The sequence below is a fragment of the Dermacentor silvarum genome, chromosome 2, assembly GCF_013339745.2.
Source record: "Dermacentor silvarum isolate Dsil-2018 chromosome 2, BIME_Dsil_1.4, whole genome shotgun sequence".
NCBI lineage: Eukaryota > Metazoa > Arthropoda > Arachnida > Ixodida > Ixodidae > Dermacentor > Dermacentor silvarum.
Window position 1 is genome coordinate 230,882,851 of NC_051155.1, and position 109,802 is coordinate 230,992,652.

The 109,802-nt window shown below is 45.5% G+C and overlaps 6 protein-coding genes across 7 annotated transcripts in view; 2 read left to right on the forward strand and 4 right to left on the reverse strand.

Moving 5' to 3' along the window:
• The first annotated feature begins 6,991 nt into the window (after positions 1 to 6,991).
• Positions 6,992 to 15,791, forward strand: LOC119440743 (monocarboxylate transporter 14). The gene is made up of 5 exons (XM_037705625.1): positions 6,992 to 7,187; positions 8,684 to 8,827; positions 11,114 to 11,518; positions 14,608 to 14,915; positions 15,780 to 15,791. The coding sequence occupies exons 1-5, from the start codon at positions 6,992 to 6,994 to the stop codon at positions 15,789 to 15,791; spliced, it is 1,065 nt and encodes a 354-aa protein (XP_037561553.1).
• A 5,402-nt stretch (positions 15,792 to 21,193) lies between these two features.
• On the reverse strand, positions 21,194 to 51,496 carry LOC119442851 (phosphatidylinositol phosphatase PTPRQ). 2 transcript variants are annotated; one of them, XM_037707896.2, is made up of 9 exons: positions 51,160 to 51,493; positions 42,441 to 42,828; positions 41,692 to 42,003; positions 34,316 to 34,612; positions 30,817 to 31,170; positions 27,528 to 27,809; positions 23,603 to 23,708; positions 22,549 to 22,604; positions 21,194 to 22,468 (listed from the first exon to the last, which is right to left on the reverse strand). In XM_037707896.2, the coding sequence occupies exons 1-9, from the start codon at positions 51,250 to 51,252 to the stop codon at positions 22,422 to 22,424; spliced, it is 1,935 nt and encodes a 644-aa protein (XP_037563824.1). In that variant the 5' UTR covers positions 51,253 to 51,493; the 3' UTR covers positions 21,194 to 22,421. The 2 variants fall into 2 exon arrangements, with proteins under 2 accessions (XP_037563824.1, XP_037563825.1); XM_037707897.2 differs by lacking the exon at positions 34,316 to 34,612 and having other exon boundaries at positions 51,160 to 51,496.
• A 1,340-nt stretch (positions 51,497 to 52,836) lies between these two features.
• LOC119442852 (prostaglandin reductase 2) lies at positions 52,837 to 60,332 on the reverse strand. Its single transcript, XM_037707898.2, has 2 exons — positions 59,480 to 60,332; positions 52,837 to 53,507 (listed from the first exon to the last, which is right to left on the reverse strand). The coding sequence occupies exons 1-2, from the start codon at positions 60,224 to 60,226 to the stop codon at positions 53,127 to 53,129; spliced, it is 1,128 nt and encodes a 375-aa protein (XP_037563826.1). The 5' UTR covers positions 60,227 to 60,332; the 3' UTR covers positions 52,837 to 53,126.
• Positions 60,333 to 60,515: 183 nt separating this feature from the next.
• Positions 60,516 to 73,700, forward strand: LOC119442853 (uncharacterized). The gene is made up of 10 exons (XM_037707899.2): positions 60,516 to 60,763; positions 60,958 to 61,099; positions 61,202 to 61,315; positions 61,770 to 61,824; positions 62,972 to 63,092; positions 63,270 to 63,358; positions 65,140 to 65,331; positions 69,257 to 69,349; positions 71,762 to 71,834; positions 72,966 to 73,700. The coding sequence occupies exons 1-10, from the start codon at positions 60,698 to 60,700 to the stop codon at positions 73,650 to 73,652; spliced, it is 1,632 nt and encodes a 543-aa protein (XP_037563827.1). The 5' UTR covers positions 60,516 to 60,697; the 3' UTR covers positions 73,653 to 73,700.
• Positions 73,701 to 81,260: 7,560 nt separating this feature from the next.
• On the reverse strand, positions 81,261 to 103,445 carry LOC119442854 (uncharacterized). Its single transcript, XM_037707900.2, has 5 exons — positions 103,323 to 103,445; positions 99,512 to 99,542; positions 87,973 to 88,153; positions 84,180 to 85,007; positions 81,261 to 83,985 (listed from the first exon to the last, which is right to left on the reverse strand). Coding segments are annotated over exons 2-4 (513 nt in total). The 5' UTR covers positions 99,514 to 99,542; positions 103,323 to 103,445; the 3' UTR covers positions 81,261 to 83,985; positions 84,180 to 84,677.
• A 2,356-nt stretch (positions 103,446 to 105,801) lies between these two features.
• Positions 105,802 to 109,802, reverse strand: part of LOC125943687 (uncharacterized) — a 4,060-nt gene continuing 59 nt past the window's right edge. Inside the window, exons 1-2 of the mRNA XM_049663149.1 lie at positions 109,519 to 109,802; positions 105,802 to 106,197 (exon numbers count right to left, since the gene is read on the reverse strand). The exon at positions 109,519 to 109,802 is cut by the window's right edge and continues 59 nt beyond it. Coding sequence (XP_049519106.1) covers positions 106,120 to 106,197; positions 109,519 to 109,779 — 339 coding nt within the window. The 5' untranslated portion in view covers positions 109,780 to 109,802 and the 3' untranslated portion in view covers positions 105,802 to 106,119. The remainder of the gene's footprint in view (positions 106,198 to 109,518) is intronic.

Here is a 109,802-nt window from a genome sequence, read left to right on the forward strand (position 1 = left end):
CAGTGGCAGTGGAAAGGATGTTAAACGTATAGAGTCGGAGAGTACACGGATAGGCGCAGTGGATGGGAAACCGCATGCGGAACTAAAACGTCGATATAACAAAGTTGAAGGGGGAGCCTCACTTCGGTGTACTCATTACTTCGTTAGAGCTATTGTCCACCCTGCCGACGTCATGGGTCACCAGGAAAGGTGGGGGTTTGCTGTTAGTAACCACTGGGTAAACCGATGTAAAAGACCGCCACTCAGCGCCGAAGGACCGCGAAAGGTTTTCTGCCGTGTCTTTGTTGCCTGGATGATTTTTCTCTGGTAATGTAATGCTGTCAACGCTAATCCATGCATCTTCGCCGTCCATGTGTGTGCTCAATCATAGTGGCGTAACAGGTGCCCACAGCCCAGGAGCCCTGCATGCAAGAATCTAATTTCGTATACGACGCTCGTCAGCGTGCGCAAGCGGATGCTTATCAACAACAAAAACGCCTTTATTTACGCCGGCGTGAGATAATTAACGGGCGTCGCACTAAATTCGAGACTATAAAGGAGCACTCCACCAGCACGTTCAAGAAGCGCTGACAAACCGAACCATCGCCAAGAACATGAGCAGTGGACGTAATTTGTAACGATCCATGTCGTTCGCCGTTCCGATAATTTGTCGCGTTAAGTGTTCAATCCGGGCTACAGCAACGGCGCGGCCTAATCAGAGCCAATGACGAAGAACGAAAACAATGGAAAACTAAATGTATCATTATAAAATATGGTGTAGCAGACTAGATCGCCACTGTGGTTAGACGCCCGCGGTATGTAGCGCATGCATATATTTCGTATACCGCAAAGCCACAGACTCCTTCGACAGAGTGATAGAGTGCATAGGGACCTTTTTCACCCTTGAAAAAGGTCGGTCCACCGACCGAAACTGTTGGGTAAATAAACCTAAGATAACCGCGAAGTTGTGCTTCTCATTTTTCTAAATACACTTGGCCCATTGAAAAATCCAGTTACTGTATTCGTGTATATATATATATATATATATATATATATATATATATATATATATATATATATATATATATATATATATATGTTGTGCTTCTGACTTTCTTATATATATATATATATATATATATATGTTTCTGCTCAGCAGTAATTCTTGTGGCCTTCTTCCAGAAAACCACATAAAGCCTTTACAATCTAAATTATATAGTCGACTGCCGTTAATTATACAGTCGACTGTCGGCGCAGTTCGAATGTACTGAAATGTCATTGCGAGAAACCATAAATTGCTATGGAAGAAAAACTCGCACGGCGAAAGCATGATGTTTCGGTTAATTCGAACCCGACAGGCACCCCCTCATGCGTAAAGCGCTTACTAAAATATTTAAAAGACAAGAAATTCAGCAGATGGCGCCACTGCTTCCCTAGGCATGAAGCTGTTTCTTTTTTATTTTTCAGTGGCTGACACTCCTTCCACCCGTGTAGCTCTCCCTTCCTGCTTGTTTCGGGTTGTGTCCATATTCGTTAGTCTGCTTCATCCACTCAGTATGGCGTCGCGTGGCAATTAAACAGTGCTGTCTATCGAGGTCAAGGAATTATTCAGGATTTGCTTCTTGATTTTGAAAAAAAAAATATTTGAATTCGCTCATTTTACCGCCATTTCTATACCGACCTGTCGGATAATTTGACCAAATCTTGCCGTCCCGCAAGGGTCAAATTAACGGGAGCCGACTGTAATTGAGACTGATGCTTCCACGCGTGACGAGGGAGCAGGAGTGGGCCAACTCTCTCCGCACCTTTGTTGGTCTTCGTCTCTCCGCCTTCCTGATTTTACAAGTATATTTCAGGCCGGATTAATGACAGTCGTTTTAGCGCTGCGCAAGTTGACATCAAGCGTGTCGACATCTGTTATTTTAACAAAATATCTATCACTGAGATCAGCGCTTATTGGAACACCAGGCTCGATTATATTGTGGACATTTCATTCAGTCATTGGTTCCTCCTCATTTGCAGATAGTCAACCTGATTTGGGTTCAGGGTCGACACGCGGTGTGCTGAATAACAACTAATTTTATTATTACGACAGGCAAACATACCATATATTTCATCATCATCATATCATCATCATCATCATCATCATCATCATATCATCATCATCATCATCATCATCAGCAGCAGCAGCAGCAGCAGCAGCAGCATCAGCAGCAGGCACGCAGCAGCAGGCAGCAGCAGCATCAGCACAGCAGCAGCAGCAGCAGCAGCATCAGGCAGCATCAGCTCAGCACAGCAGCAGCATCATCATCAGGCAAGCGCAGCAGCAGCAGCAGCAGCAGCAGCAGCAGCAGCAGCAGCAGCAGCAGCTTATTCCAATTTCCACCTGCAAATTTCCTAATTTCATCACCCCACCTAGTTTTCTGTTGTCCTCGACTGCGATTCCCTTCTCTTGACACCAATTCTGTGACTGTAATGGTCCACCGTTTATCTACCCTACACATTACATGGCCTGCCCAGCTCCATTTCTTTCTCTAATGTCAGCTAGAATATCAGCTATATCCCCATTTGCTCTCTGATCCCCACTGCTCTCCCCCTGTCTCTTAACGTTACGCCTAACATGTTTCGTTCCCTCGCTCTTTGTGCGGTCCTTAACTTGTTCTCGAGCTTTTTTGTTAACCTCCAAGTTTCCGCCCCATATGTTAGCACCGGTAGAATGCAGTGATCGCACACTTCTCTTTTCAACGACAGTGGTAAGCTCCCAGTCAGAATTTGGCAATGCCTGCCGTATGCACTCCAACCCATTTTTATTCTTCTGTGAATTTCCTTCTCATGATTGGGGTCCCCTGTGAGTAATTGACCTAGATAAATGCACTCCTGTACAGAATCTAGAGGCTGACTGGCGATCCTGAATCCTTGTTCTCTTGCCAGGCTGTTGAACATTATCTTTGTCTTCTGCATATTAATATTCAACCCCACTCTTTCAGTTTCTCGGTTAAGGTCCTCAATAAATTGTAATTCGTCCCCAGTGTTGCTGAACAGGACAATGTCATCTGCAAACCGAAGGTTAATTGCTGAGATATTCGCCGTTGATCCTCACTCCTAAGCCTTCCCGTCTAACGGCTTGAATTCTTCTAAGCATGCAGGGAATAGCATTGGAGAGATTGTCTCTCCTTGTCTGACCCCTTTCTTGATAGGTAACTTTCTACTTTTCTTGTGGAGAATCAAGGTAGCTGTGGAGTCTTTACATTTGCCAAGATATTCACGTATACCTGCTGTACTCCTTGATTACGCAATGCCTCTATGACTGCTGGTATCTCTACTGAATCACATTCCTTTTCATAATCTATGAAAGCCATATATAGAGGTTGAGTGTACTCCGCAGATTTCTCGATTACCTGCTTAATGACATGGATGTGATCCATCGTAGCATATCCCTTTCTGAAGCCAGCCTGTTCTCTAGGTTGAATAAAGTCAAGTGTTGCCCTAATTCTATTGGAAATTATCTTGGTGAATACTTTATAAAATACTGAAATCAAGCTAATGGGTCTATAATTCTTAACGTCTCCCTGCTTATGGATTAGTATAATGTTGGCATTCTTCCAGCTCTCTGGTACACTTGAAGTCATCATGAGGCATTGCGTATAAAGGGCGGCAAGCTTTTCGAGCATAATGACTCCTCCATCTTTGATTGAATCGACTGTTTTATTTATACATATATAAATTTATACTATCTTTAAATGAAATGGCAGGCTCGCTTGACAGAGCGTCCCGGAAAGGCCCGGTAGTTTCCGTTTTGCCGGTTACGGCGAACGTCTCCTATACAAGGTAGAGGAATATCTCCCTAAATCAAGCTTCTACAAAGCAAGCAGTATTATCGAATTATGACTTCCAGCATCAGCCGTTCCCCTGGAATTCTCAATGCTATTCATCACGTCAGTTTGAAGTTGCATTTGCATGATTGCGATGCCGGCATTCCGCCATTAAATTTTCAACTGCACAGGGTTGGTCAGACGCAGTCGCCTCACCTGTCTGCCATGCTTTAATGGATCTGAGGCAACCAATTATTTCGTTTTCTTCAGTCGTCGATTCTCGATACAAAGAAAATGACTTGGAGCTCCGTTTCGCCAACTTGGACTCTCCTTGACTTAGCCAATTTCATTTCATTTCATTTATTTTACCCTCAGGGCCAATTGGCATTACAGAGGGGAGTGGGTTGTTATACAGAAAAATAGTTGAACAAAAAAAAAAACAGTCAGTACAGTTAATTCATACAAATGAAACTCGTAATTATACAATGCACACAGAAATAAGTGAACAAAAAAAAGTAATCAGTACAGTTCGTACAAATAAAGGTCGCAGTTAAACAATGTTAGCTAATGCATCATGGAACATGTGATTATCGTTAATACTAACAATGTCAACGGGAAGTTCGTTCCATTCTTTTGACGTACGAGGCAAAAATGAGTTCAAGAAGGTCTTTGTGTTGCATGATGGAATACATACTTTGTGATGATGATCGATGCGGCGAGATATGTACTGTGGGCGAAGGAGTAGTTGGTCATGTAGGAAAGAATAGTGATACAACTTGTGAAACAGTGTTAAACGAGAAACTTTTCTGCGAGATGCTAAAGAAGGAAGTGCTAGGGAAGTTTTCATGGCGGAGATGCTCGCAGTTCTGTCATAATTAGATAATATAAAACGAACGGAGTTATTCTGGACGAGTTCAATGGAGGTTACAAGATTGTCGTAGCTTGGGTCCCACACGGCTGTAGCATATTCCAGTTTAGGGCGTATTATTGTCTTAAAAAGCTGCAACTTTAAGCCACATGGAGCAGTAGAAAAGTTACGACGTAAATAGCCAAGCATGCGGTTAGCATTGTTAATAATGTACTCAATATGTAGCGACCAAGTTAGATTAGTCGTGATGTGAACTCCTAGGTACTTGTCATAGTTAACAGGATCCAAAGGAATGTTATTAAGATAATAAAGAGGAGAGCTAGTGGAAGTTCTAGATACACGCATGACTTTGCACTTTTTATATTTAGGTACATTAACCATTTTGCGCACCAGTTAGATATAGCTCGAAGGTCAGATTGCAATACCTTAGTGTCGTCATCGTTACTAATTTCCCGAAAAATGACACAGTCATCAGCAAAGAGATGAATGTTAGATGACATAACTGATGAGAGGTTATTAATATAAATGAGAAATAACAGGGGCCCTAAGACAGAACCTTGCGGAACGCCGGAATGAACTTCGCAAAAAGAAGTATGGCCGTTTGCAGCAATAAATTGTGATCTCTTAGTGAGGAAACACGCAATCCATTTTAAGACGTTACTGTCAAGATTTAGTTGGTGCAGTTTGTAAAGTAACAGTCTATGGCAAACCTTATCAAACGCTTTTGAAAAGTCGAGGAAAATGCAGTCGGCAAGCGATGATTCATCAAGAATCTGGTGTAAATGATGCGTAAAGGATATTAACTGTGTTTCACATGAATAAGTTTTCCGGAAGCCATGCTGTGCTGACGTGAAAAATGAATAGATTCTAAAAAATTGACTAGGTTAGTAAATATTATGTGCTCGAGCAGTTTGCAACAAATACTAGTTAAAGAAATAGGGCGGTAATTAGTTGAACAGTTTTTATTACCAGATTTATGCAGTGGAACGACCTTCCCAATTTTCCATTGTCTAGGAAGTGTAGACATACCCAGTGACTGTTGGAAAATTTTTGTTAGTATAATGGAACTGTAAGCACTAGTATTTTTCAAAAATTTTGTGTTAATACCATCATAGCCAGGAGGAGAATCAGTCTTAAGTGCTTCAATCAGTCGTACGACGCCAAGTGGTTCAACAATCATTGGTGACATAGGTAAATAATTGTGTGAGCTCACAGTAGGTAATTCATTATGGCTATCCACAGAAAAAATGTTCAATGAAAGATTCGTTAAGAACAGTGGCGCAATGGTTTTCACTAATCTGGTTACTGGATGAGTCAATCAAGGAAATATGGTTGTCAGATGGTGGGTTAATGACTCGCCAAATTTTTTTTGCGTTAGTTTGTAACATAGACGGCAAAACGTTAGTACGAAAGTTTTCTCTAGCGGATTTGAGCGCACCTATGTAGATGGTCGATGCAGATTTGTAAGCAGCCCAGCGGGGGTGGTTAGTAGGCAAACATCTGGCGGCACGATAGAAACGTTTCTTTCGGTTAGATAGACGTTTGATATAAGTATTGTGCCATGGCGCATGTGCGTTTGACGTGATAAAGCGATTAGGGATATATTTATTTGTTAGACGTTCGACTTCATTTACAAACATATCCCAGTTCGACTGCCCTGAACGGGTATCAAAATTGCTTAAAAAGATGTCTAAAAATGTGCTAGTTCACTGTTAATCATGTCAAAGTTGGCTTTCTTGTAGTCCCATATCGTTTTCATTTTTTTTTTTTTGCCTTGGGAAAGGGTGCATTCAATGAAAACCTTTCTTTCTCTCGCGGCCTTGGCTCTGGGCTTCAGCCATAGGACTGTTTTTCCTGCAATGTGCAATTTCATTTGCAACACAAAAAGATTGCTGTGCTAATTTGACATTAGTCTTTCTTTTTAAAGTTGTCATTCTAAAGTCGGAGTTTTATTTCATTCATCTTCAAGCTTTCGTGGTTTCTCGCCTGTCTTAGTGCACGTGAAATTGCGATCAAGACTCGTGTCTTCCCTCTCTCTTCCTTTCACTCCCCCATCCCCCTCCCCACGTGTAGGGTAGCAAACTGGACAAAGTCTGGTTATAACCTCCCTGCATTTCCTTCCTCTCTATTCGGCTCTTTCTTTTCTTTACCTTCCTTTTCGCGTGTTTTCTTATTGTTCTACCACCCGCTTTCCGTCTAATCCTCCGTCTTGGGTATGTGCCATGGTCTGGGAATCATCATCATCAGCAGCAATGCACGTTCCCCGCTGAAGAAGAGAAGGAGGCGGAACATCCCACGCGAGCGCGTTGGCCGCTAAGCTGACGGCCGGATCATGCCAGCGCCGCACCTTGTGGACAGCTGCTACGCCTGGTTCATAGCAGCCATGTGTTCCTGGGTCCAGGTATGGGCCGCCATCATCTTCCGCAGCTCGGGCATCCTCCTTGTCGGTCTGGTGTCCAGCTTCCGCATCTCCCGCGAGCAGGCCGCTTGGCCCTTCGAAATCTGCACCACCATCAACTGTATGCAGGGTAAGAGCTTGTCCAGCGGGCTCGTACTACGCGAAACATTTAAAACACAACGCCCCGCGACTCGGAGTTGGTGTTTACCGAACTCGCGAGCACACCACGTACGGGACCTGATATGCGGGGTGCCGGCAGTGCAAGGAGCTTGCACGCATCAGATTGGTGATTGAATTATTAATGCGATAGCGTTAAGGGCCCCGTGAAGAGCCAGTCCTGTTCTATCTTCGTTCTAGGCACACACGCTTTAAATAACGTCACTTGACACACTGCTGCCGCTGGTTCGCGGTAATGCTGCACCGGATTCGTACGAACCTGCATAGTTAACGGGAAAGAATCGGTGGAATGTTGCGTTGCCTCCACCTCAGCTGTCAATTATATGGTGAGTGAATAAATCTTTCTTAATCCTACTTATTTTTCTTTACCACTGCACCTGGTAATTCTTCATTATGTATGTATGTATATATATATATATATATATATATATATATATATATATATATATATATATATATACCTAATTGTCGGTAAATGATACGTGGCCGTTGCGTAGAGGGGGCATTCACCTCGTCAAGCTGCTAAATTTAGTACTTCTTACTGAATGCTCCTTCCTTTCATGTAAAAAAAAATAAAGAAGGTTGCAATTGTGGAATTTTACGTCCCAATTTTATGGGGCTATGAAAGACGTGGTGAAGAGGAATATTATGAATTAACTTTGCGACCACATGCGTTTCCTCAACGCGAACTTATAAAATATTACTAAGTACAGATAGTTTTGCATTGCGCCCCGACGAAATGTGGTCGGGAATCGAACCCGCATCCTCGCGATCAGCAGAACTTCAAAGCCATAGAACCGCTGCGTCATGTGGCCTGCTTAATAATGCGTGCAGCCCGTTACCAGCACAAAATCGAACGGGACACAACGTAGACACTGATGCCACAAACGCTGTGTTTTGTGGCGCCAGCTTGTGGTGATGGGGCGAACTCTTTGTATCCCGTTCGCTTTTGAGTTTATAACATGTTTCACGGAACCGCCATGACAGCATTAGGTAGGCCCGCTTAAGCCCATCGGCTTGCCGGTATGCTGAAATAAAACCGCGCAATGTGTAAGACGAGTAAATAAGCAGAAATGTAAACTTTGTTTAGACATAAGAGCAGAGCAATCATATATATATATATATAACGGCGTCATTTAGAAAACAAAATCAGCAAACCGAATTGTCGCCTTATTTGTACGAAGTGCTCTTAATTACTCTGACACCCAATGTTTGTCAGTTGTCTCGGCCTGTTGCCGCTGGAGGAAAGGTAAGAGACTAGGGGAGAGCATGACGTGAGAAATGTCTGGGTCAGAAAAGGCTTCACTCTCGGGGGTATGCGGTCAATGAGCTTTACACAGCGGCTTACACTGCGGCTTGGAAGACAACTTTAAGCATAAATCGTGTCTTCTTCCAAGTGAGAAAAAGATTATGAAAGCAACGAAACGTTACTTTTTCTGCACCCTGCAGGCTTCACGGTCGGTGTTATGGTCAGATACTGGGACACCCGAGCGCTCAACATAGGAGCTACTCTCGTGGCTTCAGTCTGCGCCATTGCTTGCTTCATTTCGAATACGCCTACAGCCTACATAGTATTTATTGGCATCGGCTTCGGTAAGTTCACCTTGTAGAACAAAAACGTATAGTCACGCGTTATTTCTAGCTCTCTAGGACGTTTGCCTGCAAACAAGAGCGCATCCAAAACCCTATAATGTTGTCACCCGCCTGCTTTCTCCCATAACTATAACTGGTTGGTTGGCACGCTTTCAGCCCTATAGTCTTTCAATCGGGCACATCCCTCGAAAGGTCTAGGTTCATAACGTGTTAAGAAGCCCATTTTCGAAGAAAAAAAATGAGGTTATGTAAAGTGCAATTGCCACTGACAACCGAGTCGTTCATTCGCCCGCACCCATGCAATCCGCCTTTCATGGTATCTGGATGAACTGCACGAAGCAAGAACGTTTTGGTAAAATGAAGCCTTTATGGAACGAGCCTCAAAACAATTAAACATAAGTTAACAGACAAGGAAAGCCATTAAACACACTTGTCAAAGCTTAAACACTCAACAAGTTACACGCTACACGCACGCTATAAGTTACAAGTTTAGAACAATGGAAAGAACGATAGTAAGAAAGTCCTGTTTTATTTACAACCAGTTTGTCGAAGCCCCGTGGCGTTGACTCGACGTCGCTGACTCCAAACGCGTTGTGCTCGCCGACGGACGTTCCGCTGGTGACGGCCTTGCTCAGTGAACTCGGGAAAGGAGGCAGCTGTGCGCCCTAGTTTTCTGCGTCCTTGCTCGTGCTTCTCTGTTTGATTCACATTTAGAACGCAGCTCTTTGGCGCCCGTTGCTGTGGCAAGCACAGCGAAAGAGCGAACGTGGTGCGCAACGGGAGATGAAAAATGCGGCGAGAGCATGCAAAGAGATGGTGAGGAGGAGGGGGGTGCAGCGGAACCATGCGGCGGAAAGTGGGGGAGGGTATGGTGAAAGCGTGAGAAGAAAATAGTAGTGCCGCGTACGAGGGGCTTTGCGGCGACGATGGCTACGAGATGGCGCCAGAGTAGCGTGCGTCGTCTGTATGGGAACAAAGCGCTGCATGAGCGGAGGTTGTCTGCGGCGGCTGCTGTGAATCGCGCCCACGCGTCACCCACGCGCTTCCTCTCGCGATCTCCCGATTAGCGAGGCAGTCGCGCCACACTTTGTACCATTTGCATCGTGCCGCATGCGACAGATTGTCCGCGCCAGCCAATATATCGCGACATGAAAACGCGTATGCAACTGCGCTCAAATTTCGCATTAGGAAGTATCGTAATCGCCGGCTAATTTCTTTGGAGCAAAATAAGCAACACCCATCGCATGTGTGCAGTGGCGAAACCTTCAAGGCATGTCGAAGAATAATTGTGGCGTGTGTGTGTGTGTGTGTGTGTGTGTGTGTTTTTTTTTGTCGTCTCGGCGTTTGTTGCCCTCCATCATGTTTACATAGACAAGCAACGACGTTGATCACGGCCTAACCATGTTTGGAGTCAGTTTGTCCGCAGTGCAGCATGTGGGTTAAATACATTTAAGGTTAACATTGCCGTTTGCCGCTATTTTACCATGCTGATTTATCTAGGATGCACGACGGTACGAGTGCATCGTGTTGCGTGTCAAAGCTCCTGATACTTGCAAGGACTTATTTTGTTGGTTTTATGCGGCCCGTTAAATCGTCGCACCAGCTGTCACTCGGATCATGTGTTTCTGGATCTATTATATGCGTGCCTTCGCACTTTTTGAACTGTTGCTAAATGCTTCGTGCAGAACTGGCATTCCTTTTATCTTTTTTTTTTAAGTACGAGGTTTTCGCCTCGCCTCGTTTGTAACGAGCTTAAAGCACGTTGTGTTCTATCCGAATGATTACAGGCAAGTGCTTCTTTAACAGCTTTATTCTTTTCGCCGAGGACATCTCCGATAGTGTGGTTGCTTGAGGAAATGTGTTAGAATCGAGGTAGCTGAGGGGCAAGGATTACTGTTGGTTGCTGTATTTGGTATTGCTGTTCGAGCTTAGCTGAAAAATTCGCGTCATGTCTGTGAAATATTTGTTTCTTGACTCGTGACACCGTCTCATCCGCATTTAATTGCTTCTCAGTCGTTTAATCAACGTCGGCTGGAAGCTGGCGGCAGCAGTCAGCTTGAGCCATAAATCTTAGAGCATTCGTATAGTTCATGCTGCTGATCTAAAAATAATAATAATAATAAAAACCGAGTCGCGGATATCGGTCAACAGTATAGTGATTTTGAAATGTTTCCAATCTGATCTTCGCGTTACGGTTAGAGGATATCTGTCATTGCAGTGTAGGACAAGACGAAAACTTTACTTTGGATGGACGCATGCATTGTGACTTATACCGGCCCCGCTCAGGCGCCGGCACGGGCCTCATGGTGCCCACAAACGTGGTGGTGCTGCATCGCTACTTCGACAAGTACCGGACCTCGGCGAGCGGCCTGAGCTTCGCCGGCGCGGCGCTGAGCAGCATACTGCTGCCGCCACTCATCGGGAAGCTGTTGGACTTGTACGGCTTGCAGGGCACAATGCTCATCATAGGCGCGCTCGTGTTGAACACGATGGTTGGCGCCATCGCACTCCGCTCGTCGCCCACCTTCCCGCGACCGCCGTGCCACACCCTGTTAAACACAACGTTCACTACCACCAGACGCAGCAGCACCACATACAGCAGCGCCAGCAACGCCAGCAGTGGCCAAGGCACGGAGAACAAGAACTTCATCACCGAGCTCTTCACCTCTGACGTGCCGTTGTGGGAGAGCGGCATCGTCGTCTCCGCGCTGCCGCCGCGCTCGCATCAACCCCACCGGCGAAGACGCGGGGTGAGCAGCTTCAAACGACAGAGCGTTGAACAAGTTGGTTGAGAATCGTGTTACTGAACGAAACGTGTGTGTATATATAGACACAAGAGGAACGAAAAGGACGGCGTTCCTGCTGTCCTATTCGTTCCTTCATTGTTCTATAGAGGTGTGCGAATATTCGAAACTTCCGAATAGTGCATCGAATTGTGCCTTATTCGATTCGATCTTCGAATCGAATAGCCACTATTTTTCTAATAGTTTTCGAATATTGAAAGACATCAACTGTGCTCAATCAAACATAACATTAGAGCAAAAGTACGGTAATTTAGTACGATAGGCAAGGAGACAAAATCTCTCCAATGCTATTCACTGCATGCTAAGAAGTATTCAAGCTCTTAGACTGCGAAGGCTTAGGAGTGAGGATCAACGGCGAATATCTCGGCAAGCTTCGGTTTGCAGATGACATTGTCCTATTCAGCAACAATAGAGACGAGTTACAGCAAATGATTCAGGACCTTAATCGAGAAAGTATAAGAATTGGGTTGAAGATGGATATGCAGAAGACAAAGATAGTGTTCAATAGCCTGGCAAGGGAACAGGAATTCAGGATCGCCAGTCAGCCTCTAGAGTCTGCAAAGGAGTACGTTTATCTAGGTCAGTTACTCACAGGGGACCCTGATCACGAGAAATAAATTTACAGAAGAATAAAAATGGGTTGGAGTGCATACGGTAGGCATTGCCAAATCCTGACTGGGAGCTTAGCACTGTCGTTGAAAAGAAAAGTGTACAATCATTGCATTCTATTGGTGCTAACACATGGGGCAGAAACTTGGAGGTTAACAAAGAAGCTCAAGAACAAGGACCGCACAAAGAGCGATGGAACGAAAAATCTTAGGACTAACGTTAAGAGACAAGAAGAGAGCGGTGTGGATCACAGAACAAACGGCGATAGCCGATTATCTAGTTGACATTAAGCGGAAGAAATGGAGCTGGGCAGGCCATGTAATGCGTAGGATGGATAACCGGTGGACCATTAGGGTTACAGAATGGATAGCAAGAGAAGGGAAGCGCAGTCGAGGTCGGCAGAAAACCAGATGGGATGATGAAGTTAGGAAATTTGCAGGCGCAAGTTGGAATACGCTAGCGCAAGACAGGGGTAATTGGAGATCACAGAGAGAGGCCTTCGTCCTGCAGTGGACATAAAATATAGGCTGCTGCTGCTGCTGATGATGATGATGATGACGACGATAATTTCAACCCGGGGGCATGGTATAGACGTAAAGCATCCGAACTTGCATAGTTGAGCATGCATAGTTGAGCAGCTAGGCTATATAGAGCGCTCAGGGAGCCAGACATAACCGCAGTGGCGCACCGACGGGGGGGGGGGGGGGGGGGGGGGGGATTCGGGGGTTGTAACCCCCCCCCCCCCTGAGGCCGACTTACCCCCCCCCCCCTTTTGTTTAACCCATTTTCTTTCCTTACGCATTTGAGTGCTGCAACTAAGATGTAAGACGCGCAATCGTCTGCACACTCGCAGAAAGTGCATTTTTTGACAATTTCCCGTGAAGAAATCGAAATTAGTGCTGTTTAGATGGTATTGGCAAACTGTCAACCCCCCCCTGGCAGAGATCCTGGGTGCGCTACTGCATAATAACCGGCTATATTAGGAGCGACCATTCGCACTCCCCGAAGAGTGCAGTGTATGAAAAAAAAAAAAAAGCCGGCAGATTCCACGCCCTGTGGGAATCGTTGTTATGCGAAACAGTGTCCGGGAAGCCTACCAAGTTAATGAAACAATTAGAGCGCCAAGACGTAGGCGGCTGTTTCATGACCTACATGAAACACATGTAATGCCATTTTTGTCATGAGTCCTCAGGAGTTCCTTTAGCTACGCCTAAGAGACCGTAAGGCGAAAGCCTTAGTCATGCTCGTGACTTCAACCGTCAACCTTTAGCCTTTTCCTTCACTTAGTACCACATCCGAACCCATTCCATTGGCAAGAAATCATAAGCGTGAGATCGAGGCATATATAGACAGCAGTATGGGTTATAGACCAAAAGCGTGTATCTAATGCTCTGGTCGAAATAAGAGCAAGGAATGGAGTTTGACAGGTCATGTAAGGCGAAGAACAGTTAGACGGTGGTCTATATGGTCCTAAGCTTCCTTTTTCGAGTTTCTTCGTTATACTCCAAGTTCCAGTCGCATGACGTATAGATTTATACGGCGTGCCTCATAATCATATCGAGGTTTTGGCACCTAAAACTACAGAATTTTTTGCCATTCTCAAGGATAGTATTGGCAGAATATGTGATGGTTCATACTACTTACTCATACTATGAATAGCGTCCGCTCACTGGTAATCAGTCCACCAGTTGGCGCAATTATTGAGGCGAAAGCCTTATATGACTCATTGTACAATCGACCTTCAATGTCCTTGGGCGAAAACTTGTCAAGGACACGAAAGGCATAAACAACTACCATCATCTATGGCTCATACCCCCGTAAGCAAGCAAGATGGATGATAAAGCGAGTTAAGATGGATGTTAAGCAATTTAAGTGAATGGCTAAGCGAATTAAGAGGATGGAGAAGCGAATTAAGAGGATGACTAAGCGATGTAGACTAAGCGAATTAATAGTATGAGTAAGCGAATTAATAGGATGAGTAAGCGAATTAAGAGGAATGACTAAGCGAATTAAGGGGGATGTGTACGTCATGTGTCCGTCTTTAATCCATCGGCACTTGGGCTTTCGCCTTCAACTTGTCTTAGGGATGACATAAGAGACCCTGTGATTTTTTTTTCTTTGCATGGCACCCTCATTGCGGCTGCAGTATAGTTACATCTGCTGTACATAAGTTCCGCATGCCGATCGGCCGTCTAGGTCTCAGTGGCCAATACGACACAGTACTGCATGGTTTCTTTGTGACTAGTGCCTGTGGTGCCTTTGTTCACTGAACAACCTACTCCATGACAATTTGCGTCCTCAAAGAGTTATACCAGTGGGCGAAATTACGGCATCAGTTTTGGAACTGCGCACTATCTTTGCCATCAGAACGAGTGCCCGACACAAATGCTATAGTGATACCGGACGGCATCACGCAGATGTTCAGCTTCCTCCTGAACCCGATGTTCGTGCCACTGATGGTGACTGGCGCGGTGTATGGCTACGTGTTCAGTACGTACCTGATTACCATCGTGGACCACGCGGCGGGTGCGGCGAATGCCAGCCCCGAGCAAGGCGCCATACTAGTCTCGACCATGGCCATGGGCGACTTCTTTAGCCGCATCGGCGTCGGCTACATCACCGACCGACATTACATCACTCGCGAGTGGATGCTCATCATCAACTTCACCTTACAGGTATATCAGACGACGACAAATGCTTTAGAGAGAGAGAGAGAGAAAGAAAGAAAGGGAAAGAAAGACAAGGAGGTTAGCCAGTGTAAATACCGGCTGGCTACCCTGTGGTGGGGAAAGGGGTAAAGGGAATAAAAAGTGATAGAAGAAACAAATAAAAAAAAGTGAAGTATGAAAAATTCGCGCAATAACGCGACCCTACGCGCTACAACGTTCAAAGCCGGTCGCGCTATTCACAAGCCCTTAAGAACTTCAGCAGAGCCCTTAAGGCCTTGAGTGCCGAAGCCCGTCTAGACCAGTGTCCTAAAGCTTTTTCCTCCGTGAGGGGGCGATTGCCCAGTTTTTCAAGCGCAGTCGCGAGCACATGCTACATTGTAGCGGGAACAGTCACAGGGGAGGTGTTTGATTGTCTCCTCGCAGCCACAGTTGTTGCAAGCAAGGCTGTCAGCCATTCCAATGCGGAAGGAATATGCGTTCGTGAATGCCACGCCGAGCCACAGGCGGCATGGAAATGTTGCTTCCGCTCGTGGTAAACCTGGTGGAAAACGGAGTTGCAGACGTGGATCCAATCTGTGGAGGCGTGCATTGCTGAAATCACAAATGCTTTAGCTGAGCAATCGCAAATACGGGGAGGAGGAAGAGGTAATTGGAGTAGAAATATCGTGACTATCTCGCTCAGCAATGTACACTTCACCGCTGTGCTTCAACAGTGTCCGGGAGGAAAGGTCGTGGTGAAAAAAGGAGAAAGGAAAAAGGGTGAGAAGAGTAGAGTGCAGCGTATACGGCCAGCTCGATGGCGGGTTGAATTAAACCATGTACAGTACAAGTGAATGTTCGACCAGTGCTTTCTTTTTTTTTTTCTCGCAGACTTGCGCTTGACTTGGATTTACAAGTAAGTGGCTGTTCTGCTAATACTTGCTAAACCAGCCTCGCATAACTGTTACCACGAACTATGGCGTCACGGGGAGGCAGTGCAATAACTTCTACGGGTGTCATGGCTACTCGTATTACAGCGAAGCTGTTAGCCTCTCGGTTGTCGGCTTTTTTCGTGTCCTGTCCGCCAACAAAAACGATCATAATCAGCAATGAACCAGTCCCCCTAAGCAAGCAATAATGCGTTGGCTCATCCCCCTCGTAATGCAGAGGCTAGAGGCACTCAGCATAGTGAAGAAACAGTGCATACATTCATTGGAATCACACATACAACGGACAGCGTAAATTTCAATAAATAACAAGCTCAAAACAAGCATACAAACCATCAATAAAGCCCTGCATCAGCAGTTGTAGTGGTGGCTTTGCAACAGCTTCGCTGGACATCCACTTTCGCAGGGCCGGGATGGGGAGTAATCTCTCTCTCTCTCTCTCTCTCTCTATATATATATATATATATATATATATATATATATATATATATATATATATATAAACAACGTTTGTTCTATCGCGCTGCAGGGTGTGTGCTTTTTGCTGCTAGCCAATCTCGCTACCGTGGCGAACATGTTGGTGGTGGCGGTGCTGTTCGGCCTGAACAACGGTGGCACGATCGCATCGTTTCCCGTGCTCCTGGCCGACCACCTGGGCGACGAGCACCTGCCACTCACGTACGGCGTGCACCGGCTCATCATGGGTCTCAGCACGCTCACCAGGCCCATGCTCATCGGTGAGAGTGTAATGCGCAAACAGATGGGGCATCACAATCGCTGCGCGTGGTTTAATCCCTCCAACAGGCGACTCGCGTGGAGTAAGTGAGCAGCCAATAAAAACCATGGGAAGGAAAAATACTAATTGGGAGCATGACGCCAGGAAGCTAGTTCCCGGCAATCCTACCCCCTTCAGACGCCGCCCCTCCCTCCCTTCGGGACTAATCTGCGCGCAGGCTCTTGGGAAGCAAGCCCTCCAAGGTTGTTTAGTTCGTGGTAGCTCTTAGTGATGCCCTCAATCGTCACGATCGGCCCCTGGCCACCTACTCCACATAGATATGCTCCTACATCGACCGCCGTTCAGGTGCAAGCCGAATGCGCTAGACCCTTACAGTGCGGTCTGCAGCAGTAATTTTTATCCCTCCTTTTTTTTTAAGCGAAGCTTTTCTTTGCGAACCTCGCCGGGTTTCGTGGTCGTGGGTTCTACAGCCTGGCTATTCTCATGCCGAATAGACCAACCAATCACAGCGGAGTACGCGCGCCGCTGGGTTCCTTGCACCACCACCAGATGGCGCTCGCCTTCGCGCTACTACAAGCAGGCTAGGTGACTATTTGTCACCACCCCGTTTCAAAGGGGATGTCAATAAATCCTCAGCAACCGCGGCAGCGGCGGTGCCAGTCGTGCGGGGTAAATAACAGAAAGAACCAGAAAGCTCGCCTTCGCGCACCCGTGGCAGCGGCGGCGGCGGCACTGTCGTTAGCCTCTCTAGAATGCCCGAATAAAGTCTTCCGTGTCGTTTTGTGCGTACATTCAATAATACAATCTCGTGTTTCGACTATCTAGGTACATCGCACAAAGCTTCGCTGTATATAGATTCCAACTCGATGGATCTGCTTCCTTTATTGATTTATACCCCCGTCTTCCTGCGCGCTTGGCGTCTGTAAATTACCGCTTGCCTATCACATGGCAAGGGTTTATTTCCCATGAGCCTTTCCATTTTTTATGACTATATAGGCTTCAAAATTGTCCCTTGGTGTCTTTTTATTATCCCCAAAATCATGATTCCAAGGCAAACATCGCGCTAAGCGACAGCGCATAACTACGCAAGCTTTCTGCAACCAAGGAAGGATTGGCCCATCAGGCTGGAAAGCGCTGTGCTTGAGCTAAAACCAGATAAAAATTTACCACCGAGAGACTTAAGAAAAGGAAAGATTACTGTCTCTGCACCATGTCCTGAAGTAAAGCATTTCTCTTCCGCCCTTGACTTCTTCACTGGTAATTCAGTGCAGAGAGCATGCTGAACTCATTGTACGATGGTGCCTAACATAAGAGGTAACGGCCAAATTTACTTTCAAGAAGCCTCGGTCGTCACACGTATAGGTCGAATACAAGCGTTCACAAAACTCGGTACATGTCCGGGGACATGTACATGTACCGTCGGTACATGTCCCCATACATGTCCTCGTGGATATCTGCCGTCGGTACATGTCCATTAAACCTCATACTATATAAGGTGCCCCAGCTAACGCTATAGCCAAGCTGCTCAACGAAAAAAAAATTCAGAGCCCTTCCACTACCATGAAGGTAACGAAGGTGTGTAACTATGGTTGGTCTGTTATAGTGAATATTGCTATAGTGAATTTATCATCATCATCAGCCTATATTTATGTCCACTACAGGACGAAGGCCTCTCCCTGTGATCTCCAATTACCCCTGTCTTGCGCGAATTATAGTGAGTTTATATTTTATCATTATTGACTATATTGAGCCTCATCGGCGTGTTCGTCAAAGAGCAAGGACACCGGAGTCTTGTTTTCGCCCGGCGCCATGGCCAAATAGTGCGTTTGCTGTGCCAAGTCCGCCCCATCGTCATAGACCAGCGTATGAGCCACAGCGTTCATAGCCGCGGCACACTGCACGGCATCGTCAGGGTCATGGAAGATGTGGTTAAATGAGCGTCCGTCCCATAGCGAATCCAAGGGGCAACTGCTGATAACAGCGCTAGCGCGATCTCTACGTCACGAGACAAAGGGGCACTACGATTGGCAGGACGTGCCGCGGCCGAGTATCGCGACACTTGTGAAAGAGGCATCGGCGGTGGCGAGGGGCATAACAATGGGCCATCCATCATTCGTTTTGACACAGCCGGCGGGAAACCACCACGCATATGGCGTCAAACCTTCATGCACATGGAGCCGAAAAATCTTGATCTATTTCCGTTGCCGGATGCGATCTCCTGGAACCTAGCCTATAACAGCTTCGCTGTAAACAGATTAAAGATCACGGCGCGAGAGACAATTTTAAGACCTACGGTGTTCGATTGTCCGACCTCTGAAGACTGAACGCCGTAGGTCTTATAATCGTATCTTGCACCATGCTTTCTTAATCTTTTTTTTTTTTCGTTCAACAGCTTGGTTAACGTTAGCTGGTGCACGCGGTATAGGTTCGAACAAACAAGTATCTGTGGAGCAACCACTGACTGAAAACTAATACTGCGTTCCTCTTCACATTGCCCACAGATGAGAACTCATTATTGCACTCACTATACGGCGTGCCTCACAATCAGGTCGTGGTTTTGGCACGCAAAAACCCCAGAATTTAAATTTTACCTTAACATCCAAAACAGACCACACCTATGCTTCGAGGCGTGAACGAAGCACTGAAAAATTTGTTTGTCCATAGTACGAAGCAGTTAAGGCATAGCTGCCGCAATATTATGCGCAGTAAGCCTTGTACTGGTTCGTCTGGTGTCGGTTGAAGTAAAATTATCAGATGCACGCGAGCAATCTGTTTTCGAGAAGAAAACTTTCTTCAGTGTCGGCTCTAGTGCATGTCGTCTTATTCGCTTGTCGAGGTGCCGCTTCCTCCCAGTGAAATAGTGCATGGAAAGACGCGGCTTCTTTCAGTTTCCTATCCTGTATTTTGCTTCTCACTTTTCAGCTCGTTGCTGGCTTATAAGTCAGCTGCAGAGCGTGTCGTAAGCCATTCATAGTTATCCAGATGCATTATCCTTTTTTTTATTGTAGCATCGGCAGAAGCTCAATATTATGCGCAGTAAATATTACGCAATTTCATGCAGTATCGCTCGAGTACCAATGCGCGCGGAGCTACCTCCTGTAGAGAATAATAAAAGGAGCTTCATTTAATTATGGACGCAACCGGTGATGAAATGTAGGGACAGGACCATTTCTTATTGCTCTTGCCTATTCTGCATTTCACATTTTCGCGCTTGTTACAAGTACACAAACAGCAGAGCTTGACGTCATCCACTAATATCAGCCAGAGGCGTGCATGACCGCGCTCTGCAGGCGCAGTTTATTTACTTGCCTTAGCATCGGCGGAGTGCTAAAATTTATCTCTACCCTGACTGGATAACGGTTAAATTTCTAAATTTTGACAACGTTCACGAAAGTCGATGCCGGGAAGTAATGATCCTGTTAGGTCTGCGTGCACTATGGTGGGCCGGGTCGGATTATGTCATGACGAATCCGACTGCGAAGGGTGCATGGAAGTATTTTACAAAGAGCGTTACATGGCGCAAGTTCAATAATTGTGGGTTATGGACGGATGACTGGTCTTCCAGAGAATGATTAGTGCATCGTGGCCCAGATGAATGCCTTGCAAGCATACGTTGTACATGGTACACCAGGAAGCGAAAATCCGAGCCGCTACGCCACATTTATTCTAGCCTGCCACGTAGAACACTGTTGTAAATATTGTGAATGTTTTAAATAAAAACGTTTCTAAAGGGGAAAAAAAAAGTAGCTGAGAGGTGAAATTCTTCCGACTGCCACTCTGTGGGTGGCAGGAACCCCAATCCACTGAGAACCCTGCGCATTTTTTTTTTTTTCTTTATAAAATTCTGCGACGGTCATCGTCGGTCACGAAACCGACTAGGGGAGTGAAAAAAAGAATTCTGGGGTTTATGGGCCAGAGCCACGATTTCATTGGTATGAGGCACGCCGTATTAGGGGGCTACGGAATAATTTTGACCAACTGGGTTCTTTAACGCGCTTCAAATTTTGCACTCCGCCGCCATCGGAATGCGGCCGCCACGGCCGGGAGAGAACCCGTGACCTCGAGCTCAGCAGTACAAGGTGATAGCCACTGAGCACAGAAAAAAAAGGAAAAAAGTTAATAAATGTCTTTACATTTAGTACGAAACTTGTCGTCACGTGCCTTGGCTGACAATATATGTCGTCAAATATATTTTGGTGCGCCGTATTCCCGCTCATGACGTCGGCCGCCGTTATCTGCGCGGCAATTCACAAAACTTTTTTTTTTCATTTTTTTAAATTGCATTTGCACGAATCTCTCATTCCGCGCTGCGTTCGTCAGCTTAACACTGCTGACAGCAAAGTTTCATGAAGCGTCACTTTTTTTTTCTACGCTTAACATCACCGAACAATCCCTTTAATTTATGCGAGAATTAGGATACGATAGGGTCCGGTGAGGCTTCAGTGTCTATACCGCCGGAGCCTCTACTTTCAATTCAATTCGCAGGCCAATAACTGCGAAAACCTTGAAAGAAATAATGACGCGAGCACGGCCTTGAATTTCTAGCTAAAACTGAAACATTCGGCCACATGCGTGCCGTTCCAAGTTATTCGCAGAGGCGGCACAAAATGAGGCACATAGTGTACAACTTTGGATACATTTATTGTTTCAAACACCGTAGCTTAATCGGCAAAAAAAGTAATATGCGCTCGACACGAGTTAAGTAGCTTGTTGAAAGGTAACACATCTACGGGCTAAACGCGCCTTTACCAGCACAAGTAACAAACATGATAACAAATTAACAAAGCAACACAACATAACAAATAGTTTCGGAAAGTGGGCGCGTACATTTTTTTTTTTAGCAGGCTCGAATGTGGCAGCTCTGGAAGCAACACAAACGCATACACACACACACACACACACACACAAGGAAAGAAAGAAAGCGAATAAGTGCGATATGTATAGATTGCAAACCAAAGACTACTCGACACTTTATCTGCACTGAAATAAACCCACCGCACACTCCAAGCAAAATATTATGCGTGAATGTCAGAGGACAACTTAGTGCTGTTCTTCGGCACCGAATAATAAACAATGCACATGTAGCGAGCCTGCAAAACCCCAGGCACGACGTTACTTAAGTCGCTAGTATAACTCTTCTGGGCACAGCTCTTGAGGGCGTGCGAACAATGCAGCAGGAGCACTGAGAGGCCCATTTGATGTTTTTCAGGCTACTTCAAGGACAAGAACGACTCGTACAACGGCCTCTTCTATCTGGTAGCCGCCGCTTGCCTCTTCGTGTCGATCCTCTGGTGCCTCATCCAAGCGGCCGACTTCATCAAGGCGCACATCCTAGGAAGGCCCATGCACCAAAACGCCGTCGTCATACCCGCCTGAGCAACTTCTTTTATCGTTTCTTTTTTCTCGCTTCTATCTTATAGATTATCGTGTTTAAATTTTTCTGCGCCTTTTTATATTCTATCGAGAGCAACATCTCTAGTTTTACATCAGCGCGTACTTTTTTTCCCTTATATTCATACATTTCGATGCCTCTGCATTGTGTGGACTTTTCTCCATTTTTTTTTTGTTTTTCTTTTTTTTAATCGCGTCTGGGACGTATGCGTGCCAATAGTACGTCTTTGTTACGAGTTGACAATCCCGTTGTTGGACGAACTGCACTATTTAATTTACCTATCCCTACGCGGCATTGTGCTAACTCCTCGCAACGTACGGGAATATTGCGTGTTCTCTGATGACGCCATTGCTTTGAAGACGAATCGATTTCACATATTTCACAACTGGTTCCGGTGACTGAAGATCCAAGGTGTGCAACTGCGTAAAATACGTGAGAATTTCGTCTTTGTGGTAGTTCTAGCGGATGTCCCCACAGGTCTTTCTGGGAACCGTCTTCATGAACACTGAAAAAAACGGGAAAGAAAGAATTGAGCTGAAGTCGACAGTGTGGGAAGCAGCTATAGCGCAGTGCACGTTCGCTTACCGATGTCATCATCGTCGTTCTCCAAGGAGCTCATCCTCTTGTAAAGCTGAGGACCCCTGCGTTCCCAAAGAACAGCTGTCAACAAGCTCACTCTTCCCAGCGTGCGAAAGGAACACTGCGGAGTTCAATGACCTCGTTTGATCACATTGTGCATGCAACTTGTAGCTGCAGCGCATCGCGGAAAGCGTCCATAGCGTTTTGTGCTATGCGATTCCACAGCGAAGCCACTAATGTGGTTCTTATGCAGATACTTGTTCATTGATCGTAATTTTAAGAAAAAGAAAGCATAGCAAATACATATGGGCTTTTTTTTTCTTGGATAACGTACAACAATCACACTTACAAAGCACATGCCAAGCGCCTGACGGCGAAATCAATTGCTCCAAAACACATTGGCAGTATTACACGGCTGTACAGTCAGCCGCAAAAGTTTACGCGACACGAGAGCCTAGGCACAGGGCCTCTAATTCGAGATAAAAGTGGTGGGGGAAAAAACGAAACTATAGTATGCATTTGGGTAACCCATCTACTCGTCTAGTCTTTTTTTTTTTCCGGTGTCGGAGCCAGCTGTGGAAGAAGACGACGACGCCGACGAACGCGCGAGCAGTCTCTGCACGAGCTTGTCTCTGCGCGAGGCGAGCTCGCATGACTTTCTGTACCGTACGCCGCGTTTTCAAGGCCACCGACTGATTAGGCATTTAAAGCTTTCGCCTTGAAAACTTTCCACTCGGTTCATAACGTAAAATCGGCGCAAAGCACCGTAGAGTGAGAACAAAACGATGTTCCGTTAAAGGAAGGAACTACACCTAAAAACCGAACACGTATTTTCTTCCCACACTTCGGTGATTTGCGCTGCTTTAACGTTACGCTTTTACGTTGAAGTCGCTACCCTGATTGCCCCTCTGGTCAATATGCTATGTTATACCCTAAATGCATGGCGATATATTTTTGAAACCATAACAAAGAAAATGGCAGAGAGGTCGGCCTGGCGTTGACTCCTCTAGCCTGCTTCTCTGCGCTGGAGTAGAGGAGAGGGGAGAGAAAGACCACTTACGTTCCTTTCTTCTTGCGGCAGACGACGAAGACTGCGAGTCCTAGTGCAGTGATGATTACCGAGCACACGATGGCCCCTATCAGGTAGCTGTCGGCCATAACAGCGTCTGCGCAGAGAACACCGACAGCGCCACTGAAAAACCGCTGCTTATCGAGAAGGCGGCCAATGCATTCTCTGTCGCTTTCTGCAGAGAGTTTCTCACTACTTTCTGTGATATCGCTCTCAGCGCGCCTTGGTAAGCTAAGCCTTATCCCTTGCAGTCAAGGTGTACACAATTGCATACGCGAATAGTTGTTTTGCATTTGTGTTCAGATGTGGCAAGGAATAAATCGCTGGCCGTCGAGCTTTGGGTAAATTCAACCATCTGCTCGTCTATCCATCTGTATTTCTGTCGTCACCTCTGGAGTACCTCAAGGCAGTGTACTAGAACCTCTAGTATTTTTAGTTTTCATCAATGACTTGCCGAATAATATATCTTCTTGCGTGCGATTATTTGCCGACGACTTCGTTTTATACCGTGCGATTAACTGCGCCGCTGACCACTTGGCACTCCAAAATGATCTTCACTCCAAAATGATCTTGAATGTATCAGTGATTGGTGTGCTAAATGGCTCATGGCCCTGAGCTTTCCAAAATGCAAGGTAATGTCCTCTCGAAAAACTGTTCACTCTCACTTTTCGTATCATTTTGATACTAACATAGTTGACTACACCAAAGAATACAAGTACTTAGGCGTCTTTTTCACGCACAATCTCTCGTGTACTTGTCACATCACTTCGATTTCAGCGAACGCTTCCAGGTCATTATGATTTCTACGTCAAAACGAGCTGCGCCTTCCCCACTACGGAAACTAGCTCATTTAACTCTAGTCCGACCGCAAATTGAGTACGCCTCTTCCATATGTAAACCGCATCAAAAATATCTCGTCGACCTGGAAGGCATCCAGAATAGAGCAAGCCGTTTTATTACAAGCAACTACAGCAATCTGTCAAGCGTAACCAAAATAAAACTCGACCTTTTTTTGCAACCACTATCTACTCGCCGTGACATTGCTCTGCTATTTTTGTTTCAGATTCATTCACGCGGTTGGTCTGTCATTACCAAACCTGAAAAAAAAAAACATCCTCAACGTCACAACGGCTGCATAGTACATTTAGTTACACCCGAGTTTATGGCAATACATAACCATTTAGCTTTGCCTCATGTGATACGTTTATGGAACGCTCTGTCAGACGACATTGCCTCCCACTCAAAACACAGTGTATTTAGCGACCTTCTATTCGAACTTTTTTTTTTTTTTTTTTGTCGCTTCAGCCATTTCTGCTTTCTTGTCTCGCCTGAATTTTTTACGCGCTTATTTCATTGATCATTTGGATTATGAACCAAGTGGTTTCAATGCTGAGTACTGCTACACAAGACTACTTTGCTAAAAGCACGACCATGTTTGACAGGATGTTCGACCGTAACAGTTTGACGTGCCATGCTCCGTCAGCAATGAGAAAATAATAGAGATTTTCTTTCTTTCTCGTATACGCGCTGCCAAAAACATGTGCATGTGATACGAGTCAGAGATACCATTATATTTATTTTAAAAATAAGAAAGCGCGACATGACTGTGCACTAAGTTGGTATCTAAATTAGGAGGACTCGCAATTAAGGCATCATGCTACCACCTTGACTTTCTTCCAGTAGAGTCTGTAGCGCTTTAGAATAAAAATGTGCAACTTTTACACATTTCTCACGGTCAATCAGAATTCGTGACTTAAGGGGATAGTGGCACGATGCTTGTTCCAGTGAGGCGTCACACAGGGCATTAGTTCGAAAAAAAAAAAAAAAGTCGAAGCAGACAGCCAGCAGGCCACCGTTGCATCACCATTCCAGCATTAAATCAGGCTTGGGCGAGCTGCATGGCCGTTACATTGCGTTACGAGAACTCATTCGGATTTTCTATTTTGACACGCGGAAAAACAGGCGACCTTTCTCTGGAATCCCTCGCTCTCATATAGGTGCGCCCCCTAAGCGGATTATTTAAATATACAGTGACAACAACCACACGCTTCAGTTTTGCTATACCTTCGCCACAAAACTAGCTGCATGTGCTTGCTACTACGAGTAGCTCTGCATTCAGATTACTGGCAATAATCTCCATATGCAAATGTGGCGCGTCTGGGAGCATCTCGATGCTTGCGTGCAGCCATCCGCACCTCCTTCCGGCGAATCTGTTAAAGCTAGCTTCCCCACAATAAGAGTGCTTTTAGGGAGAAGCCCGCTTCTGCATTTCCTTTCGCCTTAAATTTGACAGTTTGCTTATTCGAAGTTATTAATATGTGCATGTACAGTCGAGTGCAAAAGTCTAGAGACCACGCGAGCGGCGTCGAATGTGCATCGCTTCGCCGTCTGACGGCTGCGCGCCTAAGTTCGAGAACGGCGTACTGCGCACGCGCGTCCTTTTTTATCTGCCAGCCTGCTCGTTCGCTCGTTTCAACCGCGCGCGCACCGGAACGCGGGAGAGAGCGCAAGGTGACACTTCTGCAGTCGCCGTGGAAGCGCCCGAGCTATAGATGATATCGTGGCGAAACTACATCATTTGTACTGCCAGGGCTCAAAGCGCGCCGCTGTCTACGCTTTGCTTCTAGGCGCTCTGCGGTGCGGCAAAAATGCTTTGCTTAAGTCACTTTTTTCTAAAATCGAATTATTTGGTAAGCTCAGCCAGCAGCGATGTCTTTTGCGCTCTACTTTCGGGGAACTTACGCATGATGCGTAAGCATCATGCGTCGATCGGCATGATGTATTTGTGGTACTCAGTCCAAATATCGTGCGCCCACACACATGCGTGAAACCACCGAATATCATGCAGATGGAGAGAAGAGCCAGAGGCGAGAACGGATAATAATCGCAGCATGCTGGCAGATAAAAAAGGAGGCGCGTGCGCAGTACGCGCTCTGGAACTTATATAGGCGCGCAGCCGTCAGAGAGCGCAGCGATGCACATTCGATGCCACTCAAGTGGTCTCTAGACTTTTGCACTCGACTGTACGGTAAGCGTCGTTATAATTCAAATTAACCGAGGCAGGTCAACCGCAGCCGAACCTGGGAAGTCTCAATTTCGTGACCGATGTTCGGCCGATATCGAAATCGGGGCTTCAGGTATGTGCGTTACCTCAGCGACACAGCGCTCGGTGCGTGCAATGTGCGGTCACGTGTCGAACAGGACGCGGCGTCCGTGGTAAACGGGAATACACGTGAAAACGCTCGCGACCTTCTGTTAAACACGCCACTGATACCAAATACGTTCAGCAGGCATGGTCGACCACTGTAAGCTAAGCAGCAGTCACCAGCTACTACTACTACTACTACTACTACTACTACTACTACTACTACTACTACTACTACTATTATTATTATTATTATTATTATTATTATTATTATTATTATTATTATTATTATTATTATTATTATTATTATTATTTCGGCATAGCAGCAAAGGACAGAATCGAAGTAGCATATAAAGTTAATAATGAAACCCGACTCCTCCAGGCACTTTAACTCTGCTGCATGTTTATCTTCGCACTAGGAGACGCTCGTGCTTTGCAAGACTACATGCGTCCGAGCCTTTTTTTTTTTTCAGATTTATTTTGCTCATGCACGAAGTAGCTAGAAATATCCTCCTCCTCACCTTCCTCCTACTCAAGGAAAGTATACGGAATCGAGTAAAAGCCAGGCGAATAAGAAAAGGCTGAGCCTACTATACTGCAGAGCACGTGTAGCCGCATGGAGCTGAACTCATGATACCAGCTTTCTTAGATACCAGTGGTGATGGGTGCCGAGCTGTCCGTGTACAGCGAGCACACGTACCGATGCACCAGCTTTCTTAGATACCAGTGATAATGGGTGCCGAGCTGTCCGTGTACAGCGAGCACACGTACCGATGCTGTCGGTGACGGTGACTAGCTTAGTGGTGAGTGGGCCGGGAACCTTGTTGCCCTGGCTGTCCATTCGGAAAGGCACCACGCTGACGTTGTAGTCGCTGTCAGCGTGCAGGTTGTGGATAATGAGGCGCGTGGCCGTGACAGTCTTCTCGGAGCAGCGATGGTTCTGGCACCAGGCGACCACGTAGCCCACAACGCCGGGCGCAGGGGACTCCCAGTTGACCTCCACCGAGTCGGCGCTCACCATGCGCACGTCCAGGGCTCGAAGCGCGGGTGGCGCTGCGTTCACGAGATGCTGGTGTAGCAAATATAGACACTGGAAGACGTCGCTTCAACGAAGCGGCATGGACAGTGAAAGACGCGTGTTCATTACATTTGCGTTGTACAAGTAGGAACAGACTCCAATATTGTTCTTTTTTCATTTCATCAATCAACTGTTATGAGCAGCGCATTGTCTGAAATTGGTGCTCTTAGTGATTGGAAAATACTGCTTTATGATGTTGTCTCTTCTAAATGTGCATGATGTATGTGAAATATTCCATTACATTTTTGTTGTTTTCTGCACATGGATGTAATTAATTATAGCGCATATGGTTATTTGCCAGGAGGGAAAGTTGTGGGTGACTGCTGGCCGGTTATATTCTCTGTGCATACATGTACTCCTTCACGCACAAGAGCATCACAAGATGTCGCCACTAGAGCAGCTGCTCGCATCCAGGCCTTTCGGTACTTTAGCATGGACGTCGTGGCGGTTTCAAACGTGCTCCTGAGACAAAATAACGACAACACAGCAGCGCGAACAATCAACAGGGCACTTAATGCGCCTTTTATACACCAGTACGAGCTAGCCAAATTACAACTAAATGGAACATGCCGATGGCCACTGACGGATCGAGAAAGACCGACTCGCAGCGAATGGCGGCGCGTTCGAACGATCATGTTCGTCGATCCCAATGCCCCCCTCCGAAGTCTTTCGCGGGACAGTTTCGCGAAGCGTGCCGACGGGCGCGCGAAACGTGCGCGCACTAGTATCAGACCACTAAGGCCATATCTCGTACTACTATGCAACTTACCGACGACCGGCGGCACAAAGCTACGCGGGGAACCGGATTACAGGAGACGCGAGAGCCATGCGAGGAAACAACATCAGGAAACGCGAGAGAGTCGGGCGTCCCCACAAAGTTTTGCTGCGAGCAGTTATTGCAGCTGAAACCATATTACATCATTAGTGCACTTGGAGCCTGCGTCCTTTTGTGGCCCTGGGTGAGGCCAAAATGTGGCGCGGGCGGCCGCCGTACAGAGTATTTGTACCGCTGGCTGGTATCACAGCGTATGGTGCGTTTATTCAAAAAAAAAAAATGGCAGCCGATCCACGAAGTGAATGCTGATGATGGAGCGAAGCTCCTTGGACGATTACGGCTGCTGCTCGAGCTTTCGCTTCGGGGTCTTGCTGCCGTTGCCGGCGTGCTGCTACTTCTCGTGCTCGTAGCTCGGGGTTAGGTTGCATCTCGGGGTTAGGGTTAGGCCGCATCTCGTTCTCGAAGTGTAGGATAAGAGTCACGACGTTTGCGCTTACGTTCGCGCTCCTCCATACTGCAGTGCTAAATGTAGCGGCGCAGCGCCGGCGCAACACCTGTGCGCGGTCGGTATGCGCGCTGCGTGCGCGACGGGGAGCTACGACGACGACGGCAACAACGTACATCGTGAGAGCCTAAGGAGCTTTGCTCCTAAACAGAACGCGCAAGCTTTCCGAGTTGTAGAAGCATCGAATGGCTTATGAGGGCGCGGAGCTTATTGGTGTGCAGAGCAAGAGGCCTCGAATGAGTCGAGATTCTTCGATATTTAGCTCTATATATCACTCCAAAAACCGGTAGTCACAGAGGAAATTAACTGTACAGAACAATGCTTTTACGCGTTACAAAAAAAAAGTGCGCAGCAAAAGAAAGTATCATAACATTCTTCATTGCACGCTTACCACTCAAGTATTGCTGGATAGCGGTTTAGTCGTCAATCAATTAAGTCCTTTATGTACACCCGGCCAAAAACGTTTACGGACCACGTAATCTCATAAAACGTTCAATTCCTGAGCAGCCTGTAGCAGTAGCCAGTAAAACTGTATAGGACAATGTTCTTAGCATATTCTAGTCGAGGCCCGAAATGCTATTACCAGGCTGCGCTGTGAGGCTGCGGAGATATTCAGCTTTTTCTCGGATTTCATGGTCCGTAATATTTTTTGGCCGGGTATACCCTCTTATATAGTTATAGGTGTCTTGCGTAAGTTTCGTTGATATACGATGTATAGTTATGAAAGTGGCACCAGAAGGTGCTCAGCGTAAATAACTCCTCCAAACCACATATGCATGGCGTACCGAAGGACAGTTCAGAAACGTCGCAATTTTCTCGACTAGTCACGTCATATAGATTAGCACATAAGGCGCACAAGTACTGTAGGCCAAGTCGAGCATAATTACGCGCATAAATGTATGCGAACAGCTCAAGAAACAACTGAACAAGAACACACACCGAATACCGCATCATTTCGTAAATGTGATGACGCGAACAGGGGGCCAACGACCTGAGTTTTGGGCACTTATACTCGTTGAAGAACAATAACGCGCCAGGTGCAGCAGTTGCTGCGCCTCTACTCAACTAGCTCGACAGAATACTTCGACGCGTATACTCAAGCAAGCGCTACCAAACAGTATATATGTCAGCCTTACAATTACAAATGATTGGATAAATGCTTGTTTGGTACTTAAACGGTACAGTAGCCGTCTACAAAGTCGAGGCGAGCTCCCTTGTCCGGCGGCTCTGAAGCGCTCTGTTCTGTGTTTGCGGCCGTGCACGCGGTCATCGCGCAGCCGGCTTTTGCGAACACAAGGCTCTCAAAAAATTAAAGTCTGGGCTTTTACGCGCCAAAACTACGACATGATTATGAGGCACGACATAGTGGGACACCTAAATAATTTTGACCAGCAGGGGTTCTTTAACGTGCACCCAATGCACGGTAAACGGGCCTTCTTGCGCTTGATCGCCATAGAAATGCGGCCGCCATGTCCCGCGCCCTCGGGATTAGCAGCGCAACGCCAAATCCGCCACCACGGCGGGTGCGAACACAAGGCCACTCATACCGGCGTGCCCACGTGATCCAATATGGACACGTATATGTCTCGGCTACGTTATGCTGAGGCTGCATTTCCGCATCTATGACCGTGAGTAACGCTACTCACTGAATGTATAAAGTGGTTGCAAACGCGAAACAGCAAAAGCGCATTCGTTCGTGTACCTTCCGGCAGGGTCTCGACGGTGATGGTCTCGGGACTGCTCTCGACCCACTGGTGGCGGTTGGCCTGCAGGTTGTAGGCGCTCACGGCGACCACGTACGTCGACTCCGGGAGGAGCGGGCCGACGGTGGCGCGCGTATCCCTCGCAGACTTCAGCGTGTGGCACTCGGAGTGGTTGGTTAGTTTCGCCATCCAGGCGGCGTAGTTCGCGTCGTTGTGGCCACCGCTGCTCTGGTTGCACCAATGCACGACGTAGCCGTCCAAGGGTCCATTGGACTTAAGCGGCGCGCTCCAGCTCACCACCACGGTGTTCTTAGAGCTGCTAACCACACGCAAGTTCTGGACCTTGGAAGGGGCTGCGCGCGCCGAGATACACAGGGGAGTTTTAGAAGCATCGGACCAAAATTAGCGGAAGATATTGTTTCTGCATGGAAAAAGAAGGCAATCGGAGTGTGGATCCCGTGTACGCACATTGTCACTGAACACATACTCATGGGTTATATACAGGGCGTTTCAGCGAACATTTTCAAAACTTTTTAAAGGTTGCCTGAGGCAGATAGCACAATTCTAGTTCAGGAGCTGGTCTACTCGAAGAGGCGGATATTCCTTACACAAAACATTGAAATGCGTAATCGACCAATTAACTAAAATTCACTAAGTATTTCAAAACTGATTACCTTATGGCCCATATTTCAATTTACAAATTCTAGCCGTGGAGTTCGCAAGGCGGGTCCATTTGGTACGAATTCTCAGGATAACAGCAGTTTCGAGATATTAAATCCCCAAATTTTGCGGAGAAATACATTGGTGTTCCAGTTACTTTTTGCTTCAATGCATAAAACGACATTTTGTTCAGAAAGTAACTAGAACGCCAATGCATTTCTCCGCAAAGTTCGGGAAATAATATTTCGAAACTGCCGTCATTCTGAGAATTCGTTCCAAGTGGATCCGCCTTCCGAACTCCACGGCTAGAATTTGTAAATTGCAATATGGGCCATAATGTAATTAGTTTTAAAATAATTAGTGAATTTTTGCTAATTAGTCGATTATGCATTTCAATTTTTTTGTGTAAGTAATGTCCGCCTCTTCGAGTAGACCAGCTCATGAACTAGAATTTTGCTATCTGCCACAGGCAACATTTAAGAATTTTTGAAAGTGTTCCCTGAAACACCCTGTAATTAAAGTCGTAAGAAGCACCAAGCGCACGTACAAAAACAAACATTTGATTGGATGTTTCGGCCGAGGGACTGCTTCGGCCGGGGACTGTTTCGGCCGGAAAGACAGCATGAGCAGAGGAGATACGAGCTTTGAGTAAATGACAGGAGAAAGCAGATAAGCGTCATCATGAAAGGGAGGGGGGAGGGGATGTTAAGAACGGCCTTATATAGACAGCCAGAAGAACCCATCTACTGCTGTAAAATTCAACGCAGATATGCTCAGGCAAAACGAAGAAGTTATGTGACTATTCATGTAGAGAGAATAAGACGCCGATTATTCGAGTGACGCTAGAAGCCCGAAGCCATAAAGAAGAGGACGATTGCATTATGTTATCTTTTTTAGAACACGTATACATTGAGCATGCATTGTCAAAGCTCGTGTGTCGGCACGATGTTCGCCATCGCCAGGTGCACGTTACGTCAAAAGTAAGCAGGCCGCTGCCACGACATTCGTGACGTTTCGCGCGGAACTTTTGTTTTCTGCCTTCCTTTAGCCATGATTGCGATATCGCGCACATTTCTCAACACTGTTTTAAATTCAGTACAGGCGATGCATGAGCTTTAATCATGTAACTGTACACATCTGTCATTTCTCGCTCTAGCAAATGTGTAATGCAAGCTGCGGAGCAGCATGTAAGAGACAGGTTCTCCAGCTTTGCTATCGTAAAGACCTCTCTTTCTCTCTCTCTCTCGAATATAGAGCAAACAAGCCAATAACCTTAGAGCCTTATCTGGTATGAATCATCTTCATCCGATTACATTCATACCTTATCGACCTGTTGACAGGTCCCTGCGACAGGGGGGATGCGACCCCGAGCGAGGCAATGAGAAAATGAGAAAAGAAAGAAACATGGACGAGCTCATAGAGGCGCAGTGGATAGCGCAGTACGAACGCCTTTCTCAAGACCGAGTCAGGAAGACATACACTAGAAATACTAGGTCTTGGGTACCATACTCAGCACGGAACCAAAGTGGACATCCCGAATGGTGTCAGGGAAACGATAACCGTTCCCCCTTTGCCAAAGAACACGCACCCCGTATACCATAAAGGTAGAAGAAAAAAAATTAAATTATGGGGTTTTACGTGCCAAAGCCACGATCTGATTATGAGGCACGCCGTAGTGGGGGACTCCGGAAATTTCGACCACCTGGGGTTCTTTAACGTGCACCTAAATCTAAGTACACGGGTGTTTTCGCATTTCGCCCCCATCGAAATGCGGCCGCCAAAAAAAAAAAAAAAAAAAGGTAGAAGAGAAAGCAGAGCAGTGGACATAGAAAAGAAATTTGGGAATAGTAAAGACGAAGTCTTTGTAGACGCTGCTAGATACAAGCACAGGCGCGGCTTTGCAGCCGTCGTAATTGATCACGAAAAGAAGTGCAAAACATGCGTTACGGCAAGCACAGTAAAAATCAAGACTGCGGAGGAGATAGCTATTGCGCTAGCAGTATCCCAGACCGAAGCGACCGTAATAGTCAGTGACTCAGGCGGCAGTACGAAATTTCGCTAAGGGCCGAATCTCTCCGGAAGCACTACGAATCCTGATGCAGGTAACAGAAGTCAAGGAAGGAATATTTAATATGGACACCCGCTCACACCTCTACCTCGCCAGGAGACATCAATAATAATAAGACGGCGCATGACGAGGCTCGAGGGCTCACGGACCAAGTGACGGCCGATAATAGCTAGGGCCGGCACCTTAGCGTCTCCCGAGAACGAAGATGGAGAGGTGTGGGAATGGGTGGATCGTATCACCAGATTTAATGACACCACACAACACTACAAATTGCAAAGGTGCGTTTTCCCACCACCTCAGCAAACGCTCAGCATAAAAAAAAAAGCAGTCCGTCGAATGGCGGCAGTTACAGACCAAAACTTATCCGAACCCGGCGATCTCACACCTCATTTCTCCAAACATATGCAAGACAGATAAATGCTAAAACTGTGGTTCGATCTAGAGCTAATCTGGAACATCTACTATGGGAATGTCGAGGCATAACAAACAATGGGGATGCAGCCTCTCGCGATCGCCTCCGCGCGCGCTGAGAGACTGTGTTGCTCAGCTCAGCTGCCCTTGAAGATCAACTTTGGGCTGTCCAGCGGGCCGAGGAAGCCGCCAGGATTCAAGAACTCCTGGCCGTCACCTAGGCGGGACCTTTTGCCCGTCCCACAATCTCGCAGGACTTTTCAATAAAGTTCTTTGACTGACTGACTGAGAAACATTGAAAAAAATTGTTCCAAAGAATACGGCCCCAATAGCTCCCTTATCTAAGTGCACACACTGACCGCCGATGCTCGTCTTGACCTCGATGCGGGCCGGAACGCTGGCCACCTCTGTGCCGTCGTGCAGTTTGTTGAACGCCTTGACGTACACTTCGAAGAACGTGTCCGGAGTGAGGTGCGTCACGGTCACCGAAGTGTTCTGCGTCTCGAAGGAGCTGCGCTTCTGATGCTCGCGTGCCGGTCCGTAGAAGACCGTGTAGCCGAACAGGGGGCCGTGCAACTCTTGCGGCGCTGACCATTGCAGGCTTATCGCCGTGCTGGATACGCCCGTCAGCTGCAGGTACCGCGGAGCAGAGGGCGCTGAAACAGGCAGATCGAGCGGCAATGGCAGTCACAGGCTCGGTCGTACGAGTGTTCCGAGTTACAGGGGTGGGCGATTATTCGAAACTTTCGAATAACGAATATAATAGTGTCCTATTCATACGGTCTTCGAATCGAATAGTCGCTATTCGTACATGCGAATATTTTTCGAATATTTCAAAACGTCAACTGCGCCCAAATCAACATAAAATTGGAGGAAAAGCACAGTAAATTTTGGCGGCCATAGTACAGACATAAAAAATTTTGGTAGAGACACTTACGATTTCTTACGTGTTGGAATGAGAAAGCATTATAACGTTTGTAGACCTCGGAAGGTCATGAACGCGCTCATTTTATACACTCATGAGGTGGCGCCACCTGCTCCCCATTGGCTGCGCCCTCACGTGCCCAATGACGCACGCACTAGGCCACACCTTTAGTCAGCCAGATGGCTGCGACGTGACACGTGCATTGACGCACGCACTAGGCACATCTTCAATCAGCCAGAACCGCGGAGCCGACGTGGCGTCGGGGAAGCGTGCTCGTGTCGTACCGCAGAAGCCCGGGTTCGATTCCCACCCAGACCGAAATGTACCCCAAATTCCCTTTTCAAAGTCATTACTATACTTTGTTTAGAGTAACCTCCCTGAGAAATTTGACGTCAATCCGAGCATTTTTTGACGCGTTTTTTACTCTTTGCGCCATCGGCCATATTTGGTACTTCCTTTTGGTCACGCCGACGGATTTTCGCGTAATGGGGCATATAATGCTTTTGCATTAAGATGAGAACTTGCGTAGTGGTGCAGGCTACGTCGCTTAGGTAGCCGATACTTTACAGGCTATACAACGATCATTCGCACTCTATGAAGAGTTCTCTCGGAAGAAAAGATTCTTGGGCCATGGCCTTTGCATTCTTGCATGCAAAAGACCACAAAAGCCCTTCTGCAGTTCGTGAAGAGTACTGGATTGTACGAACGCTTGTGACAGCGAAGATTCTTCTGTGACTGTCTCTGCGAATGTCTGACTCCAATTTTTTTTCTCTCCTTATCTATTCTTCCCCTTTCCCCTCCCCAAGTGTAGGGTAGCCAACCGGGCATGTCCTTGGTTAACCTCCCTATACCTTTCCCTCTTCGTTTCTCTCTCTGAAGAGTCCTGTGCATGCGAAGAAACTACTTGTTTGCTCCACTTGTGCTTTCAATAAAAAACGCCTCATAACGTGTTATGTAATGACAGAAACTTGCTAACTTTAAGAATACTAGAATGTGAACATTCTTTTGCATTAACTGTGATAACGGCTGTTCATTATTTGAAATCGATTACAAAACTATTCGATATTTGATTCGATTCACTTCTTGCACTATTCTATTTGGTCTCAAAAATCACTATTCGCACATCCCTAGTTCTGAGACTCGGTGGGCGCTGACTGACGTATACGGCGCATATGCGTTATGATCACTGAACTCGAGATACTCACTACATTCCAACTGGCCAAGAAGGATGAGATGGCCATATGATTCGTCGGCCTCGCGCGGCCGCTCCATCACCTACTCGGCGCGAAACGTACTCAGTCCCGCCAAACTGTCCACTCGCAACATTTCTCGGTCAACTGCAGCTGATTTTAGGTTACAAACGCAATTACCAACCGAGAACCAAGGAAAGTAGTCGAAATGGCCAAGAAGTAAAACAAGAAAAGTATCTGCAGCAAATGGTCCGGCCCCCACTGCGGAAGCCGTTTTCGTAATGAACCATGCACACTCTGAACGTGGCTCTTGTGTGGGGGCCGAAACGTCGTCAGTCCTAATTGGTCGGCGCCTTTGCGCCATTTCCTTCGTGTATAACAAACTAAATAAAAATAAATCCTGGGGCTTTATGTGCCAAAACCACGAGATGGTTATGAGGTACGCCGTAGTAGGGGATTCCGAATCAATTTTGACCACCAGGGATTCTTTAAGACGCACCCAATGCACGGTGCACGGGCGTTCTTGCATTTCGCGCGCATCGAAATACGGCCACCGCGGCCGTGATTCGATCCCGCGCCCGCGCTCGGGATTTGCGGCGGTATAATAAATCAACATACCAGTGCGCAACGAAAATTCACGGCATGTAAATTTTGTTTAAGCCTTGGTTACGCAGAACTGCTTTTACGAGACAGCCGCTGAACCGACTTGAATGACATTTGTTAAATTTGAGGGGGAAAGCCAATTTCTAGTGACTCTAGGAAGGAGAAGTTTGATTTAGGGCCTTGAAGTTTTAACGAAAGTTCTCGAAAACTCGTAAGTTAAAAAAACTTAACTATAGGACGTTTACAAAATTCGTAACTATGCACCAAAAACAGATATTGCAGTTCTGTAAACTGCATCTGTTAAGATAATATAAAGCACATAAATTTGATACATGAATTTACAGCTTACGTGAAATGGTTAGAATGTTTACGAGGGTTTTGCAAAAGTTATACTCACAAATTAGTGACATATTTCAGAGCGGTGTATAATGCATAAATTCTATCCGCTGTAGGTGTATTATTACGTGCAGTTTACAAAATTATATCTTTTTTATTGCTAAGTTACAGAGTTGTTAACTTCATCTTGAGTTATCTTCAATCTTAAATTTTTTCTACAATTTTTGTAAAACAAATTGACGGCCTAAATAAAAAGTTCGCTTCCTACAGTCATGAGATTTTAAATCTTTCCTGCAAATGCAACAAACCTTATCAAATTCGGTGCAGTGGCTGATGAGAGAAAACGATTTCTCCGTTTTCATGTATCTATATAGGATACGCCGAGCTAAGGCTTCCTCTTAATTGTTCAATAAGTGCAGACCGCCCGACAGAATCAACTCACGGATAATGCTGCTTCGCGTTCTAATGCACACAACGGATCGAATCACCTATTCAATCTTATAGCAGGGCGCTCTTTGTGCGATTTTAACAAAGACAGTACTTGCGGGTTTCATAACCCTGCCATGTTTTCCGAGCTACAAGCTTCTTAGTGGATGATCGATGCAGTCTCAGTGAGTTCAATCGCAGTGAGCACTGGTTGGGCAAATGACTTGTATAATTGGTTCTTTCTATCTATCTGTATTAAGAGGCTGATAATACATTGAACATTTTAACACCCTTATCGGTATATAAAGGGTGCTTGGTTTTTCCATGGCTAACACCCCCACCTTTATGGGGTAACACCGAGTCGCTGATGGGGGCGAATCAAATTTTCTTTTCTGCCGGCCTTTTTTTGGCAAATAGACATGCCCATAACTGCGAGGGACACGAAAGCTGCTTGAAATAAACTATACAATAACTATCACTGTCAACTTCGATCTCCTGTCACCTATTTCGGTGCCCACCGGGTGGTCACAATTTTCAAGTACGGCTTCTCTCATTGCAGGTGTAGTTTGAGCTGGCTGCATGCCGTGTTCAGTATAACGCCTTTAGAATTTTAAAAGTAAGGGCTTTACACGCTTTAAAATGTTTACGCCCTTCGGGGTGTATCTTGTCCTCAAACAAAAATCGTCATTTTTCTTGCTTGCGTTTCGTTTCTCGAAAACTCGCCAGTCGCTTTACTTTCCTGTCAAGAATGCCGCGCGGCGCTGATAAAGCACATGCCGTTCGTGATCTGGAAGTACCGGGCGCACATCAGTAAAGAAAGGAAAGGCACACGAAATGAATGACCACCACAGGGTCCCACCTTTTCTTAGAATGCAGATATTGGATAAACCAGCACCCTTAAGGGTGCAAAACTAGTTAGAGGGTATAGAAAAGTCGATCAACCGAAGCTCGCTACGATAAGTTCATTGCAGTCGATCAGTCTATTGCACGCGAAATGAGGCAGACCCACGACCGAGCACAACTCAATGCGATAGCGCCGAGACAGCGAGTACAACCACGATGCTCTTTCGCAAGTTACCGCAAGTTTCGCAAGTTTCGCAAGTTATCGCAAGTTATCGCAAGTTATCGCAAGTTATCGCAAGTTATCGCAAGTTATCGCAAGTTATCGCAAGTTATCGCAAGTTATCGCAAGTTATCGAAATTCTCTCGACCTCCTCGCAGCTGTCTAGACAGGACGAGATTGCGCGATAAATGCTGTAGAATTCGCGTTCGGTTGGGCGAATAACGCTCATCACGTGGTCGTTGCGTCCAACCGCCAAATTTCTGCTACAGCCATCACATAATTGTTTAAAAGCACGTTGTAGACGGCGAAAGGTTAGTGCCCGTAGGCTGAGAACAGACCTGAAGGACCGTGACATTCTCCTTGTTTTCTGTGCGATATTTTTAGTGAACTTATGGACTTTACGTTTCAGCGCTTATGTGATGGTTTCTTTTTTTTTCTTTTTTTTGCAAGCTGTTTATATCGTAATTATTTAACGACATTAAGATTGATTGTATTTGACTTATGTGAGCTGACTGAACATATACACTGTTTTCGTGCGACTGCCACCATGCAAAGTGTCCGAAACACATCGCACATATCACCAATGGCATCTAAGGCGTTTCCGGGGTCCGCTGGAGCATATACTATCCTTAAGCTAAGAGGACAAATAGAAAATTTATAGTAATAAACAGTTAATAGCGAGCGAGCAGTTGTTGGTCCCCGTTTTTATTATTTTTATTCATTTGTGTGCGCGCGTGCGTGTGCATTCTTTTCGTGCTCATATCCTTCTGTTAACAATAAGAAAGTGCAAATATTCAAAATTTCGAATATGAATCGAATAGCTGTTCGATTCGTATTCGATTCGACAATTTCCTATTCGAATTTGCTGAATATTCGTTTTATTTTTCGAATATATAGGGAATAAAAACACTTGCTGAACTTTCGAGGGATACATGTTTGGATGTGAGAAATGCTAATTCCGAATGATTCTGCTGCAGGATTGCTGCGGCTATTGCGCAGGGGCACAAGTTTTTGAGCGAACGCACGTGACAGATCACTTCTGCAAAATATTTTCCAGTCGTTCGATAAGAATGGCTCGTTTTAAAGCGCCCTATATAGGAATTTGCTCAGATTTCGTATTTGGCCAGACTCACCGTTACATTCCTTTCAAAGTGAAAGTCTGAAGAGACCATCGATCATCTTCTGTGCCACTGTTCTCGCTTCGATAATCAACGCCAGACTCTCCAGTGTGCCTTGAATAGACTGGAAGATAGGCCATTTACAGAAGCAAGGATCTTGGAAGCCTGGCCTCACAGCTCCTCAGCCCAGAAAGTAATTCGAGCTCTTCTTCAGTTGACCTGAAGTCAACAGACTTGAGTACGCGACTGTAGACATGGTGCACCTAGCTTAGTGCACGTGGACGTATGATAAAGACACGTGTCTTCTCTCTTTCTTTCACTCCCCCAGCCCCCTCCACGTGTAGGGTAGCAAACTGGACTGTCTGGTTAACCTCCTTACATTTCCTTCCTCTCTTCTCTCTCTCTCTCTCTCTCTTGTTATCGCAATTGATGCTTCGCCTTTCGAGCAAAACTGCGATTTTTTTTCTTTTTTTTTTACCGAACGGACTACGCACAAACTTCATTTTAATGTTGCTTTATAAATGAGAAAATATTCGATTCGATATTCAGGGGTCATTCCACTCGAATATTCGTATTCGTTTCGAAAATTTCAATATTATAGCACCCCTAGTTAGAAACGTCGTAAGCTAATATACCAACGAGTGCTTGGAGTTCGCTTTTCATTGATGTCATCATTGACGACATCAGTGTGGACTTATATAAAGGCGCAGCTGCGTCACGTAAGAGGGGCCGGATTTTTGAATAAATTGTGACTGTGCGGCACTGTGAACTATGGAGACGCTCTGTATATATGTATCTGTATCTGTGACGATGTGGGGGCAGGGCAGTAACCAGGGGAAGGGTTGGGGGATTCTGACTACCCCTAAAACTATCGCTGCAGCTGTATGCTGTTTAGCACAACTTACATTTACCGGGTGATTTATTTTAACATAAACAGATTTTTTCACATAAGATTTTGCCGATGCGATGATGCTTTCTTTACAATTTATTCTTTCAGCAGGGCGGACACTAGTTGGTCGAGTAGCCGTCGCAGTCCATTTGCTATTTAACTAACATTTTTTGTTAATTATCTTTTTCATCCTTAAATTGGACCCAAGATATATATCTTTAAAGAATAAGTTAATTATATTACCGTACTTTCTGGACTATAGTCCGCTGTCTGTACACAAGTTTAAAGGTTGAAATTTTGCAGAGTGCGGACTATACATGTTTATATGTTTCGAGGTCGGAAGCACCGAGGAGATTTTACGAACAGTTGTCGCGTGGTACGCAACGAAAAATGATGTATGATCGAAGAAATCATGCACAAGTATGGATTTATGAAGTGTTGCTGTAAGCGCAAAGGGTTACTTTTTAACCCAAATTCCTCTTGATAGTGGATTACATGCGTGCGCATCTCGTGGACACTGTAAAAAGAAAGCTCCTGCAACTACGATAATCTCAGGTGGCATGGCTAAACACCTTCAGCCTCTGGGTATCTCGGTAAACAAGACGGCTTTCAAGAGCATTGTTCGAAAGAACTGGGAGGCCTGCATGCCATAAGGGACACATACATGCACGAAAAGTAGACGAATGCGTGGGGCCTCTTGCGCAGAAGTGTGCAAGTGGGTCGCTGATTTGTGGCACGCCGTCTCATCAAGTTATTGTCAACGTTTTCACGAAAGCCAGGCTGAAAACTGCTCACACAGATACGTCAGATTTTGAAGACGATGAATACATCCATTGACGAGGCTCGCTCGTCGAATTCGACACACTTGACGTGTTTTGTTTGACAGCCTCGACGAGAGTGATTTTGATGTGTTTCAGGGTTGACTACTTTGACTACTACTACTGCATGCTGATTGATTACTACCCAGACTTTTACTGGTTGACGATAAAATCGTTGCTTCTCTGTTGCATACTGGTTCGTCCCTGCGGACTATACAGCGGGTGCGGACTATCTAAAAAAAAAAAAAACTTTATTTTAGACTCAAATTGGCCCCTGCGGACTATACACCGAGTGTGGACTAGAGCGCGGAAAATACGGTAATTATTATTATTTAGGGTGAGCTTCGCTGCTGCTGCAAAGTCTCACCTCCGGGCTGCGTCCTGAAGACGGTGGCGTTGGCGATGATTCCTTCGTTGGGTGCCGCAGTGCTCACTTCGGCCCTGTAAACGGTGTACGGCTCGAGAGAGTGGAATTCGTACTGCGTCTCGTTGGTCTTGACCGAGTCGACGGGCACGCGCTCGAGCGTGCGGTGCTTGACCAGCTCCCAGAGCGTCACGGTGAACGCGTGAGCGGCTTCGTCCGTGCTCCACGTCACGTTGGCCGCGGTGCTGGAGGCGGTGGCTTTGACGATCACTCCGAACGGCGGTGGCGGCGCTGGCTCGCTCCTCGGTGTGGCTTCTGCGTATTACGGCGAAACAGCACTTGAACGAACATCTACTGACCGAACTAGCATCCATATTGCCACGTGCCTTCTTACTTTTTGCCCGTGTTCCTTTTCACCGTATTATCCGACTGTTATCAAGTTACTGCAATTCAGCCATTCCACTCAATGTTTTTTTTTTCAATTCATTTATTCATTTAATCATTCATCGAGTCATTCATTCACTGAGTAAGTCAGTCAATTACTCATGCATTAATTAGCGCGTCAGGTCATCATTAATTAATTAATTAATTCAATCATTCATTCATTGAGTACAGTCAGTCAGTTATTCAATTAGTTTGTCAGTCCATCATTCATTCATTATTTCAGTCGGTCAGTCAGTCAGCCAGTCATTAATGTAGTCGATCATTCGTTCACTCTTTCACTGAGTAATTCATTCATAATTCTTTTTTACCGGTTATAGTGGGCTGACAGGCGACAGCGCTGGCGTTCTCTCCCGCGCAGAGGTAGCGCACGCAGACCGTGTAATTGGTCTCCGCCGTGAGGCCTCCGATGTAGATGCTTCCGGCGCCGCCGCTGGCGCTGCGGCAGAGTGGCGGTGGCCGGACGTTGCCTTGCCTCGAGCACGCGATCTCCTTCATGCGAGTCGCCAGCAGCGCGTTGATGGCGCACACGCACGTCCACTGGTCCTCGCGCTGTGGCTCATCCAGGGTGACGTTCACGGCGTTCGACGAGACGTTCACGGAGAAAGATGGCTGGTGCCCCACGCACCAGGTGGCGTTTGCCGGCTCCGTGGCGTTCGCAGCCGCGTGGTCATCGGGTCCGTTCGTTGCATTTCGCGCCTGCGGTAACAGAGACAACGAGAAATGACCAGCGACGATACTGCAGAAGCCGCGTCTGGTGTCTGTTATAATACACGCCGCAGTGACTCAGTGGCTACGCCGTTCTGATGCCCCTCCATCCCAATGGGGTGGTGCCTATATTGCGAAAACGTTCGTGTTCCCTGGTTTTCGGTCCAAGTTAAGTAACTACTGGTGGTCAGAATTAATCCGGAGTCCTCCGCTACGGCGTCCTCACTGTGCAGTTTCAATCTAATCTGCGATATGCTTATTGTGACTAGATCTAATGCGTTTGGGGTGGTTCTGGCTCTTCGTATCGATGATTTAGTTTATAACAGTAGGTAAGGGACGGTGTATGCTAGAATATACTATGCGTATATTCCCCATTTCAAATTCGGTGTAGCTCTTTCGAATACGTCATCAATTACGTCTCCAGTCGTCCTTGCAGTGGGTATCGAGTCTGACGTTTATTTTACATCGCGAAGGAAGAGGTTTCATTGTTTATGGGATAAAAAAAAGATTCAATGTGACCCGTTAAAACAATTTTGTGAACTATAAATACGAGTGTAAGGCACAACCTTTTCTCCAACTTTCCATCCTTCTTTTCATGTGGGCAATGCAGCGCGTGGTATAGTGCCGATATCACAGCTACCATGAGGTTCTTGGTTCGAACCCATCTAATAAGATGGGTCCGGTAATAAGATGGGTCCGGTAATAAGATGGGTAAGATGGGCATAGAGTTATCACAAAATTAAATTCTGAAGTTTTACATGCCAAAACCACAATCCGCGGTAGTGGAGGATGCCGGATGCCCTTTCACGGGCGCTGTATAACACTGTAACTAAGATGAGTATCGACGAGTGCGTCATTGTTGACTTTTATTTGGGCACAGAATCCTTTGTTTCTCTTCAGGATATATTATCCACCTTGTAATTTTATTACAGTGCTGTGCGTAGTATAAGCATACGAGTAGAAGGCTCAATGACGCTTACTTCATTATGAATTGATATTCAGATTTATCACTTTCGTTATCCCCCCCCCCCTTTTCTTTCTTTACAGTTTATCTCTTGCTCCTCTTTTCGTTTCCTCTTACTGCGTGATTCTTGACAGATTCCTAGCAGTAGAATATTCTTACTCGTAATAGTGGGCTGTTTCTATTTGTCATTTAGTGTCATATGATACTAAATGACAACTAGAAGCAGCCCCCTAATTAGGAGATTCTAATAAACAGCTGCGTGTAAGGCAGATAAGTTGCTTTTTGATCATGAATGCTAAGTTTCACGGCATATAATTCCAACAAAGCACAGACGAAGAAAACACGGTCACAAACACAAGATTATGCGCAACTAACAACTGCTTTATTCACCTTCGGAAGGCAAAGCATATACACGTCGACAAAGAACTGATTGTAAATGGACATGCGTGTTTCACGTTTTCTTATCTTTTCTTTCTTTTTTTTTTTTTTTCTTAAAATAAATTATTGGGTTTTATGTGCCAAAACCACGCGATCTGAGTATGAGGCACGGCGTAGTGGGGGACTTCGGAATACTTTGGACCACGTGGGGTTCTTTAAGGTGGATTCACACGACCGGACGGAGGAGGAATTTTCGCAGCGGATGGCGTATCACGTGACGCGCACGTCATCAAAACGTGCCGCCCTCGCCTAGTCCGGGCTCCTCTGCTCGCTGTCCGGATTGAAAATGCTCGCCGGTATTTCCATCCGTCCGTTTGGCGGTCGTCTGACCTCAATTTAGCGTAGTCAGCGTCAAATCTGATAACATCGGACGCATTGGCGTGGCTACGATGGCGTGTTATCGGCTTGGAGCCACGTGTGATTTCGTTGTGCAGCAGTGACCGCCTGTCTTTTGTTGTGATGCAGCGGGAAAGGCGAGTCGTGGTTGCGCGCGCAGTTCTTTTTACTCAAACCGCTCAGCCTGCGTGACTTCAACATGAGTGAGGTGCACAAAAAAAAAAAAAAAAAAAAAAAAAAAAAAAAAAAAAAACGCTTAGTGACGAGGCAACCGTCACTCTTTTGGTTCTTGTTGAGGGATTCATAGCACTATTGCATATAGGGCACGCCGAGTATGCAAACGCGCAGCTGCTAATAAACGTTGGAGTCGAGAGTAAGCACGCGGATTCCGCAAAAGACGGTCCGGCTGTGCGAATGCGACCTAACTCGGCTGCGCCGGATTCAAGTGCTGACGTCATTGTTTGTCCGCGGAGCAGGCGGGATTTTGCCCTCGCGTGTGTATCCACCTTTAACGTGCATCTAAATCCAAGTATATACACGGGTGTCTTCGCATTTCACCCCCATCGAATGCGGCCGCCGTGGCTGCACGTTTGATGACGTGCGCGTCACGTGATACGCCATCCGCTGCGAAAATTCCTCCTCCGTCCGGTCGTGTGAATCCACCTTAAGCAACCATGGCGGGTCTCCTTTTTTTTTTTTCTTTGCGGACATATACAGGTGTATCTTTTGATGAGGAACACTTTCTTAAAAAAAAAAAAAAAACGGTCATATCAAGGCCTCTGCCGTTTTTGCAGATAGGCTAAGTGACAAGGCGGATATTAGCAGCACGATAATTTTAGACGATAATTTCGCTAATCAGCGAAAATGTTCTAACGAACTTTTTTTCAATTTCTTACTTTAAGGCACATGTCTCAACTGCGAAATTAAAGCCGAGAAATAGTGAGTCCCGTCTGCTTAGCAGAAACCTGAAGACTAGCAGCACTTCAGAGATAAGCGTCACCTTAAAATATGAGGGGTGATCATTTTTAGGTTTTACAGAATTTCAAAAAAGTACCTGCGGCAGATAGCATAATTCTAGTCCTTGAGCTGGATTACTCAAGAAGGTGGACATTACTTGCACGATAAAATGAAATACATATTCAACTAATTAACTTCTTAATTACTTTACTGCACATAATGCAATTTGCGAATTGTATACCCAGTGAGCTTTCAAGGGGTATTCACTTAGAACGAATTTTCAGGATGACACCAGTTTCGAGACATTCCCAAAGAATGGGACAAAATACATGGCCGTTCCAGTCACTTTTGTGCTTCAATGCACAAAGGAGCGCTTTGGAGCGCTCCTTTGTGCACAAGTGTCACAAGTGGAGCAGTGCATTTTTACCGCCAATTTGATGGCGCATACATCGAAATGAGTGCCATCCTGAAAACCTTTATAAGTGGATATACCTTGCAAGATCACCAACTACAATTCTTAACTGCAATATGGGTCGTAAAGTATTTAATTAGGAAGTGAATTAGGGAATTTTTGGTAATTGGTTGATTACGTGTTTCGATTTCCGTGCAATTAATGACCACCTTCTTGAATTAACCAGCTCAAGGACTAGAACTATGCTATCTGCCACAGGTGCCTTTAAAAAATTCTGGCAAGCCTAAATATGATCAGCCCCGTATTGGCGTTCTAGTTAAGTTTTCCAAAAGCTGCTTCATCTTATTTGAAACACCGAGACATTTAGCAGATTTTGCGGACGGATATCTCGAAAATGCGCTTGTCTTGGAATTTCTGCCAAGCACACACGACTTTACTACTCCCGAGTTCTTTCTTTCTCTTTTATTCGAGACAATTTTCATACAAATTGGCTCAGGAGGCACAACAAAAGGCCCGGAGAGAGCCTGACTAGGTTGTGCCACCCTGAGAGCGTAGGCAGCAAGTCTTGTTTTGATTACACATCATAGGCCGACCCAAATGCAATAACAACAATGCAAATACAGAGAGATATGCAGTTCCTTTTTTGGAACGAGAATCAAAACCTAATACTTATGCACACACATAATGAAATAAATCTACACAATACACAATGAAATACAACACAATACACAAGATTAATACCGAGAATTGGTTCAGGGACTAACATCTCACATCTGCTCAAATAGTAATAGGGCTTTAACTTGCTTTTTGAATTGAATTAGAGAAACTCTAGAATTAATTAGATTTAATATGTCCGGATACTTATTGAGGAGTTCTGGTATTAGTGACGATAGCCTCTGTAAACCATAATTTGTGCGTGATCTTGTCTTAACTATTAAGCTGTGTCGTAGTTCATAAGGGGACTGCTTAACTGGATAGGTTTCTTGAAAATTTATTCTGTTTTCTCGGTATTGACGTAGGGCTTCCAGAGATAATTTTTGTTTCAGCAATTGTTTTATTTGAAGTATGCTATATCTGTTAAAGTACGATGCAGCCAAATTGTTGGCTTCAATTTCACAATTAGATATATACATGTGCCCTAAAGTGAGTAATTGAAAAGTTAATTAGCATATTTTACGTTATTAGCTAAATTATCCTATATATATATATATATATATATATATATATATATATATATATATATATATATATATATACAGGCTACAGGGTATTTCAGCGAACACTTTCAAAAATTCCCAAAGGTTGCCTGTGGCAGATAGCACAATTCTAGTTCATGAGCTGGTCTACTCAAAGAGGCGGATATTATTTGCACAAGAAATCGAAATGTATTATCGAGTAATTAACAGAAATTCACTAATTAAATTTTAACTAATTACCTGTTAGCCCATATTGCAATTTACAAATTGTAGCAGTGGAGTTCGCAAGGCGGATCCACTTGGAACTAATTCTCGGGATGACACCAGTTTTGAGATATTAATTCCCAACTTTGAGAAGAAATGCATTGGCGTTCCAGTTAGTTTCTTAACAAAACGTCGCTTTATGCATTGCAGCACAAAGTTAACTGGAACGCCGATGCATTTCTCCGCAAAGTTCGGGAATTAATATCTCGAAACTGGTGTCATCCCGAGAATTAGTTCCAAGTGGATCCGCCTTGCGAATTCCACGGCTACAATTTCTAAATTGCAATATAGACTATCAGGTAATTAGTTAAAAACTTAATTAGTGAATTTTTGTTGATTAGTCGATTATGCATTTCAGTTGTTTGTGCATGTCCGCTACTTCGAGTAGACCAGCTCATTAACTAGAATTGTGCTATTTGCCACAGGCAACCTTAAATAAATTTTGAAAGTGTTCGCTGAAACACCCTGTATTTTAATTAAAAGAAACTGTCATATCAAGGTCCCGGCAGCTTTTGCAGATAAGCACACGGTTTGGCGGACATTTAGCAAGTATATATATATATATATATATATATATATATATATATATATATATATATATACTTGCTAAATGTCCGCCAAACCGTGTGCTTATCTGCAAAAGCTGCCGGGACCTTGATATGACAGTTTCTTTTAATTAAAATAGTGTTCTGCACAAAAAGAAACACCTGGTATATATACCTGAAGGTGAATAAAACGGTTGTTGCGTATCATCACCTTGTGTGTGTGATCGTGCTTTCTTCGTGTGTGTATTGTTAGAACTACGCAGTGTAACTCTGCGCATATTGTCGCGCAGCCTCCGCCTCGTTATCATCCAACCGAGCGTAACACGGATATAGTGAACTACACTGTAACACGGCTACACGCTGCACTGCGTTTCCGATAAAACAGCGCCACCGCAGCGTCACCCGATGTATGGTATGCGTCACCGGTACCGACGGTGGCTACAAAAACAGGCTGCCCGGCTTAGAAGAGTTGCCTTTTTCCTTTCGCTACCGAGACAAGCGTAGCGTGACAAGCGAAGGTATGCTCGCCCGCTGCCATTGCTAATCAAATAAACAGTTAGGTCTTTATGTTGGGATTCGTCCTTCAGCAGACGCGACATCCCACACGTCCATCAATCAAGAGACTCTGGGCGCACGCGCAGATGCGTGAACCGAATGCCAGAGCTGCTTCAGCAGCAAGCCGCGCGCCCAAGATGTAAAATAATCTAGAGACACGTACTTGTAAGGTTTGGAAGCGGGCTATAGATGGTATTCCGCAGACGGGGACGACAGAACAGCGCTTGTTCTTGGCTGTCCTGTCGTCCCCGTCTTCCCGCTTCATGCCTGCGCGTACCTTAATTGTCGTCTGACTGGCTTTGCTGTCGCGTTCCACGCGCGCATCTGAACACCTTTCGTTCGAAGATCCAGTTTCTTTGCCTCTGGCGCTTTCCCTCTCTCATCGTACATTGCAAGCGTGCCCGAACTATGACGATTAAATAGATCTGGGGACGAAAGTGACTTAATATACGTAGCTCCTGCACCATGTTCGGCCAGTTGCCCAAATACAACGAAGCCACGTTTTTTTTTTTTTTTTTTTTTTTTTTTTTTTTTTTTTTTTTACAGCAGTAGCTCTTATGGAGTCTTGACTGGCTTGGATACGTCCGGGTTCATCGCCGCCGTAGCCAAAGTTTCACGTAGCACGACGCACAGATTATCTTGAAATAAAATCGCAGCGATTCCATGAGGGACGTCCACGCTACAGTATACTCAGTTATCAAGACGAAACGTGACTTCATAAAAAGGTGTATTCTGTACCTTCGAAACCGAACATCTATGTAGCCTCGCCAGCCACGATGCACTGGTTGACTAGCTATGCTGGGAGCCCGAAATTAGAAGGGCCGTCACAATGAAAGAACATAAGCAAACGCACATATGGCAAAGTGAAACGAGAGGACCTCGTGTGGCCTACGGCAATTGTTGGCACATTCTTATTTTGCTTTATGGCACTCGGGCTTTAACAAAACATCCGGTCATATGCAATTACTATTTTTTAATGGCATGTATAAATGATAAATATAGGAAAATGAAAGTGGATGAAATAACAATTCACCGAAGGTGGTAAGCGAACCCATGTCTTCGCATTACGTGTGCGAGGCTCTTACAAATTGAGCTATTGGGCGCCGTTTTCCCATCCGCTTTCCTGAGTATTATATGGGTAGTAGATCTAGGCCTGGCAGTGATAGCCAGCGCCACAACTCACGGTCATGGCAGCGGAAAACTTGGGAAAACGGCGCCGCAGTGGCTCAATTGGTAAGAGCATCGCACTCGTAATGTGAAGACGTGGGTCCGTACCCCAGTTTCATCCAGTTTTTTTTTTTTCATCCATTTACATTTCCCTTTATCATTTATACAATTTTAATTAAAACAAGTAGTTTACCCCATGCTTTCCTTGGTGTCATTGTATGTTGGCTTCATATGATTGTGTAAACATTGTTGCATCCCCATTTTTTTTTTTAACGTGGTCCATTCACGCATTTAATTTACTAAATTTCCAGCTTTTCGTTAAGTAGGTTCCTTCCCCCCTTTTCATAGAGCTGAGAGGTCTTGGGCTCCTGGCTTGTCCCCCTCCACCATAGTCCAAGGCAGCCTTCAGAGCGCTGTAAGCAACGCGAGATTCCGTGGATGTTCTAACGGGCCTTCCCGGCCTCGTCTTCTCAATAACTGCTTGTAAAGCTGAAGCTTGCCGTTATGCTTTTTTCTTTTTTTTTTCCCTCGCTTCCTTCATCGCATGGACCAAGTGCCAGACAATGTAATCTATTCTCAACGATTCTTTATCGTCGCCTTCCACAGTGCGAATCAGCGACGTCCCGTGCATGCAGACGCTCCACTCCGCAGGGACATGTCAAGGCTGATTGCGTGTCGTCGAGTTTGAAAGGTGCCGAGTTGCTGACTAGAGCTTCTTCTTCTAGTTGTTATTTTGGTATCTTGGTCTGTTCGCTTATTCATCGCGGCTGTTCGTGCGGCGCAAACCGGAGGCGCGTCTTTAATGACATCACAACGGCCATCTTGCCATTCAGCGTGCACCGCGTAAATGTTACAACAGCTAGGCACATCGCGTTGGCCGTCTAGCATTGCATATTATTGCCCGTCAGGCGGGTAAGCAGGTAAACTACGTACGTACTTTTGTGTCTGAACAGCTCCGCTTATCGTAAAAACGCACGGTAAATGCCTATAAAAGACAACACTGCAGCTACTTTAACGCTGTACGCATGTGCGTTGTGGACCCGACATTTCATCGCGCCGTTAAGCGCGGGCATTTGCCTGAACGCTCTACACAAAACCTATCTAATAATCCCTTCCCCTTCCGATAGGTAGGCGGCAAGATTTGATTTCCCATAAAAGTAACAGCACGTGGGTGCCAATGGTGCAAGAAATTCTTGTCACGGCTGTTTGTTCGCTTTGGTGTTCAGTACGTTATCTGCATGTCAGTACACCTACTTAAACGTGAAGGTGCAGGCCATGCCGAGCAGAGCAGTAGTAGGAACGCGAACAAAAGTGTGCCGCCGCCGCCATGTTCCCACCCATTGTGTCGCGTTTAAAGCATCGGCCTTGCTTCCGCAAGAACTCTAGGAAGGAGAGTTCCGAGATTACTTGTCACGTGACGTACAACTCGAGACCGTTAGAGATTATGTGGGCCCTGCCGAGATGTCAAGCGCGTGCTTCGCCACTCACCTTTTCAGCGGGCGATTCGGCCACGGCAGACACCGCACAGCACAGGACCACCAGGAGAAAACATCTTTTCATCCGAATCGCTCCAGCAGTCATCGTGCTTCCGGGGGGACGTTTAATGAGAGCTTCGCTCACGAGACAGTCGTTCAGGGCTAAGGTAAAACGCTCGACAGGACTTCGACGGGCTTAACGACCACTCCACCAAGGCGCTGCGCCGCTTCGCTTGTCATCCGCCCATCGGCGAGTGCTAAGTCCGCCAAAGGATACACGTTATCTTCTCGCGCGGCTCTTATCTGTGCGCCCGAGTTGTGTCTCTGAGGGAGCGCGCGGCGTGTTTTGGAGTGGATTCAGGTTGCCTGCACACCTTGTGCAATAGGCTCGAACTTGCCACGATGACGTTCGGCGTGTTTATCTTGGGAAGAGCAACCGGCGGATGGTTTCCGTCGACGGTCGCGGATTGGCGGGATCGGTTTGAAAAGCGCTCAGTAAGTTTGCGCACGCTGCGAGCGAACGGACAGTCGCCGCTGCAGGTGTATCACGTTACGTGCGAAGTGCGGGAACCGAACTCTTTAGCGGAGAACACGAATGACGAACACGTTCGCAGGCTTCGGATAGAAACGTGGTCGAGTTGGTATACGCGTTCATGTTATGCTCAAGCCGAAAACGACGGGGAAATGTGGAACAAAAAAAGGGCACCACAAGCGTTTTTTTTTTTTTTTTTTTTTTTCTGTGTTCCGCCGCATGCGCGCTTAACCTCTATAAACCTGTCTGCAAGCTTGGAAGTAGATTCTGGTAGAATCGCGAAGGGTCTAACCAAACTTATTCCTAAACTCTAAAAACAAGTGCACCCTTTGGGGCGTATTTTTGTCGCAATTAATCGTCATCTTGAGTGCACTTCCTTTCTGTATAACGCTGCGCGCCCGGCGCTTCCAAGTCAGGAACGGCCCGCGTGTTATCAGCCATATATGCCGTTCATGACAGGAAAGCATAGGAAGCGTAGTTTTCATAGCGAGCGCTTTTTTAATGAAGGAGACGCAAGGCAGACGACGATTGTTGTGCGACAAAAACGCCCCAAAGGGTGCAACTGTTAAGTGTGTATATGCAATCATGGGCGTCAACAGGCGGGTGCAAAAGGGGCACTTGCCACCCCCCCCCCCCCCCCTCCTCCAAGACAAAATCCTGCCGACGCCCATGTATGCAATTATCGCTGCGAATGACTTCGAGCGCCTAAGTGTGGGGATTAAGGTCGTAAAGACAACGCTGAGCAACAAGGCTGGTCATGCAGCAAAGCAATAACAGAAAATGAGCCAAGGAACCGACCGCCGATAAGCCGACCGTTCAGGGCCATGAATGCCCAAGTCCGCTCCTCGTCTTCGACGATTTCTGTTCTCGTTTCGCGCAGTTCGCTTTCCCTTTTGTTCTACACCAACAAGACCGCGACATTAAAATCCCTTACGTTGCAGCTTTTCACCTTCACTCCTCAGTTACTAGACTGATACGCTTCTATGCAGACTTACAAGGATCAGGAAAAAAAAAAAAAAAAGAAACAGCAAGCCCAGTATATATCTCACCGTCTCAAACAAGTTTACGATCCCATGCACATAATCCTGGAAGCGGTCCTCTTTACACATTTGCGGAATACAAAATACCAGTCATACAACACAACAAACAAGCAATTATAAGAAAATTTTATTATCCACAACTAGCCTACAATTTATTAAGCTTCTGCGGTCCTTTCCGCGAGCGCAGCGGCAGACTGCGGCAAGAGTTCACAGCGATGAATTGCAGACAGCGTCGCAGCTTAATTCTATTGGACCCTGGAACCAATCGTTTTCTTTGGGCGAGCAGTTAGGCAACAAGTGCGAGACTTGGGGCAAGCGGCATGCTTGCCACGTGATCCGATTTTGTCATGTCCTGCGTCTCGAGCTGTTCTGAGCGCTGTGGACACTGCGTTTATAGATTCAGCCACATCACGTGGATTCATTAAGATCGCTGACGATGACCACTTGCTTGCCGATGTTTCCTCCGTTCATCATGTTGATGAAAGCTTGCGGCGCGTTCTCGAGACCCCTCTCGACGGTCTGGCGCGCGATCAGCTTTCCTTCCTTGAGCCAGGCTTTCAAATGCGCGAGGCACTCGTCGAATTTGTCCTGGTACTGGAGCACCAGGAATCGGTCGCGGCTGATGTGCTTCTCCTTGACGATCTTCTGGATGTCCTCGGACAAGGGTGGTGGGTAATGCACGCTCTTGTTGTACACGGCGATTTGGCCGCACAGCACGATGTTCGAGTCGGCAGTCATGTGACGGATGACGGTGTCGCTGACGGGGCCGCCCACATTGTCGAAGTACACCTGCGAGTGTGCAAGGGTCTCCTGGTCAGCGAGTGCACGTATATAACAGTGTCAACCACACCTGTATAATAGACACAAGCACGCAAAGTCAACAGACAATGACAACAATGAAAACATAGGGGGAATTACTGGTTTATGTACGTTGGCTTTATGTGTTTATGACTTACGAAAGCTGTGGCCTTCGGTTCTCAGTTTTTTTTTTTTTGTTCATTACTTGTATAATAGAGTGGTCAAGAGGCACATTTGGTCGTCATCGCTTGCAAGAAAAGTACAAGGCAACGTGTCCACGCACGGAGAGTGCCCCCTCCCGCACACACACACACACACGCACACACAGAGAGAAGGTGTGCATAAAATCAAGAACATGTTTAGGATCTTGTTGAGAAACCGCCATCAATTACTTAGCCCCTGACATCCAACTAATTAATAAAAAGTAAAAATGCTGATCTTAAAGGCTATGCTTTCGCTAGTTGAAGAGGGCGCAAGCGATCTCGGGAGCCGGAAACACATTAAGGACGTCGGGTTTTGGACACCATCTATTGTCAAGATGCCAATTAAGCGATTTGCATCTTGAATTAAGACCGACAGAGTGATTAGAGGAGAAAAAAGGCAGAGAAAGACAGGAAGGATAGCGAGTGTAAGTACCGGCTGGCTACCCTGTGCTGGGGAAAGAGATAAAGGAAATAAAAGATGATAGAAGGAATAAAAAAAGATCACTGATGATTACGATACTCCCTAAAGTGAAAATTGAGCGCAGCTCTATACGTGTTTTCTTTTCGCGATAAATTGGCTGGTGCGGACAATCTGTCTCGTGTGGCACGTTGCAAACGGAGCGAAGTGTGGCGCAACTGCTTTGCTAACGGGAGACCGCGAGAAGCAGCGCGCGGGTGACGCGTGGGCGCGATTCACAGCAGCCGCCGCAGACAGACCTCCGCTCATGCAGCGATTTGTTTCCATCCCTCAATGTAAAAAGTAGCCCCAACCACTTCCCTCCTCCTCCGTTCCACTATCCCGCTCGGCGCGGCCAGCGCGATATCGACAGTGGCGCCGCTCATGTAGACCCTGCCGTAGCAGACGATGGCTAACGCGCTACCAAAGGAAATCCGCGGAAAACTCCGATCGCGCCCTGCGGAGCAGTTTTTGAGGCGCGATTTTGCTTCATCAGTCAGTAACTGGCCTTAATAATGCGATTTTGGAAGCAGCAACGCGACCATGCGAGACGGCGCATTACCAAGTGTGCAGCAAGCGTTTGCGCTCGCCGGATGGTAAACAAAAACGCATTTTGCCCTCGCCTTGTTGGTTGCGGCAACTGAAGGCACAGCAACACGCCATCACAACGAAGTTCTTGTCCCTAACACGTTTGATCCGTTTGTGCGTACAGCACTTTCGTCGCACAGGTCCGAGAATGGCGGTCGGAGCGCGCTGGAAAGAAAAAAATATACAAAAGCGCAACGCGTGCTTCCACGTGACACGGACTGGTCAATGAGGGAGCGGAGGTGGCTGGGGCGACAGGAGGCGGCGAGGAGGAAACGCCGGGGTGAGCGCGGTGGCGGCAAGATCTAAGAATGGCGCTACTTTTATAGAGAGGGGCTTTAGACGATCTATACTACACTGGCGCCATCTCGTAGCCATCGTAGCCGCAGTGCGCGTCTTGCGCGGCATTACGTTTTTCTTCTCACGCTTTCGCCATGACCTCCTCCGCTTTCCGCCTCACGCTCTCTTCGCTCTCGCCGCTTTTTTCAATCCCCGCTGCGCTCCGTGTTCAGTCTTTCAACCGCTGCGCTCGTTCGCTCGGTTACGCCGACACTCGCCGCAGGAACGGGCGCATAAAAGCTACGCTCTAAAAAAATAGCCAGGAAAAATGCACAAAATAACGCGATGCTAACGCGCTACAACTTTCAAAGTCGGTCGCGCAATTCACAAGGCCTTAAGAGCCTGAGCAAAGCATCTAAGGCCTTGAGTGCCGAAACCCGTATGGACCAGTACCCTATAGCTTTTTCCTCTGACAAGAGGGGATCGTCCAGTTTTTCGAGCACGGTCGCGAGCACTTTTCTTGCCACACTGTAAAGGGGACAGTCGCAGAGGAGGTGCTTGAACGACAGAGTGAGGCGTCTCCAGCAAGGTTAAATTTTACCTTTCCCGGCAAATAGAGAAAGCCCAAGAATTATGAAAAAATACCAAGTGACTGTGCACCCATGTGCACGAAATAACAGCGCCGGAAAACAGTCGCAGTGGAAAAGCAAGCTGTTTATCTCAGGCTCGCCGTTCAGGGCAACGCATTTACTTGATCTCGATACGCAATAATCGCCGGGACATAAGAGTTTCATACAATAATTACTAGGGGTAACTGTGGCACTAGTGTCTATGGGAGATACAAGCAGGGCAGTTCAGTCAGCACAGGTAGTACATGGATTTGCCTAAGCTTCGTCCTTCTGGCTTTAAATGGCTTCGTGTGTTTGCAATGTGATCGTTCTTAAGAAAGTACTGCGTTATAAATAATTAAATAAACAATATTAAGATTGTCCGATGGCAGGATTAGAACGCAGGAGCCCAGCACAGAATCCCGATATAAAAAGCATTACACCACGGACGCATAGACAAGCGGAACCACTGCAATTAGCAACGATTATGCGGGCTTGCAGTCTTATTACCTAGCTTCTGCGTTAAAAAAAAGCATAAAGTGCCTTGAAATTGAGTGAAATTTAGGGCAAACCAATACATAATAAAAGAAGCCACAAGAACGTCTGAATCCCAAAGCGCAATGATCAGACAAATCTATGTGCCACCCATCATTTAGTAATTGTAGGAAACTCTATGCAACGGGAGCTGTTCGTGTGACATGCAATGCACTCATGCGTGCGGTAATCAAAGGGGTCCTTGGCTGTAAATACGGAGGTTTAAAAAAAAATTGCTAGAGTGGAGCTGCCGTCCCTACAGTGAAGCCGGAACACCACTATCTTAACATAGGCACGAAAAAAAAAAAAGTTAGAAAATAGCAGGGAATGTACGAAGCGCTTTCTTTCCACTCCGTGCTATTTAGGATGGCTAATTTAGCCGTACTGATATCGTTCGACGTCCTTCTGTGACTGATTTTAGAAGGAAGCCTAAACGTCTTTTTAAATTTTACGGCACATCATGATATCAATATGCAGCCAAAGGTAACATTTAAGGGAAAGACTTCGAGCTTTTATTTTCAAATCAGCCTAGCATTTGCAATAACTGACCAAAGGGACGCGAGCTGTGAGCACATTTCAATTGTCACGGCCCTCTTTCAAAGAATAAGCATTGGCAAAATCTGGCTTCACCCGTGCTGGTAAGAAGCTGCGGGGGCTGCCATTCAAGAACTCTCTTTAAAAACCTCTTTGGGTGTAATCGCCGCTGCTCGGCCCAGAAACAGATGAACAGCTTGCTTCCGCACTGGGACAGTATAATGGTGCTGCTATTCCGTGAGCACACGCGCACAGTCACATGCTATTTTTCATATTTCTCGGGCTTTCGCTATTTGCCAGTAAAAGCAAACACGAAATGTGCATCATCATCACCATCATTCTATGTTTATGTCCGCTGCAGGACAAAGGCGTCTCCCAGTGATCTCCAATTACCTCTATTTGCGCTAGCAATGTGTATACCTTCCAGGAAACATTTCATTTTTACGTCTCGTACGATTCTCTGTAACCCCCTAATTGACATCATGACAATTAGAACAATTAAAAATTTAAGTAATTGCTTTTATTTACAAAATTAATATCAGCGATTAAAAAACTACTTGCAGTTTCTCAACACGAATCTATACAACATGCACTTTATCTTATCTGCGTAGAATAATCTTTTTTTTTTTTAACAAGGTGCATGATAGCTGGGTTACCTAATATACTTAATAGCTTTTTATGATGTTTCTTTCTGCAATACAAGTCAAGTTTTTCGCGCACCCTGTGTTCGTGTGTGTGTGTGCATGTGTTTGCAGGCATGGTTCAAATATATGGCTTTTAACAGTCTGCACTCGTGTCTGTCTGGTCATGTACCATTTCTTTCGTGCACTTTCCAGGAAGTAAGAAATTACAAGCATGCGTTTAAACTAACTTACACCTCCTATTAGGTGTTCGGACCGCCTGGACTCTACTACGAGCCAGTAGAAAACTAGAAAGAATTTTTTTTCTTTTAAGTTGTGCTGATAATTAAACGTTTTCAAATATGTGGTAAAAGTACTTTTCTATGTTTTGCACTGGAGATAAATTACGCTTCCAAATAGCATTCATTGATTCATTCACTCATTTATGTTTACATACTGCAGCCCTTTAACAGGGCTATCACAGTAGTGAATATATATCACAAATAAACAGAGTCAAAGTACATAAAAAAATGTACGAAAACAATGCAGTTCCAGGTACAATTAAAGGAGAACACCCTAAGATATTCAAACATTGTTGTAAGGGTTAATGACCAGATGTTGACAGGTATTATACGCCATATATTTCTATGGTCCGGGGAAAATATGCATTTAAAAAGGAGTGTATGTATATTTTGCCGGCAGTTCGTCCTCATTGGCTAGCCACGCTCACGTTACTAATGCCGGCAAAGTCGGATAATCCAGGCAAACAGAAGCCTCCAAAGAGTAGCTGAGATGATAATAAAGCTAACGGTGCAGGATTTCGTAGTGGGATCACCAGGGCACCGAAGGTGCAGCGGAGCAATGAAAACCGGGAGGTGTTTGCATAGAAAAGCAGCTGTCTGCCATAGCGGACAGCCGATCTTATACACCCCTGGAGCCCTCAACTCAAAGAGCGAGCTCCAGCTCTGGTGTCCCTGTTACCCCTGGATGGATGGATGGATGAGGCTGAACCCTTTAAATCAGGTGGTGGCATACGCCACCTAGCCATGACTATTAACATATTTTGTACTTTGTGGTGGGTGAAATTTCACCCCTGCCTTGATTTTATCCACCAATCAGATAACCTCTGTTTGGTTATTTCTACCCGCTTAAAGTCTATTTTGCCTTCACTGTCCCTAAACCCCAATGCTTTGAAAAAATCAGCCCCGTTGCTTTGCACTGTAGGGTTAAGCCCTTTACAGAAAAGTATGAGGTGTTCAGCCGTTTCCTCTTCTTCTCCACACGCACAGCACAACGTGTCTATACCTTGGTACTTGGCTCGGTACATCTTAGTCCGTAATACTCCCATCCTGGCTTCAAACAACAAAGAGCCCTCTGGCGTCATGGAGGCGCCACCAAAGCTGGAACCAGGGTGGTCAGTGGAACCTGTCTGCTGTCGCGGACAGACAATATGCGAGCACCCCGCGGCACGTTCGAGCCTCAGCGAGCCTGCACCTACGGGCCAGTCCAGGTTCCAGCTTTGGGGTCCTGGAGGCACCACCAAAGTATACTAAATAATGACACATACGTTGCTTACACTTAGTACTTGTGCAAATTCACTGTCCGAATCCGCACGCACAAGCCTAGGCAATTTCTGCGAACTGCCAACAAAATCGCACGAAATAAATTTTGCCAGCTTGCCAGCAGAATATTCACTCCCATGTTTTAAACAGTCAGTCCGAGAATGAAAGACAGATACGTTCAGTACGTGAATGTTTGTGGTGGATGAAAATTTAGCATGTGTTAAGTAGTTGTTCGGCAACGCGTATCGGTATGAGTTGAAGAGAGAGCGGAGAGGTTTCAGGGACTCAATGTTGTGTCATTTTGAAGCAGGAGTGAGACCAAGGTGAGCCCTGTCAGTGACGTTGAAAAGTTCCTATCGTAGCACCGGTAGATGAAGCAAAACAAATTTTACTTGATCGATTCTATGCTGTTTATGTCGGCAGTTATACGGATTGAAAACAGTGGAGCTATACTCAATGATTGGTCATACGATGGCTTTGTATGTTCGTAATTTTATCTTGCGTCCTGAACTAACGTGTCTCCCCACTAAAAGATACCGTCCCCTCCAATCGACCATGCGAAGAAAAGCAGCTCTGCGCACCTGAATGCCTTCGGGACAGGTCTCCGTCAGCCTCTTGTCCACGTCTTGGGTCTTGTAATTAATGGCCGCATCGAACTTCAGCGTTTTGGTCAGGAAGTCACACTTCTCATCCGAGCCGCATATGCCGACGACTCTCTTGCAGCCTTCTAGCTTTGCAATCTGGCCCGCCAGAGATCCGCAGGCGCCAGCGGCCGCGGACACAACACAAGTCTGGTTGGCAGACGGCTTGATGCCGCCTTTTTCGCGCAGCCCCAGCAACGCCGTGAGTCCCGTGAGACCTAGGCACGTAAGCACGACGGACACGTCGCCACCGAGTTCTTCGACATCCAATTTTTGGAGAGAATCGGCGGTCGTCTTGAAGTACAGCTGCCAAGGCCACGACATGGCTCTGCAGACAATATCGCCTTTCTCAAGCAGAGGGCTGTGGGACTGCTCGATGATGCCGACGCCGCCCAAACCTTCGACGCAGCGTCCAACGAGCCACGGCGTGAGGTAGTGCACGCCCGTATTCTCGTTCATGCGGCATCGCAAGGCAGGATCGATGGACAGGAACACGCTGCGAACCAGGACCTCCCCGTCAATGAACTCTCGCGGTGTAGCGCACTGTTCCGTGGCAAAATTGCCGAGCTGCGGATCGCCGTCAACACCAGGTCGAGACTTGAGCACAACGCGTCGGTTTACCAAACCTGTAAACGAAGATGGGCGCTCACAAGTCGTAGATGTTGGAGATACACAACGAGTTTCCATGTCTAAAGCAAGTCTAAAATTTGATGCGCTGAAAGAGAACGTTCAAGCCGCAACATCAGAACGTTGACCTGGGCGCTGCCATGTTTACGTCGCGAGCTGTCACTGGATTCGGGCTGCCAATCAAGACCTAATTTTAGTACTTTCGATTCCCATCAAATTGTAATCAAAATAAAATTTGATTTAAAATAGAGTAGTGGTTTATACAATGAAAGTATAAAATTTCAGTTTCATTTTATAAAAGTTGTGTTATTATTCGAAGAATATCAAATCTATCCAATCCAAGCCTTAGCTTGTTTGGTCTAGCGATTGCGCATGGTGCATGCTTTCTTGCTAAAGTGTGGTGTTTTCGCCGAATATCGCATTTTATAAGTTCGTAATGTATATTCCGTGCTGTGGTAACCAGACAGTGGGCTAAACAGAGGTGTATAAGCGGTTGTAGGTGCACTGTGTAACGTGCCAACTACAGTCAAGATGGGAAAACTTAACCTTACTTTGCTTAGGTACATGTCGTCTGACGACTTCAGAGTCTTGACTGCGGTAAGAACGTAGTGTGTATTTTCTTTAGTAAGTGATCAATTACCTAATATGATACTGCGTTGAAAAAAAAAAGGAAATACTGATGAAACAGAAACCTAGTCTTCACACATATTAGTTGTAGCTACGTACACCGTGCCGCGTACACTGCTCGAAAGTTCCGACCATCTTTGGTGAAGTTTGGTTTTCATTTACAGGTTGAAATGGGAATGAAAAACCACGAACTTGTGCCTGGGGCACTTGTCGCCACCATTGCCAACCTAAAACATGGAGGATGTCACAAACACCTCCGAGAGCTGTGCAAACAAAAACTTCTTTCCTACGAACGTGGCAAGAGATGTAAGCAACGTATTTGTCACTAGACCAGTTGCCTGAAGCTAGAGGTACCTGGCCCATTTTACCCTGTACATTTGTTTACTAACGTTTTGTTTCCTCGGACAGACGATGGTTACCGGTTGACAAACATGGGGTACGATTACCTTGCGCTCAAGACTCTCTGTTCACAGGGTTTGGTGAATTCCGTCGGCAACCAAATTGGTGTAGGGAAAGAATCAGGTACGTGTTTCTTTCTTGTTACGCTGCATTTTGTGTGATTCGAATCACTCGTAGCAGAATATTACCACTGTTTTTTTAAAAAAAACATTACATATGGCATACGTACAAGTAATTCTGGTCGATCAAAAAAATATATATTTTTTCCTGCAACTCCTGTACCTGGCAGGCAATGCATTAAACTTATCAAAAAGAAGTCAGTTGTGAACAGTTTTTTAAAGATTTTGTCACACAACACTGGCTTCATTACTGTGGCATACTCAGTTATTGATGCCTTCTTACTGTCTCCTTTTTATCAGATATTTAACACAGAGGTAATGACACAGCACTTAAGATGTTGCCACTCAATGATAAAGTGTTTCGCTTTGCACTACCAAATGCGGGTTCTTTGTTTACAAGAGTACTTGGGTTATTTTGCAGTGTCATGATGCATTCAATTGTTAATTGTTCTGTATAGATATATATGTGGCAGCAAATGAAGAAGGAAGGGACCTGGTGCTCAAGATAAGCCGGCAAGTCATTTTGCTTATCCTTCAGTGAATCACAGACTAGATCTTGCAGCCACATGAATTGGGAAGTTTAACCAGTTGTATTCAAACTAAGAAAAGCACTTAGAACGTCAGTGTAGAGATTTAAAGTGTATTGGTAGGTACTTATGCACATCATGAAGCGGCACTTAGATCAGGTTAAAGGCTAGCTGCAATGGAAAAACCAGAAGGCAGACATAAAAAGAGACATTTGTTGAATTTACATAATACAAACTATTGCTTTATGCTCTTTCAGGTGCTGTTCACTATTCTTAGTATGCATGTGTGGTTAAAGACGGCGCACCACCACAGTATTCATTATCATCTGCATCATTTTTCAAGATGAGCTGTTGTTGCGGCCCCTAGCCAGTGTCCTTAACATAATTACGAAACTGCTAATGCACTTCAAGGACATTGGGATCCTGCTGCTTTCTGCAGCTTCGTTGCTACTTAAAATGCCAGCTCAGCCTGGGAGATTAATAATTTGAAGTGTATATAGATTCACATTCATATAGGCGCATTGAATGGCCCGAGGTGGTCAAAATTAGCCTGGACCCTTCTGTTATGGTGTCCTCATAGCCCACTGTGCAGCTTAATCTTTGTAAAGCTTTCTGAAACTAAGCAGCCTGAATTTTTCTCTTGCAAAGGTGGTCATATAGACTTCTGGAAGTGCTTGCTAAACCAACCTTCAAGGCCACCACATTGCACCGTAAATCACATGAGAATCCTTACAAACTATATCTCTCTTTCCCTGTTTGAGTCGCTGTCAGCGATTCACCACTATGCTTGTCGTTTTCCCTAGAAGTACAGCATTAACAGGGGGGGGGTCCAAATTATGGTTGCATGGGACAGTCCACTCTCATTTAATGATTGTGACCAACCCGAGACACTCGGAACACAAACCTGTTCAGCTGCAGGGGTAACCAAGGCGTTGGTTACCCCAAGTATCATTGTGAAACTCATTAAATCTTTTGGTACATCACAAAAGTTAAAAGTTCAGCTTTGATCTTCTCAAAAACCTTCTGTTGAACCCCTGCAGCTCTGCCTGCATCCTTTCTTGTCTCCCGAACTTTAGCGTGGGAATGTTTTCTTTCTTTCTGTCTTTATGGACTCACTGTACAATTCTATGCAGGTTGGGGCGAGTATGCTTCCGCAAACTGAAAGAAAAGAGAGACTACCACAAACATCGTAACAAGGCCTCTTGGCTCTACCTGTCAAGATTGGCCGCTGTAAAGGAGTTTGCATTCATGAAGGTATGCATATACTTTTTCATCTTTTGTTGCGTCGTGGACATCATTTCATTTTTTTTATCCGTCATTTTAATATTTGCGTCATTTAAATGATAACTTACCTGTTACAACTACACAATTTCTAGTGAAGTGTGCATAGCTTGAAATAAGTGCATATATTTTGCTGTGGTGTTCTTTCAGGCTCTTCATGACAGAGGGTTTCCTGTACCTGAGCCGGTGGGCTTCAACCGTCACTGCATCCTTATGGAGCTCATCAATGGGCACCCATTGTAAGTGCTATACTGAATTACACAGACGGAAATCAGCAAAAATGTTGATGCCATACATTGCCAATTGACCTGCAATGCTTTGCTTTTAAATTATTTTGAACAGGAAGCAAGCCTAGCCTGTCCAAAATTACTAATAATGGTACTATTAGTCTCACTTTTGAATACAAATAGAATTTTCTACATGACAGAACTTGACATACAACATTTCTTAATATCTTGATGAGTGTATGAGATTAGTAGGATTGTTTGAGCTTTCATTACTTCAGTCCTATAAGTCTTCTGGCTATTTGCTGACCATTTAATTTGTCCATTGGTAAGTAACTCAGCCAGTAAAGTGAAAATTGGCTCCGGTTGGTACATGTTGCATGAAGAATGAATAACAGCTGGAGACACAGAACATAAGAAAGAGATGGACTGATCGCTTCCTCTGTCTGCTGTTTATGTCCTGTGCCTTGCGCTGTTACTTGTTTTTTTTTTATGTAACTAGTCCAAAAATACTTTACTATTCCTGCAACCTCAAAGGGAATGTTTGCTTGCGGCCTGTAGGAAACAATCACTACACTACTGTACAGTAATTAATTTCTTTGGTATTGAAACTTGAGTGATGCAGCTACGAATAAGCCTGGAAATTTTTAATCTTGATTTATCTAAAGTTTTCTTTCATTTGTGTATGCCGCATGTTATAACATGTAATCTAATGTGTATGTAGCATTGTGGAGTTATGCTTAGTTGCTTCTCTTAAATATTAATAGTTGTAACTTTCAGTCCTTTGTTAGTATGTAACCAGTCAAACTTCCAATGTCATACCTTCTTGTTGTGCTATATACAAACCAAAAAGACGGATGGACGGCTACAGAACAGAAAACATTGGCAAATGAATGGTGCGCGAACTTACCACTGGTTTATTAGTGTCAGGTCAAATATTTATAAAGCATAAAAATCGCCTTGAAATACAGGTGTAAAATCAAAAGACAACAAAACACAAAGAAAGGCATACCTAAATGAAAAGTGTTGGTGCTCGTGCAAGCCAATCCAACATATTACAAGGTTTTCATGGCACATCTTGCTCAAAATAAATTTCAGCTTTAGTTAGCTGTACAGATAGCATGCTGACACCTTCCTGTGATAATAGACAGTGCTTCTTTATTCTCCCTTATAGTAGTACTATAACAGTCATTAACAGTATTATACCAATCAATACTGGAAAACATTGTTTGTCACGAATGCGTGACAACTGTCGCTTGAGCCAGAAAATATTTTTCCAGGCCATAGGCTTCATTTATTTGGTATGTCGCAAACTCACGACAACCGGTGCTAAAGGGTTATAATAATTATAAAAACAGTTCAAGCTGTTCAGTCAGTAATGGTCTTTTGAAAACAAACATTGTGTTTTCCTACTAGTAGGCTATGTGATAGGACAGACACACAACCTAATGTTGAGTAGCTTTGCGCATGTGACCAAGTGCTGTTTTCCAGAGTCTCAAAAAGTGAGAAAGAGAACAGCAGTTTCAATTTTAAGTGTGGAGGTTGAGAACTGAAACTAGTACTAGTACTGACTCGAAAGAAGTACGAAAGCAGCATGTAGAGAAACGTTTTTGATTGTGCGGGGCGCTATACCTGACCCGTGTTTTAGTGCACTATCTTGCTTTATAGCTGATGTGATGCATAGTTACCTTGACCTACAACTTATCTGGAGGTATACATGCTCATAAATTGTGGCAACATGCTTATCCCGAAATACTTTGTTTAAATAAACTAAACTGTCAACCTCTCAATCGCAGGTGCCATGTTCATGACTTGGAAGATCCAGCCCAGCTGTATGACCAGCTCATGGATTTACTCATTAAGCTTGGCAACTGTGGCCTCATACATGGAGACTTTAATGAATTCAACTTGATGCTTAATGCTGAAGACAAGCCCACGCTGATTGATTTTCCACAGATGATGTCCACATCCCATCCCAATGCTGAGTGGTATGGTTATATTTACTTGCTACATTTCATGGATGTTGAGACTGTGGTGCATAGCCAGTGCAAACATATTGTTCACTTCTGTAGCGACGGCATGCTTCCTACTCTTGTCAGGGACTGTGATTGTCTCAACCTATGAAAGAAGAGCATTTTTTTTTTTAGTTTGTCTAGCAACACTGCCTCCACAGCCTTGCCGCATGCACAGGGAAAATAATAGCAGGCATTGTCAACGTATTTGGTGATTTAGTCTGATGATGGCAGACTTTTCACATACAGAGCAAACAACCTGCAAGGTTAGTAATTCTGCTCATTGGCCAACTCTGAATGGAAAAATATTTTGTGAGCTACATACTGGTTCTTTATTCACAGTGACGAGCTTGTCATGAACTGGGAAACTGCATGTAGTTCTGAGATGTCAGTCATACCATCAAGGCTTGATCAATGGCTGCAAAGACTGATTTTTCCCATTGTGTCAGTCTAATTCACAGTAGATATCTCTTCCACAATAATTAGAGATATTGTGACAGTTGGGAATAAATACAGACGTTTTTTTTATAAAGAAGGTGCCTAATGTTCTGGTGTACTGTTAATGACGTGGCCATGTTAATGTATTTATCGGCACAAAGACTATCTGGGACACATACAGTAGTGGTCGAATAAAAACGACCAAACTTAAGTTTATTTCTGAACAACTCTTAGTTCGAGCTGCCGCTGTCTGAGTCCAGTGCGGTCCTTGTCATGGTGCTGAGTACATATGCCTGAACTTGTTGACTTGTTTTATGCGAGCTACTAGCAGGGGCCATAATCTAGGGTGTAGTTTCCATGGTCTAGGATATAGGTCCACCTCTCAGAGGAGTTGAAAAGGGAGGGCTGAAAATTCGAACAAGTGAAGTAAATATTCCAAGTTAATATGAAGTATGTCGGGATGTTCGCCACATACTTGACACACTGATTAGCCCGGTCTGTTTTCAATGTGACATTGGATTGCGTATGTTTTTGTGCCAGGCAGATTAGCACAGCATCCTCTCGTGTGTGTGTGCGTGCGTGCGCGAACGAGCTAGGGCATTGGCTTGTTCATTGCCTTCTATAGCGATCGAAATGAGGCCCTATAGCCCATGGTTCGTGTTGTGGGCTAGGCTGACAGGTAGACAACCGTCCAGGATAGAAAGCAAGAAAGAACTGGTTTTTTATTCTCCCGAGTGCGTGCCTCGAGGAGCCCGAGCATGGCGCAGGAGCGTGGCCAAGTGCACTGGCACGAATGGGTGCGAGTGGCCAGTCCACAAATCGCATATGATGGTGCCCTAGGAGAAGGACAGCGGCATCTCACAGCGCAAGCGACATAGACATAGAGCGTAGCTCAGCCAGCTCGCTGTCACACTGTTGCGCTGCCGCGATCTCCTCGAAGTCTAACTTACTTGTCAAAATGGCGTCAATACATGAAAAGGCATCTGCGGCAGCGTTGACGGAACCTGCAATGTAACGCAGGTCAACCATGTTCTCAAAGATAAAATTCAGGTGGTGAATCTCTCTCAAAGTGTACGTCATGTGGTTTCCATGAAAACCATATGTGAGGGGCTTATGGTTCGTTAAGATGTGAAAAATTGTGCCCTCTAGGATATGTTGGAAGTGTTGCACGGCCAGATGAACAGCAAGAAGATCACGGCCGAATGTGCTGTAGCATGTCTCCAGGGGTTTCATCTTTTGCGAAAAAAACCCGAGTGGACACGATGAGCCGCGTCGATACTGCTGGATATCAGCACCCACCGCATTAGAGGAAGCATCCGTGACGAGACATGTCGGCGCATGAGGTAGAGGATGTATGAGGAGTGCTGCGTCAGCCAGAGTGTTCTTGGCAGCTGTGAATGCCTCGGCGGCGGCAGGTGTCCTCCCAAGTGAGGTAGTAGGAGACAGTGCACACTTGAGAAGGTCATTAAGGGGAAGAATGGTCTGCGCAATCTTGTGCAGAAAATGACAGTGGAAGTTCAAAAGGCCAAAAAACTCTTGCAGCTTTTGTATAGATGTGAAGGGGAATACTTGCAGAGCCTTTACATATTTTTTGTCCAATGGTTGGGTGCCCTCGGGTGGCCAAGGAATTAGATGTTATCCACGGTGACAATGCGTTTGTCTGGGTTAATGACGAGACCATGTTCCTGATGCCGTTCCTGACGCCGTGCAAATATTGTGTGCAGATGGGAAACATGCTGTTCAGGAGATAAACTTTCAACCAGTAGCTCGTTGTTATAGGCATACACAAAATCAAGTCCACGAGTAACCTCGTTGAAAAATCAATGAAACGTCTGTGCGGCGTTTCTGAGCCCGAACGGCATGTGCACGTACTCAAAGAGGCCAAACAGTGTGACAATGGCATTCTTCGGAATATGAGCAGGCTCTGCTGGGATCTGATGGTAGGCCTTAACCAAATCTGTTTTGTTGAAGGTGGTCATGCCAGCAAGAGAGGCCGTGAAGTCATGTATGTGGGGTACTGGATAGCGATCGGGGGCGGGGCAGGTATTGAGAAGGCGGTAGTTGTGGTGCGGACACCAGTCGCCAGGGTCGCGCTTGGGAACCACTTGGAGAGCAGATAACCAGCTGTTCAAGGATGGCCAAATTATCACTAACTGAAGCATGTGGTCAAACTCTCTACATGCGATGGCAAGTCGGTCACCAGCAAGTCGCCTTGGTCAGCAAAAAACAGGAGGCCCCATGGTAGTGACCAGGCCCGTAGCCAGGAATTTTTTCAGGGGGGTGGGGGGGCCTAGCCCCCCCCCCCCCCCTTTCCGGCTACGGACCTGGTAGTGACGATGTGATATGTCACAGTGTGGCGAACTGGTAGCGCCAGGTTATATGGCCGGGTGCTGGCAGGGAAATCGGCGAGAATCAAGGCGAAAGTAAGGCGAAGGCACATGTGGGGCTGTCCGTGTGGTGGAAGTGACTGGTGCAAGAGGTCCTTGAGCAGACACATGTGTCGTAGTGTCTCCGAGGTAACTGGCATATTCTACTATATGGTCAGCGAGCTCCGCAAGCTTTTCTAGTGGAAAATCAGGCACTGTGGCTAGCGACTTTGGGTGAGAGGGCAGAGAGCACAAGCGGGTACTTTGTTTTTTGAGTGGGGATGCATCGAAGTTCGAAAGCAGCTTCAACCTGAGTAAACCACATGGCAAGGTTATGCGGCGGCCAGAGTTGTGCTAGTTCCGCCGAGACACTTTCCAAGGCTACAGCTGTTGTCTTGCTTGTTGCTGGGGGCACGATACCTGTGCCAGTGGCAACCACGTCACCTACCATGCCACTGCCTGACAATGCCTTTGGTGTGGCATCGATGCCCAGAGGTTGTGTGTTCGGATCACATCCAGGGCACCACACTATAGGGATCGAAACGAGGCCCTATAACCCATGGGATGTGTCATGGGCTACGCCGACAGGTAGACGACCGTCCAGAATAGAAAGCCAGAAAGAACTGATTTCTTATTCTACCGAGTATGGCGCAGGAGAGTGGCCATGTAGGGCTGCAACCAACGAAGGTGAAGGAGCTGCCATCCACTCTATTCACTAGTGACTAAGCACCCATTCCAGAACAACCTGTAATGTAGGGTGTTTGTGGTATATTTAGTAAGTGTACTGCAGATATGATTGGGCAGTGTGTTTTTCTTAAAGGCTTGTAATGCTCACTGCAAGAGCCATGTTGAAGAACCATGCCTTTGGCACACCTTGACACACCAGGTACTTTATTAGTCATTTGGCATCATCCTCATATGTAGTAATATTTGGTTTCTTAAACCTTGCTTTTATATGGTGCAACCAATTGCTACACTACCTGACTGTATGCTTCTGTTCAGTGTACTTGTTAATGCATTTGGGATTTTGTTTTGGGTAATGTTTATAGTTGTGCATTTGTTAATGTTTCTGCTGCGTGATTTTCTTGCTCTTTTAGGTACTTTGATAGGGATGTCAACTGCGTGAGGGAGTTCTTCAAGAAGCGTTTTGGCTATGAAAGTGAACTTTTTCCCAAGTTCAGCGATATAGAGTGAGTAGTCATGTCAAAGCTTAGACTCTTTAGTTTCTGCTTGTATGTGCTGTGTCTGAATTCTCTTATCAGAAGAATTTTATGGTACAATCAAGCGCCTCTACAACGAAGTGCTTTGGACCACTGAAGTTCTTCATTGTATAGATCACTTAATTTTAAACATAGCGAACTCTATCGCTCTCAATTAGAGAAGGCCAAGCATGTTCAACAGTAGAAGACGTTTACAGTAGGACCTCATTGATACGATCCCGTTTCGTATGATTTCCTGTTGTCAGTGTTTGCGATAGAGAATGCAATGCAAAAAATGACCCAATACACTTCTTTTTTACCGGTCAATACGTTCCCGAAAAACACAATCTTTCGGCACCAGTGTTCAGTATATCGCCAGATTGCAATCTTATGATACGTTTTTCGATTGCTGGACGCTGTGTAAACAAGCAAAGATGCAAGGCACATGCGATCAAGAGCAGTATGTGCCTGCAAGCAGCTTCCCCGCAGCACTCACCCACCCGTGTCACGTGAGAATGCTGCCACGCACTCTGTTTTCTATTCCGATACCAGCAAATCACCTTGCGGGTCATTGCATGTTGCCATTCACAGCTATTGCCACCAACCCATTGCGATAAGCATGTTCACCTATCTGTTTCACAGCGTGTGTGGCATAGTGCCATTGGAAGCATACTGCATGCTTTTAATAGGCAATAACCCAAACGCACCGTGGTTGCTTGCTGCAGGAGGCACGAAGTGAGCATCATGTATCACTCTGGTGGCATCATATTCCGGCATCACATACAAGCTCGATTTCATTTCGGTTACCCAGTGCTGTCCTAAAACACTACACAGTAGGAAAACGACAGTGTGCATCTTGGGTCACTTGGGCGCCACGAGATTGATGTGCATTGGTTCCGTCTCATGCCGCAACGATTCTTGCCAAGTGGGCATGTCAAAGCTTCAAAGAAGCTGCTGACCCAGGCTGCATTCGAGGAGCGTGAACGTAAGCTTGCGGAAGCAAAAGTGACGAGCATCTCAGGTCACTTGAGCCCTGCCAGATTGGCATGCATTGGCATCTCATGTTGCAATAATTCATGCAATCCTTCGCATTACATGAATGCCAACTACCTTCGAGTTTGGCTAAATTTTACATTTTCGCGGTGTGCACCTTTTTTTCTTGCCTTTTTTACCAAAACGTATCAATGAGATTCTACTGTATTTAACATGAATTCAAAGATACCTAGTGAAAGAAGACACAGTTCCTTTTGCACACTTCAGCCAACGAAGTGTACAACATTGGCAGACTTTATGGCATCGAGGTTCATGGCAGTGCTCCGCAGCGAAATGTAGGAGTGGTGCAAGGCACAGCTGTAGTGCGTTGAACACCATTATCACCTCCCTAGCCGCCAAAAATATCATCCACGGGCCCCTCAAACTTCTGCCTTTGTTAAGCTTCACATCCTTCCCGCTCTTGATGGCTTCGATGTCGCCGATTCACAGTTCCGAGCAGATCATCACAATAATAGGGAGAATAGGGGCTACCATAGTGGCTACATTGAGTTCAGACTCTCTCACTCGGTCCTTGTTGTGTCGATCGGTGCTCCATCTGTGCACTGCAGCTCAGTGTTGACTACGGTGGGCAGTGGCAGGGTTGCTTATGACTTGGTTGTAAACTCACTAATCAGCCATCGGGGATGCCTAAATGCCTTCGATGTAAAGGCTAATTTATTGTAGCAGTATTGGCTGTAGTGCATATGAAAGGAATTTTTCTAGGACATGTGGAATCTTTTGTTATACACATCAGTTTGTTGTAGAGGCGTTTGACTGTGTCTCTTTGTCATTAGATAAACCTTTAGTATGAAGAAAGGCCTCAGTAATGGATTTCTGAAGTCAGGACTCATAGATACGTTTTTCTGATTGCTTTATTATTTTTAGAAGGAAAACCTTGTAGAACATTTACTGTAAACCAGTGCTTCTTGGTGTATGGTCTACGGTCCTCCAGGGTTCCTTTCTGATTGTTCATAGGTTTCAAGTTATGTGTATTGTATAAAAAATTAAAAATCTGAACTTTGCAGCCGCACAAAGAGCACAACATCTTTAGGTGTTGCATCATCAAGTTGAAATGTTTTTATGCATAGTTCTTGTATAAAAAAAAAAGTACTCGTGGGATTTTAAGTGACCTATGAGTGATCTGAGGGACCCTTAATGGCTGAATGTTTGAAAACTACTTATACTTTAAAGCTTCATAGCTCAAGGACCAGTAGATACAGCAATATTCTGCCATGCAGATGTCTGTTGAGGACATACTTGCAAATGGTTATGAATGGAAGCACCTCGTAGTTTCATTAGCTATATTACTAGTAGCGTGAAAGTAGATTGTTCCTACTGGAAGTACCAATAACTTTAAATTTCACTTTGCAGGAGAGATGACACCCTTGACCTTGAGACAGCTGCCAGTGGCTTTTCGAAAGAGGTTAAGGAAGAACTGGAGGAGGTATGTTATTTGAAATCCATCATATTTTTTACAGTGCTGAGAAAGTAAGGCACTGTGTATCATTTTTTTTTTTTTTTTCAATTTTCTGAAATGGTTTCTACCGCACATAGTAATTGGTTTTGTGCAAGTTACGGTTACTCTTCTCTCCTTCAAGTCTCATGTCAGCTGCCCTATGTAGTTACTTTGCTTGCATATTCACCGCCTAAGCTTTTACCACCTTATACTTGCAGTAATGACCAAAATCCTGTGCATAAAGTTGTACGCTTAAGGTTTCAAGAGTTGGCAATTGACAGTTCAGCATTGTGTGGTTTACTCTCAACGCTGCTTATCTCTTTCTCGAATTTATTCATTTATCTCAGGATATTTCTTGCCCCATTTCTATCGTCTCCTCGTACTAGAGCTGGCCAAATCTGCACATTCAGAAAGCCACAAAGTTGGCCATTTTGTTGGAATAGCCAACCTTATAACAGCACTGCTAATTTAATATTACTTGGCGAGCTCGTTTTAGCATCTAATTATCATTGTGTAGTGGTGTAGTGGATCCTAGCCTTGTGGTTCTTATTTATTCACTGTTTATCTGTGTTGTTATTATTTACTCTCCTCTAGTTCAGTAAAGACTGCTATAATTATTTTGAGTACTGGATAAAAGTGAGAAATTACTGCCTGACCCTGTAGCCATTTCAGTTGTATATGAACTAGTGAAGAGCCATATGTGGCTCATGTACCATGATTTGGTTACTCGTTTTATAAACAGTCTGTTGCCTTTTGTAGACGTTGGACAGGATTTATGGCGCATGCAAGGCCATACACAAGTACGTAAGACTGAGGGCTCACTATAGCACCAATTGCAGTTTGAACGACCTATCTCAGCGATAGAAAGTTTAAAAACAACTATAACCCCATTTGCATTACTTTTCATACAGCCTTTGTATAACTAAAGATTATTGATGAAGCTTTATTCAAATGCAAGGGTCAAGCTACAAGTTAGAATTTGTATCCTCTCACCTTTGTTGATCCCGCTTTACTGTAATTACTCTGGTGAAATTTTACCTCTACATTCAGTGTTATTGCTAATACTCTTTATTCAAGTGTCATTGTTGTGGAGGTTTTATAGCTCCATCTTGCTAATAGGCTGTGCAACAGATGAAAGAAGATTCCGAAGAGGATTCTGGTGAGGACGAGAAGGAATCTTTGAATGACGTGCATGATTCACATCAGCCCAGCTCGTCTCACAAAGACCAGCACACGGCCAAGGCAACACAGAAGACCACGAGTTGCATGATGGAACGTTTTATTACTGACACTCAACTGCAATCCAAAGAAAGAGAAAACATCCAAAATCAGCAAGATAGCAGCGAGACCATTCTTGAGGATTGCCAAGACACATCCCTTACCACAGAAGCAAAAGAAACAGAAAGAAACGCCTGCCGTAGAGATGCCAGCAACAGTGTTGAGCCAGTGCAGCTATCTGATGCCAGCATTTCCTCACTTTCACTGAGAGATTCACAGGAGAAAGAAGCGGACAGTGAAGACAAGGACACAGTCCCGGAATTGATCCCGCAGGATGGAAGTGACGAACAACCTGTAGCAACGCACACAAGGAGTGAAGACAGCAGAAGCGTCAGGACCTATTACAGCATGACAAGCTGTACCACAATTGCGCCTGAAGAAATCAAGGCACGTGTAAAGAAGCAGCTGACCAGCAAGGAGCGTGCACGGAGCAAGAAAGTTGTTGTCAAGGGCGAAGCCAGCGCCGTGACTCGACAGAGGCGCGATAACAGGGACACTATGAAACAGGACCTCCATATCTGGGGGTGAAGCTGCAATGTGGGGCTCAACCCCATAATAAACATGTTGCTATGCTCACAGTGCTTATTGTTTAAAGCGACGTGGTATGCATTTCACACTTTTTGGTGCAGTGATGCGGTACTGCAGTCGGGATCTGGAATGCTATGCTGAAATACCAGAGGAAAATGTATATTTTTCATCGAACATGCAAAATGCGTAGAGAATAAGAATATTCAATGAAGAGAAAAAATATGTTGTGGAAACGTTTCCAGCAATAAGGGGGCAACACCAGGCAGAACACTAGCAGCAAGCTTCACCTCAAGCCACCTATGGACAGCTCTCCTTATATGGGAACCGTGGGTGTACATTTAATTTGCTTTACATCAAGTGTGCGAGACCATTGCAGCCGGAGATCTTGCATGAGTTTGTGGCCTCTCATCGTGCTTTGAAAAAAGAGAGAGTCACATGCCAAACTTCTTTCTCGTCCTATATTCCTGCTCTGAACCAACAAATGACGCTTGCTGCCTGTCATTCAGTGTTGGACAAAGACATTTAGCCAGAAACTCCATACTCAGTAAAGGAATCGGCAAGAAAAACATTTTTTCCCCGTTTTGTTGCCTGTAGGCAACACTCATCCATAAAGGGATAATATAACCAGTCCCTTAATAGTAAGCGCACCGTTGCGAGTCTGTGCATAGTCTTTAAAAAAATGCAGGATCTCTGTGGCTGCTCTTGGGGCATTGCAGTCCTGGCACATGCATATTCCCAAAGTTGAACCTTTTTTGTCAAACTCTGTTACCATGCATTAACAATAAATTTTTCACTGATACTTAAACCTTTAGTGGTCTTGCCACATCCAAGAGCCGCTGGTGTCATGCAGGAAAGTATGCTTTCTGCAGCGTACAGCTCTTCAGCCGTCGTACAACTCTTCAACCGTCGAACAGATAAAGCACATTATAAAGAATGCTGTCACAAGCTTCGTAATTTAGGAAGAAATGTATGCAGAAGGTAGCATGGCGTAAGTAGTAAGAAAAGGAGAACAATGATAGACTTGTTTCTTAATTGGCTGTAATCTAGGCAGTACTATCTCATTACATTAACTCTTCTTCTCAAAGGCAGATTGGTGGTCAGGATAAAATTTCCAGTTTGACACTGGAACTAGTTATAATATGTAGCCTGCACTGTAACTTATTCAGTTCTGGCTGTCATTTAGTGTTACCGGTTTCCTTCCTGCTTTATTCATGTCAAGTAAATCCTGCTTTTGACCACAGTTTGTGGTTTCCGATCTCCTTATCTGCTGGTGTGTGAGCATGGCATCCATTGCAGTTCTGCAGTTCATGCTTTGATGATTTTAGGAGAAATGCGAGGGGTTCTTGGTTGATCCTTAAAGAACTAATTCCATATAAGGCTTCTAATATAAATTGACCCTGAGGTCCATTTGATGCTTTATTTCATTTGATTAACAATATTTAATATATTGGTTTGCTACAAAAGGTATTTATACTTGGTCACATCTTCACCAATAGTTTTGGGACTTAGTTTTATATGTGCGAATACCATCAAGTCTGCCTTTAGATTTCGTTCATGCGCAGTTATGTTTTTTTCACAGATTGTCCTGCGATTCTGGCACATGCCACAAAAGGTTAAGGTATTGGGGCCTGACTTCAAATTATGTAGAGACATATTTTTTTTTTCTTGCATACATTCACATGGCCATTCTTGCTACGGACAACAACACAGGTACTGCTGCGATTGAACTTTCAAGTTGCCTGTGATGAAATGACTCTTGTGGACCATCCTTAATTTCATCTTTATTGTATCGCATTTAAACAAAAATAGTCACTCTACAGCAACATCAATAAATGAAGTACAAAGCGCCTCTGTTTTGGGCACATTTAACATCAAACATCCTATGTGTTTATTCATTTGACCACTCTATTGAGTGTTGTATAAATAAGAACGCCAGGGGTACCAGACTCAGCTAAACCACTTGCTGATTTTGACACACATTTCACACCGAGGTAGAATTTTGCAGTGGGTTCAGTTTAATACCACTTTTGCTAGCATTACATGCTCATTTAATTCACAGTAAAGCCAAAGTGTGCATCATCTGTAGCAATGGCACTATAAAAATTTCCATTTCGATGCATTGGAACGGTGGCACCATCTGTCACAGCTACAGTGAAATGTGCCTTCACCGTGGTGGTGACAGGTGACGGCACCGTTGCTGGCACCAATAGGGGCCAGCAACTCTGTCTGCACTGGCACCATCAAAGTCGCCATATTGTAGTACAGTAAGCACAATGAAAAGCTGAGCGTTATCTAGAACCACTTATCCTCAGCAAGCACATTGGAAGCTGTGAATGGGACTACAACTCGGCGTAGGTGACGTCATGTGATTACTTCCTGTATAACCATTCTTTGAGTGCATGTCGCCGCAGACGATGCACATTTCGATTTTATTCTAAACAAAACAGGCAAGTAATGCGTTGAAACTGAGTATTAAACCGAACCCACTGCAAAATGCAACTTGTGTGTGAAATTTGCATCGAAATCAGCCAGCGGTTTATGGAACAGTCATGTACACCTGGCGTGCCTCAGTATATAGTCAGCATCTCATGCCCATAAGCAGTGTAACATTCATAGACATTTGCATGCAACCTAAACCTATGTGTCAGGTTGCACCAGTTTTCTGTACATGTTATCAAGGAACAGTGCAGTGTAACAGTAAAAAAAGAAATAACACTATTGAACAAGACGCACAACATGCAGTGACGGAATCTTGTGAGCGGAATGCAGCAAAGGCCATGTGCATTGCAAACACCAAAAGGCAGACATGTGACAAGTGTGGATGCCTCATTGTGACCCCTTGCAATTCAAATGTTCTTGCCATTCATAAGGCTGTGGTCATTATAATATAAGCACAAGTTAAACTATTGTAGTGAATGCTAATTTATGCACTTATGCCTGTTCCATTATCTGGTGACATACAGGCTTTTCATACAGACTAAGGCAGCTACATTTGAAATGTGAATTAAGTCTAAGGAAACAGCAGATAAAAAAGTGAGTGGTTGCACTCATTTCCCTTAAGGGGGACATGGGTTCTGGGAAATACATTTTTGTTATTCACTTTAGACGCATGAAACGTTTAGCAAACATTCGATCGTGTGTGCTGATTGCAAATATGCAGTTACATTTCTTTTGTCAATCCAAAAAAAGATATTTTTGTGTTACAAGTTTGGGAGGTGAGTTGCAAAAAAGTAAGACAGCTAAAATTAAGCAGGTATGTTTCTGAATGTCTAAAGAGGGCAACTTAGCGTTTAAATATTTGTATCTATATCTTGGATAAAGTTATGAAATGTTAAACTTTCAGCATTACAAACATAATTTTTTGTAAATTTATACAAGATTTCAAAATGTTGCCGTGTCATAAATCACTACATCGTAGTGGTTCTGCACTCCAACTTTCCAGCATTCAGGCATAAAAAATTATGAGAATTGAATGAGTAGTAGAGAGTCGTGCTGCTCCCAAAATTTGTGACTTCCAAAACTAAAAAGAGTGCAAAAACATACATTTCACGATACAAAACCAGGTAGCTTTCTGCTGAAGCAGCATTGAAGGCTTGTTCTTGACAGAAAAGCAAGCTAGAATGATGCTTTCTTAAGTGAGACCAAGATGGCCTTGCTCTGATAAGTAGTTTTAAAGTGCCGACTGGCACAAAATGTTTTTTTCTTTTTTTTTCAAAGCTTTCATGGGCAAAACTGACCATTTCACAGGATAGATACAATATTTTATCCTCAACTATATGTTTTTATGAGCAAGTTTCTTGCCAGTGGCTCCGCCATGATACGTAGATTAGAAAAATAGTGAATAAAACGTTTCTTTTTTGTCTTCAGGAGCCATGTCCCCCTGTTTCTTTACTCGTGAGTCTGCCTGTTTCCTTCGTGATGCCTTCGCTGAATGCTGTAAGAGACATTTATGCATTATACAGTGTTCTTCGTTGGGACTTCAAGCCACACTTGTAATGCTTAAGAAATGGACTTGGCTGTGTAGGGTTTAGCAAAGATAAGTGGTGCCTTCAAGAAGAAAAACTGAATTTTTTTGCAGCTCTACATATGCACACGACCTCAGACTTTCAAAAGCGAACTGGAACTGTCACATACATGTGCAGATTGCATGCAGCTTTTCAATCTGCATAGGGTGAAGAAAAATTTGGCTCTTCAGAGTATTCAGAGGTTCATAAAAGATTTTTTTTTTTCCCGTGGGTAACATATTCGTCTTGGCATTTTGTTTGTTGAGTATTCAAGAGCAAGAATCCAAGTGTTGTCACATTGAGTCACCCACACAAAGGCTTCACAACAGCGCACGCACTTTACACAAATAAAACACTGTTTGCAATGGGCATGCTCAAACCTAATGGAATAAGTTAGCGACATCAACGGAGGGCAGCATAGCAACCATTGCCATCACATAGTGTACTGTATCTTGCTTTATACATATAGACTTCTGTCATTGAGACATATAACAAGTGTTGCATGTCACATTTGTACATTTAATAATGCTGAAAGGTAAACCACGCACTCACACATAAAAAAAGCATTTGCAGTTGCACTGATCTTTACTGTTCAACACTGTTATACAAATTGTTTCCGTTATGGTGTTGAAAAAAGAAATGGAAATAAGTACTGCTTAGTTGAAAGTCTCAGAATGATGCCTCCGGTTCATCATTTCTGTTTCAACTGTACTGTTGTTATTCTTTCATAGGCAGAACAGTTTCCTAAGTTAAAGGTTGCTGCGAGCAGTTTTGCTAAGGCATGCAGAAGTCATTTGCACATAACAGCACCTTCAAGACTGTCTGCTACATACTCCCAGCCATCAGATTGCAGAAAGTTGGCTTTGGTGTGAAACACTGATCGATATGCACATGATTTCCATGTTATTCTGTCGCTGTGTGCCATCAGCATGCCGTGTTGAGCAGCTCTCAGGCATACATTTGTGTATTTCGATTTAGGTGCACATTAACAATTCTCAGAAAGTCTCAGTCAGTTTATAGAGTCCTCTACTACGGCATCACTCGTAGCCCAGGTGTTGCATTCAAACTTTAAAACCCATCAATGAAATGAACAGCTGCCAGTAAGCAAGGACGTGTGCATCAAAACTATTGCTTTGGTCTGACTTTCAGCGCACCTTCCAGTGCCTGTAAAACACTATAGAACCAGCAAAGTCCACAGTAGAGCTAGTTTGCATGGAACCATAATAGGCAGGCAGAGCGAGGACAAGATGCAAGAAAAGATGTGAATGGTGGAGCCCTGGCCCCACGTGCACAATAAGCTTAAAAAAAGAGAAAAGAAACGGAGGTTTTACGTGTTGAAACCACAATTTGATTTTGAGGCACGCTGTAGTGGGGGGCCACGGGTTAATTTTTTGACCACCTTGGGTTTTTTAACGTGCACCCAAGCACGTTAAAAGCGCTTTTGCATTTCGCCTTCATAAGAATTCGGCCACCGCGGCCGGGATCGAACCCTCGAGCTAGAACGTATCGCTTCTCTCGAACATTAATATATTTTTGCATGTGTGCATATTAGTGGTTGGCACACTAAACCTATTATTTGGCAGTCGGCTCTGTTCGCACGACCGCCCTTGCGACGCATCACCGCACAACGTACGGCAAGCTGACGGTCTCCTGCAGGCCTTATTAAAAGCATGTACGCAAGGCCAGCTGGAATTCATTCCAGCTGTCATTCCTTTTGACTCGGACCACTGCTTCTACAGTGTATCCCAACAACAGACATACTACCTGTTTTACTAGACGATCCTATTGGCTGGCTCGCTTTGGTGCCTCGTTTTTCTTTCTTTTCAATTTTTTTTTTTTCATCGACCGAGTTTTATATCGCAACTGTGGCCAGTTTCTCAATCATGCGCTATTGCGAAATTTAGTTTCGAAACACGGCCGTCTTCAGCGATGGACGTAGGTTAGCAACGTTTCCGCACCGCGGAAGTGGCTGAAACTTTAAAAAATACTGCTCTGGATAAAAGGAAACAACAAAGAGGGACGAAAATGGGTTGTTGTACGTGTGCCGAAATAACGAAGCGGCGGTCGCGACATCTTGTGACGCTGCGATAAACCATGCATAATGTCGTATTGCGCGACTCCTCAAAAAAGCATCGCTACTAAAATTCCTTCTGCAGCCTACGCCACCAGACAAGTGTAAGTTTGGTTGAACAGAGCGCCACGGGATGTCGCCAGAGCTGCCGTACTCATCTACGTTTCTTTCTTTCTTTACCCGACCCGCGTGGTCGTGTAGTGGCTTTTGGCGTTGCGCTGCTAAGCCCGAGGGCGAGGGATCAAATTCCCGCAAAGGTGGCCGCCTTTCGATCGGGGCGAAACGCAACGCCTGTGTACACATTGGGTGCACGAATCAAAGAACCCCAGATGGTCAAAATAAACCGTGAATCCCCTCTACGGCGTGCCTCGTAATCAAGGTTTGGTACGTAATGCCCCTCAATTATTATTGCGATAGCAATTATATGGACACTCCAAAGCAGATTTCTGCCGTCGGCGCCGTTGCCGTGAGGTTCCGTATGACGTCAGTGGAGATGAAATCGTCGCCGCGCGCCGAACGCTGTATGTGCGAGTGAAAGGGCTCGAGGGACGCGCGCTTTCACGGGGAGTGAACGCACGGCGAAGAAAAAACGCGCGTTCTGCGCCGTGCTCCCTTAAGGGCTGCAGAAGTAGGCATCTCTTTCCTCCTTTACAATCACCATATATGTAGAACAAACGCGCCTTCTTCCGACGCGCGAAAGGCCGTGGCGGGGAGGGGGGGGAGGGGGAGGGAAGGGAGGCGACGTTTAGCTGCGGCATCAAGTGCCTATTTATATCAGAGGCTCCGGCAACAGTCACCAACGCCGTACGCATTTTGTGCGAACGCGGGCAAAACGCCGACGGCGTCGACAACAGTTCTGCGTGTTGCCGGTGCTGCTGCATGTCCAAGGTTATACACCTGATAAAGCTACTATCATTACTCCGTATAGCTCTCTACAAATTTGCTATCGCAATTGATGCTTCGCCTTTCAGGTGAAACTGCGACTACTTTTTTTTTTTGTTGTTGTTCTCCGTAACACGCTTTTATACCTTTTTTTTTTTTTTTTTTTTTTTTTGAAGCCGGTCTCCGAAAGCAGAGGTGTGCTCGCGACAGCTGCTGGCATATATAGAGTTTTAAATTATAAGGCGGCTGACCTGTTCGATATCGTTAGCTCAAAACCCCAGCGTGAAATCCGGCCTAATCTGGGCGCGGCTTCGATTTTATGCCGGTCGCTGTGTTACAGTGTCGTTCCATCCTCGTCCCTCCAGCTTCATCATCCGACTTTACCGCGACTGTATAGATGTGTCGTTGGCTGTGTTTGCAGTGTTGCCTCGACGGATGCGCAAGAAGGACCGGCCGTGCGAAAGCCGACGAAGAGAAACAAATATCCGCAAAGTTAAGTCGCAACCAAGGACGAAAAAAAAGCTTCAGGACAGGAAGCTTCCAGGAAGCTTCATTCAGGACAGACGGCTTCCTGTCCTCAAGCTTTTTTTTTTTTTTTTTCGTCCTTGGTTGCGTCTTAACCTTGCGGAATAAGACAAACTAAGTTAGCCCAGCAACAAGTATTGAAACAAATACCCGCAGTCTCCTCTATATCGCAGAATGGCGTCGTACGAACGCACGCAGCCACACAGCGAACAGTAAAACCGGAGCCCTGTGTACAAACACGTCTAGCGGCCGGACTGCTGCGATTATTATTTTTCTGCACCGAGCGATCGATTTTAGCCGGCGGGGGCTTTTTTTCGTTCGGCGGCATCGTTCTCTCCTATCGCTAAGTGTTAGCTTTTGGCGCATAGCGACATAGCGTTTCGGCGTAGCTCGTTTAGAGCGCGTGCTCCAAGGTCCATCTTGCGTGCTCTCTTCATATGCTTTGTGTTCCAGGCACGTAGTGGACAAAAAGTTTGGCTTGTCTGCTAATTCTCATCCGAAAATTTCCACAATAAGTCTCATTATCATAAGTATTTATTTGCTTAGCGATCGAGTAATGGACAACGATCGAAACATCGACCGACGGCTCATTACCATGCATGTTTTCTTGATTTTCGGTGATATTCATTCGTTCAATTTAATGGGGCAGTAAGTAGGGCGTGGGTGTTGCCATTTAAAATTTTCTATGTGCGTATTCATGTGGCGTTGCGCTGCTGAGGTAGCGGGTTAGGCCCCGCCGCGGCTGCCGCATTCCGCGTTCGTGTGCCGTGCATTGCTTGCATGTTAAATAACCCCAGGTCGTCAAAATTAGTCCGGAGTCCCCCACTACGGCGAGCCTCATATTCAGATCGTGGTTTCGGCACGTAACACCCCAGAATTTAATGCAATTTAATTATGTACATATTCAAAAGACCAAAAGAGAGAGAGAGAGAAACCGTTTAATTAAGTCAACGCACGACATTTTCTTGTTCACTCTATCCTGCACAGTCGGCAACGGATGCCGCGTGCCCTCCTTCGGCAAACTGGTCGCCGTATGATGCAGTCCAGTTACTAGGACTTGCAGAACGTGCCCCCTATTCTAGAAAGTTTACATTCGCACACCGCGGCTCAGTTTCTTTTGCCAGTCGTCCCCACCAAAAGAGGCTAATGATCGAGCCATCTCCGGATATCAGTCTCGATCGCCGAATATCAGTGGAAACAGTCTTGCTGCACTTTAACTGTCCTGTATCCTCCTGTCACGTATCACTGCCCGAAGCATACGCGCTTCACAGCGGCGCAGTGTGTTACCGAAGGTCGCGCTTCTGTCATCGCGTTTCATTTGTTGCCGCCTGTATATATTTATGCTGGAGCCAGGAGTGGGAATAGATGAAATGAAAGCAACAAGAACCATCAGATGCTCGCTCTCGTTTGCGTCAGAGGCATGGAAGTAATGAGAAAAAGAAGCCAGCTTGTTTCGGCTGCCGGCAGCTCGGGGAGCATCGCCAATGCTGCTGAGCTGTTTTTTTTTTTTTTTTTTTTTTTCCCACATTATTTTGGGTGGACATCCGGAGCTAAGCCTTTATAAAAGAAAAAAAAAAGGGGGGGGGGGTGCCATTCACCGGGCTTTGCACACGCAAGTAAGCGCAATAAAAACATACGTGAATGTATACAGCACTTGAGGAACCAGAAGAAGGCATGCGTGCGCGAGACGAATGTTTCTTGCATACACATACCGCATATATAGCGTAACAAAGCCACATATATACGGTCCGCTGGTGCGGTGCATCAATAGTGGCGCTAGGTATATCGCGTAACGGTCCTCTGATCAAATGGTTGCAGCTGAACACTATAACGTTCATTTTTTACGTAATGGCGGAGATCAGTTTTTTTGCGGGAATGAGGGTGAAAACGAGACGTCCGAAGTGAAAAGCGTGCTGTCGAGAACTCAAGTTGCTGGTGAATGTGGCGGGCTGTAGTACATGAGAGCTGAAATCCTATAGCAGACAACACAGACAGCTTGATGACAAGGTGGTCGAAAGGTTGACTACGCATACGCGAATGCCGATTTCTGCTTTTTGCCAGCTCGATATGGCCAGACATTGCTAAACACGGATAACATTTTATCAAATCAAAGTAGATTAACTCTGCGTCACGGTGAAGGAAATAAGTGCAGAGTGGAAAAGGGGGTAGTATAGCCGGCACATTACATCCCGCGAAGTTCAGCCGTTGATGTGAGTGTCACGCTATACGCAGCAGCCATGGTGAGTACAACACAAAATGGGACAGTCTTTGCTCATGCGGTTTAGCGTTTGTCACAAGCGTGCGTGATTTACGGTAGTATGCAAAGACGGTGCGTCTTTTGTAAAGAGGACAGGCGTGAACGATTCGGAGGTATTGCTAGAGGAAAGAGAAGGCAGCATCGGGTGACGAAGACGCCGACTGACAGGTAGCGAGCACACTAGAATTACAGACTGGTTGGCACGACCTAACATATACTATGGCACCAAGTGACTTTTTACAAGAAGCGTGCGGCATATGGAAAGACAGTCATTAAATAATCGTAAAACAGTGCGTCACGTGAAGGATAAAATGATTGTTGCGCGTTCAAGGAGTGCACACGCGCTGTTAAGGGTTTCTATATAATAAGCACTGGGAGGGTAAGTGCGCCAGAGTTTCCTGTTTTGTAAATAGATTGCTGGGAAAAGCGGTCATACCAAAATATGGCGTCACCTTGACGAAGCCGCGTTGAAGCGAACATTGATTAAACCATCTCTCGAGTGCAGCCAACATGTCCTTTCCAAAGAGTTTCCACTAGACATACGCAAAGCGACTATAGCTCGAAAACACAGCGTTGCGTGTACCACAGCCGTGGCTTAGTGGTAGAGCGCCCGCCTCGGCTGCGGGAGGCTATGGGTTCGATTCCCACCGCCGCCGGGCACCCACTGGTTCAAATGGGTACAAGCGTGCCCCGGCCTGGCGTTCGGCCCCCTTCAGGGGTGATGCGCTTGGGAAAGGAGCCTGCGCCCTGAATCCCCGTCGAAACCAACGTGAGCACGGAACCTACACGAGTCCTGAACACAATGCCGTCACCATGCAGTGGTAAATGTGCTCTCGTTTTCACGTCTTTGTAAACAGTAGCCGTCAACCATACCGGTCAATCCACCACGGCGTCTTGGGCGAACGTGGAGAAGCAGTATAGACTGTTTTGCTGGCGTTAGCAAGAATCTGTGACATCGCCAGTGACTAGTCAGGATCACTGATTTTTTAGAAGAGTCGCCCTCCGACCAAGGTCGCTCTTGTGTCCCTCGCTGACCTAAAGTGCGTGCCGCGCCCTGTCAGCAGCTGAGGTGTGCCACAGCGCTAGCTGCAGAGTTCCGAAGGGTCATTGGCGTCGCCGGCTGCGCTTGGCTACTATCGCCTTGATGTTTCTCGCAAGCATGAAGTGTATATAGCCAGCTTTCCTGACAGCAGCCGGGATAGCCACCGATCGATCAAAAACGACTGTGCTTCCAGAAGAGCCGCTAGTCGGGACGTGTCTGCTTGCCGAAGGGCCGGCGGGGATGCTCATAAGTCCAGCTGCTGCGCCGCGTCTTGAGGCTGCTGATCCCTTCGGTGGCGGATCCTCTGGAATGTGTAGCAGGCGACCGCCGCGACGACTGCGGCCAGCACCGCGAACAGGACATACACCTGGCGCGTGTACCTCCGGAATCGGTCGTCCTCCTCGTGCGCCGTGAGCCGCTCTGCTGCGCCGAAGCTTTGCAGCCGGGGCCGCTCGCCGAAGTCGCTGACCGACAGCGAGCGAGCGCGCACGGGGCTGCGGCGGCTGGGGTCGGCCTGGAACATCACCGACTGCGAACGCACCCGCCGGAAGGGAACCGCCTGGCCCGGGGTCACCTGCGCACCGCGTGTGGCACAAGAGGCGAATGAACTGCGCTATCTATAAATTCTGATGCCTGTGGGCTAACAGTCAACCGCACTGCTGTCATTGTTAAAATTGTGCACTTTACATTCTCAGAACTTGTATGGGAACATGTGTTAATAATGTGCATGATGTCATTGATAAGTACATCTATTAGCTTCAAGTGTGGACGAGCCTGACTATGACATAGCTTAGAAGGAAAAGGGAATGGTGTTCAAGAGAGGGGAGATCTTCAAGGGTCACAGGGAGGCCGTCAGCTCGCTCTATCCACTGTATAGTGTCAGTAAGCTTGAGTGCATGGCTTTACCTCGACAAACGTGCGCCGACATTTTGAAAAACGCAGAGGCGAGGAAGGATGTTATTTCTCTCTTGACCATGGTTTTCTCTGCTTAAGACAGTCAGTGTCATGCAGCCTCATGTGAATCAGTATTGAACGGTCACTTTCACGAATTTTGACTGTCACCTGTGCCCCTTCCCCACACTCCTTCGCCAACACCCTAGTGACTCGTTTCACTCTTCGCGCAAGTTCTGCATACGATAGCTTGTATATATGCAGATGCCGTCTCAATATCGAATGTGTCTGCACGCAGGTCGCTCTCCCCTTTAAAACTGCTTTCTCCACAACGATATACTGTGTATGGAAAAGCTACCTTCTGCGGTTGGTCTTATATAAGTGGTAAACCGAAACAACGGAATTAGTTATGGATGCATGTATACTATATAGGCGAGAACGCTACCATAGCGCCCTTGTAAGAAAAAAAAATTAAGTGGCGACTTAGCGATAAATGATAGAGAAATGCGGTGGCGCGTTACATCGCACCTCATTTTGAGACCCTGAATCCATGATTTAAACCGCGTTCACATTGCAAAGTGTTGTTTAGGAGCTCACTTGTCACGTGTCATATATATATATATATATATATATATATATATATATATATATATATATATACGCACGCACACACAGGCACAGGGTGTCCGAACTATCATGCGCCAAGATTTCAAAATATACAAATGCCACGTATATCCGGACAGAACCAAGGTAATGTTTGCCGTCGCTTGGAGATAGCTTATTTTTTTGCAATCCGCCTAATTACATAATTAGTCTCAATTAACTTCTCAGATATTACAATTAGACGAAAAGTGTCAATGAGACAATTGTAGAGCAACACGAAAAACTCCCGATACAGCTTTCTGTTGCTCAATACGTGCTAGATAAAAGTGTTTTTCCGAGCGTACAAAGAAGCCCGCGAATACACGCAAAGTGTCTCGAGCGGTCGTGCGCGCGGCAATTTTGCGTGTATTCGCGGGTTTCTTTGTACGCTGGGAAAAAAAAAAAAACTTATGTAGCACGTACTGCTACCTAAAACGTATCAAGAATAAGTGAATGGGTGCACACTTGAATATATGCGCACTATATACGCACAGTAAATGACGGACTACACCGACAGCGCACGAATGGCTAGCTGAATGTTTCGTGATGATCCACAAGAGTAAATGAGTTACTAACGATAATACATCTTTGCTATATACAAGGTATTACAATGTACAGAACAGCTGCGTTTCAAGCCTTGTGCGCATGCAAGAACAAATCTATCAGAAATGAGCACACCCGCGAGCGATTAGGCCGGAAATAATCAGATAGTGACCGAGTCAGAAACGTGACAAGCCGCTGCTTCAAAATATTTGCCAAATAAAGAACGAAGAGCAAGACACAATAATCCTAACTCAAATATTAAGCGGAAAATTTGGAAAGCTTGGAACACATATTTAGCCCCGCTTTTAGAACAAGCACCATGTGCGCTGCTCACGCCGCTTGGACATAAATTAATCAGCTCCGAAAGCGCTTTTACACGTTCTCTGAAGCTGTGGCCAAAGCTTCATATCATCCACCCAGTCACTGTCTACGATATCTTCCGAAACAAGAGGTTTGCTAAGCCGCACCGGCGTCGTACACGTTCATTGTAAACACGGGGGCAGCTGAAGCAAGCAATGGACGCGTCGCCACGTGATCAAGCCTGGCAGCGCCCAAGGGATCACCGCGGTAAGGGTCAATGCATTTAACCGATCACGGCAGTCGCGCCCGTTTAAACACCAGTGCCCGGACAAGGAAAAATCGAGCGCGGGCCACGATTCAAGCTAGCAAAGGCGAGTGTCGGGAGTAGACACGGTGCTGTTCCAACAGCTGCGCTTTGGCCATCAAACATTTCTTATGTGCTTTTGCTGTCAAGCCGTCCCGTGCCGCAGTACTGCAGTGCGCCTGTCCGTTCGTCACGCTGGGAACACTGCAGCGTGCAGCTGGAGATATAGCTAACGTATGGGCCAGCGCTCGTCAGCTTATACCGCTTATCAGTTTCAGTGATTCCTCGCACGGCACATATAAACCTGAGCGCTAGAAAGTTATTTCCTCCTGTTATAATGTTATTGCATATCCTCGCAGCCCACTGCAGACTGTTTGAGAGCCCCCGAGACGTAACGGATAAGCAGTGGCCTCCTAACTGCAGCCTGTTTGCCGCGGCCTACGGATCATGTCCGTCCGAACTGTTCCGGAATATCATGGAGCATGAATATCACGTCACGCAGCTGCTCTGTCAAGGCTGAACAAGGAACAAAATTGAGAGAAAGTTCTCCTAATAGCCTATTGCTGTGAAAGAATATCCACCAGGTCAAGCTCTGGAGCCGCTTACGAGAAGAATTTAATCCGTGGATAAATTTAACTACGGTCAAGTTTAAAAGAAAATGATGAGCTACCTAGGTTAAAAGTTTCGCGTAAGTGTCACTCATTCGGTATATCCGGCAACTCACTGTGCGGCATCTTACCGTAACTTGCGCGAAGCTTGCTATAGCTGTGGGTAAATTTACCCCCGAGTACGTTGCTTTGTCCCAGCTGCATTTGAACTGGAAAGTGCCCCGTGAAATTAGATGTCAGCGGTGTCTTACCTGGAGGTTGTTCTTGATGGCGACCAGCCTCCGCTCGGCGGGCGACAGGTTGGTGAGCAGGGCCTTCATGTCTCGCGACAGGTGTTGGCCCCTGCTGGCCGCCGAGGCCGCCTGCTGGATGGCCAGAAGCCGTTGCTCGCGGCTCTGGTTGCGGCGGTGGAACAACCGGATGTGCGACGACCTGCGCCAGGGCGGAGATGTATTGCGTCACGCCGAGCTTCGAACTAACGTTCGTGGTCACAACGACTATATTTACCTGAAACCCCGCTTTCTGGAACCGCCCCTGGTTGAGCTTGTTCAACAACGTTTTGTTCTTTCTGTTCTTGTGATAAGGTATAGTCACGAACAAGGCATTGTGCCCTGGGACAGAATATCCTGACTTCAGTGGTGTATGTACGTTATTTGCCAGGAATTTTTGCTTCTTACGTAGGTTGCGTATATCTCTCATGGTTCGGATAAGAATGCCGGCTTGCGTATCGGGGCAGGGCAGCACATTTAACACCAGCACATGATCGTGTGTTCCTGTCCACAGTACTTCGTCTGTTTTCTGGTTTTAGGACATTAAAATGAAAAAAAGAAAAAAAAGGCGTGTGTAATTTCTTGAAATTAAAGCTTAGATAAGGCCTTCTACATCCGGCTGTGGCCATGGCACTCTGCAGCTGAGCACAAGATGACGGGTTCGACTCCCGGCCGCGACTGTAGTCGCATCCCAACGGGGGCAGTTTTAAAAAAGCGTGTAAGTCTACTATAGGGCACGGCTGCTCGATCAAAACACACAAGATGCGTTCGTTTTGGAGCACATGCCTTAGATTAACATTCACGTTAAAGAACGCCGGACGGTCGAAATTAATAATCCTCCACTGCGGCGCGTCCCTCAAGCCAACACTACCTAGATGACATAAGGCCTACACACTCCGATCCATGACGTCATGCTACCTGGCCCGAAATTTTCATTGCCAAGGCTGGCGTGACGAAAGCGGTGACATCAAAATCACCATAGCTTACTCGGGAGCATCCCCATTAGATTCTATGGCAGCCGGGCCATATAGTTAAAAAAAATCAAGGCGCACTTAGTTATCCCTACGTGGATGAATGCGAAAGCATTGCGACCACCAAAGGTTGAGGGTTCGACTCCCACCAAAGGTCATGGGTTCGAGTGCTTTAATTAACAATTGTAATTAACTGTACTTTAACTAACTTGTCTTAACACCAAAGGTCGTGGGTTCGATTGCCGTAATGAACTATATCTTTAATAAACCTGTGTCTTAATTAACTCTACCCTAATTAACTGTATTAATTAAATTAACCTTAACACCAAAGGTCGTCGGTTCGAGTGCCTTAATTGTCTCTATCTTAACTCACTGTGCCTTAGTTAACCTCGCCTTAACACCAACGGTCGTGGGTTTGAGTGTCCTAATGAACTCTATCGTATTTAAACCTGCCTTAATTAACTTTGCCTTAATTCAATTTGTCTTCATTAACTTTGTCTTAATTGACGTCATCAACTGCCTCGATTGGCTCACTTGGGCCATACACTTGGACTTTTTGGACCATCGTGGTCACGCCAACACCGGATTTTCCGTGCAATGCTCTAATGAGCCATGTAATGCTTTCGCATTAACGAAAAAAGAAGAAGAAGAAGAAAATGATGTAGCGGTTAGGCCCAACGACGCAACGGAGACGCACGCTTCAGTCGCGCTCTCTAAAGAGGCGATCGGCAGTAGCATGATGGATGAAAATATTTAACTTTTATGCAGAGTATGCAAATGAGTTAATTAAGGTGTGACGTAATGCCGCAAACATTCAGACTTTGTATTCAAGTGTCCTTAATTGTCGCAGGTGTGCACGGTTACTCGACTATTCTCAAGGGATCGTCGCCTGGGTCGCGCACATTTCAACGTTTCGGAACTTTCTCACTTAACGCGGTTTTCAGTATCCTCCCGGTCAGCGTGGGCAAGATGAAAACGGCTAACAGAAGTGCCTAAACGGCTGTTCACATCGCACCCTCCTCTTCCACACACAAAGCCAGCGAGTTCCTGATGCTGTGAATTAACGAATGAGCGTGGCGATATTTTGGCCTCCATCCCTTCCCACCATTATAGATTTTGAGGCCATCCCCTGATTTATAACGACTTTGCGCCGCTTTTGTAACCGCTGTCAGTGGTTTACTGATCTCACGCGCTCCGATACTTGCAGCTTATATGTACGTGTGCGACATAATATGTATATTGTTTCCCCATTGTATGAGTCTTCAAGAGGTGAAAAGCTTATGTCGAAAAGGTTACAAGCAAGAACGGTTGGTAATTTGCACAATAAATATGAACCTCGTAACCGACGGGTGCTCAAAGCGTGGCATGCCTGCGCTGTTGCTTGCTGAAACTTTCTGGGAGTCTAAGAGAAGCATTGTTTAGAATATCTTAGATGCGGTATATGATGCACACAAATAATCAATCAATCAATAATGTTTATTTAACTTGCCCGGGAACAGCCCTAAGGTCTCAGTGCTGCATACATTAAAAACCAAAAACAAAAACACTGCAGGGGAATATAATTTAAAAATAAATGAATAAAAAGAAAAATTGTGAAAAGAAAAAAAATTAAATTATGGGGTTTTACGTGCCAAAACCAGTTCTGATTATGAGGCACGCCGTAGTGGGGGACTCCGGAAATTTGGACCACCTGGGGTTCTTTAACGTGCACCTAAATCTAAGTACACGGGTGTTTTCGCATTTCGCCCCCATCGAAATGCGGCCGCCGTGGCCGGGATTCGATCCCGCGACTTCGTGCTCAGCAGCCCAACAAAAATTGTGAAAAGAAGAGAGTGCCTACAACAAAGCGCAAAGTAAATACAAGAGAAAAAGGAGGAGAAGGGCACTTAAACAAACACAACAACACAACACTATAACACAACAAGGCAAAGTTCGGAAAAGAACGATGACAACGAGTTATGTAAGATATCAAGATCACGAAAGTAAGCGTTATAAAGACTTTGTATTCTACTATAACACAAGGCAAAGTTCGGAAAAGAACGATGACAACGAGTTATGGAAGATATCAAGATCACGAAAGTAAGCGTCATAAAGACTGTATTCTGTGGACGGTTGAGTGGTGGTGATGACAGGCAGGAATATGGAAAGGTCTATGTTTTCTGGTCATCTTGCGCGGAATACGGAACATGATACAGCTGAGGAGTTTGGGACACGTGAGGTTACCGGGAAGGAGTTTGCAAAGAAACATAATGTCAGCGCGATTACGTCGGTAGCGACGTAAGGGCAATGACAACAACCCAACAGTGCTAGTACAAGTTCCAATGTCCAGGTTTGCTAAGCGGTGATTGTATATGCTTAGAAACATTTTTGGACACGATCTATAATGTCACTGCTGAATCTGGAAGAGCCATTCGAGACGACCGACGCATATTCGAGTTGAGGAAGACAGCTGGTTGTGTACAACTAGTCTGCAGACAGAGCCAAGAGAGCGCATACCCCGCATTGCAACACGTTTAGTGTGAGCAGAAAAGTGTAATGTTGCATCAAAAAGTACACCGAGATCACTGATCTCGCAGACCTTACACAACGGTACAGAATCTACAGAATAAGAAAAAGAAATACTTGCTGTTTGGCGTGTGAAAGTCATGACTTTGGTCTTAGCAGCATTCAAGGTAAGGTTATTATCTTTGCACCACTTAGAAAAAGAAAACAGCTCAGACTGCAGGGTGCGACAGTCATCAACAGTGTGAATTTTCTTAAAGATCTTGATGTCATCGGCATATAGAAGGAACGAAGAGTTCAGAATAGCAGAAAGAACGTCATTAATAAAAAGTAAAAAAAAAAAAAAGGAGTGGTCCTAATACTGACCCTCGAGGGACGCCGCTAGTTGCCGTGTAAAAAGAAGACGTTTGGCCATTGACGTTAACATAACACGATCTATCAAGCAGATAACTGCGCAAGAGATTCACAACTGACGAGTCAACATCAAAGTGCGTAAGCTTGATCAGAAGCAGTGAGTGGCTGACTACATCGAAAGCTTTGCTGAGGTTACAATAAAATTAATGGTGTCAACTTGCTCCCTTTGAAGTACCAGTGCGGAGATCTGTGTCATGAAACTTGCGAGATTTGTGATAGTGGAGCGGCCGGTGAGAAATGCATGCTGATTCGGAATGAGTGAGTTCTTCGCAGTAAAAGACAATATGTTGTGAAGAGCAAGCTCAAAAATCTTAGACGTGGCACAAAGAACAGTAATTGGGTGATAATTCGAGACATCGGATTTACAGCCAGACTTAAATACAGGAAAAACACAAGCAGTTTTCCACATGTGAGGGAAAGTGGAGGTAGTCAAAGAGTTATTAAATATGGAGCAAATATACTGCCGTACGCTTTTAGAATTGCGGAGGGGATGCCATCAGGGCCGCGGGATAGGGAAGACTTCAAGCGCTTAAGGCATTCGGGGATGAGTTTTTCATCAAACAACACGGCACTAGACGTAGGAACCGTCCTGTGCGCTAATAATAATAACAGAAAAGTAGGCGGCAACTTTCACGTCTCTATAGCTGTAATCGCAGTTGTACATGTATGTATGTATGTATGTATGTATGTATGTATGTATGTATGTATGTATGTATGTATGTATGTATGTATATACGAGTATATATATAAATGAGAAGCACAACTTCGCGGTTATCTTAGGTTTATTTGGGTAAATAAACCTAAGAAAACCGCGAAGTTGAGCTTCTAATTTTTCTAAGTACGCTTGGCCCATGCTTGGCCCATTGAAAAATCCAGTTACGAGTATATATATAGCACGAGAAGAAAGGGAACCGAGGGGCCCGATTTTTAGTAATCATATCATAAGAAGCCAACAAACAATGACACCAAGGACAACATAGGGGAAATTACTTGTACTTACTAATTGAATTAAAGAAATGATAAATCATTGAAAAGGAAAATGGATGAAAAAACAACTGGCCGCAGGTGGGGAACGATCTCACGTCTTCGCATTACGCGTGCGATGCTCTTGCCAATTGAGCTACCGCGGCGCCGTTTTCCCATACACTTTCTGGGGTATTTGTGTTTGACTATATATAGGGTGTTCATTGTTAAGCTTTACAGAATTTTCGGAAATCGCCTGTGGCAGGTAGCATAATTCTTATCATTGAGCTGTGTTATTCGATGAGGCGCACATCAGTAGCAAGAGAAATCGAAACAGATATTCAACTGATTAACGAAAAATGCACTAATTAACTTCTTAATTACTTTACGACAAATATTGCAATTTGTTAATTGTAGCAGGTGAGCTTGCCAAGCGTATCCACTTGGAATGAATTTCCAGAATGACACCAGTTTGTAGATATGCGTCATCAAACTCGCCGTAAAAATGCACTGTTGTTCCAGTTACTTTTTTACCAAAAGGCTGTTTTATACATTGAGGCACAAAAGTAACTGGAACGCCCACGTATTTCGTCCCCACACTTTGGAAAATAATATCTCCAAACTGGTGTCATCCTGGAAATTCATTTCAAGTGGATGCGTCTTGCAAGCTCGCCGGCTACAATTCGTAAATAGCAATATGTGTCGTAAAGTAATTAACTAAAGTTAATTAGTGAATTTTGTTAATTAGTTGAGTATGTGTTTCGATTTCTCGTGCTACTAATGTCCGCCTCTTCGAATAACCCAGTTCAACGACAAGAATTATGCTACCCTGCCACAGGCGATTTTTAAAAATTCCGTAAAGCGTAATTTTGAACACCCGGTATATATACATATATAGGTAGGACCGGATTCACAAAACTTTTCGTTCGTAAGCGCTGTTAGCCATTGGCCGCCCCGCCCGCCATCGCTAATATTGCTACACGCGTGTTGCATTTCGTCGTTGGAACGAGGCGCGCGGGCGCCATCACTCGAGCGAAGAGGAGGAAGTACTAACTGGGCTCGCGCTGTGAATTTAACCGGTCAGCGCTGCAACCGCTGCTGTAAATATAATCTGTAAACAGTTTCTCGTTTAATTGACTCGTCCTTTGCGTAACATTGTGGTGGAGGTGCGCAGGGTATTATGCCCTACATCGCGATTAACTGGCATCCTTTTACGAAAAGTTCTAGCTTAATAAGTTTTTGTGAATACGGGCCGAGATCCGTAGCCTGGTGCTGCTTCAGAGAGAGGGCGAGAGAGGTGGAGAAGGAAGGAAGGTTTGTTAACAGACGAGAGCGGAGAAGTTGACCTGCAGAACCAGCGCATATAGCTTTGTCGTTGTTGTGCAAAAGATGACTCCCATCGATCTCAGCCTGCAGCGGTCGGACCCAGCGATGCAGCAGAGATGTACGCTCGAGTGCTTCTCAACAGAGGCGCAAGCAAGCAGCATGGTGGTGACGCGCACCCCGCGCAATATGAGCCGCAAAGAAGAGCCTCGACACGCCAGGCGGGCCATGTGCGACGTTCGATCGACACCCAGCCGTTGTGGGTGCTCTCTTCGATCGATTTGTTTCTGCTTTGTTTGCACAACGTTGATGGGGCCTCGGGAAGCCCGCGTTCGCGATATACGGATATGCGATGAGAGAGGCGGCCGAAAAACGCCGCGTCGCGTTTGTCCGCTGTGTATGGGTCAAGAATTACGATGACTCGCTGAACGTGTCAGACGCTTTCGTGCGAGTCATATCTCTCGTATTTCCGCTCGCATGGTTGATATACTGCCATGTTATAGCGTGACAAAGCATGTCTGGCGCTTTGAACTGATAGCAGCATCAGTTCTGAGCCGTATGCGCTTCCTTTCATTCGCGTCGGGCTAGAAGCAATTGTGCATCGTCCTTCACATAGGCAACATAGAAGAAACAGCTATAGGGTGGGGCTTGAGGGCGGAACATGGAACTTTTAACTAGAGCACGACGTTTTGTCTGCTTTAACATTTGTACACGGCACCAGCCGCAGTGCATCGGTGGATATGGCATTCTGATGCTGAACATGAGGTCGAGGGTTCGTTTACGGGCGCGGCCGTTGCATGTTGCATGAGGAGGGCGGGGGAAAAAAAACACTACGGCGCCTCTCGTAAGTAATCCCTCTTTTGCTTTGGACGGTAAACACCATTGACCAACCAAAATATTAGAGTATAAAATTAGTTAAACAAAATTTGACCTGATGTTGCACACATAGAGTGACAGATGTACGCGTCCCTCTGTCACGTGGCACTGGTGGGCAGGTTTATTCTTGTTATTCTCAACGGCACATTTCCGGCTGGGGTGCGCCACATACGATGTCGCACACACTTTTTTTTACTTTGACAGCTATTAGATTTCTCTAGAAATCAGTTAACTCGTCTTGAACTATCTAACGATTGTGTCATGGGGCGAAATAACGCTCGGAGTATCTGTAAAATGCGTTCCGATATACCATCTTGCATATATCCAATTCCTAGGAGCCGTTCGTGCAATTTTGGCAGGGCCAACTAATTTTTCGGCAGGTGGGAACTATAGCACCTTGCGACGAACAAATGTTCCGGACAGAGCAGCTGCTGTAGTGTACGTGAGTCGGGTATGTAATCGAACTCTGTTTTTGTCTGAACTTTTCCCACTCTGTGGTCGGAATTGTTTGTCTCCCTCTGGAGAACGAATTCATTGATTTTGGTTAACGAAGGAACTGTAGGCAATAATAATTCTTATTAAAGTTCGCCTCCTGCGCATGTTTGCGCGCTCACGCAGTGTCCAATTGCTCACTCGTTTCCTCGTTCTATTCTCCCGTTTTCCTTATACCTCAATGGGGTAGCAAACCGGACGCTCCTCTGGTTGCATGACCTCCCCGCCTTTCCTTTCCTTGCTCTCTCTCTTTCTTCTGCTGGTATTTAAAGGGCCATCGTTTGTCTTCACATGATGAGATTTCATCCAACTGTACAGATATAAATAAATAAATAAATACTGAACCAAGAAAAATATCAGGAGTAGAGACACCGTTTAGCCGTGTAATAATTTTTTTTCTCCACTTTTTGTTTCCTGTCTAAAAACACCTTAAGCACGCTTTCCGAGTTCTCCTTGGACGAAAGCTGCACGTCATGGGGGCGAAAAGAATCGCCGATTTGCTCCAACGGGAAAAGTTACTCCACATGCATGGAGCACTCAATTCGTGTATACTCGGGCTATAAAGAGAACCGTAACCTGAACGAATGGCTTGCTGGGCCGAGGGCATGATGAAAGCAGCTGCTGCCTCTATAGCAACCAATACAGCAAGAGTGCACGAAAGAACGGAGGCAATGGATATTTAAGCGCAGTGTAAATTAATTATTCCGGTGGCCTTGTTTCCCGCGCCTGGCAGTTTCGCAATGGATGTTATAGGCAACAGCTTGCAGCGATTGAGCGCCGGCGTGAAACCTTTTCTTTTTTTTTTATTGTAGCGGGTGGACGTTCTTGTCGCTGCAAAATTTACGTGACACTAAAGCGAATGGTCATTGGAGAGTTTAAGCTAGATGTTACGTACAATTGTTACTGTGGTTAGCACGATCCCGAGACTCTTGCCAGCGGCCGCAGCACGATGGCTGCACCGGTAGCTTCATGTTGTGAGGCAGTGTTCAACCAGATTCAAACGCGATAGCAACGAGTGTTCTTTGCGGAAAGTACTAGCATGAATAGCTACGTTTACTTCAGCACTAATGTTTTATGTAACACACTTAAGCTAATTCTTACATTTCCGGAGCTGCGAAATTGAAAATACAAGTGATTGTCGAGCTTCCCTTTCGTGAACATTGCTGTCGCGATATTCAGGAAAGGGAGCCTTGGCCTTCGTTTTATTTGCTAATAAACAGCCTATTCTTTCCGAAGACATGAAGCAGAGACAGTTCTTCGCCAGCATAAAGTTTCTCCGGGTTTGTATTTCGTGCTTGTTCAAAAAAAAAAAAAAATTATGCCACTTACTCGTTCGCGACACTCACCGTATCTGGATACGCCGCTGAGTCCCTATAGAGGCTTCCGGGCATTCTGACATTCATTCTGCCCAGCCTATACGAAGGCCGAAGCCCCCATTTCAAAATACCGGCGTGTGTCATTATAACATGTATTGTATTTGTGCTTGTAGAACTCACCTTCTCTTTCTCTTTTCTTTTTTTGGGGGGAGGGGAGGGAGATTTTGGCAGGCCAGTATTATCTACTGTTTTGTGTGGCAATATTATTAGTATTATTATTGTTGTTGTTGTTATCATCATCATCATCATTCATTGTCTCCACGTCTTGAGACATTTGCTTCGTTTTTTTGTTTTTTTTTTCATGATTTCGTTCTTTTGTGTGTATCGTGTATTTTGTTGCGTAAAAAGGCCCTGGCGTTTTTAGTGCACGTGTCTTCATTTCTTGTAGTCCTCTGTTCTTGTTTTGTTTTTTAGATTGCTTTATCCTGTGTAATAAAGAAAATTCTGATAGTTCGATCGCTGGCGTGCAAGTCTCACAATCTAGAGGCCATTGTTCTAGTATTCGTTTATAATGAGTTTTACCATCTGCATGTCGACGCACCCTGTTAAACGTATACGCAAATATTTCCAATATACCGTAACTGAACATATGCTATGGGAATGTCGAGGCATAACAAACAATAATGGGGATGCAGCCTCTCGCGATCGCCTCCGCGTGCGCTGGGAGACTGTGTTGCTCAGCTCTGCCCTTGACGATCAACTTTGGGCTGTCCAGCGGGCCGAGGAAGCCGCCAGGGCTCAAGAGCTCCTGGCCGTCACCTAGGCGGGACTATTTGCCCGTCCCACAAACTCGCAGGGCCTTTAAATAAAGTTATTTGACTTGACTGACTGACCGTAACTGACAGAATCGCAGAAGCAGGCTTCACCCCGCTAGGCTTAGTATTGCGGTGAAGCAAGCTTTCGCGAACACGATATAGGGCCGCTTTGCGTAGTGTAGTTATGGTTCCCTCTACCTTGAAAGATATAGCATTATATATTCTCCTAAGACCCCTTGTACAATACATTGCATATGGCCTTCTACATTTTTTAAATAAATTCACTCGGAATTGATTACGCAATATATTCATTCTGTGTATAAAGTACGGTGCATATGTAACTGTAAGGAAGTGGTTTACTCTTATTCTTGTCATCCGCTTTCGAGGAATTTGACACTCAATTGATCTGGACCTCTGTGTCGTTCCAGACGGCCGAAAGCAACCTTGAGGTGTGTTTCGAAATCACTGAGATTGCGTGAGAATACCGGACGCGACAGCAACATGGCAATGTACCGCACGTAGTTCCATCTTCATCTCTGTGTTTAAGCAATGAAATGCAGTTTTTACCATAGCAAACATGAGGAGATGTTCACGTACACGGAGACGCAGATTTTGGCATCTGACCATGATACTGAAGTTTTAAAAATTGTTTTTCAAGTTCATAACATAACAGTAGATAATAAAAACCACCTTGACGAGCCATTATATCACATAGCTGTGTTCGGGTCTCAGGAGGATATATGGTTCCTACTCTTCAAGCCACCTATGCAAAAGCCTTGGCATCCGCTTAGAGGTTCGCTTAGAGGTTCCCTTGAGGACAAAGATACTAGCTGTTTTGAACCCACCTTTGATGTGTGTCTTAGAAGACTAGGGAGTCTTTAATTAATTAATTTATTTATTTATTTATTTATTTATTTATTTATTTATTTATTTATTTATTTATTTATTTATTTATTTATTTATTTATTTATTTATTTATTATTTATTTATTTATTTATTTATTTATTTATTTATTTATTTATTTATTTGTACATACTGCAGCCCTATCGGGCTATTGCAGGAGTGGGTGTGAAAAGCAGAACAATGACAAATAATAATACAATACGAACAATACAAACCAACACAAAACAAAACTATTCAGTAGTTGCTAAGAATGAGTTTAAAGGAAGAGAACGAGTAGGACCAGACAAAGAATTCCAGTATTTAATTACACAGGGAAAGAAACTGTATTTGAAAGTGTCTCTACAGGCAACATAATCACGAAGCTCTTCGTATATGTTTGTATAAATTTGTTCGAATAAGTTGACATAAATTTATTTCGTATATGTTTGTTGCGCTATTGGCTAGTGACACTCGGACGGGCAATCGCGACGGCCTACGAGACGACATTCGAGGCTGGAATCACATGTCCCTTCGTATAAGTTCATATAAGTGTGCTCGTGTAAGTCCGCATAAGTTTACTTCGTATAACATATACGAAGTAAGCTCGGCGATTGGTCAGTGCCAATCTGCGGATCAATCGCAGTGGCCATGTAGCGAGACGACATCTGAGGCGCCAGCCATTCATGAGCTGCTCTTGCACGAGATAAGACTAGCGAGATCGGCCCTATTTTAAATGCGTGGGCTCGTAGTCACAAACCTTCTCTTAATTTCCTGCATGCTATCATCGTCATCGCCGCGACGATCTTCTAGTTATCATGCGAATCGCTGTCATGAGCGGCAGTGAGCGCCCAAACGCCAGCCAATGAGGGAACGCTCTTACGCAAGATAAATTCCCTTCGTGTAGAACGTGAGCACTTTTTTTTTTTTTAATGAAACGTGAGTAGCAATGGCGAAATGTTCTACTTACATTTTAGCCCTTTGGAATGCCCGGCAGCCGCCTGTAAAGCAAATAAAAAATGTTAACTTTTGCGCCGATTCTTGCAGACCGGTGCTCTGAGACGCAACACACAACATATTCTTTATTACGAATGTCGCCGGACGAACATTTAAATCAGCAATGTTTCAAAACAAGGTATTCTGTCGCGACACCACACGGGTTTAGCGTATGTGGGATCTGGGTATCTATCTTGCCTCTGGGTCAAACAACGTCCTTTTTCGCGCCTCCAGAGCGTCGTAGCGAGTCACAAAAGGCATCGGAATGTATAGGTTTCAACGAGACAAGAAGCGAGGATTAGTCGCAGAATATATAAAAGTAACGATACGGCCGTAATTAGCGCCAATATAGTCGTAAATCAACCAAATTGCACCACAGGCTGCACTATCTTGGGCCCACCTGGTCTCATGGTCAAAAAAGAAAAGAAAGGCGTGTCAACGAAAACCGACGTGAAAGAAGACAACGTCAGCGTACATGCGCATAAACAAAGTAATGAGCGAGTGAAAAAACTGTACGTGAATAAATGTAATAGAGGGTCCGGAAAAAATGTAAGGTCTGAAAATGAAATGAAGAAAATAATGCAAACAGTATCATGCAATTATGCAACATTGGATCATCTTAAATGGCCCATTTTCAGTACATATGAATGCATATACCATGTACGTCAACCTTGTCTTCCTTCGCGTCGACTTTCGCATTTCACGCATTTCGTTTTTTTTTTTTTTTTTCTTCCTCTTCTTCTTCTTCTTCTTTTTTTTTTTGAATACCGGCAGAAGACGAGGAAGCGTTATGTCTCGCCACTGTTACATTTTTCTCATGGTAATGAAACTAAAATGAAACGATACTGGCGCGCCACCGCCTCATTATCTTTCTTATACCAATTTTACTGCGATAGAGTTAAGGCCCCCTGTCGCAGAAACTCCGGCGTCGGCGTCGGCGGAGTTTCCGTGAGCGAAACTTTCTGTATATATTTAAGTATATGTATATGCCACGTCTTGCTATAGGACATGCGGTATATTCGGGTTACATTGCCCCATCATTTCTATCACTTAAGTTGCTCATACCTTGTCTTACATTCTTGACAAAGTTATTACTCGGAATTTTGAGAATGACAGATGCACAAACGAATGAAAGAAAACGCCGACGGCACATGCCTATGAAGTTAAATCTTCTCAGAAAGAAATATTAAAAGCGCGAAATAATAACAGAAACCTGAAAATTATGTAATTTACTTGGCACGGCTGTGCACATCCTCCGGGATTGACCAGACAAAAGGCCATGCTTCTGCCAGAAAGCTCGCCTTCGTGCATAGCGTTCGCCGCCAGCGTGTCCCGGTAAACATCACGGTTACATAAGCTGCAGTTGCCGGGAAGCATGAGAAGCAGTCAGGAATCTTTGAATGCTATCGCGTTCCACTCTTAAAGGCAAAGCTTAAGCGTCCTCCAAGTTGTTTGATGTGCTGCTTTTCGCGCGCTAATCGCCTGCGAAGTCGGCAAATTCTTACGTGTACTATGAAATTCTTGAAGGAGCAAGAAGCGACAATGACACCAGAGTGCATGCACTTCAGTTGTCTAGGCAACATTATCCAAAGTTGTGGCGTTATTTTCATAACACGGTATTTCCGATACGCGGACCGTAAAGGGAGACGGCGTTTAAACTTGTGTGATGAACTAAGTGTGCGCGACGTGGCTGTAAATAAAACAAAAAAGTGCAGTTCAGCGTCATAATAACAGCGTAAAGAGCACAATACCACGTTGTCATATTATGCATTCAACAAGTGTCCTTGATCGCTTGAAATGAGATATGTCTGAAGCAACAAATATTCGCGACTTATTGCTGGTGCATTGTAAACGTGCAATGTAGCGGTAGCAAAATTTGAATAAAGCTGTACGCAGCTTGGCGAGCTGAACATTTGTTCGAACAATTTTTATTATTTTTTTAATTTTATCATTATTATTATTTTTTTTGAAACGGTATTAGTCAGGATGTAACCATTTCTTGACGGTGTAATATCCTTATCCAAATCCGTTACCATTAGGTTGCGGTGATTTCTCGCCACAAATTCTGCGCTTATTCTTGACGCGGATTTTCGTTTCCATGTCGTAAAACAGTAGAAATCAATAATTTCTCAAGTAACTAGCTAAATCTCTAACTTTCCTTAATATTATTATTTTTATTCTAACATTTTCCCCGCGTTATACATCGTTTAGGCACAGATGCAAGCTTGTACAAATATGGCGCGATGATGCGCACTACGATAAGCTACATGCAGAGAACTGACGCGCAGTTCGTTTTTTTTTTTACTGTGTTCTTTTCTATTTGTTCTTTTATTATTTTACAATATTGACCCATATAAAGCGATGGACCAATTGTTCAATGTCACCGTGATGTAGTGCACCACGCTTAAGCATTGCCTTTTCATGGCCGTGTGGCCAGCTTTGAAAAAAAACCAGAACAAGTCCTTATGTCAGTCTCTATCGTTTTTCGACCTTCTCCCCTTTTCGTTCTGTACACAGATGCTCAACCACTCGAACAAATCTTCAGTTACCTTTTTTTTTTTCGAACGTATCTAAATTTAAGTTCACACTCGAAAAACTGCAGTATCTGCATACCCGTAAACGAGCTAAAGGAAAGAGATAAGCGTCGCCCCATCGGCACAAGTACGCGCGCCTCAATGAATCATTACTACACTTGAGCCGCGCCGCAGGGAAACTAAATGTTGCGGGGAAAAAAATCGCTCGCCAACGCACCAACGCGACAAAAAGAACGTGGTCAAACTCAAGCCAGCGTCTTCCCTTCTTCCCCACAGACTTTCCTCGCTGTCCCTAAAGCTCTCCCCATTTCCCTCCAGCGACGCTCATCGATTCGCCGCCATTTTGAATTCTTCGAGGCTAACCTCGACACCAGGCAAGCGTGCGACAGGTAGACGAAACCTCCTCGCCTCCTCTCCGCGCCCCGCTTTATCGACTTGCCAGGCTCATCATCACGCTCAATTTTATTTTACGCCCCCACAATCCTGTCATCGCGTTATACCTTCTTTCCTCCTCGGGGACCTCACGGCGCTGGCCTCACTCGCCCGTCTGCCACGCACGGCAGACGGACTATTTCTGCGACGAAGCGAGGCCAGCAGACGGCGCGCGCGGTAGCGGGCTGTTTAATTATTCGCGCTTAATTTATTAAACTCGAATACGCCCTTGGCGGCAATGCATCCTGTCGCGATCCTTGGCTGATTCTATTCTCACTCTTACGCACTGAGGCTCCGAAATGCCTGCCTGCACTTTTAATTGCCCCTGGTGTCTTCTGCACTACTCCGGCTTTACAATCGCGTATTGAGATCGCTACACGCGCGTTCAAGTTCCTGCTGTGCATCTATTTTTATTTGATGCATAAATGTAGTATACGGACAAGGCGTTTCGGGCATCGACAGCTGCCATATTAATGTCGCGCCTGTTGCGTCCTCGACTGGCCGGTTCTTTTTCTGCCTGGCTATGTCTCTATTTAATCTACTGGCGTGCAGTGCATTGCGGTATGTCGGTGGACGTACGTCGCCTTCTACAACGAAATACAGAAAACGCGCGCACAATAATTAAGAAGAAAAGAAAAAAGAAAGCAGCTGGACGCTTGCCTGGCTGCGACGTGCAGCTACGAACTCGCGTATGGCGCGTTGGCGACAGCGAATGCTTAATCTAGTTTCCCATCGACCAAACCACCTGTCGCTCGAGCTAAGCGTCGGCGGGAGTCGGCCAAACCGAAAACATAATCGATGTGTGCTGTGCACGCTTACCTTCTCAAGGTGGCGCTACAGTCGTCCCAGCTGACAGCGACATAGCGAACGCTTGTCTCCAGAGGCCCATCCGACGGGTCGGTTCGCGTCACTCGGTCCACAAAGCCGCAGCGGTTTCCGATGCCGCCGTAGCAGCGGTTTCTTTGGCGCTCAGCATCGTGCCGAGCTATAGACGATCTCTCTATGAGCGCCGTCGATGCAATAATGCCGCTCGCTAAAAGTGGTGCGAACAACGCGCGGAAAATGAGTTTCTGCCCCGGGGTGACGGTGCTGCCCTCTGCGCGACGCTGCGAAAAGTGCTCGAACAAAGATTGGCCAAGCGCGTCGACGGACGACGTTCGAAACACCGCGAGCACGCGTCTTCGCGCAAAACTTTCAAATAGGTCTCAAACGCGCTGACGCGTTGTCATGTGAGGAAATTCACCCGCGAATTTGTTGGCCATTGTGAATTGCTGAGTGCTCAGCGTTTCGATCATTTCTGCACACTTAATGTGCCGTACAAGGTCGTAATAATGTAATTATCTATTAGACGCTAATTAATTCTGTCGGAAACAATTTTTTTTAATATTTCTTTGGAAATATTAGAAACAGGCTGCAGAAACAGGCCTTTATAAACCTTATAAACAGGCTGCAGCAAAACACGGTAGTTTCGATTTCGATTTTTAGTGAGCTGCACACACTCCATGCCGCAAACCTAAAAAAAATATTTCAGGTGCAGCAGCAGAATTATCTCATGCAAGGTCAATGTGCCCGAAAGAGACCCAGGCACATCAGAAACGTGCACATAGTATGCATAGCCTGCTAAGTTAAATTATCAGCATTTTTATTAAGAAAGTTTTGCTGGGTGCTGTTCGGGACATTGTGAAGTTCACCAATAACGGCATTTTGAGCCAATCAGAGAGGCCGTAGCAGTCCTCTGGGTCAATCATAGCTGAGAAGATTGCGAACTCGAAAATATGAAGGAATGTGGCAGCACCAGTGGCACTTTAGTTTCGCGGGTCAAAATCGCTTTATATAAGATTCCAATGTGTGTGTGTTGGATCGGCTTTATTTATTTTTTTTTTTTTGCGTTTGTTATTGGTGCAACTTTGACGTGTCCAACTGCAGACACTACGCACCCAAGCGATTATTGGCTCCATAATCGTGAGACTCCCTACATTACTGAGTTGAAATTACCCACGACATCTCACTGTCAGCAAAGCGTATCTACAAATCCTGCGAGCTAGCTTCTCCGCAATGATCGAATCATGCCGCTACGTATGTGGCCTTGTGCTATGCGGGAAAGCTAGAGATGCGAAATTTAGAATAACTTGAGTCGCATTTCTATGTCCGTCCTTCTTTGGAAGATTGTCATTAGCTGGTTAGAAAGAGTAGTGCTTTCTAAATGCAGGCAAGTTCTCTCGGGTTCGTTATCGTAACCGAGTGCGCAACGTATGGAGGAAAAAGAAACATGGCGTCAAGGTCTCCATCGCAGATGAAAAATACGTCTGTCATGATTGAAGACCTGCTGTGTCTGCGAAGGAAGCACTATAGAAAGCTGATGCGCGTGATATCGTGGTAGCTCTAAAAGAAAAAAGAAAGAAAGAAAAAGAAGAAATAAAGAAAGAAAAAGATGTCGCGCACATAACGGCTAAAAGAAAGCTTTTTACAGTCTCGTGAAACTATAGACAACTTTTTCCTAAGAGAAATAAAATTTTATGCTACTAAATAACTTCTTTTTATAGAGGGAACTGTGGCCTCAATTTGTTGTGGATGTTTACTACATGCATTCTGCGCCAATAAATACCGAAAAGACGAAGCAATATTTGTTTCCTGTTAATTAAGGCACCTTGCGAAAGCACAGAACCAAATAAATATAGCTTTAAATTGCGGCACTTTGTGTTCATGCGCATTTTTGCTGACTGACATATCGCGTATTCAAGGATTACCGAAAATCAAGCCATAGAGCGCAGAAGGTTCACTGGAATGCACTTTTTAAAAAGACGCGATACCTTCCCTCGAAGCCATAGTGAATGGACCTTTTTCCATTTTTTTTTCTTCACTATAGTAATAGAAAGTGGTACATCCGGCTGTGGGATTTAGTTCATTTTTACACAAGACGCATAATGTATGGGAGTACGTAGCGGTGGGATTTGCACTCAATAACACGCGCCCCGTGACGGCTCAGCCGTATGTATCGTGCAGTTAACCACTGCATAGTTTCGGCTAGTAAGTTCGCGAAAATTTTTAAAAGTGGCACGCGCATTTTATGCACGACGAAAGGCGGCACGATCAAAGACGCTGAGGCGCACGGAAAGACAAAGGGCACGAACGCGGCTACGTCTCTCTTCTTTCTTTCCGTGCGTTCTCAACGTCTTCCTTCATCCTCTCTTCAGTCGCGTAAAGTTCAGGCTCGACACCCTCAAGACGTCCAAACGTACCATTATACAAACGCAACAAGTAGTGGTGCATTTCCAGCGGTGTCCCGGAAATACTTTTTTTAACAACGCCCAGGCGCCTTTCTTTAGAGCATTCACATAAACGCGCACAACAGTGCATGAAGGAACGTGGCGGTCAGATGGTGCCGCTCGTCCTGCTGTAGACGTCGTCGCCACGGTCGTCGTTGGCCGGGAGACCCGCTTCGACATCCCGCGCCGCCGGGTAGTTGTTGAGCAGGTTGACGAGCGAGATGGAAGCCCAGTTGTCGCGGTTGCACCTGGCCGCAGGCCCGACGGGCGACACTCTCAGCGTGCGCCGCTTGTCGGGCGTCGCCGTCCCGTCGGAGACCTTCGTGTAGCGGCAGTGGCGACCGTCCCTCTTAGCTCGCTGGCTGTGGCACGGCGTAACAGGACAGGCCCAGCACCAGGGCGGACACGGTGGCCGCTGTTAGCGCCACCTGCGCAGCGGTGCACAAGAGCTCCTCGGGTTACGCACTGAAATTGCTCGACTGATATAGCGATATCAGTACTCCGTACTCCTACTCGGAACGTCGGCTTCTGTAGGCTTTCTTGGACATTTGAAAGAAAAAAACGCTCCAACAGTGCCCTACACTGTAATTCATATCCCCCTGAAACCCGAACACAACAATATTGGATATAATCGCTCTTCAAGGTGGTTTTTATTGTCTGCTGTTATGTTATGAACTTGAAAAACATTTTTTTTTTAATTTAAATACCACGGTTAGATGCCAAAAGCTGCATCTCCATCATCTCTCATGTTTGCTATGGTAAAAACTGAATTTCATTGCTTAAACGCAGAGATGGAACTACGTGTACTACCTTGCAATTGTGGCTGACACGTCCGATATTTTCACACAATCTCAGTGATCTCGAAACACACCTCAAGGTTGATTTCGGCCATCTGGGACGACAGAGAAGTCTAGATTAACTGAGTGCCAAATTTCTTGAAAGCGTATGACAAGAATATCAATAAACCACGTTTTTACAGTTGCACATACACCGTACTTCCTACCCCAAATGAATATTTTGCGTAATTACTTTCTAGAAAATTTCGAAAAAGCATTGAAGGCAATGTGCAATGTATTGTACGAGGAGCCTTAGTAGGATATGGTAGACAATAGCACAATTTAGATCGATCATTATCGGACCAAATATCATCGATGATACTCGTGGGAAGTCGAACTCAACTTGACCTGCATCGCGGGAGCATAGGATAGGCGAGCACCGTGGACGCAGTATGCAGAAAGCATCTTAATTAAAGAACCCCTCGCCAGCTTGTGTATTGCGAATAGACAAATGCAGTCCGTCCATAACACAGTGAAGGTCGTGTCTACAAGCGCTTGCGCCGCGAGAACCGATGTGCCGATGTACGCGGCGAGCAGCTGAAAATTCAAACAAAAGCTCATGTGCCCCCTTTCTGAGGAGTCTATACAGGATGTCCCAACTATCGGATTTAAAAATGCCACATAGCTGGACAGAACCAAGGTAATTTTGTTTGCCGTCGCTTGGAGATACTCAGATTATTTTTTGCATTCCGCCTAATTACATTAGTCCTAATTAATTAATCAACTTCTCAAGTATTATGATTAGATGAAAGGTGTTAATGACAAAATTGTAGAGCAACATGAAAAACTCCCGATACAGCTTTCTCTTGCTCAATACGTGCTACATTAAGTGTTTTTCCGAGCGTGAAAGAAGCCAGCGAATACAAGCAAAATTGATGCGTGACTGGCCGCTCGTGGCACTTTGCATGTTATCTATCTGCCTGTGGAAGATAGCACAATTCTTGTCCTTGCTGGATTATTCGAAGAGGCGGACATTACTAGCGTGAGAACACGAAATGCATAATTGAATAATTAACATAAGCACACTAATTACCTTTTTAATTAGTTGCCTTACGGCACATGTTGCAATTTACGAATTGTAGCCGGTGAGTTCGCACGAAGCTTCCACTTGGCATTATATTTTCAGGATGACACCAGTTTCGAGATATTCATTCCTAAAGTGTGCGAAAAAAAAAATACATGGGCGTTACAGTTATACTTTTGTGCTTCAATCGCATAAAAAAGCGTTTTGTTAAAAAGTATAGCGGAACAACAGTGCATTCTTAGGGCGGGTTCGGTGGCACATATCTCCAAACTGGTGTCATCCTGGAAATTCATTCTAAGTGAATATCCCTTGCAAACACACAGGCTACAATTCGTAAATTGCAATATGTGTCGTAAAGTAAGTTACTAGGAAGGTAAATAAAATAATTTTTGTTAATTTGTTGAATATGTGTTTCGGTTTCTCGTGCAAGTAATGCCGGCTCTCTGAATAATCAGTGATATGATGTCATATCAAATCATGTCATACCGAAGAGTTATGGCCTTATCCTAGTCGACAATGTATATGTGCGCGGCGCGTCTACTTTAGACACGGAAGTCACGAGTAGTGCAAGGGTGACAAAAGTAAGGCCACTATTTCGTGCGCGACCTTCACTGTTCCAGTGCTGCATGCTCGATCTTCAGCAACGCTACCAAAATGTCATGAAAACATATCAGTCCTATCATCGTTCACTTTAGGAAATTGTGGCTGCGTTACGCTGAAAACCGATCTGGCAGAGTCGCCCTATAACGCCCTACAATTGATCGTATCGGTGTGCTTGTGTACTAGTTGGTTTGACGTGTTTACGTATCATACAAGGTTTCTTTTTCTTCTTTAGTTGCACCAAATTTTGAAAAATTGCCTGTGGTAGATAGCACAATTCTAAACCTTGAGGTAAACTACTCGATGAGGCGGCCATTACTTCTACAAGAAATCAACATGCTTAATTGAATAATTAACAACTACACTAATTAACTTTTTAATTATTTACTAGCGGCACATATTTCAATCTACAAATTGTAGCCAATGAGTTCGCAAGACATATATACACTTGGAACGAATGTTCGCCTCTTCCTTCGTCCATATATACTCTGCACGTGCTATATACATACCATACGAAAGCTTGAGTAGTCAATGCTGTGACATTTACAGACATATGGGCGATACTGATTAAATCGCTCTGTATAAATGTATTTTAGAACGCAGCTCTTAGGCGCCCGTTCCTGCGTCGGCGTTCTCCCCTGGCGTAACTGATCGAACGAGCACAGCGAAGAATGAAGAGCGAACGCGGAGCGCAGCCTGCGATGAAAGACGGCGATAGCGAAGAGAGCGCGAGGAGGGAAGCGGAGGAGGGTATGGCGAAAGCGTAAGAAGAAAAGCGTAGTTCCGCGCAAGACGGGCGACGACCGCTGCGAGATGGCGCCAGAGTAGCGTGCCGTCGTCTGTTCACCGATGGCATTGCGGCGAGCGCGTCCAACGATACCATGTATGGAAACAAAGCGCTGCATGAGCGGAGGTCTGTCTGCGGGGTCTGGTGTGAATCGCGCCCACGCGTCACCCACGCGCTGCCTCTCGCGATCTCCCGATTAGCGAGGCAGTCGCGCCACACTTCGTTCCGTTTGCAACGAGCCATACGAGACAGATTGTCCGCGCCAGCCAATATTTCGCGAAATGAAAACATGTATAGAGCTGCGCTCAAATTTCGCATTAGGGAATATCGTAATCGTCTGTGAATTTTTTTCCCCCTGTCTGCTGTTTCCAAATTTGCCCTCCTTGGAGATACTCTCTTAGCGAGCAGCACACTATGTTAAGGCAAATGCAGGCGCGTTTGTCAAGAAACACGCCCCTCATCGCAGCGTGGTTTGTACACTCGGTGCTGCGCCAGCGTGCACCTGTGCCACGGTGACCAGGTCGAGCCTCCGTGTCCCCCAGCGGAGTGCCGCGCGCCTTTCCAGAGTCGCCGCCGAAGGTGTGAGCGCGGCCAACTGGGCCCGCAGTGGCTTGGCGGTGCGGGCACGCAGCGGTTGCCGCTGATCGTCGAACCGCAGTGCACCGCCCAGCTGGGGCGGCGGCGGCGGTGTCGTTCGCTCGGTGGTGGACGTCATGAGTGTCGTGAGGGCGGCCAGCGTGGTCATCCACCTCCGGGGCACCATGTCCGCGGATGCCGTCGCAGCAG

What these genes read in the sequence shown, in the direction of transcription:
- LOC119440743 (XM_037705625.1), top strand. Translation starts at nt 6,992, where the DNA reads ATGCCAGCGCCGCACCTTGTGGACAGCTGCTACGCCTGGTTCATAGCA. An exon ending in CACCATCAACTGTATGCAGG is followed by an intron (nt 7,188 to 8,683) that starts GTAAGAGCTTGT and finishes TGCACCCTGCAG; the next exon opens with GCTTCACGGTCGGTGTTATG. An exon ending in CGTGCCGTTGTGGGAGAGCG is followed by an intron (nt 11,519 to 14,607) that starts GCATCGTCGTCT and finishes CTTTGCCATCAG; the next exon opens with AACGAGTGCCCGACACAAAT.
- LOC119442851 (XM_037707896.2), bottom strand. Translation starts at nt 51,252, where the DNA reads ATGACTGCTGGAGCGATTCGGATGAAAAGATGTTTTCTCCTGGTGGTC. An exon ending in TGCCGCAAGAAGAAAGGAAC is followed by an intron (nt 22,605 to 23,602) that starts GTAAGTGGTCTT and finishes TTGGGAACGCAG; the next exon opens with GGGTCCTCAGCTTTACAAGA. An exon ending in GAACGACGATGATGACATCG is followed by an intron (nt 22,469 to 22,548) that starts GTAAGCGAACGT and finishes CGTTTTTTTCAG; the next exon opens with TGTTCATGAAGACGGTTCCC.
- LOC119442852 (XM_037707898.2), bottom strand. Translation starts at nt 60,226, where the DNA reads ATGGAAACTCGTTGTGTATCTCCAACATCTACGACTTGTGAGCGCCCA. An exon ending in CCTGTCCCGAAGGCATTCAG is followed by an intron (nt 53,508 to 59,479) that starts GTGCGCAGAGCT and finishes GCACACTCGCAG; the next exon opens with GTGTACTTCGACAATGTGGG.
- LOC119442853 (XM_037707899.2), top strand. Translation starts at nt 60,698, where the DNA reads ATGGGAAAACTTAACCTTACTTTGCTTAGGTACATGTCGTCTGACGAC. An exon ending in ACTTCAGAGTCTTGACTGCG is followed by an intron (nt 60,764 to 60,957) that starts GTAAGAACGTAG and finishes TTTCATTTACAG; the next exon opens with GTTGAAATGGGAATGAAAAA. An exon ending in TCCCATCCCAATGCTGAGTG is followed by an intron (nt 65,332 to 69,256) that starts GTATGGTTATAT and finishes TTGCTCTTTTAG; the next exon opens with GTACTTTGATAGGGATGTCA.
- LOC119442854 (XM_037707900.2), bottom strand. An exon ending in CCATCAAGAACAACCTCCAG is followed by an intron (nt 85,008 to 87,972) that starts GTAAGACACCGC and finishes CGCGGTGCGCAG; the next exon opens with GTGACCCCGGGCCAGGCGGT.